The 144179-nt window shown below is 45.0% G+C and overlaps 2 protein-coding genes across 4 annotated transcripts; both read right to left on the reverse strand.

Moving 5' to 3' along the window:
• Positions 1 to 14039: 14039 nt before the first annotated feature.
• On the reverse strand, positions 14040 to 49064 carry FANCE (FA complementation group E). 3 transcript variants are annotated; one of them, XM_077481423.1, is made up of 12 exons: positions 48925 to 49064; positions 41592 to 41664; positions 31675 to 31817; positions 29252 to 29729; positions 25114 to 25164; positions 24961 to 25023; positions 24384 to 24527; positions 23205 to 23328; positions 23027 to 23102; positions 22006 to 22072; positions 18486 to 18611; positions 14040 to 15375 (listed from the first exon to the last, which is right to left on the reverse strand). In XM_077481423.1, the coding sequence occupies exons 3-12, from the start codon at positions 31731 to 31733 to the stop codon at positions 15268 to 15270; spliced, it is 1296 nt and encodes a 431-aa protein (XP_077337549.1). In that variant the 5' UTR covers positions 31734 to 31817; positions 41592 to 41664; positions 48925 to 49064; the 3' UTR covers positions 14040 to 15267. The 3 variants fall into 3 exon arrangements, with proteins under 3 accessions (XP_077337549.1, XP_077337546.1, XP_077337548.1); XM_077481420.1 differs by having other exon boundaries at positions 31675 to 31892; XM_077481422.1 differs by lacking the exon at positions 48925 to 49064 and adding an exon at positions 48069 to 48207 and having other exon boundaries at positions 31675 to 31892.
• A 17606-nt stretch (positions 49065 to 66670) lies between these two features.
• On the reverse strand, positions 66671 to 118511 carry LOC143984337 (putative E3 ubiquitin-protein ligase makorin-1). Its single transcript, XM_077484577.1, has 8 exons — positions 118367 to 118511; positions 115356 to 115475; positions 113136 to 113368; positions 86564 to 86676; positions 86284 to 86474; positions 86083 to 86193; positions 85242 to 85380; positions 66671 to 67111 (listed from the first exon to the last, which is right to left on the reverse strand). The coding sequence occupies exons 1-8, from the start codon at positions 118411 to 118413 to the stop codon at positions 66938 to 66940; spliced, it is 1128 nt and encodes a 375-aa protein (XP_077340703.1). The 5' UTR covers positions 118414 to 118511; the 3' UTR covers positions 66671 to 66937.
• Between the last annotated feature and the right edge of the window lie 25668 nt (positions 118512 to 144179).

The following is a 144179-nucleotide window of genomic DNA, read 5'->3' on the forward strand; positions in this document are numbered from 1 at the left end:
AGAGGAACTGTCTGTTTTCATCCACAGCCACCATTACCCCAGGGAGAAGACGACAGCCATCTTTAACAAAGCTGACAGTTTCACTTCCATCCACCATTACCTCAGAAAAAGTACAGCACCCATCTTGAATAGTCAGCAACAATAGCAGAGTGAGCCGTCAGCTAGACTTGCAGCTACCATTACAACAAGGTGTGGTTGGTGGTCAGTAATTTAAGGTGAGGTCTCTAGCCAACATCCCAGTACTGTCCTAGTGGTCCCTCATCATATCTCATACATCAGTTCAATCTATCTGGAGTATGAGCTATTAAGACTAGCGAACAAGGATTGGTGAGAGAGGGCTAACCCATTTTACACAAATTACAAACTTCCTACTTTCTTGTCCCATTGGAGCTTGTTTCAAACTATCTTCACCTATCAGGCCGCGTACACACGCGGGGACTGTTCGCCCAACTTTGTCCGCTGAACAGTGTTTCGGCGGACAGTCCGCCCGTGTGTGGGCTTTCAGCGGACAGTTTCAGCGAACAGTTTGCTGAACAAGGTTTTTCGGAATTTCCGAAAAACTGTCCGCTGAAACTTGGTTTCAGCGAACAGTCCCCTCGTGTGTAGGCTTGTTCGTCAAACTAAGTTCCACGCATGCTCAGAAAGGATTTACACGCCGAAAGTTGTAATGCAGTGTATAGGACGTTGTATTTTCCGTCCCGTCGTACGTGCCGTTCACGTCATCGCGCACGGTTTCAGCAAACTGTTCGTTCGTCGTGTGTGGCCATGTCCGTCCATGCTAATTTTGAGCGGACTGTTTGCCGAAACTGTTTGACGGACAAAGTTGGGCGAACAGTCCCCGCGTGTGTACGCGGCCTCAGTGTTTCAGTTTCTTTTGTAAAGCATCACCTTACAAACACCTCTAGAATGAATTATGGCCCTAACCAATATTCACCACTTGTGCACTAGCACAGAAGGGCCCTAACTAAGCTAGCAAAAAGAAAAGAAACATTTAAATTTGCGGACAATCTCCTATTGTCTTAATTATTAGCACTTGTCTTACTCTTTATTGTGTTAAAGATCATTTTTGTATACACATTTCAAAGCCCTGCAGGCAACTTGGATTTAGCATGGCCATCCCTGAGTCTCATGCCCCATTCACACCTGAGAGTAGTGTTTTCAAGCAGAAAGTCAAGCGATTTTGTACAGGTCAAATGGTCACCAATGTAAAAAGCAGAAAAATGCCTGTAATATGCCTAAAAAAGTTCCAGAACTTGTTTGAGCTTCAGGCGTTTTGGGGCTTCTGGCTTCAAGCATTTTGGAGTGGAGATGTGAAGCATCTCTTTTTTTTCCCCTCCAGCTCCGCCTCTAGCTTGAGGCTTCAAGTTACGAAATGCTCAGGCGTGAATGGGGCCTTAGAGGTAGCTTAGCTTGCTGATTTTTTTTTAACATTCTTCTAGCTAGTCTAGTGGTCCTGGTTAAAGGTCAAATTATAAACATGGTGGAGTTTGGGAAAAAAATCTCTGTGTTTAAAGTGGTTGTAAACCCTTACAAACCACTTTGACCTACAGGTAAGCCTAGATTAAGGCTTACCTGTAGGTCCAAGAAATATCTCCTAAACCTATATGGTTTAGGAGATATTTGCCCGAAAACAGGCACCGCTGTCTACGGCGCACGCGCTGTAGACAGCGGCGCGCAGGCGCACTGAGCGCGGCATTCTCAACGACGGAGCTGCCGCGCGTGTCGGCATGCATGCACGCATGCGCAGGAGTGACGTCATCGCGGCTTCGCCGAATGACAGCGGAGGAGCTGCGAGACCCCACCAAGAAGATGGATGCGGCGGACTACAGGAGACAGCGGCGACTTCGCTGGCTCCTGTGTCAGGTAAGTGACACATAATGGACTACTATGCGATGCATAGTAGTCCATTATGCTTTGCCTTTGCAGGGAATGAAAGAGCAAGTAAACTCATCAGGGTTTACTTCCTCTTTAATTCTATTTCAATTGCATAGTAGTAAATTATTATAAGGTTGTGATTACAATGATATATCTTTATAAAAATCCACATGCAGCGCTAAATGAAAAGTAAATCCAAGAAGGGAGAGTTGATAAACCCGTCACCAGCTTCAATGTGTATTGGAAAGCACACCATACCAAATCCAATCTGCTTGCCAGACAGCTGTGAAAAGCAGGCATGTAATAGACATTCAGTGGTGGGTGTGTAGAATCCAAGCCAGGAATACAGCTAACATCAGACAGACATTCTCATAAAGCCAAATTTTCTTGCACTCCCCTATAGGATGTTGAAACCCAAATGGCCTGCAAAGTTTTCAGGTAGGTCCTGCTTTCGCAAGGCATTCAAGTGTAGCCTGCAAAGTTTACAGGTAGGTCGGGTTTTCAAAAGGCATTCAGCAAGTGTAGCCTTGTGTGCTGCACAGTGTCAGGGTATCACAGCACTCTCCTCCACTCCACACTGGGCACTCTGTGTCAGCAAACCAGCTGTGATAAGACGGAGCCGAGAATCCCACGGCTGTCTGCCTCTCCCCAGGCTGTTTCAGTGCCGGTTCAGCAGTGGTCTACTCAGGTTGTGAATAAGGCACAAAGAGCATCGAGCTCCGGTATATAGGTGGTGCGCACCTGACTCACAGTCGCAATCATTGGTGATGGATGTAGGCCACAGCTGTGGTGCGGTTTGACTGCACCCCGATTGGGTGTCCGTACAGAAGAGGGGACCCAGTGGTGCAGAGCCATTCTTATTCTTAGCTCTAGGATGTTAATGGAGAGCTTGGTCTTCCCCGGTGACCATGTTTCCTGAACGTTGAGACTGCAACACTCCTCCTGAAAGACAGGTATCTGTCATTATCACTTTCCAGGTGTATGGCAAAAATAGGATTTTTTGTACTCACCGTAAAATCTTTTTCTCTGTAATTCATCGACCAACACAGCTCCTCTCTGTTACAAAATGGGTTGTCAGCCCTATCACTGGAGATACTAGGCAAAGTTGTAACACAACACTTCAGAACTTTCAGTTCTGCCCAGGGGGTGGTCCCTAGGCTACAACCCCCACAGCCTGCCCTAGCAGACTCAGTACGTCAACAAGCAGTAAAACATAAAGAGAAAAAGGAGGGGAGGGTGCTGTGTCGGTCGGTGAATTACAGAGAAAAGGATTTTACGATGAGTACAAAAAATCCTAATTTTCTATTCACCGACTGACACAGCTCCTCTGTAACAAAATGGGACGTCCCCAAGCAGTGCCAAACGAGGGGTGGGAAAAACAGCATAAAAACTTCATCCACCATGGCAAGTGGGAACTAGTGAAACTAAACCCACAAAAAAAAAAAAAACAGCAGTGTGTGGAAAACACCACCATACAACCGGGTATCCAAAACAGGAGTGATCCCCAAGACCGCAACATTGCGGAGTAATGCAACCGTGCATAAACATAACAGTACTGCGTTTTTATCGAAAATCCAGAAAAAACGAGCTTGCATATCCAATTGCAACTACACGGCCACCTGCAAAACTTTGCGGCCAAAACAGGCATCAGCCAATGCCCTGACGTCTACCTACGTATGGACAGATGACCAGGTCGCCGCCTTACACACCTGAGCAACAGACGCTTGGTGTCGGAAGGCTCAAGATGTTCCGATTGCCCTTGTAGAGTGGGCCGTGACCGGAAGGGTGGGCCGTGACCCCTTCAAGGTGTAGGCTTGTACTACAATCTGTCTAATCCACCTGGAAATGGTGGCCGACGAGACTGCCATACCCTTCTTTGGACCAGCCACAGAAACAAACAGTGAGTCTGACTTCTGAAAGGGAGCCATGACAAACAAATACACCTTCAGAGCCCTAACCATGTTGAGAGCGTGAAGGGCCACCTCTTTGAGGTGCTTCGGCTTAGGACACAACGATGGTAATACAATGTCCTCATTGATATGAAAAGCCGAGACCACCTTCGGTAGAAAAGATGGTTGCGGATGCAACACCACCTTATCCCTGTGGATGACCAGATAGGGCGACTTGCAAGACAAGGCTGCCAATTCCGAAACCCTCCTGGCCGAGGTAATGGCAACTAGAAAGACCACTTTCTGGAAAAGAGTCAACAGGGTAATTTCCCTGATATTTTCAAACGGCGGTTTTTGAAGCACCGACAACACCAGGTTCAAATCCCATGGGGGTAACGGTGGGCACACCGGAGGGGCTACATGTCGTACCCCCTGAACGAAGGTACCCACTAAGGCGTGCAATGCCAGGGGTCATTGGAAAAAAAAGACAGCCAGAGCCGCGATCTGCCCCTTGATGGTGCTCAATGCCAATCTCTGGTCTACTCCTCGCTGGAGAAACAGCAGGATCCTTACTATGGAAAAGGAATGCGGATGCCAACCATTCTCCTCACACATGGAGATGTAAGCCTTCCAGGTATGATGGTATATCTTCCGTGTCCTCAACATAGTTGGAATCACCGAGTCAGACAGACCCCTGTTCCTCAACACTTGGCTCTCAACAGCCATGCCGTTAAAGCCAGCGATGGTAAAGCAGGATGAAAAATCAGACCTTGAGACAGAAGGTCCTCTCGCAACGGCAGTCGCCAAGGAGTGTCTGCCACCAGACGCACCATATCTGCGTACCAGGGACGCTGAGAATAATCTGGGGCAACCAGTATCACTGGGATCCCCTTGGCTTACACTCTGCGAAGCAGACGTGGTAACAATTTCAATGGAGGAAAGGCGTAGATCAGCTGATACTGATCCCACAGGGCCACCAATGCGTCTGACGCATCTGCCCATGGATCTCTTGTCCTGGACTCAAATCTTGGCACCTTCCCATTGAGACGGGAGGCCAATAGATCCACATTTGTTGTTCCCCACTGCAGGCACAGTAGCCTGAATGTCTCTGGATGCAATGCCCATTCTCCTGGGTCCAGCATCTGTCGACTCAGGTAGTCCGCCTGCCAGTTTTCTACACCCGGGATGTAAATGGGCGACAGGGCTGGAACGCGTCGCTCTGCCCACCGAAGTATGTGAGCGACCTCCCGAGCAGCGGCTGCGCTTCTTGTTCCCCCTTGGTGATTTATGTATGCCACCGCTGTGGCGTTGTTCGACTGAATCCTGATCGGACGCCCTTGAAGACTCACTGACCAAGTGCGGAGACACAGCCTGATCGCTCTCAATTAGAGCAGATTGATCAGCAACTCGGATTCTACCTTCGACCAGAGGCCCTGAGTCGACTGAACCCCCATCACTCCACCCCAGCCGGATAGACTGGTGTCCGTAGTGACCACCGTCCACTTCAGAGGAAGGAACGATTTTTCGTACTGAATCACTGGGGACCTTAACCCCCAGATCAGAGTCCCTGACTGGTTGGCTCACCTGGATCTATCAATCCAGGGACAACTGAGACTTGTCCCATTTTAACAAGATCTCCTTCTGCAGTACTCTGGTGTGGAACTGGGTGTAAAGTACTGCCTCGAAGGAGGCTACCATGAGCCCCAGTACTCGCATGCAAAACCAGAGCGACGACCACTTGCGGTTCATCAGCAGTTTCACCGTGGACCTGAGAGTCTGCAATTTGTCTGAAGGGAGAAAAACTCTCGCTTCCCTGGAGTCCAACAGCAAACCTAGGTACTTCAGACGCTGGGTCGGCACAATCACCGACTTCTTTAGCCACCCAAATTCTTGCAGGGTCTGGATGGGCGATCACCACATCCTCTGAGGCGGAATTCTGAGGTGGAAGATGCTCTCAGGAGGAGATTGTCCAGGTAGCCCACGATCGCGATCCCACGTTGTTTCAGCAACACCAATACTTTGGTAAAGACTCGGGGGGGCTGATGCCAGACCAAAAAGAAGAGCCACAAATTGGTAATGGGCTTCCCCGGCTGCAAAACGCAGAAACTTTTGATGCCGAAGGCATATGGGTATGTGCAGGTACGAATCCTGGATGTCCAAGGACGCCAGGGAGTCCCCTTGATGGAGTGCAGCGACTACTGAGCGAACTGATTCCATCCTGAACCTCTGCACTTTTACAAAGTGATTGAGGGCTTTCAAGTCCAAGATTGGACATACCCCTTCCTTCTTGGGAACCACAAACAGATTTGAGTAGAATCCCTGGAAGCGTTTCGGCTCCGGAACAGGTACAATCACCCCTTGATTCAGCAAGTCCCTTACAGCCCCCAACAGGGCCTCCCAGCGAACCGGGGACACGGGTATGCTGGAGGGAAAGAGTCTGTTTTGCGGCTAAGAGGAACTCTATCTTGTAGCCTGTGGAAATCAGATCGCAAACCCATCGGTCAGATAACCGGGAGGACCACCGGGCTGCAAACTCCCAAAGGCGACCCCCCACCCGAGACATGGGTGGGGGCAAACCTTCATGCAGTAGCACTTTTATTCACAGGCTTGTTAGGGTTGCGGTTCCAGGGACGTTTTTGACCGTCCGTGGGCATCCTGTCGGGCTGGGGACATTTTGTCGAAGCACCGGGCGGAAGAAAAAGCCGATTGTGAGCAGAAAAAGAGGGCCCTTGCCTGCAGCAAGGCACCTTAGAGTACTCTTACCACCAGTGGCATTTTTAATAATGTCATCTAATGAGGCTCCAAAGAGCTGGTCGCCAAGGAAAGGAAGATCCGTCAGGGCTTTTTTGGATGCCTGGTCAGCAGACCAGCATTTTAACCAAATCAGGCGCCCCAGCACCACAGCTGACACTGAAGCCCTGGATAACAGAGGGAGAGTATCCAGGGCCGCGTCACAAACGTACTTAAGGCCTTATACTAGTTGGTCTGCTAGTTCCACTCAGACAGGGGAGGCCCGTTGCTCTCCCAATTCACGGTGCGCTTTTTAGCACCTTTCTTCCCACATACTGCCTCTATCTTGGCAACGAACGAATTGAGGACCACCGTGAGGGTTTCCATAGGGACCGCGTAGTCCGCAGGTGACCCGGTTGCAATTGCCTGGATTTCGGGGGAAGAAACACGTTTCTGAAGCCATGCTGACCCTACCCTGTCTGCCACCCGAAGGGGACTTAGGACAGTGATAGTCCCACCCTCCTGCTGCCGCTGACTGGGGGGCTCTAACCCGTTGGACTCACCACCCTGGGCAGTTCCGCGTTGTATTACTGCAGTGCCTGATGATCCCCAGCGCTCCCAGATGCAGAGACAGCAAAACTGTGTCAGTGGCTGGCCGGTCGCATGATCGGTGAGCGATTTGACACACGTGTCCAGAATCACAGGGTACACCTCCCAGCACTCCATTAAGACCAAACAGGAAGCTGAGGGCACAGGGAATGCTGCTAGAGCACAAAAAACGTGGTCCGGCTACAAGAAAATGGCCGCCAGTGTTCTAATAGAGAATCACTAGGAAAATGGCCACTTGAAGCCAAAAGCCTGTCTGACCCTTGCCCATACTTAAAATGGCCGCTGAACAGCGATATGAGAGGCTAGAGAGAACATGTGGCAGACACAGCGCTGCACCAACACAGGGGCTAGACTACACAGGCATCCAGCGGGAATAAGCTGCAGGACCCAGGCACCCAGTACAGCTAAACCCCCAGGTGAGAGGCCAGGCACACACACACCGCTCAGCACATGTACAGCCCCCCCCCCCCCCCATGAGGAAGGAAAGGAGGGGAGTTAGGGACAGGGGAGAGAAGAGATGGGGTGAGGGGGACCCCCGAATCGACCTCCCAAGGAATGCCCAGCTGCTCCACCCTGCCGAGGCAGGGAGAGCTGTACTTACCAGTCCTGAAGAGCTGGGGACATTCCATGGTAGTCAGCTCCTGATCAGTACAGGGAAGACTACTGGCCCGGCATACTGTGACGCAGACATCAGTAGCCTGCCATATGTATGCCCCGGAGCATAAAGCTCACTGACCACCTCTGGAGCTGAGGTATGTCGTGGCCTACCAAGCCGTAGCTGCGACCTGCACACGCTCGTTGGCCGGACGGGGGAGACTACAAGGATAAGCAAACCAGCCTGTCACCCAGTCAGCTGTTGATAGAAGATCACAGGATCATTCATCTTGCGCAAAAAGTCAAGCTTCTGCATCAAAAAAACACAGGCCTATGGGCCCGCAGGGTTCCTAGGTCTATCTCCTTCGCAAAGCAAGAAAAAAACTGAGTCTGCTAGGGCAGGCTATGGGGGTTGTAGCCTAGGGACCACCCCTTGGGCAGAACTGAAAGTTCTGAAGTGTTGTGTTACAACTTTGCCTAGTATCTCCAGTGATAGGGCTGACAACCCATTTTGTTACAGAGAGGAGCTGTGACGGTCAGTGAATATAAGAGAAAAATTAATTCTCTATAGTCAACGCTACGTTGAAGATCCAGCAAGCTTAGGAATTCTTTGCTTGGCTGGATAAGAGAATTAGTAGGTCAACAGAAGGAGCATGCTTTTTCTATGCCAACAAGGCGCTATATTGGAGAGGTATCAAATGAAGTTAAGCGAACATGATAGCCTTGAAGGAGGCCACCATGAGGTCCAGGAATCTCATGGAAAATCTAAGACGGGCATCTCTTTGATCTCAAGTACCGAGCATCAGTTCTGAGAGCATTTTTTTTCTCTTGAAAGGCTGTCCACTCACTCCCTAGGATAAGAGATGTTCCAGAGCATTCTGAAAGCCTGACTGTCGCTGAGAAGATTTTGATTGATTTGAGAGGAGAGGTGAGGGGGTAGAGTTTTGAACTCTAGTTATCCGCTTATCCATCGGAGACTGATTCGTTGAATTTTAGTATCAAGGTTGAATAATTTATACTGTAAGAGTGAGGAAGTTTCAAACACAGACCCAGTTTCCTAAAAGCTGTAATATATACTTTTTAGGGTTGTGGGGCTGCAGTAATGGTGTAAGAAACAGGGTGACCTGGTCTTACCAGACCCTGATCCCTGCTACCCTATATAGGGTCCAGGCTTCAACTGTTACTGTAGGTCTGCCCTTGAAGGTGTCTTCAGGGTCTGGATTCCATAGAGATGGACCATGACCATGTATAGCACACTGTGGCTAATTACAAACGTTGCACAAAGTGCCAAGGTGAGTCTCCATGGTTTGGTGTCCAGGTACAGCTCCCAGACATTTATCGAGGCCGCACAGATCTGCATGCACTGTTCCAATGGTTTTATGACAGGACAATAAGGAGTTGACTGAAGAATCCAAAGACAAAAAACACTAAACTAGTTAAAGTGGTTGTAAAGGCAGAAAGTTTGTTATCCTAATGCATCAAGATAAAAAGCCTGTGTGCAGCAACCCCCCTCAGTCCCGCTTACTTGAGGTCTCACTCTGTCCAGCAATGTCCATGAATGTCTCAGCCATCCGAGATTCTCCTTCCTGATTGATTTACAGCAGCGGGAGCCAATGGTGTCACTGCTGTGTCTCAGCCAAAGTCAGCTAGCCAGAGGAGAGAGAGGGTAGGGCCGGGTCACGGCTCCATGTCTGAATGGACATAGGAAGCTGTGACTCAGCTCGGGTGCCCCCATAGCAAGCTGCTTGCTGTGGGGGCACTGAACAGGAGGGAGGGGCCAAGTCACAGAGGAGGGACCCAAGAAGAGGAGGATTCGGGGTGCTCTGTGCAGATACTTTTGACAATACAGTGCATCTTGGATGGGGGTTTTATGTTGTTTGGTGGACTTGAGTGAGGGTTCTAAATGTGTGTAAATAGGTTTGATTGATAATTTTTAACTACTACTATATATACATTGGCCGGGTGGGAGCCTCCTCCTTCTGACTGGACGTTCAGGAACGTCCTTCAGAAGGAGGGTGATCGCACGCATGCCCACGCAGCGGCGCGATCCCAATGCGCTCGTGTCACCCAGACACGGCGCATCTTGGATCGGCAGGAGGGCTCTGTGATTGGCCCTCCTGATCACATGATGGCCATGTCCAATCACAGCCGCCATGTGATATAAACAAACAGCTGGTTTCTAGGCAATCGGCTCTCCTCTCCTCACAAGTCATCGCTGAGGAGAGGAGAGCAGATCGCTGCAGCCGGGTGGTAATCAGTGAGTATGAGCTGTTTTTACAACTTTTTACTCACTGATCACCAGTCTAGTATAAAACACACATGTCCCCCAATAATAAAAAGACATGTCCCCCACATATGTCCCACTAAAATCACATGTCCCAATGATCACCTGCACACATCTGTACATGATCATTTGCGTACATATGTCCATGATCACACAAACCAATTATTATACACTTAACGGATTTTTTTTTTACCAAAAACATGTAGCAGAATACATTTTGGCTTAAATTTATGACAAAATTTGATTTTATTGGATTTCTTTTAAAATAGAAAGAAAAAAAGATTTTTTCCAAATTTCCGCTCTTTTTGCACTTATATCGCAAAAAATAAAAAACTAAGTCGTGAATAAATACCACCAAAATAAAGCTCTATTTGTGCGAACAAAATGATAAAAATTTCATTTGGGTACAGCGTAGCATGACCGCGCAATTGTCATTGAAAGTGCGAGAGGGCTGAAAGCTGAAAATTGGGCTGGGAAGGAAGGGGGCGAAAGTGCCCTGTATTGTAGTGGTTAAGGCATTACCAGAATTGACTTCTCAGTACATTTTCCTTTCATTTAGGGTGATAGCAGATATAAGAAAGTAAATAACAATTTCCCTTGTGGGTTTGAAAGGATTCCTCAAAACTGTATTTATCTGCTGGTAGTGGAGTCTAGACCTTGAAACGCATTAGCCTATTGGATCTTCACCATCTCCTGCCAAATGATATGATGGAATGTGGCTATAATGACACTGTACAATGTGATGCACTTGTTACATTTGTCATCTCGCGAGTATAATACTTACTGCTTATTACATTAATAAAGCAATTGTTTTAGGATAATGTACTAGGTCTGTGTGCCCTCTCTGTCTTTTTGTAGTTTCAGTTGTTCCAGACTTCCCTAGTCTTAAGATGGCAGCAAGACGAGGTGCATCTATACAAGCCAGGACAGAGATAACCTACGTACATTGTATGGGTCCACTCCCAAGCACAGGAGTTTTTTTCTGTTTTTGTGGATTTGTAGCCACATACTGTAGAGGGGGCCCAAAATCCAAGGAACACATTCAGGCTTTCTTGGGGAATAAGTATCCATCTAATTTCCTGACTACCTATAATATTTATGGAGACCCTGGAGTATCAGGACAATAGAAACATACAAAATGACCACATTTTAAAGAGTAAACACCCCAAGATATTTTTAAGAGGCATGGCAAATCTTTTTAAGAAAATTTTTGGAAACAAGTTTTAGGGAAATGTGAAAAGCAAATGCAATTTCTTTTTTTTACAAAAAAGGTCTCAATTAAAGAGAAACTGCAGTCTGCTCACGTAATTTGTAATTAAAAACATCTTTACCATTCTGAAGCTTCCTTCCAACCACTGCATATTATTTGACATATACTGTGATTCTGTACTTGCCAAATATGCTGCAGAAATCTCCCTCCACGGAGTCTGGTTGCATCCATTGTAACTGTGGGCAGCTGAAGCTAGTGCCTGTTCGATTCCTGGATTTACACCTCCAGCTCTGCAGCTTTAATTGACCCTTATGATTCACACCCCCCCCCCCCCCCCCTTCCCTGCAAACGCTCACGAGAGTGAGAGAGAGAGCTGTGCATGAGGTCATACGCCTAAGCTTTTTTCAAGACAAGAAACAGGAAGTGGACTGTATAAGGTATTTCTTGACAGAAAAAAAAAAGTTTTACTATCCAAAAGTTAAAACAACAAGGCCAGAAGATTTAAAAAAATGCAAAGATGAAAAAAATGACTGAAGTTCTACTTTAAGATATTTCTCACATACATCACAGTGGTGTATTGGTCATATTGGTCACATCATATTGGGCGGCACAGTGGTGTAGTGGTTTTCACTCTCGCCTAGCAGTAAGAAGAGTCGCTGGTTCGAATCCCAACCATGACACTACCTGCCTGGAGTTTGCATGTTCTCCCTATGCCTGCGTGGGCTTCCTCCAGGTACCCCGGTTTCCTCCCACACTCCAAAGACATGCAGGTAGGTTAATTGGCTTCTGTCCAAAATTGGCCCCAGTATATGAATGGGGACCTTGGATTGTGGGCTCCTTGAGGGTAGGGACTGATGTGTGTGTGCAATGTACAGCGATAGGGACAATTGTAGACACTCCATTAGATTGAACTGGTGTCTTTATTCAACCTTACTAACTATTTAACGGCATACTTAGAATTACACCCCAAAACACATTTTGCTGCTCCTCCAAAGCATTTTTTGCGGTTTCTAGTATGTACCAGACATTGTATCTTGTGTATCACATAAATCAACCAACTGTATGAAAAAACAGTGTACTGTAATGGTCACCTCTGTAAGAGTCGTCAGGATATAGCTTAATGTACGGTCATCCATAGCAGTTCCTGTTTCTATAAGCCAAGATTTGTAGATGGCTGCCCCTAGGAATGTCACGTTCACTGGCCAGTAGGTACAAGATGTCGAAGAAAAAAAGAAAAAGAAAAATATAAAAAAAAAAAAAAAAAAAGGAGGTCCTGTGGTTTCAGCAGTACAGCTGTTCGCAGGCGATCGTTAGGACAGGTGTCTTGAAGGAACGTAGTCAGTCAGATATGTCAGTTCAGGCAGTGACATAGTCAGCAAACAGGCAAATGATCGGCTCAGGCAGCAGGCAGAAATGTGGTCAATAAACAGACCAGGATGAGTATAGGCGGCACAGCAGAGGTTGGGTGGTGAATAGGAACACTGTTGCTAGCATACACTGATCTGGTGATACTGGGACTCGTGTGGCAGTGATCCAGAAAAATGTTGCTGGCTGCACCGATTCTAGGGTGGCAGCAATAGGGAACACTGTGTCTAGCTACGCTGGTGTGGTGGGGATTGAAGACACTGTGACTGACTGCACTCTAACAAGTAAGGATGAGGGCAGAAAAAGCTTGCAGTTGAGCCGCAGTTTTACAGCTCCAAATCCACTACTCCCTTTAGCTGCAAAGGCAGTGGGCCAGGGATGTACACATTACATGGCTGCAATGCTTTGCTTTTGACGTTATGGAGGAATTATACACCCTGTAGGCCTTCTGATTGTGACCAATTTAAAGCGGGAAATGTAACAATCCTATTGGTTGTGCTCTCAACCAAACGGTCAAACCATCGAATGGCTGGTGTCTAAACTGATTACATGTGTAGCATCATGGCAGTCATAGATTAAACAGAGGCAAAGATAGCAGCTTCCATGGCTGACAACGATAGGGGGTTTACTTACACTTTAAGTGAAGAGGGGTGCTTGTGCAGGGTTCAAGGGTTTAAAGCAGGTGATGATGCTATACAATGCCTTCTTCCCACCACCTGTCATATGATCTCTGAAGAGCAATCAAAACATGGATCGATCTTCAGAGAGCAACACACATGTGAAAAAGTCTTTAAGCCTCATTCATGGGGAGCATATGCATCCGTCCCATGTGCCAGCCCTGTTTGCCTAAGTAGTTCCACTCTAGTCAATTTGGACACAGATGCTGCCCCCAATGAAACATCCATGCATTTGCTTCATCCCACTTGACCTGAATGGAACACCTGTACTTCCCCATCTGGGTACACTTGGCTGTCAGCTGGGAACAAGGCCTTATGGTGATACTGGTACTGGTGTGGCTGTGAGCAAGGTTGACTGTTTGCACTTATACTGCTGTGGCTATGATCAAAGACAAATACTGATGACACTGACATACAGCGATATCAGAACAGCCAGCCATTGTACATGATAAATCGACACAGCAGTACTATAGTGATATTGCACTTGTTCTGGTGACTGTATGTATATATAAAAAAAAAAATAAAAAAAAAATACTGTCACCAGATTAGTGCACTGTACTACTGTGGCTATTGATCAGAGACACTGACTGGTGAATTGACATACAGGGTCATCAGGCAGCATCTCTGATCAATAGATTATAGCAGTAAAGTGTCACAGTGGAGTGTGTTTTTTTTCTTATTTCTTACTACTGCCCTGACCTTGTGAGCAATCGGGTGTTTCCTGTCATAGCCGATGGAAAGTGCCAGCAGGGGACTCAAAAGAGGAGGTAAGGGACAGCTCTATGCAATACCATTGCAGAGAGCAGTAAGGTGGAACTTTTTTTATTTTAATGAAAAAAAACAAAACATAAACCTTTACAATCACTTTAAACTCAGCAAGAAATAGTTTTTTTTATGCAAACTGTTTATATCTAAATGTGCAAAACGGTATAGGTAAGTTTGTCCAAATATGACAATCTACCTGTCAAAAGGATGCCCCCCAGCACTGCACTATCAATGCTTGGGCACTTCCATCTTTTCCTGGTCTTGCTTCTGGATTTGCTCTGTTCAGCCGCTTGAAAGGCCAGGCCATGATGATGTCACACCTGCACATGGGAGTCACTTCACCATGGCAGAGAGTGGGAGCCATGAAATGTACTCTGCATACATGGCTCACAGTACATTACTGCTGACAGGCAGGAAAATGTATTTATGACAGAAGAAACCCTTAGTGTCTTGTCTATTATAAAAACTCTGCTCGTCAGCACTTTTGTTACGATTAGCTTGTTACCGTTTACCATGTTAAAGAGGTGCTTCGGCACACGCCCCCTTCACCACCAAAATGATTTAAGTCAACAGCTATAAATACTGTTGCTGTTGACTTTTAATATCAGGACAATTACCTGTCCTGGGATCCCATGATGACAGTAACCCAGCCGATTTTTTTGCAATCCGCTTTCAGGTGCTGTCGGTGGTGATAGCACCTGAAAGCGGATTGCAAAAAAAATCCTTGTAAAGGAAAAATTGCAGCTTCACAGCCAGTTCCCTACTGCGCATTCGCAAAGCGCATTTTGAATGGCCCAGCGGAAGGAGGAGGAGGGGGGGGCCGAACTTCCGGGGATCTCGCCGTGGAGTAAACAAATAGAGCTTCCCCTTTTGGGTGGAGCTCCGCTTTAAGCATTTTAATCTATGGACAGCTTTGTGGATTTTAATAAATTAACCAAAGGTCCTTTTGTACTTATAGCACACAAAAAGGAAACAAGACAAAATACATTCTAATAAACCTCTAACACTGTTGTAGTTCTTTTTTTAAACTTACAATGCCATGTTCTGCTTTCAAAAAATCTCTCCCTACAGAAGATAATTAGTTGATAATGTTGTACATCACATAACTAAAAGAAACATGAGCTTGAATATACAAAAACACGCCTTAAAGCATAGATGTTGTCCACATCAACCAGAGTCCAGTTGTCCATTTTCAGATAATATATTTAGAAATAGTTTAACTTTCACCACTCTGTCATGTGTGCAATACATACTGTAAAGTCAAGAATATTATTTTTGTTCTGCTACTTTCCTTAGTGCATTTTGCAGGGACTTTTTCATGAATGTCTGGTTAGAGTTAAGTGCACTAGTTAAAGGTCCAAGATGAGCCAACTGAATCTGAAACAAAACAAATATATATTATTTTTAATGTGTACAAGCTGTATGTTGTTGTAATAAGCCTACAATTGTATTGTTCCATTACAGTGCCACCTACTGCTGAAATAAGCTTTAAATCAGCTACTAGAAAATTAGATCTTGTTAAAAGCAGGCAACTAACTTAACAGCTTCAGTGTTAAAAATAAGTTCCAGTTAAGAGCAACTTTAGCTATGCTCATCAGAATTATGTTGACAATTTGTAAAGCTTTTGATTGCAGCAAAAACAACAAAACAGATCTGGACAACATAACAGAACAAGACAACCTACATCCAACCAAATTGATTGTAAACCACACAAAAAGCAAGCCCCACCTTACCTGGTGTTATGTTTTAGGCCTCATGCACACGAGACGCAGATGAAACCTCTGTTAAAAAAAAGCTGAAACGCGCGTTTAGAAACGCGCGTTTTGCCGCGTTTGCATGCCGCGTTTAGACGCGTTTGCGTTTAAACGCGTTTATAAAGATAACATCATGTAGACCCTCCCCAAGCTCTCAAAGCATTTTTTTTAACTATTTCTGCTATTTTGATCAGAGTGAGCAGCAGCAGCATAGAGAGCAGTTGTACACTTGCATTTGCCGTGTCACTTGCCACGGCACCTGCCACAAGTTGTGGATTGTCCACTTGCCACGTCACTTGCCACAAGTTGGGGATTGTCCACTTGCCACATCACCTGCCACGTCACCTGCCACAAATTGTGGATTGTCCACTTGCCACGTCACTTGCCACATCACCTGCCACGTCACTTGCCACGAGATGTGGATTGTCCACTTTCCACGTCCTCTGCCATGCCACCTGCCACAAGCTGTGGATTGTCCACTTGCCACGTCACCAGCCACATCACCTGCCACAAGTTGTGGATTGTCCACTTGCCACGTGACTTGCCACATCACCTGCCACGTCACTTGCCACATCACCTGCCACAAGTTGTGGATTGTCTACTTGCCGCGTCACTTGCCACTTCACCTGCCACGTCACTTGCCACGTCACCTGCCACAAGTTGTGGATTGTTCACTTGCCACGTCACCTGCAACGTCACCTGCCACAAGTTGTGGATTGTCCACTTGCCACGTCACTTGCCACAAGCTGTGGATTGTCCACTTGCCACATCACTTGCCACATCACTTGCCACGTCACCTGCCACGTCACCTGCCACAAGTTTTGGATTGTCCACTTGCCACGTCACTTGCCACATCAGCTGCCACGTCACTTGCCACATCACCTGCCACGTCACCTGCCACAAGTTGTGGATTGTCCACTTGCCACGTCACTTGCCACATCACCTGCCACGTCACTTGCCACGAGATGTGGATTGTCCACTTGCCATGTCACTTGCCACGTCACCTGCCACGTCACCTGCCATGCCATCTGCCACAAGTTGTGGATTGTCCACTTACCACGTCACCAGCCACATCACCTGCCACAAGTTGTGGATTGTCCACTTGCCACACCACTTTCCACGTCACCTGCCACAAGATGTGGATTGTCCACTTGCCACGTCACCAGCCACATCACCTGTCACAAGTTGTGGATTGTCCACTTGCCACGTCCCTTGCCACGTCCCCTGCCACGTCACCTGCCACAAGTGGATTGTCCACTTGCCACATCACTTGCCACATCACCTGCCACAAGTTGTGGATTGTCCACTTGCCACGTCACCTGACACAAGTTGTGGATTGTCCACTCGCCACGTCACTTGCCACATCCCCTGCCACAAGTGGATTGTCCACTTGCCACATCACTTGCCCCATCACCTGCCACAAGTTGTGGATTGTCCACTTGCCACGTCACCTGACACAAGTTGTGGACTGTCGACTCGCCACGTCACTTGCCACATCACCTGCCACAAGTGGATTGTCCACTTGCCACGTCACTTGCCACGTCCCCTGCCACAAGTGGATTGTCCACTTGCCACGTCACCTGCCACAAGTTATGGATTGTCCACTTGCCACGTCACATGCCAGTCACCTGCCACAAGTTGTTGATTTTCCACTTGCCACGTCACCTGCCAAGTCACTTGCCGCGTCACCTGCCAGGTCACTTGCCACGTCACCTGCCACAAGTTGTGGATTGTCCACTTTCCACGTCACTTGCCACTTCACCTGCCACGTCACTTGCCACAAGTTGTGGATTGTCCACTTGCCACATCACTTGCCACCTGCCATGTCACTTGCCACAAGTTGTGGATTGTCCACTTGCCACGTCACTTGCCACAAGTTGTGGATTGTCCACTTGCAATTGCAATTGTTTAAAATATTTTTCTAATGGTTTTTCATCATTTGCAATCATTTTTGAGATTTTTAATGTAAAAAAAAGGTCACCTTTAAAAACGCATATCAACGCAAACGCGGCTAAACGCGGGTGCCGCGTTTAGCCGCGTTTTGCGTCTGAAACGCAGAAATTTTTGTTTCTGAACGCATTTTTTTGCTTCTGGAAAAACGAGATTAAACGCAACTGCATATAAACGGAAAAAAACGAGACTGTGTGCATGGACACATAGGATAACATTGAATGAGTTCAGGTGCAGTTGAAAAAACTGTCCAACTGCATCTGAACGCGCGTTTAACTGCGTCTCGTGTGCATGAGGCCTTACAGTTACCATTCATGGTTAATTGCATTCATAAATCTGGTCATTTTTGCAATCTGCAGCTGGTTTAAATACATTGAAATGTGCTATGTGTTTGTAATGATAAATTAATCATCAAAAAAAAAAAAAAAAATGTGTTTGAAACAAGCTTTTAAAAAATGATTGAAGAATTTCAGGTATGGATATTTTTACATTGGCCCAGCTTAGACCAACTTAACTAAGCATATACCATACCTGGCACACCCCCCCGGGAGCTAGAAATCACTGTAGTATGCACAACTACTGCTTTACCTTTGGTTATACTTTAAAAGATGTGGGGATATGTAATATTTGGTGCCTAACATACATGATTGACTTCACTATTATTGACCACTATTTATATGTACATAAACATTTCCATACATCAAATCTACTGTAAATCAATGCAATCACACTTATAAAAAAACATAAAATTATGTTTTGCAGCCACTATTTAAAAACTCTTACCAGGTTAGGTTTGCTAGTCAGGAGAACCAATAACAATTTGGAAAAAGTCACAGACTTTGAAAACTTCTCAGCAGCTTCACATAGATAGTTTAAAAATGGGTCAAACTCTGACTGACAGAATTTATCCTGAAAGAAAAACAAAATATGGGAAAAATCATTTGGTAACAAAATGGAACTGTCTGACCCAGTAAAATCTATCTTGTGAGCCTAAATCCAGGACAATAAAATGTTAGTTTATACTGCTGCTGACAGGAAGATTGGATGCTAAAAAAAAAAAAAAAAAGTCTCTAGGCCAGACTAGGATAAAACCTTTCCAGTATGCCTCAGTTTGTAGCAAGCCACGTCAAATCATGATCATAAAAACACAGAATAGGGAGACCTGTGTTCCTCAATGGACTCTGATATAGACACAGGCGCGATTTCATTGCAATTTACTTCATAGTCTATGGAGTTACATCATACTAAAGTTGTCAAAAAGGAATGCAGTAACTATGTTTCAAATCGCACCAGTTCAGGTTGCACAATTTGTAAATTGCATGTCACACCAATGTGATCCAGGGCTAAGATAGGGTATTTACTGTGAGTACAAAAATCCAAATTTTTCTCTCTTTCTCATCTATTGAGGAACACAGGAAGTCATGTCAGGACATCCAAAAATAGTGGGGTTGGCAACCGCAAACAACCACTAAAAAGGCCCAACAAACCAAGACTGGAGATGATAGAAAAAGGCAAGACCCAATGGCAAAAAAGTATGGGAGATGAAGTTTAATGCCAGAAGACTAATACAATACTCACACTGGTAGGTAGGTACTAAATGGGGGGGGGGGGTGCAAATCATATGCCACAACTTGGAACTGGTCTACTTGATCCAATCATAAAATATAATAATAAAAAACAAAAAAAAAAACAAAGAACTTTCCAATGGGGACAGACTCACAACCTAGGCGTTAACATGGAGAAGGAACTCCTCCCCAAGGACTGGGATTGGGTAGAGGAACTGGAAGCGATGTACTTGTAAGGAAGGCCAGAAAAGCCCTGGGGAAGGCTCTACATCTCAATGCACCTGATCCACTAGATCTAAAAAAAATAAAGAGGGTACATGGCTGGAAGGACAGCCAGAGCCAACATCCACTTCATTAGGAAGGGGGCCAACCAGAGAGGAATCCTGAAAACAACTTGGTTTTGAAGAAACCAATGAGTAAAACAGTGGTCCTTATACCACTTTAAAGAACTAAGTTTTTATTTGTTGAGTCAGCAAGGCAAATACAGCAGGTACAGAGGGTTTCCTATACAGAGAGTAGGCAAATTTTGAATAAGCAAGGAGGAGAACAGATCAGGTATAACTGAGGACCAAGTTATCTGTGGGGAGAGGGCACCAATAGGGCAAAGCCCTGAAGAAAAAAATAAATAAATAAAAATAAAAAAAAACTTGTCTGAAAATAAGTTGCCTATTTTTATAACAATATGCACTCACATTTACAAGATATAAAAAAGTGTATCAATATGTCTCCAGCAGGTGGTGACCTTTCCAGGCCATCAATACTGAGCAGGCCACTTCGGGTGGATGTGATGTAAGGTGTTTGGAACTAGGAAGGTAACCAGTGGAACCCAGGAAGAAGACCAAAAAGAGACTCTTTTTTATGTAGTTTATCATTCCATGTGCATTTTTATTTTTGCCAGTTGCATTAGTGCCCCCCTTTACTTGCACCATGGTATATTTAGGGTGTTAATGCCCTTTACAAATATATTTTAGTTACTAAAAACAAGGAAGCTCCAAGTGCTTGGCCTGCACCACCTACTCACTGTAGAGACGGGGTCACACCTTGGTTAGCACCACAGGTCTGAACCTAGATCGCTCTGCTAACACAGTATACTCAGGTCTGGAAAGTGCCACACTGTAGAGCCCAAAGGTCACATTCCAAGCTAGCCCCGAACATCTGGTCAAGCGAGTCTAGGTACAGCATTCCAAAAGTCCAGTTTAGGAAAGAATGGATCAAAAGAGGCTTGATCCAGATAGCTACATAGAAAGATCACCTACACAATGATGTAGCAGGAACTTAAACTGGGAAGTATATTTGAAGCAAAAAAAAAGGGTTAGACTATTCCATAAAGTCTAACAGAACAAAAAAATAAATAAAAAAAATAAATAAAAAAAGCTGTGTTTGATGAAGAAAAATGCTGACTATGACCCCAAGAACACCATTCCTACAGTCAAGCATGGAGGTAGAAACATGATGCTTTGGGGCGTTTTTTCTGCTAAAGGTACGGTACAACTTTGCCACATTGAGGGGCCAATGGACAGGGCCATGTATTGTAAAATCTCTTATGAGAACCTTCTTCCCTCTGCCAGAGCACTGAAGATGGGTCATGGATGTGTCTTTCAGCATGACAATGACCCAAAACATACCACCAAGGCAACAAAGGAGTGGCTCAAAAAGATGCACAATAAGGTCATGGAGTGGTCTAGCCAGTCTCCAGACCTTAATCCTATAGAATATTTATGGTGGGAGCTGAAACTTTGAATTGCCAAGCGACAACTAAGAAACCTTAAGGATTTAGAGAAGATCTGTAAAGAAGAGTGGACCAGATGTGTGCAAACCGGGTCACTAACTACTATTAGGCTGGGTTCACACTGCTGCGGGGGGAGATCCGGATGTGATTCGCACCGCAAATCACATCCGATCTCCGTAGCGATGCGAGTACAGCCATACAGATAGTATGGCTGAATTCGCATCGCTCCCGCAGCAAACTCGCACGGGACCCTTTTTTGGGTCCGCAACAGAATCGGATCGCATGGGGATTCACACCATGCGATCCGATTCCTGTGCGAGTCGGCAGATCGCACTGCGATATGCGGACGGATCTGGGGGTGTCATTAACATATCATTGACACTCCCAGCCGTCCGCATAGGGCAGTGTGAACTGCCGGCGGGAGGTGTGCGATGCGGGAAAACGCCGCGGATTTGCGGCGTTCCCGCATCGCAGCGGTGTGAACCCGGCCTCAATGTCTTGTAGCAAAGTCTTAACTCTGTGCTTGCCAACAAGGGTTTCTCCACCAAGTGTTTTTCTTGGGGATCAAATACTTTTTTTACTCACTGAACTGCAACTCAATTTATAAAATTTGTATCATGTGTTTTTTTTTCTGGATTGTTGGTTGATATTCTGTCTCTACTCTGTCTCTATCATTTAAAATACAAATATGATAAAAATTAGACACCCTTTTTATAATTAATTCTTGTAAGTAGGCAAACTTACACAATCTGCAGAGGATCAAATACTGGTAATTATTTTCCTCACTGTAGATTTAGCATCTTTGCCTGTAGTTCCTCTTTACCTCTGTCTCAGTGGTACTAGGATCATGCCTACCAATAATCTGACTATACAACTATTTTAGATTTTCTGTAACAAAACCCTTAATGCCCCCCCTTCCTCAATATACATTTATCTGCTAGTATGATAAATTATGAATGAGTGATGATAATCTGATATTGTGGTGCGTCCCCTAAAATAGTCTGCTCACCTTTTTGTCAATCAATAAGTGCAGGATAATGATAGCAACTTCAGTACATGATGTATCAAGAATCGGACTGAAAATAAGCCAAAAACAAATATGGATAACCACCATTAATTGTGTCAAACAAGGGGAAAAAAAAGTGTTGTTAGGTAAAGGCTAACAGGTTTCTCTCAAAATATAAGATAACAGCAGTTTTTGGTATGTATTTGTCTTATTACCTGAAATAGTTCCTTAGCTAACAATTATAGCAAGCCTGCGATTCCTGAGCTGAAGTTTCACAGGAATTATATATGCTTCCTACATAGACAAGGTAGTAATGACTCAAAAACCATTGGATTTGGGGGGGGGGGTTAAAGTTCCATAGTAGGTAAAGTTTCATTTTTTTTTTTTTTTTTTTTACAGGTTACCTATTTAGAGTTACATAGGAGGTCTAGTGCTAGAATTATTACTCTCACTCCAATGTTCTCGTGATATCTCATGTGTGGTGCAAACACCGTTTACATATGCATGTGTGACTTGATGAGGGATGAGAGGGCTTTAAAAAAAAAAAAAAAAAATTTGAACACTTTTATTACTATTACAAGGAATGTAAAACATATACATTTATATACGCTTGCAACTGGTTTACTGGGGTTATGGCTGAAGACATCAGCCATAACCCCAGTATTTTTTTTTTCTTCAGACGCAGATTGGCTTTCTCATGAATGATCCAAGTGGCTAATTAGCCACTGGATCGCTTTCAGAAGCAGTGGGAGGGGTCAACCTGGTCCCGCACGTCCCCGCACATCAAGTGAAGCTGTGCAGCTGCATGAATTAGGTATCGGTTTCTACAGTTCATATAAGGTTCTGTCAAAAAGGGGACTATGGGATGCAAAAGAGAAAAAAAAAAAAACACACACACAACACACACACAACACACACAACACACACAACACACCGCCCCCTGTTGCACGGTTCTGCAGCCCAAATTGCAGGCCAGTATAAACAGGCCCTAAGCCAGACAAGACAAGTTAAACCTATTGCTCACCTTAAACACAGATGCAGTTGATGTGGCTGAATACATTCAGAAACCATTCGACAAAGAAAATCAGCATACACAGTGCCTAACAAAGAAAAGCCATAAAGAAGAGCAGTAAATAGATCCATCAGCTCAATACAGTACCACATTGCATTCAAGAACATGTATATTTGAAACAGGTGCTTACCTGGTTCTGCTTGAATTAATATAGGGCCAATAAGACTACTGCATGCAGAATAGGCATACTTGTTGCAAAACATAGAAAGTGCTGCAGTGAGTGTACGGGATGCTGGTGAAGTGAGTGAGAGCACCTAGAAAAAAAAAACAAAGCTCAAACATTAGTAACGGATTGCAGTATCTGAATTAATAAAAAATGGTCTCTAAAATGTAATGTAAATGTTTGGGTGTATCAGGCAAAGTTATACTTTTGGCAGACACTCTCTCTCGCTCTCTCCATTAACCAAATAGTTCCTGTATGGAACAAATTTAAAGCGGACCTTGCGGTCATGGCGAAGTGCCACCCTTTCTGAGATGCAAAGCTCTGGCACTCGCAGAGGCCAAAATTGCCATTAACAGCCAGTGTTTGTGATGCTAGAAAGGATAGTCTGGCACACTGCTGAATCTGGTGCGAGACTGGTGATGTGCTACAGGTGTATTTGAAAGCTTCAGGAGACTGTTAGACCCCTTTCACACTGAGGCGCTTTTCAGGCGCATTCGTGCTAAAAAAAAAAAAAAAAAGCGCATGAAAAGCTCACAAAATCTTATTTCCATTAAAATCAATTTATGTTTCACACTGGGGCGGTGAAAAAAACTCCTACAAGCAGCATCTTTGAGGCACTAAAAAGTGTATCAAAGATGCCCCTATCCTTTGAAATGAATGGGAAGCTCCTCAAAAGAAAGCATTTCAAAATGGTTCTTTTGAGTCATGTGACCTTCAGAAAAGAGCTCCGCTAATGCCTCAATAGTGTTTTATGGGCGGTTTTTAAGCGCCTCAGTGTGAAAGGGGCCTTAGGGATTGGGATATGTTGCATGAGACTAAAGATCACAACCATTACAGGCCCTTTACAAATTGTTGCTCCAACTAAAGGCCACATCACATATAACAAAAGGGCTGTAAGGTGGGCAATAGGGAGCCAAGTTCTTTGATTGGCTAGCTCCTGGCAACAATACAACATCTCATTTCTCACCAGAGCCAGTAGGACATTTTGTGAAATACAAATTAAACTGCATAGCTTTAGGTAAATAACAACACACTGATAGAAATAAATACAGCACACTTTGAGTCAAAATGTTCCCAGTATAGTACCGTACTTCAACACTATCAGAAATACAATAAAAAGCTGTCTTTATAGAATGTAATGTTTACCCTATCCAGGAAGAGGCTTTTGGCTAGTGACTTGGCATGGGCATAACTAATGTCCGGTGATACTGTATCAAGGTGAACACAGAGCTGAAATAGGCACTTTAGGGAGAGTTGTGCAATGCCCACATTATAGAAGAGAGTTTCCAGCTGTAAAGAGAAACAGGATAACAATTATAAAAGCTCATATCACGCAAGAAAAGCAATGCTACATAGCCCATACAAAACAAACTATAAATGAGATTTTTTTGTTCTGTGTTAATGCACAAATATAACACTATTTGAGAGAAAACAGCAGACACAATTCACAAATGTATGCCACTGATGTATTTTTTCAGCCGATTGGTATAAATTGAATACACCAACATCATAACCTGCACAAAAAAAATAAAAAAAATAAACGGATCCCTCTGAAGACGGCTAAAAAAATAAAAAATGACTTTAAATCATAGGGAGCTCTAGGAAAGCTGCATGCCGGCATGGTTGCTGTAGGTGTAAAAGTGCTACGATTCTTTGCCCCCTGCAGTCCGATCACTTTGAGCAACCAAAAAAATGTAACCAATTACCAAGAAAGGTTGCATACCTGTAACGGGCTACACAAATCAAACAGTTTGTTCAGCTCTTCTAGAAATTCATGGTCCAGTGACTGAAATATAAGAAGACACAACCATAAGCTCACTATAAAAAAAAACCTTACCAGCTCTTTTCATAATAGGGCAATTATCTCCATCATTACCTCAGACTCCATGTTAAGGTAAAGGAACTGCTTAAGCTTAGGCACATGAGCCTGAAAAAGATGACAGGCAAAAAATAAAAAATAAATTTATTAATAAATCTCACTAAATTGGATTATACATCACAATTTGAAAAAACACAAGTATACATATATTTCTTTTTCGTACATCACAGTACACAGAGTCTCAGTAATTACTGATGGGTTATATAGGTATCACTAGGTGATTGGACACTGGCACACCCTAGACAGGAAGTTCAACCCCCTATATAACCCTTCCCCTTACTGGGAGTACCTCAGTTTTTTTTTCGCCAGTGTCTTAGGTGTTGGTCACGAGTAAAGATGTGCTGTGCTCCGCTGGAATATCCTTACTGAGGCAAGCTATGCAACCGGATTCATTCAAAGTGCCTTTTCCAGGCCGAATTGGATGGTACCCGGGCCTTGTGTCTGAAGAAACAAGGTTTTACTTTGGTTTACTGTTTGGTTTACTGTTACTCTTGTCTTTTTAGAGAGCTGGACCCTGGGATCCAGTATTTGTTTTTTTCAGCCATATTCCTGGCGGGGTGCTTTACAGGCCCAGAGCTACGGATCCCCCAAATCCACCTATATAAAGAGAGCCTCAGTCTCTGATAAGGTAAGGGAGACGCCTTAAGAATTTTTCTAATTCTGGTAAGTTACTCCTTTAAGTAAATGATATCCTAAAGTCGCCACCGGGGGCTGTCAAGAGCACATACCTTTTCATGCCTGATCTGTCTCGTCTCGGTGTCCATGCTGTACGCTCCTCCAAGCCATGCTCCAGGTAGGATGTGGAAAGGGGTTTTTTTCTTTAAGGGATTCTCCCCTTACAGCTTCCGATAGGATTTAGGCACAGGGAAGTCGGTAGTTCACTACACCACCCGTCACCAATACGGCGGCTTACCATCCACCGGCCCTCCTCTCTCCTCCGCCCCAGCCTCCCCTCCATGCTTGATCCGATGGATCGGAGCCCTCGGCTCGCACAGGAAAGTGGTCCTTTTTTGAAAAAGATGAGGGGGCGGAGAGTTAGCGCGACGTTGGCGTGGTTTGACACCCACATCGCGGGCTATACAAGCTATAAAGTGCACTCTTTTTCAGGTGCGCGCGGCTTATGGAGGAACACAGAGCAGATGGGCGCATGCGAGTGTGGGAGACACAGGCATTCATGGGCAACATTTACTTAAGCACCAGACTGACCCTTGGTATCAGCGGCAGTTGCTGAACTATATTGCTCAGCAGTGAGTGCTTTGTTGCTTGGCACAATGGGCAGAAGAGGTACAAATACCCCGAAAAATAGGGGCTCTAAGGGATCTCCCTCAGGCTCTGAGGACCCCCCTCTACAGAACCTTGCCCTCCTGAAGGACCTGGGGAGGCTGGCCAGGGTGAGCCATCGGGGTCAGGGGCTGCAACTGCTTTTGCCACTTAAGCCCCTGTATACATTACATAAATGGATTAGATGAAAAACTAGTGGCCTTAATCACATCTTCACTCAGTGGACGAAAACGCACTAGGTCCCCGTCTACCATCCTCAAACAGAAGAACTCTGGGAAAAGGGAGAGGAATCCCCCTCAGAGGATTGGGATGAGACTAATGACTCCTCTTCTGAGGAATCAAGTGGAGAAGGACCCTCTTCAGCTTCTCAGGATGAGAAGTTGCTGGTGCAAATTCTTGCTGGATTGGTCCGTTCTACATTTAAGTTAACTGTAACTGAGCAAGTTGAAGAATCCTTGTTTGGTTGGATTCACTGAAGCATCCTCAAACTGCATATGCCTTTCCTGTTCATGCTTTGCTGGAAAAGCTTATTTATTCTGAGTGGGATCATCCAGATAAAGATTTTTTCCTCCTAAAAAAGTTTTCTACACTTTATCCTATGGAGAAAAAATTTGCAAAGATGTGGGGTATACCAGCGATTGATGCCGCTATATCCTCCGTAAATAAAAGTCTGACTTGTCCTGTTGACAACGCTCAAATGCTTAGGGATCCAAGTGATAAGAAATTAGAATTCCTGTTAAAAAAACATTTTGTCCTTGACAGGTTCAGTAGCGTAACCTGCAGTGGCGGCAATCGGAGTATATCAATACTTGAGAGACCACGTTAAACAGGTGCTCAAGGTTTTACCTGAACAGCAGGCCCGGGGGTTAGCCAACCTACCAGCGGCTTTGTGTTTTGCAGTTGATGCAATCAGAGATTCTATCCTCCAGACCTCTCACCTTCCACTTGGGTTGGTGCATATGTGTAGAATCTTATGGTTGAAAAATTGGTCAGTCGAATCACCATGTAAAAAGCTCCTGGCTGGGTTTCCCTTTCATGGTGCAAGGCTGTTCGGGGAAGATGTGGACAATTTATATCCAAAAGATCTCTAGTGGGAAAAGTACCCTTTTGCCAGTTAAAAAAAAAAAAAAGGAGTAAACGTCCTTCTTTTAAGCAGGCTCTTTCCCCAGTGCCAGGAGCATCAGCCTCCAAGTAGTCACGACAGCCTCCTCCGTCAGGCTCAATAAATAAATCTCAGAGTCAACCCAAAGGACAAAAGAAGTCCTGGGGGAGGAAGTCTGCAAGAAAGAAAGCTAAAACCTCTTTATGAAGGGGCGCCCCCGCTCGAGTTTGAGTGGGGGGGGGGGGGGGAAGACTGCTACAGTTCTCAAGGGTCTGGCAGGAGGATTTTTCAGGACAGATGGGTGGTCTCCACAATAACTCTAGGTTACAAACTAGAGTTCAGAGATTTCCCCTCTCCTCGTTTCCTCAGATCAAATGTTCCCAAAGACCCAGAGAAAAAGAAGTCTCTATTTCTAGCGTTGGAGCGACTTTTGTCGCAAAAGGTTATCGTGGTAGTTCCCACGCAAAAGCAGGGATTGAGCTTTTATTCAAACCTTTTCACAGTACCAAAGCCAAATGGAGATGGCAGATCCATTCTAGTTCTCAAAGATCTAAACCGGTTCCTAAAAGTACGGCCACATTTGACCTGGGCTTACCAACATTCCATCCGAGAGCATCAGAGTGCATCAAGCCAGCGCTGGCAGTGGAGAAAACAGGTCATGGAGAAAACATGAGCTGTATAAGCCGATGCTTCCTCTGTAGTGCCAGCTCCTGTCCCAGATGGAGTAATACCAAGTGCACTTCACCTGGGACCTTTCTAGCAGCCTGGAGACTGATGCCAGCAAAAGCTGGAAGAGGAAAAAAAAGCTCAGTGTATTACACTGGGCATAACAGCTTTTGCAAAGGGCATATTAGAACTTAAACATCTATTAGGTGTGGTGCACTTTCTGAAAGCACATCAAACCCACAGGATTTAATAGAAGTCTAAAGCTAACTGTATCTAACCCGCAGGAAAGCCACAGGTGCACTGCACTTGTGTATTGGTGTGAAAGCAGTCTAATAGTTGTTAATCCCTTCCACCTATGCACAATGCAAAGGCTATTATGCCCAGTGTATGTGTTGTTTAATACACTGAGCTTTTTTTCCCCCTCTTCCAGCTTTTGCTGGCATCATTCTCCAGGCTGCTAGAAAGTACCCATGGTAGCTGCCTTGCTGCCTTATAGGGGTTCAAGACAGTAAGGGCTTGTTTACATTTGTGGTTTTGAGGAGTGGAAAAAAAAATACAAGTTTTTACACCCCCGCCCCCAAGCACTGGAGTCGTGTCAGAGGGTCACAATGGTGGCCCTGCCCCATGCTCCAGGGGGCCTGTGCAGCCTCCCTATCACATTCTGTTTTACTTGGACAGGAGGGGGATGCAAGGGTGCCATATACAGCAACTGCTGAAAGCCAGCGTCTCCTCTTCCTCCTGGCATTCAGTCCCTGCAAGAGGAAAATGTTCATTATGCTATTCAAAGTTCGAAATTCTGAACCATTTAATTTCATGGTGGTCCACCAACAACTACCAAATCACTTAAGTGGCCCTGACTCTTCAAATGATTGAGTGCCTCTGCTATACAGTGGAAGCTCTATTCTGCTGACATCACATCTAGGATAACACCACCCAGCAGTAGTCTCAGAGCTTCTGATTGTCTACACAAGGGAGGCTTTTGAAGATCAAAAATAAAATAAAAAAAAAGCCTAAAATAGGTTAAATGCATGAATGCTGAAATAGATAGTCTGAAGATGGAGTCACTTTAAGCAAGTGGACCTTTACCTCAATAGATGCAGGTAAAACTGCTAACTCTTCTGGGGCTTCTGTATGAGCTTCTTGCAGAGAGCTCAGTGGCTGGGAGTCCATAAACAATTTGTTTGTGTCATCATTTACATGATAGGTTTCTTTGTCTTCTATCTGTGGTCTGCTCTCAAAATCCATAGTCTGCTCATCTTCCATGGAGACACAGCGATTTTTATACCAGCCTAATTTAAAATGACCATGTGATGTCTGATTTAGCTGCTTGCAGAGGGTATACAGACTTTGTGCCACCTCAGGACTTTGTAAAGGAGTCTGAATGCTGCTACCAGTCAGAAAATGTTGCCTCATGTAAAGCAACCAGGTGTCTGAGAAGTTTTCTACACTGATGGTCTGCAACCAAAGCTGGATGGCTGGAGCAGGCAGCCGAGAATATATAAGATCCAGTAGCCTAAATAAGTTCCTTTGCGTTTGTAGGGGAAGCAAGACAAGCTTTGGTTTTCTGGGAACAAAAAACAAAAAAAAGAAGAAGAAGAAAGTTACACTAATATATGATGCATTGCTCAAAATTATTGCTCACAAATATTACTAAAATACATTTAAAAACAAATTCAGACAGGTAAAACCCAATTACTAAAAACTCTCATATAAGCTTTAAAATATTCAATTAGTATATTTTTTTAAATATTTAATTAAAATAACTAGATGATCAGGCCATGAAGGTGCAATGCAAGCACATCCTATCAGAGTTACAATATTCTATCCCTGTCCCCCAGCTGTTCCCCTGACTTGTCACCCTGTCACATGCCCTGTTAATGAAGACTGCAAGTGGCTGTGCCAACATACATTATGTTAAATATCACCTTTCACCTTCAAGAAACTGCCATAAGAAATGGGGTGCGGCCTTGACTTGAGTACATGCAGGTAGACAAGTGGTGGCTGCAAATAGGATGCAGATCAGCAGCAATGATATGCCAGAAAGGATGAAAAAAGTTAAATAAAAAAATAAAAAATAAAAAATGGGGAGGAGGAGGGGCACAAATTTATGATAAACGGCACTTTAGCAAGTTAGTGTCATCCAGTTATGGGTTAGAGGTACAGTACTTGCTCAGGAAAAAATACCATAATATAACCATTGGGCACTTAAACACCCTTCTTAACCAGACCAATTTTCAGCTTTTGGGGCTCTCACACTTCCAATGACAATTACTCAGTCATGAAACACTGTACCCATATGAAATTTTTGTCTCTTTTCACACAAATAGAGTTTTCTTTTGGTGGTCATCACCGCTGGGTTTTTTATTTTTTGCTCTATAAATCAAAAAAAGACGTAAAATTTGGTAAGAAAATAAATTATCTTTCTCTTTCTGTTAAAATGTATTGCAGAGCATGGGCAGCACTGTGGTCACTACAGATCCAGCCCACATCACTGCTACAAACGATCTCTCCCCCTCTTCCCTCGGACTGTACAAATCAGTGCAGAGAGGGGAGGGAAGAACCGGTGTCGTGACATGACGTCAGTTTGTTTACAAGTGATCGTTCCGTCATTTGACAGAGCAATCACATGGTAAATGGGCGCTACCAGCGGCCATTTACCATGATCCACAATGTGTTGGGTGTTCTGGACATGGTGGTCACTGATATTTCCAGGAGAGCGCGAGAGCATCATTCTGGGAGGACGTCTATGGACGAGCTGTAGCAGTCTTTCGGCTATGGCCCGGTCGGCAAGTGGTTAAAGACAGTAATGTACACTTTATCAAATTTTTTCTTTTTTTTTTATCACAAACATGTTATACTTGCCTGCTCTGTGCATTCCTCTTCTTTTTGGGTCCCACGCTGACGGTCCTGGCTCCTCTCCCCATGCAGAGTGCCCCCAATATCAAGCTTTATATTATGCTATATGAGCACTCAAGCAGGCTCAATCCCGATAAGCAAGCTATGTGTCTTTTCACACACAGAGCATGGCCTGGCTCTACCCCCACCCTCTCCTCATTGGCTCACTGGCTGTGATTGACAGCAGCAAGAGACCATGGTTGCTGCAGCTGTGTGAGCCAATGAGGAGGAAGAGGCCCAGGAGAGCCGTTGTAGTCGTGCACATCGCTGGATAGAGTTGGGCATTTGTGTGTAAAAGGGAGGGTGGGGGGGGATTGGGCTGAGGGGGGAGCTGCACCTAGATTTTTTTTGTTCTGATTCAATACTTATGATTCACATATCAGGCATCAAAAGCTGTCAAAGTCCAAAACCTCTATTTGCATTCTTGTTTTGGGTCCCATATCAAATCTTTGGGGAGATAATGTTCAGGCAGAGATCGCCAATCAGTACCTTCACTAAAGCAATATTCTGACATCAGTCCAAGATTATCTAGAACAGGGGGAATATGAAATTTTTTGGCAAAACACGTATTAAACTGACTTCGGCACCACAAAACTATTAAGAGTATTACTCACATCATCATTTCTCCAGTTGATTCATCCACTGTGGGCACTTTCATGCATAAATACTCCATTGTACTTATCCAGGGAAAAGGTCCAGGAAAGCACTGCAGAACCCTGTGAGCAGCCAAAAAGCCATTTTGGTCATTGCCCAGAGCCTGTAGTAAGAGAAGAACAGCTCTCTCAGGGTCATGGAGGGAGGTTCCTGCCATTAACAACTATAAGCAGTCAATCTAAAAACGGAAAAAAATAAAAATAACCAAGTCATAGAAACAAGCAAACATTTCAATAAAAAACACAGAGCATAATTATTCATTCAATATTATAGCATTTCCAAGCCCTACTCTCTAAGGCTCCACTATAGTAAGGTGGTCACTGGTTTGACCAAATTTTTACAATTAACTATGGGACTGTGAAAAAAGCTACAAAGCTAAAAAGGAGGCCTAAAATGTAAATTCTAGAACCTCCACTTGGAATCCGTACAGAGCATAAACTTTTTGCAGGTCACATTTGCAGACTAAATGGTGCCTGGGAGATTAATAGCTGAGGGTAATATGCAACTATATTCATGTTTATGCCCTCCCTTGACCTTAAAATACCAGTTGGAACAACTTCAGGAATCTGCAACCTGTGCCTCAATCTTTATTGATGTTGACTGCATAAAAATAATGCAGATAAAGCCAACATACACAGCAAAGGAGAAGCCAGGAAATCTGAAGTTAAGTTATGACTTTTTGCATAGTTAAATTGGTCCAGCTTGGACCAAAGTAAGTATGTATGTATGTATGTATGTATGCATGCATGCATGCATCAGACCTTGACAATCCCAGTGGAGGCTGGAATTCACTGTAATAAGCATCGTAACCACAGTACTCGTCACTAGCCTCTGTGTTCAGTGGATGCCCTGCTGTAAATTAAACACATGGGGTCACTCGTTTGACACTGGAGCAATTTAGAGAATACTTTGCATTTTCTTCATGAATGCCAAGTTCTCTGAATGATGAATCTCCACCTCATCCAATCAAAGATTGCCTTGTGTTGTGTTCATTGAGAAAAATACAAGGTGTTCTGTGAATGGTGCCCCTGCCAAGCAAACAAACTCCTGTGTACACTATGCAGCAGTGCAGCTGCCCGGCACAGGGATTTCCTAAATGAATCCCCTGCACACTGCTATACACCCTTTCTAGCAATCTTTGCACAAAAACAAGGATTTTTAGTTCACATACATTACCTGTTTAAGATGGCAAACTGCATCAAAATAATCTGGCCAGTCCCTACTCTGAATTTTTTCAGTGGATATAGTGCCAATATGGAATAGACCGACACAAATTGTAGGAGAGCTACAGGTAGTCAGTGGTTACTGACCTGGATTATGCAACAGAAATAAGATATACCTGTGCTCAAATCCCAATAAGCTTACACAAAATATATATTTCTGCCTACTACAGTGATTTTCAGCTTCCATAGGTATGGTATAAACCAGGGATATGCAATTAGCGGACCTCCAGCTGTTGCAGAACTACAAGTCCCATGAGGCATAGCAAGACTGACAGCCACAAGCATAACACCCAGAGGCAGAGTCATAATGGGACTTGTAGTTCTGCAACAGCCGGAGGTCCGCTAATTGCATATCCCTGGTATAAACAAACAGTGAACCAAGCTGGTTCAATGTAACTATGCACACAATCAGTAAATAACCCCAAATTCTCCCCACTGTCTTGTTTGCCAAGTTAGAGGTAACTTTTTTTTTTTTTTTTAGCCTTCCCACCCTAAAAACACCACCATATATCAGGGGTTGACAAATTTGCTTGGCATCTAGGAGCCAGCTAAAAAAGTTAGGAGCCGGGTCCGTGACGGCGATCTGGACCTGTCCCTGGCCTGACATGGAGACAAGTGAGGGGAAGATAGCCCCAAGCCCCTCACCTGTCTCCAAGTCATTGCCCCCCATAGCTCTTAGAGGGACCTTTTATTTATTTTTTTCAAATGACAATTTTTTTTTTAAATTGCATTTTAGTGTAAATTGAGATGTGAGGTCTCTCTGACCCCAGATCTCATATACAAGAGGACCTGTCATGCTTTTTTCTATTACAAGGGATTTTTACATTCCTTGTAATAGGAACAAAAGTGACACATTTTTTTTTTTTTAAAGAACAGTGAAAAAAATAAAAATAAAAGTTAAAATAAAAAAAAAATACAGAGACCTCCTCTGTAACTTAAAAAGTGCAACCTGTAGAATTTTTTAAATGTCGCCTATGGAGATTTTAAAGGGTAAAAGTTTGTCGCCATTCGATGAGCGGGCACAATTTTGAAGCATGACATGTTTGGTATCGATTTACTCTACGCAACATTATCTTTCACAATATTAAAAAAAATTGGGCTAACTTTACTGTTGTCTTATTTTTTTTTTTTTATTAAATACATTTTCCCCAAAAAAGTGCGCTTGTAAGTCCGCTGTGCAAATACGGTGTGACAGACAGTATTGCAACGACCACCATTTTATTCTCTAGGGTGTTAGAATAAAATATATATATAATTTTTAGGGGTTCTGAGTAAAGGGAAGGAAGATAGGCTGGCAGGCAGGGAAAATTAGCATTGCATCCATTAGCATTGCTGGTTGTAATTCCAACGGCCACCACAAGAGGGCGCCAGATTACAGAAGGAACCATAGGATCGTAGAAGGCCTCAAAGCCGGGGGCTAAATTACCGGCCGGCGGCGGCGCGGCCCGACGCGATCGCGCCGGGGGGGGGCCGCGGAGACAGCATACCCCCAGCTGTGCTGCCCCAGGCGCCAGGTCTGGAATTCTAGTCGCAAATGCGACCGGGCGCCCGGGTTTTGTCGAGCCCTGCCATATATACAGTATCTCACAAAAGTTAGTACACCCCTCACATTTTGGTAAATATTTTATTATGTCATCTGACAACACTGAAGAAATGACACTTTGCTACAATGTAAAGTAGCGTGTATAAAACAGTGTAAATTTGCTGTCCCCTCAAAATAACTCAACACACAGCCATTAATGTGTAAACCCCTGGCAATAAAAGTGAGTACGCCCCTAAGTGAAAATGTCCAAATTGGGCCCAAAGTTGCAATATTTTGTGTGGCCACCATTGTTTTCCAGCACTGCCCTAACCCTCTTGGGCATGGAGTTCACCAGAGCCTCACAGGTTGCCACTGGAGTCCTCTTCCACTCCTCCATGACGACATCACAGAGCTGGTGGATGTTAGAGACTTTGTTCCCCACAGATGCTCAATAGGGTTTGGTCTGGAGAAATGTTTAGCCAGTCCATCACCTTTACCCTCAGCTTCTTTAGCAACTCAGTGGTCATCTTGAAGATTTGTTTGGGGTCGTTATGTTGGAATGCTGCCCTGCGGCCCAGTCTCTGAAGGGAGGGGGATCATGCTCTGCTTCAGTATGTCACAGTACATGTTGCCATTCATGGTTCACTCAATGAACTGTAGCTCCCCAGTGCCGCCAGCACTCATGCAGCCCCAGACCATGACCATGCTTGACTGTATGCAAGACAATCATGTCTTTGTACTCCTCACCTGGTTGCCGCCACACATGCTTGACACTATCTGAACCAAATAAGTTTATCTTGTCTCATCTGACCACAGGACATGGTTCCAGTAATCCATGTCCTTAGTCTGCTTGTCTTCAGAAAAATGTTTACAGGCTCTCTTGTGCATCATCTTTAGAAGAGGCTTCCTTCTGGGATGACAGCCATGCAGACCAATTTGATGCAGTGTGTGGTGTATGGTCTGAGCACTGACAGGCTGGCCTCCGACCCCTTCAACGTCTGCAGCAATGCTGGCAGCACTAATATGTCTATTTCCCAAAGACAACCTCTGGATTGGAGGCTGAGCACGTGCACTCAAGTTCTTTGTTGGACCATGGTGAGGCCTGTTCTGAGTGGATTCTGTGCTGTTAAATCGCTGTATGGTCTTGGCCGCCGTGCTGCCGCTCAGTTTCAGGGTCTTGGCAATCTTCTTATAGCCTAGGCCATCTTTATGTGGAGCAACCATTCTTTTTTTCAGATCCTCAGAGTTCTTTGCCATGAGGTGCCATGTTGAACTTCCAGTGACGAGTATGAGAGAGTGAGAGCGATAACATCAAATTTAACACACCTGCTCCCCTTTCACACCTGAAATTGTAAAGGTAAAGTAGGATGGCAAAGCAAACCATAAAATGCAAGAGTATAAAACTGAAGGTATAAATATAAAATCAGCATGTCATATCATAGCATATATGCAGGTTCATCGCTGTGGACATGGCACAGCACAATATTTAAAATATTAACTGCGAAACATGCGGGCAAAATTACATGATCGCAGAGGCAGCATGAAATAAAGAGTGCAAGGTCCAAACGATTGCTTACCTCTGTATATCGTTTTATGTGGATCCCTGATGGACGACCTCTGTGGGTGACTTGTTAGTCAGGAGGGGGGGGGGGGGTTAAGGGGTACAAAGAGTCCCACCGAGGTATCAGAAGTCAGGAGGTGCCAATATTTGTAAAAAAGTATGTTTTATTATGGAGTGATCACTGGTATAAGTGGTGATGATCCTAGTGCACTCATTATTCGGATATTTTTCGATCAGATCATGCCTGTTTTTACATCTACACGATGAAATGCCTTTGAGACATTTGTGGCAATAACCCCTCTCTAATTGTTGTTTATATCACAAAAACTGCAGGTATTCCAAAAATTTCCACCGCTGCGCCTAGACAAAGCCTGCTCCCTCAACTAGAGCTGCCACTTGAATAAATGTAAAGTGCAAATCGTATTTTACCTTTTAAAACTAAAATCAGAAAAAAGGAAAAATAGTGGTGCTTAACTATAAATTATAACCAACTCCAAGAAACTTGACAACAATTAAATGGTATGAACAACATGTGTGAGAACAACAATTGTATCACCCTGTGATAAGTGAACCAAATAAATGTGTCACAGAACAAACAAATGGGGTTCTTCCTCACTGAGAACCCCATGAGGAAGTCCGTGTATACTTTTGAACTGTGAAATGTGAGTGTAAAGGTTGAAGTGTTTTAATAAATTGATTCATACGGTTTTACACTATTGGAGCACCTTTATTATTTTACATGTGGAATATTTGAATTTGCACAATGGATGATTGGAGCAACGGTTCACTACTTGCTGTTTGGCTGATAAGCACTTAAGCCTGATACAAAAGTGCAGGCATTTGGAGTCGGTGAGTGCAATCACTGATCACTTTGGTGTGGTGGATGGAATAAGAAGAGACATTACTTCAAAGGATACTTTTGGATACTCTCATGAACTTTATCTTAATTTTGTTTGTTCTGTGACACATGTATGTGGTTCACTTATCACAGGGTGATACAATTGTTGTTCTCACACATGTTCATTCCATTTAATTGTTGTCACGTTTCTTGGAGTTAGTTATAATTTATAGTTAAGCGCCACTTTTTTTCCTTTTTTCTGATTTTAGTTTTAAAAGGTAAAATACAATTTGCAGTCATTGTTTATAATCTGCATAATTGGAACAGTTTTGTTTAATTATCAAGTATTGATTATATGGTATTGAATTGACAAGGAGCCTAGGGTGGAAACTGGATGAGTGTAAAATGGTACTCCCTGCAGTGGGTTTTCATAATAGTTAAACAAGAAACAATGTTTGTATTTTTATAAATTATATATTTATATATCTCGACATCCAAAGTAACTTTGGAATGGTCAAAAGACATAGTAAACTTCAGATTAAACTCATTTCGATCGTTAAAGCGGGAGTCCGCCGGGACTCCGCATTTATTTTTTTTTTTAAAAGCCAGCAGCTACAAATACTGCAGCTGCTGACTTTTAAAATAGTGACACTTACCTGTCCAGCGCGCCCGCGATGTCGGCACCCGAAGCCGATCTCTAGATCGTCTCTCGGGTGCTGCCGCCGCCATCTTGGGTATGGGAATCAGGAAATGGAGCCTTTCGGCTTCATTTCCCGGTTCCCTACTGCGCATGCGCGAGTCGCGCTGCGCAATAAGGACGGTCCCCGCTGCCTCTGGGATCTGTGTGTTTCCCAGCAGGCAGCGGGGCACTTGCGGAAAGGGGCGTAATCTACGCCCCTTTCCGCAGAGAGCTATCCCGGAAGTGGGTGCAGATACCTGTACTATTTTTCACTCTATCATTATTCACATATCAATCCCTCCATCCCACCAAGGTTTCCACATCTTGTCATATTTCTTTAAAGTCCCTTGTTTTATATATAATGCTTTCTCTTTAAGAATTACCACATTCATGCTATTTATCCATTCTCTACCGGACGGAGGCGACACCGACAACCGTCTTAGGGCAATCAATTTCCTTGCCTGAAATAGGCATCTCAGGACCGCCGTCTGGCTGCTTCCCGGGTTTCCAACTCCCTCAACTAATCCCAGGAGACAATACTTTGCCTCCATCCTGGTGGAGGTTCCAAAAACCCGATCAATGGTTCCTGTCACCTCCGTCCAGTAGCGGATAAACTTCGGGCATCTCCAAAACATATGAATCATGTCTCCCTCCATGTCCCCGCACCGGGGACAGCTTGCATCCGGCCGTCGGCCAAATTGAAAAAGTTTACAAGGAGTATAATAGGTTCTATATAATAACAGATGCGACATCCTCTGAGAGGGAGAGAGTGATACCAATGGAGCCAGTTCAAGAATTCGATTCCATTGTATTTCGGAGATATCTCCCACATCTTTTTCCCACTTCCTCTTGTACATAGGGGTCTCTATCCCTCCCATTCTCCCCTTGTTTATATGTGGGTATATTTTCTAAATTAAACCTTTTCCTGTTTCTGCATTATTTATTTTTTGAAGAACTGGGATTGCGCTCCATTCTAAGGTCCTCCCTCTAAATGGCTCCTCCAGTGCGTGCCTGACCTGAAAATACTTATAGAAGGATTTATTTGGTAGAGCAAAATAATCTCTCAGTTCCTGAAAGGTTTTCAGGGCACCATCTTGGTATAGCTGAGCAATAAATTTTATTCCACATGTCTCCCATTCTCTTACTGTCCCCATCTTCTGCAGTTCTCCCAGTTTACTATTCTTCCATAAGGGGGTATACTCATTAAATCCTCTGTATTTTAATATGGCCTTGGCTGTGTCCCACACTCTCATCATTAAATTCAAAGTAGGGCATCCTAATAGGAAGGATCCTGCCTTCAGAACTTCCACTATTGAGTCATGTGGTGTATTTTGTAGGAGCATTTTTCTCCCTGCCTCTCCCACTTTTAAATTACACCCCCCCATATACTGGAGTTGTGACGCGAGGAAGTAGCTAAAGGGGTGTGGGAGTGCTACTCCTCCTTCCTGTTTTTGTAACTGCAGAGTACTCAATCAAATTCTTGCTGACCCACCCTTCCAAATCAGATCCCTGAACACCATATCTATCTTTTGAAACCACATTTTATATAACCAAATTGGGGAGTTATGCAGTACATAGAGAAGCTGCGGCATCCATATCATTTTGATTAAATTACAGCGACCTGCCACAGATAATGGCAGGTGTTTCCACACTTTTGTCTTCCTCCTAAATTTATTCAGCAACGGAATTATATTATCTACAGTATACTGTTGAGGGTCTCTAGATACGTTTATTCCTAGGTATTTAAATTTACTTACTACTTGGATCTGTGTCACCTCCTCAGGTAAGGGGCTTCCCAGAGGATCTACTGGCAGAAGGCTAGATTTTTCCCAATTTATCTTAAGTCCGGAAATTTGGCCAAATTTGTTAATAATATCCATAGCTTTCTGAAGAGAATCCTGTGTATCGCCAAGGAATAACAGTAGGTCATCCGCGTATAATGCCACTTTTTCTTCCAAGTCTCCCCTTCTAAGACCCTTCACCTGAGCAGAAGACCGCAGGGCAATGGCCAGAGTTTCAATTGCAATGGCAAAGAGGAGGGGTGAGAAGGGACACCCTTGTCTTGTCCCCCTCCCCAGTCTAAATTTATCAGACTTTTCATTATTCACCTTTACTCTGGCTTCTGGTTCCCTATAAAGCATTTTTACCCATTTCATGAAACCCAGTCCAAATTGGGCCGTCTCCATAACTCTCCAGAGATACTGCCACTCAAGACTATCAAAGGCCTTGGTGGTGTCTAAAGACAAAATAGCCTTCTCTCCACTCTCATCCGTAGGGACCTGAAGATTCAAGTATACCCTCCTTATATTTGTGCTAGTAGTTCTTCCGGGTATAAAACCTGATTGATCAGGGTGGATGAGTTTCAGTATAACCTTTTTCACCCTAGCCGCCAAGACCTTTGCCAGTATTTTTATGTCAGTGTTTAATAAAGCGATAGGCCTATATGAGGCAGGATCAAGTGCCTACCAGTGAATTCTGATGTGCATTTTAAAGCACACAAACTTTGTGAGTACCGATCATCTCCATTGCCTGTCACTATATGCCTTGCTGTTCAACTACTGTGTTTCCACATATTTATTTGTTTATTATTCATAATTTTGTATTTCTTACACATATATTTCTGTTGATGGAACAAACAGCTTGCTTCAATTTAACCCCTAAAGAAGAAATTGAGTACTTACACCCATATTCCGAAACATGTTTGGACTTTTTTGAGCAAACAATCCAATTGATCTCATTGGTGATCATCTGTGTACTCCAGAATGTAGCTGCTGTTTATTGTTTGTATCCAACAATTGTTTTTCGGTGTATAGAATTGTGTATTAACTTCATGTATACTTGTACCAAATACATTTTGTACTGTTTTATACAATGTTACTTCTTTAAAGTCTGGTTCACCCCCCCCCCCCTTTTCCCGCACAATCCCTGGGGCATTTACCTTTACAATTTCTTCTCCAATTCAGATGTGGCAAGGGTTTCCAGTGAAATACTCCCTGGTGGTTTCCCTCTTTAGTCTTTCCTATTCACACTTGAGACCTTGTAACAACAACGAGTCACATGACACCAGGGTGGGAAAATAGCTAATTGGGCCCAATTTGGACATTTTCATTTAGGGTTGTACTCACTTTTGTTGCCAGCAGTTTAGACATAAATGGCTGTGTGCTATGAGTTATTTTGAGGGGACAGCAAATTTACACTGTTATACAAGCTGTACACTCACTTCTTTACATTGTAGTAAAGTGTAATTTCTTCAGTGTTGTCACATGAAAAGATATAATAAAATATTTACAAAGACGTGAGGGGTGTACTCACTTTTGTGAGATACTGTATGTTTATTATAAAACATGGAAAGTGTGCCGCTCACTGCTACACCGAAGGCATCCCATACACTCTTAAGCATCATGGAAACATAGAAAAGTGTCAGCAGAAAAAAGACCAAGTGGTCTATCGAGTCTGACAGTTTTTTATTTTTTTAATTTTCACCCCAGCAGATGGTAATTGTAGAAAGTCAGGCTGCAGATTCAAGACAAAGAGGCCCAAAAACTGTGTTCTTCCATTCCTAAAGGTCAGAGCAATTTTGAAGGGCCCTCAGTGTGTGGGAATGAAAGCACACCAATAGACAACTGGCAATTTATCTTGGAGGTTTGACCGCTTGAACACCTAGTGCAGAAATTTGGAATGTTCATAAATCATGCCTAAGTTATTGCACAAAACTGAGGGTGCATAATGTCAAAGATTTTATTCCGGTGAAAGATGTAAAAAATATGAGGTCAATAGCACTAGATGGGTAAACAAATAAAAAAAAAACAAAAAAAAAAAAAAAAAAGTGTCCACTATTTAACAAATGGTCAGTGTGTTAGGGGTAGGGAAGATAGCAATCATAATACCATTACAAATAGAGATGCTCAGCACAGTTTTTTTTAAACTGTATAAGAATTTTAAAAGACATCAGAAATGTAACAAAGATTATGGCAATATAAAGTGAAGTCAAATGAAAAAAAAAAAAAAATATGCAGGTTTATCACACCAGATAACCAAAGAAATTCCAACTGACCTCACGCACACATTCATGCTTTATGCCATGGGTTTCTTTTTAATGTGTCTCCACTGTTCAATCATTGTTGTATCTAAAAGAAATAAAATAAAATGAAAAAAAGTAGTAATACATGTCAGTAAAACAAACACATTTCAGGTTTTCTAGATAAACAGTATATATCTATAGAAAAGAGGAATATTTATATATAAATCCCCGGTGCCCTGTGATGAAGTACAATATTCTCATGCAACCATTGCTGTCAATGAAAAGGAGGGGAGCATAAAGTCAACCTTTCAAGACTGGGCTTATAATAATCTAGGATTCTTGTACATCTGTGCAAGCTTACTTATGAAAACGTTACATGTGCCCCTATATTTAGTAGGGGTGCGCATCTTCACTGGTCAACGATTTGATTCCGCAATGCATCACGATTACCGACGCGCTCCCACTTCCACTTGGGAGAATGAGGCTTCGCGTGGCCATGCCGCTAGATTGTGGGAGAGGCGAATGTCCTTTTATTAAAATGTCAGAAGATGCACTTTCTTTGTAGCTGCTGACTTTTAATAAACAAAAAATTTACTGAAACTCTGCTTTGAATTAAAAATAACCTCACTCCCTTAAAGTGGTTCTGCACCTAAAAAAAAAATATTAAAAGCCAGCAGCTACTAATATTGCAGCTGCTGACTTTTAATAAAATCACACTTACCTGTCCCAGGGTCCAGCGATGTCAGCGGCAGATGACGAGCGATCGCTCGTCTCGCTGCTGCCACCGCCGCCATCCTCTGTCAGGGAATCGGGAAGTGAAGCATGACGGCTTCACTGCCCGGTTCCCTACTGCGCATGTCGCGCTGCACGTCTCTTCAGATCCCCCGCTGTGTCCTGGGAACTGTGTGTTTCCCAGAACACAACGGGAGGGGGGGGGGCGGGGCGTCTGCGGGGGTCTGGCCGGAAGTGGGTGCAGATACCTGGATTATGCCACAATCGGCACGGGAGGGGGGAGGGATCAGATTAGCGGAACTTCCTCTTTAGGGTGACGAACCGCTTTAAGGCGGAGTACCACCCAAAAGTGGAACTTCCTCTTTAAGCACTCATCGCCCCCTGACGTGCCACATTCGGCATGTCTTTTTTTTGGGGGGGGGGGGGTCTAGGCGACTCCTCCTCTCGCCCTAGGCCGCCCCTCCCTGCCAGCGATCTTTTGGGACACAACACAGGTCCCAGAAGATTGGCTGGCCAATGGCAGAGCGCAGTGCGTGCAAGTCTGTGAAGCCATAAGTGGTCTCGGCCGGGTGCCACTGCACACAGTAGATTTGACGGAGCCGAGGAGAGGAGGGGGAGAGGCACTGGGGTCCATGCGGCCGCATCGATGGACCATGAGACAGGGGAGTGTCGGTTTATTAAAAGTCAGCAGCTACACTTTTTGTAGCTGATGAATTTTAATAAACTAAAAAAAAATGGGTGGGACTCCGCTTTACAAAGTGCACTAATCCGGTGCACTACAGGGTACAGGAATTCAAGCCTATGGCTGCTGGGAGGTCAAGAGGGATTAAAATCCACAGCAAACAGCCCTGTGAAGTTCCCTGTACTACTGTCTCTATGCTGACAGTTCCCCTGGGCTTCCCTGTTTGCACCTTCCAGCACATTAGGAGTTAAAACAGTGGAATGTGCAAACGGGAAGCCAGGAAAATTAAGCAGAGAGCACGTGTAGGAGGTTTGTACTCTCATTTTACTGCTGTTAAAATACCTGTGTGGTAATAAATGCAGAATTATAATCCATTAAGTGCCCACTGCTGTATGTGCTTTTTAAAATATATGCAGCTTCATACCTCATTTCTTAGTCTGTGTATAACTGTATATGCCGCTGATGTGACTGCCCGGCCCGCCTCTCTTCTCTCTCCTGACGTCAGTGGGAGTTCTCAGGCCCGCCCACCAACTGTTACTATCAGATCAGAAGAGAGGTGGGCGGGGCTGAAGTCAGGAGAGGCACAAGAAGAGAGGCCGGTCGGGCAGTCACATGAGTGGCATATACAGTTATATACAGACTAAGAAATGAGGTATGAAGCTGCATATATTTTATAAAGCACATACAGTGGTGGGCACATAATGGATTATAACTCTGCATTTATTACAAAACTGTTAGGCCGCGTACACACGGGCGGACTGTTCGCCCAACCTTGTCCGCTGAACAGTGTTTGGGCGGACAGTCCGCTCGTGTGTGGGCTTTCAGCGGACAGTTTCAGCGGACAGTTGGACGGACAAAGTCTTTCGGAAATTCCGAAAAACTGTCCGCTGAAACTGTGTTTGAGCGAACAGTCCGCCCGTGTGTGGGCCTGTCCGCTGTACTTTCGAAATGAGCGGACTGTTCCCGCTCGGAAAGTCCGCCCATTTCGAGCGCGTGTACAGGTAGGCGGGGCCCGCGAAGGAGACGTCGCGGGCTCCGCCGCCTGGAATGGGCTTAAAGTGGAACCCCAACGCCGAAAAAAATCGGCGTGGGGGTTCCCCCAAAGTCCACACCAGACCCTTGTCCGAGCACGCTACCCGGCCGGCCAGGAAAGGGGGGCGAGCGAGCGCGCCCCCCCTCCTGAGCCGTACCAGGCCGCGTGCCCTCAACATGGGGGGGTGCCTTGGGGAAGGGGGGGCCGCGCGGCCCCCCCACCCCAAAGCACCTTGTCCCCATGTTGATGAGGACAAGGGCCTCTTCCCGACAACCCTGGCCGTTGGTTGTCGGGGTCTGCGGGCGGGGGGCTTATCGGAATCCGGGAGCCCCCTTTAAGAAGGGGGCCCCCGGATACCGGCCCCCCACCCTATGTGAATGAGTATGGGGTACAATGTACCCCTACCCATTCACCTGTGAAATAAAGTACAAAAAAAAACACAACACAGGGGAAAAAATATTTTATTGCACAGCTCCGGGGGTCTTCCGTCTTCGGGGGTCTTCTCGCCGGACTCCTCCGCTATGTGTGTGTAGCTCTTTTACTAGCGGAGGAGTCCGGCTTTCTTCCTCCCCGCCGCCGGCCTCTTCTCCCGACTTCGGGGGTCTTGTCCCCCTCTTCGGTTCTTCTGCCGGGCCACCGCGCCTTCTTGTAGCTCTTTTACAGGCGGTGGCCCGGTCTTCTGTCGCCGCTGCCTTCCGTTCTTCTGTCGCCGCCTTCGGTTCTTCTGCCGGGCCACCGCGCCTTCTTGTAGCTCTTTTACAGGCGGTGGCCCGGTCTTCTGTCGCCGCTGTCGCCGCCTTCCGTTCTTGTTCTTCTTCTTCTTCTCCAGGCGATGTTGACACGTCGCTCCCTCCGGCCGGAATGCCAGGGACACGCTCCGCTGCCACTTATATAGTGACAATGGGGCGGTGTCACATGGTATATGTCACATGGGTTGGTCACATGGTGACCCCGCCCCCTTACGATGTCATAGTCCCCATGTGACATCAACCCATGTGACCAACCCATGTGACATATACCATGTGACCCCGCCCCATTGTCACTATATAAGTGACCGCACAGCGCGGCTCTGGCATTCCGGCCGGAGGGAGCGACGTGTCAACATCGCCTGGAGAAGAAGAAGAAGAACAAGAAGAAGAACAAGAACGGAAGGCGGCGACAGCGACAGCGGCGACAGAAGACCGGGCCACCGCCTGTAAAAGAGCTACAAGAAGGCGCGGTGGCCCGGCAGAAGAACCGAAGGCGGCGACAGAAGAACGGAAGGCAGCGGCGACAGAAGACCGGGCCACCGCCTGTAAAAGAGCTACAAGAAGGCGCGGTGGCCCGGCAGAAGAACCGAAGAGGGGGACAAGACCCCCGAAGTCGGGAGAAGAGGCCGGCGGCGGGGAGGAAGAAAGCCGGACTCCTCCGCTAGTAAAAGAGCTACACACACATAGCGGAGGAGTCCGGCGAGAAGACCCCCGAAGACGGAAGACCCCCGGAGCTGTGCAATAAAATATTTTTTCCCCTGTGTTGTGTTTTTTTTTGTACTTTATTTCACAGGTGAATGGGTAGGGGTACATTGTACCCCATACTCATTCACATAGGGTGGGGGGCCGGTATCCGGGGGCCCCCTTCTTAAAGGGGGCTCCCGGATTCCGATAAGCCCCCCGCCCGCAGACCCCGACAACCAACGGCTAGGGTTGTCGGGAAGAGGCCCTTGTCCTCATCAACATGGGGACAAGGTGCTTTGGGGTGGGGGGGCCGCGCGGCCCCCCCCTTCCCCAAGGCACCCCCCCATGTTGAGGGCACGCGGCCTGGTACGGCTCAGGAGGGGGGGGCGCGCTCGCTCGCCCCCCTTTCCTGGCCGGCCGGGTAGCGTGCTCGGACAAGGGTCTGGTGTGGACTTTGGGGGAACCCCCACGCCCTTTTTTTTTCGGCGTTGGGGTTCCCCTTTAAGCCCATTCCAGGCGGCGGAGCCCGCGACGTCTCCCTCGCGGGCCCCGCCTACCTGTACACGCGCTCGAAATGGGCGGATTTGCCTCCGCCTTACGTGGGCGAGTCCGTTCATTTCAAAAGTTGAGCGGACTGTTTGGCAAACAGTTCGTTGAAACAGTCCGCTCGTGTGTGGGCAAGTCCGCTCATGCAAATTTTGAGCGGACTGTTTGCCGAAACTGTTTGACGAACAAGGTTGGGCAAACAGTCCGCGCGTGTGTACGCGGCCTTATTTTGACAGCCACGCTTGAAGTGCTCTCCCGGGAGAGGCAGGGCAAGTCGGGATGACATCACACACGACATCGATTTTGCCAGTCGCATGCATCGATGCCGCATCGGGGACACTCGAATCACAATGCAGCGATTCAATTCTGCACCCTTAATATTTAGTACTGTTTATGTTTCCTAGACACACAGGTGACTCTGAAGCTTGCAACACATTGGCAGCAGAAGTCACAAAAGAATGCCTCTCGCTTACCTGTGGTGTATACTGTTGAATTTCCCTTGCTAGGGACAGGGCAGCAAAGGTGTTAACTTCCTGCTGGTACTGCTAGAAAGGGATCAATTCTATAGGGATTGGAAATCAGTCTCTTATGGATTCCAATGCTGGTGGATTTGGCAAGAGCACCCGTGTGACATCAGCCTAAAGCTGGGTAAACACAGAATGAAATTCGGCTGGTTCAGCAGGGACCAGACAGACAAATTTTGACCTGTGTGTAGCCCTCTGTGTTCGACAGAAGCCAATCATCAGATCAGCTTCCAGGAGGGATACAGAAATCAGTTTTTTTCATTTTTTTTTCAGCCCGATGTTTTTCTTTTCAATAAGCTATCTTGTGTACTCAGCTTAATCCCTTCCCACAGATCGTACGCAGCCTCGGCTTTCAGGGGTTATACCGGGATGATGCCTGCAGCTGCAGGTATCATCCCAGTTTTTTTTTTTTTTTTTTTTTTTAGAGTGGGCTATCCAGGGATAACCAATGTGGCTAAAAGCCTCTCGATGGTTATCCCGGAGGAGCGGCAGGGGACTCCACCCCTCCTGCCACTCTGACCGGGCCTTCCGCCCCCCCGGGAGACCTGATCCACTTCCGGCAGCTAGGGAAAGACTGTCACGAAGCTGGAAATGGCTTTGTTCTAGTCTTCTCATTGTAAACACAGAAGCAACGTCACCACGTCACTTCATATTTACTCATCTGCCAATGGCGCTGGTTAAAAAAAATAAATAAATTATATATATATATATATATATATATATATATATATATATATATACATACACACACACACACACACACAAACTATTCAGCTCGCGCAGCAAAGATAATGCATACGGAAGTCCCGCCCGCATATGTAAACGGTGTTCAAATCCCACATGTGAGGCATCGCCGCGATCGTCAGAGCGAGAGCAATAATTCTAGCATTAGACCTCCTCTGTAACTCTAACCTGGTAACCATAAAATTTTTTTTACAGCATCGCCTATGGAGATTTTTAGGTACTGTCGTTTGTCACCGTTCCACGAGTGCATGCAATTATAAAAAGTGTGACATGTTTGGTATCTATTTACTCGGCGTAACATCATCTTTCACAGTATTTAAAAAACATTCATAAAAATACAACGCACTCTTGATCCCAGCGCTCAAATGAACTTGATTTGCCCTAGAGCAGCTGTTATCAATACATATCAAACCTATTATGATCAAAATGCCTGATTAAAAACCAAACACTAACAGCGATACCTGTAAATATTGTTGCTTTTTTACACAACAACATAAAGTAAATTTCTGTCTTATACCTCTTTGTATTACTCCAAAAACAAAAACGGTTATTGTTAAATCAAATACACTGAACAGAAACAATACATGTCCCTATACTTGCATATAGAATCTATTAGACAGCACCTATATTCACAAAAAAAAAATTTTTTTAAATGACTGTAAAACGTATATATCACTGTCCATGTATGCAGAGGAAATATGCGGAAGGTTAGTATGAGTAGTATTACGTCCACCAATGTTTGTGAAGGTCACAATTCTTATCTCCTACACCATCACCGTTTTCACCTTGTGCACTCCCCAGTGGATGGCTGCTTACCAAAGTTTATATGCATTCAGGCTTTACTGGGGATATCGTTTGTACCGCTCACTTAGTTCAGACCTCTCACTCCTCCAAATATGGTCAAGTTCTCATAACAAGGCAACCACATGTAAGGATACATATAAAGGCTGATATAGTGTTATACCCTTTATTGAAACGTTAAGTCATTAAAGGATCCCAGAAGACAGCGGGGCCGCTCGCACAGGAGGAAGAATTGAAGAAACAGCGCCGCAGAATAGGAAGAGGCAGATTACTAAGACTGCCTAGCACCAGGGGTTCCTGGTGAGTAAAAACATTTTTTTCCTTTATATTTAAATATTAATGTATTTTTTTAATTTATTTTTTTGGGTGGCTCTCCACTTTAAAAACATTAGCAACTGCTTCTTGCAAAATTGTATCAATCTGTTGAGCATCAACAGAGTTATCACCATGCCTGTATAAAGTAAACTGATATCTAGTGAGAGTTCTGAGTATTGCAGCCAATAATCCAATCATCCCATTATCCCACTATTCAGTTTAACTCGTCCCTGTTTCCTGTTCAAATTGTCTCTTGTCTATGCAGGGCTGTGAGTTGGGGACCTTAGATTGTAAGCTCTACGTGGGTAGGGACTGATGTTAATGTACAATATAAGTACTGTGCATACAAGCAGTCCTATATCAATAGCTGTAATAACAAATATATATCACTGAAAAATAGAATACATTACAAGTCATTTAGAAAGAAACATTGGCAACATATACAATAAGTTTCATCCAATGCTACTAGTGCATTGGGTCCATAGTTAGAGACACCTGACAAATCTGAATTCCAAACTTATATGCACATAAATCTAATACAAAAATAAAGACAAACCTAGATGGCACATTTACTGCATGTTGCATCCTTGTCTCAAATCCTCCAGACATCCTCTGTTTAGTGTGGCTTCCTGTTCTGCACAACAGCACTACTTCCGGTCTGTGCACCACTAATACTCGCACAGCCACTTCCTGTAGAAACAGAGTGACTACCCCTTGTAGTTCCGCCGACTTTTCATCATCATTCATTCATCATTGATGTTAATCCGGCGCCCAGTTGATGTTGCCCGGTCTCGCCCCACAGAGCCTTGCTTTCATATATGAAGGAAACGCCTTCCCATATAGACCTCCCTGAGCCCTGTGTAATATTCCTTGGTGCAACACAGGTATGGCAGACATTGTAAATTAGTTCGTTCCTTCAGGGCTGATGGAGAGTACAAGTAGGTCATACACCAGAGATAAAGGTTTACATGGCATCGGTTTTATTTAAAGGGGATCTCCTACATAAAAATATATAAACGTGTGGGATTCGCCCTTTATTGTCTATACCAGAACCTCATCCAGCATTAGAGGGCCGTTATGAATTTAAAGGGGGACGCTGCCACAAAATTAAATAAGTGTGGGGTTCCCCTTTAACATTCATACAAGACCGGCATCCTGTATTAGGGTCTAATATGAATATAAAGGGGAACTTTGCTGCATAAAAAAAGTGCATGGTTCCACTTTAATATCCATACCGGTCCTCATCCAGCATTACGGTCTGGCATGAATACAAAGAGGAACTCTGACGTAAAAGTAAATAAAGGTGTGTGGTTCCCCTTTAATATCCATACCAGATCCTCATCCAGCATTAGGGGCTGATATGAATATAAAGGGGAACGCTGCCACAAAAAAATAAAAATGTGGGGTTTATTTTAAAGTGGAGTTCCACCCATTTAAAAGTCAGCAGCTACAAAAAGTGTAGCTGCTGACTTTTAATAAAGAGACACTCACCTGTCCCACGGTCCAGCGATGCGGGCACCCAAAGCCTCGTTCCTCTCCCTGGCTCCAGCATTGCAAGTGTGGGCGCCAGGCTGTGGTGTCACAGCCAGGCGTGCACTGCGCATGCGTGAGTTGAGCTGGATGTTATGAATAGCCGGGCAATCTTGTGGGACCTGTGATGAGTCCCAGAAGATTGCAGTGAGGGAGGGGGAGAGGTGAACTTCCGCTCGGCACCGGGAGAGGAAGTAGGAGCTGGGCACCTGTGAAAACTAGGTACCCCCCCCAAAAAAATGACATGCCAAATGTAAGTCAATTTAAGTCACAAGTACTTAAAGCGGAAGTTCCACTTTTGGGCGGAACTCCCCTTTAATATCCATACCAGACCCTATAGGAGACAGTTGGCAACAAAACTGAGACACTACTTTGAAAAGGGAGGGGGGGGGGAATTAGAGTAAGAATCCATACATATAACAAAAGAAAGACACATTCCCAAAGGGATTTAAGAGCGCTGCTCACCCCGAGCGAATATTGAATGGAAAAACCTCCCCAGAGTATGGGGTTTTTAGGGAGCAAGACAAAAGGTAATACAGTTGAGCAAAGATGTAAAAAAAGACTACATTTATTCAAAAAGGGGCAGAACAAAACCCCCTCAGCATAACAGTAAAAACATGAGCTCCTATGGCAACAGAATATTAAAAACACAAAAAAGAAAAAAAAAAAAAAAAAAAAAGGAGAAGCAGATGCACATGAACATTTACATATCCACACCAACTGGTACACATCAGGGATGTGAGGTACAGGTGGGTCTGACGCGTTTCGACCCACACTTGGGTCTTCCTCAGAGGGACATGCTGCTAGGGAAATGTATAGCAATTATTTTCTACACACAATGTTTGGCATAGTACCATCACATCCATACACATTATATATATATATATATATATATATATATATATATATATATATATATATATATATATATATATATATATTTACCCCATAAATGTATCCAAGTAACGACACAATTTAATTCCACAAGTAATGCTTCTCACTTGGAAAAAAAGGAGAAAAAAAAAATAATGATAATACAAGAAAAAACAACAAACAACAGCCAGGGCTCCGGGCTCCGGGCTCCTCCACAGGCACCGCAATCCAAGACAGGCCGGGGCCACAAAATACGCCTTACAAGAGGTCACACTCGTGTCCACATCCTCCCCCTAAGGTAAGATTTTGTGGCCCCGGCCTGTCTTGGATTGCGGTGCCTGTGGAGGAGCCCATAGCCCTGGCTGTTTTTTGTTTTATTATCATTATTTATTTTTTTTCCCCCTTTTCTTCCAAGCATTACTGGAATTAAATTGTGTCATTACTTGGATACATTTATGGGGTAAATATATATATGTATGGATGTAATGGTAATTATGTCAAACATTGTGTGTAGAAAATACAGACCCACCTGTACCTCACATCTTTGACCTGTACTACTTGATGTGAATATGTAAATGTGATGCCACTTGTATTTCACATCCCTGATTTGTGGCAGTTGGTGTGGATATGTAAATGTTCATGTGTATCTGCTTCTCCTTTTTTGTGTTATTAATATTCTGTTGCCTTAGGAGCTCATGTTTTTACTGTTATGCTGGGGGGGTATTCTGCCCCTTTTTGAATAAATGGAGTCTTTTTTTACATCTTTGTTCAATTGTATTACCTTTTGTCTTGCTGCCTAAAAACCCCATTCTCTGGGGAGGTTTTTCCATTTAAGAATCCAGACATATATTGCCCTGCAAAAGCACCAAAACAAAAGTCCAAGAGTTATATAAAAGTGTTGAGCCTAAGATCTAAAATTAGAACAGGATCTTAAAATAGAACAAACAGCTGAGCACAGGATACAAAAAGAGAACAGGATCCAAAAAGAAAACAAACAGTTGAACCCAGGATCTAAAAGAATAGAACAAATAGTTGAGCCCAGGATCTAAAAATAGAACAAACAGTTGAGCCCACGACATAAAAATAGAGCAAATACTTGAAACCCGAATCTAAAAACAGAACAAACAGTTGAGCCCAGGATATAAAAATAGAGCAAATACTTCAACCCCGAATCTAAAAACAGAACAGACAGTTGAGCTCAGGATCTAAAAATAGATCAGGATCTAAAAATAGAACACAGTTGAGCCCAGGATCTAAAAAAACATAACAAACAATTGAGCCCAGGATCTAAAAATAGAGCAAATACTTGAACCCCGGATCTAAAAACAGAACAAACAGTTGAGCTCAGGATCAAAAAATAAATCCAGCATTTGAGCTCAGAATCTAAAAATAGATCAGGATCTAAAAATAGAACAAACAGTTGAGCCCAGGCTCTAAAAATAGAACAAATAGTTGAGCCCAGGATCTAAAAATAGAACAAATAGTTGAGCCCAGGATCTAAAAATAGAACAATTGAGCCCAGGATCTAAAAATAGAACAATTGAGCCCAGGATCTAAAAATAGAACAAACAGTTGAGCCCACGACATAAAAATAGAGCAAATACTTGAAACCCGAATCTAAAAACAGAACAAACAGTTGAGCTCAGGATCAAAAAATAAATCCAGCATTTGAGTTCATAATCTAAAAATAGATCAGGATCTAAAAATAGAACAAACAGTTGAGCCCAGGATCTAAAAATAGAACAAACAGTTGAGCCCAGGATCTAAAAATAGAGCAAATACTTGAACCCCGGATCTAAAAACAGAACAGTTGAGCTCAGAATCTAAAAATAGATCAGGATCTAAAAATAGAACAAACAGTTGAGCCCAGGATCTAAAAATAGAACAAACAATTGAGCTCAGGATATAAAAATAGAGAAAATACTTGAACCCCGAATCTAAAAACAGAACAAACAGTTGAGCTCAAGATCTAAAAATAAATCAAACATTTGAGCTCAGAATCTAAAAATAGATCAGGATCTAAAAATAGAACAAACAATTGAGCCCAGGATCTAAAAATAGAACAAACAATTGAGCCCAGGATCTAAAAATAGATCAGGATCTAAAAATAGAACAAACAAGGATTCAAAAACTACTGCTTCTCCTCCCCCCAGCTTTTATGCAGCTGAGATCAGAGGTAATGTGATCATTTAATAATAAAAAAAAAAAAGGAGGGGGGGGGGATTTATTTATAATGTATTTTTAAATCTATACAAAAAAGGTTTCCCTTTCACTTGAAATTAAACTGAATGTGTTGTTTTACAAGGTGATTATAAACTAGAGCAAATACTTGAACCCCGGATCTAAAAACAGAACAAACAGTTGAGCTCAGGATCAAAAAATAAATCCAGCATTTGAGCTCAGAATCTAAAAATAGATCAGGATCTAAAAATAGAACAAACAGTTGAGCCCAGGCTCTAAAAATAGAACAAATAGTTGAGCCCAGGATCTAAAAATAGAACAATTGAGCCCAGGATCTAAAAATAGAACAAACAGTTGAGCCCACGACATAAAAATAAAGCAAATACTTGAAACCCGAATCTAAAAACAGAACAAACAGTTGAGCTCAGGATCAAAAAATAAATCCAGCATTTGAGTTCATAATCTAAAAATAGATCAGGATCTAAAAATGGAACAAACAGTTGAGCCCAGGATCTAAAAATAGAGCAAATACTTGAACCCCGGATCTAAAAACAGAACAGTTGAGCTCAGAATCTAAAAATAGAACAAACAGTTGAGCCCAGGATCTAAAAATAGAACAAATAATTGAGCTCAGGATATAAAAATAGAGAAAATACTTGAACCCCGAATCTAAAAACAGAACAAACAGTTGAGCTCAGGATCTAAAAATAAATTGAACATTTGAGCTCAGAATCTAAAAATAGATCAGGATCTAAAAATAGAACAAACAATTGAGCCCAGGATCTAAAAATAGAACAAACAATTGAGCCCAGGATCTAAAAATAGATCAGGATCTAAAAATAGAACAAACAAGGATTCAAAAACTACTGCTTCTCCTCCCCCCCAGCTTTTATGCAGCTGAGATCAGAGGTAATGTGATCATTTAATAATAAAAAAAAAAAAAGGGGGGGGGGGTTTATTTATAATGTATTTTTAAATCTATAAAAAAAAGGTTTCCCTTTCACTTGAAATTAAACTGAATGTGTTGTTTTACAAGGTGATTATAAACAATCACTTTAATTATTTTGCGACACATTCGCTACTGTAGATGAAACAGATTTTCACAAAAAACACATGCATTGCTAGTGCTATTTAGACATACCTCCCAACTTTAGACCTTGAAAATGAGACACTCAAGGACATGTTGTGCACATAGCACAGCACTGTGAAAAGCGAGCATGGTTAAAGCGGCTGTGTACTCTGCTTGGCCATTTTTGCCTATAATGAGGCTTACCTGTAGGTAAAATTTCCTAAACCTACATTGTTTAGGAGATATTCACCCTGCATGCAGCCACTTACAGCGTATGCACAGTAAATGTCTGGTGTATCGTGCCGGAACGGAGGACTCCCGTGCGCAGTGATGTGATCATGTCTCTGGCCACTCAACGCCGGAGCCAGTGACCCCGGAAGAAACGGCAAGGCAACATGTCAGTTCCCTCAGTGCTGACCGGATCTGGCTTCAGGAGCTTCGTTCCAAGGTAGGTATTTTATAATGTGCTAGTATGCAATGCATACTAGCACATTATCCCATTGTCTTGAAGGTTTTTTGTTTTTTTTCCAGCAGTTTACTACCACTTTAAATTACACAGAATATTGTGTGTGGCATAATAGTGGCTGAGTGTATACCACACCAATATTCCACAATCTCTGTACTCACAAAATACTTCATTTAATGGCACAAATGAAAATCCTACGGACATACATATGGCTAAGAAAAAAAAAAGGCTCATTCTTTAAATTTAAACTCTTTCTTTGCCTTTCTCTGCACAAAATATAGGCAGATATCAAATACTTTGTCTTATCCTACCTCAAAGAACTTCATTGAAATAGTTAAAGTAATATTAAAGGCAATTTAAAAAAAATACACACGTTATACTTACCTGCTCTGTGCAATGGTTTTGCACAGAGCAGTACCAACCCACTGATGTCACCGGGTGACTTCGCCCCTTAGCTATTTAAGAGGTGTCAGATGGAGGAGCGGGCAGTCTGCGGGGAGCGTTCGACGAGGCCGGATGGTAATTTTAACAACCAGCTATTCTTCACACAGAATTTGAATTGGTCTATCTAAATTTCAATCGTTCTGAAAATGTTGAATTTGTAAAAAAAACGATTAAACGAAACAAATTTTAGTGAAAAACGATTGGCCAATTCAAATTGTATGTGAAGATTAGCTGGTTGTTAAGCAGCAGGCCGGGAAGTCGGCCGACATGTCCTTAACAACCAATGACTTTTCCCACTGACAGCTGAAATATAGACAAAGCAATGGCAGCAATAGAAAATTCAGGGGGGAAAAAAAACAGCATGGGGTCCTTTCCCAATCCATACCAGGCCCTTTGGGTCTGGCATTGATTTTAAGGGGAACCCCGTGCCAAAAAAAATAAAAAACATACCAGAGCATGCAGCTCGGCAGGCCATGAAAGGGGAGGTGGGTGGGAAGAGTGAGTGCCAGGCCACATGTTCTCATGCCCCCCAGCCCAGAGCACCTTGTCCCCTAAGCGAATAAGTATGGGGTACTATGTACCCCTACCCATTCACCAAAAGAGTGTAAAAACTGAATAAAGACAGTACACAAGTTTTTGGCAATTCCTTTATTAAAAAATAAAAAACAACGTCCCCGCGATGTAGATTCATCCCATGATGCCCGCCGCACCCGATAAAAAAAAATAAAAAAAAACCTCCAGCCTCGTCAAACGCTCCCCATGGAATGCCAGCTCTTCCATCTGATATTTCTTAAATCACCTGATGTTAGCGGGTGACCCCTCCACTTGGTGATGTCACTGACCCGGGCATGCTGGGTCGATGCTGTCACAAGGGGGTGGGGTCACCTAATGATGTCATCGGTTGACCCCACCCCTTGGCTATTTAAGAAATGTTAAACAGAAGAGCAGGCTGTCCATGTCCGACGGTGGCGGCAAGCGGTGTGATTGACGATAGATCAACATCGGTGGTTTTATTTTTTAATAAAGGAATTGTCAAAAATCGTGTACTGTCTTTATTCACTTTTTGCACATTTTTGGTGAATAGGTAGGGGGTATTATGTACCCAATACTCATTCACATGGGGGGGGGCAGATTTGGATAAGCCCCCTGACCAAAACCCGCACAACCACAGCTCAGGGTTGTGGGTAAGAGGCCCTTGTCCCCATCAACAGCCCCCTCTGCCCCAAAGCAGCCCCCCCCACGTGATGAGGGCATGTGGCCTGGTATGGTTCAGGGGGGGGTGCTGGCTCATTTCCCCCTTTCCTGCTGGGCTACATATTCTGATAAGGGTCTGGTATGTATTTTGGGGGGAACCCCAAGTGTTTTTGTTTTTTATTTTGGCGTAGGGCTTGGTATGGATTGGGGGAGAGGAACCCCACACTGTTTTTTCCAGCGTTTTCTATTGTTGGCATTGTTTTTTTACATTTCAGTGAGGAAGCCCGCAGACAGCTGATACTGCAAGTCATCAGTTGTTAAGGATTCGGCAGCCAGCTTCCTGGCCCGCTGCTTAACAACCAGCTGTGCTTCACACAGAATTAGAAAATCGATTGATCATTTTTTGACCGATCCAAATTCAGACAATTTGGGATTCATTAGAAAACAAAGAAAATTTCAATGAAATTCCTTACTATTTAATTCAGAGATTGGGATACATCCAAATGAAAAAGTAACAAATAACCAAAAATTTGTCCGAATTTATATGTGGACCGAAACGAATTGCACATGTCTAATTGTTGTCACATGTACACAATGACCACTCTTTCTCATAAATTCCTGCAACTTCTTCAGAGTTGCTTTAGGCGTCTTGGTAGCCTCTCTGACCAGTTTCCGCCTGGCTCTTTCATCCAGTTTGGAGACAATCTCCTGATCCAGGGAGTGTCTGTGTTGTACCAAATACCTTCCACTTCTTAATAATAGACTTAACTGTGCTCATAGGCATTGAGCAAGCCTTTGAAATGTTTTTGTATTCAGCTTGTGTCTGTCCACAACTTTATCTCGGAAATCTTTTGACAGTGCCTTGCCACCCATAGTTGATTGTTTGCTTCAGTTGCACTACCAAGGACTGAAATGCTCCAGGAAAGCTCTTTTCATGCTGAACTAATCAAAATGACCATGGCTGATCACAATGAAAGATGGCTTTGTGTGCCATTGAAAAGGTGATTGGCTATACCTAATTGAATTTACAAGTCATTTTTAGGAGGGGGTGATCCTTTTTTCAACGCCGCGATTCTGTATTTTTCTGACATCTTGGTGTCACTTTTCTTGGATGTTATAAGTTGCACAAAGTTTACAGAGTAAATACAGCTGGATAAAACACAAAACTGTCTGTCTTCATTTCAGTCTCCAAAACAAAATGTGATTTTAAAAGGGGGATGATTCTTTTCTCTACCCACTATAAGCAGCTCAAGTCAGAGGCGTGCGTCAGTCGCCTGCATGTTTTAGGAGATATTCACCCTGCCTGCACTCACTGACGTCAGTGACGCATGCACTCTGTAGGCCCGGCTTACTGTGCCTGAACTTCAGAGCTCCTTGCCAGAACCGATAGCTCCCACGTACGCACAATGCCGGAGCCCACGATCACAGAAGAAAGGATGGCAGATGTCAGCCCTCTCAGCGGTGATTAGGCGCCGCAGAGAGGGCTGCGCTCTAAGGGGAGCATTTCATAATGTGTTAGTATGCGATGAATACTAGCACATCATGCCTTTGTCTTGCAGGGTTTTTTTCTTCTTTGGTTTACAACCGCCTTAAAGAGGTATAAAACACAAAAACGTTTATTATATTGCAGCTTAAAGTGTTACTAAACCCAGGACCCTGCATTCACAATATCTGATCTCCCATGGTACACAGAACATGGAAATGCAATTATTTTAGTAAATATAAACTGCTAAAATACCTTCTCATTAGCAGTATATAGGATTCTTTTGACTTCTATCAGTGTCCAGCTGAGCACTGCTTAAAGTGGTTGTAAACCCTTATAAACCACTTTGACCTACAGGTAAGCCTAGATTAAGGCTTACCTGTAGGTCCAAGAAATATTTCCTAAACCTACACTGTTTAGGAGATATTTGCCAAAAGACAGGTACCGCTGTCTACGGCGCGCAGGCGCACTGAGCACGCCACGGTCAACGGCGATATGCCGCGAGTGGCGGCTCCCATGGGCATGCGCGGGAGTGATGTCATCGCGGCTCTGTCGAATGACAGCGGCGAGACACACCAAGAAGATGGACGCTCGGAACTACAAGGGGACAGCGCTGATTTCGCTGGCTCCTGTGTCAGGTAAGTGACACATAATGGACTACTATGCAATGCCTAGTAGTCCATTATGCTTTACCTTTGCAGGGAATCAAAAGAGGAAGTAAACCCATCAGGGTTTATTTCCTCTTTAAAGCTTGTAGGAGGAGTTTCCATTCTCCTTTGACTGTCCTATGAGGCTGCATGACCCAACTTTCTGTCTGCACAGTGCTGATCCTGCGCCGATCATGTGCACCCTCTCAAAAAGAAAAAAGTTCTCTAGCAATATACAGCAAAATGAGCATCTGGAGATTGCCTCCTAGGGCTCTGTACTAGATGGATTGGGGACAGCGAAAGTAGGGGAGAAGACAGGATTAAACAGCTTTGTTACACAATGCGGAGGATTAACCCCTTAGGTTCCACAGTGAGTATACCAAGCATGCTTTACTGCATATACACACTGATACAGTTGCGAGTTTAGTAACACTTCTTTCGATTCATAGGTGTAAGGGCTGCATTAGGTTTTTTTTGGGGGGGCTTTTTCTTTATATTCACCTGGTGATCTGGCCAGTAAGTCAGTGGTTTTTCAAAAGAACAGGTTTTCCTGCAGATTTAGCCATTACAGAGATGAGACAAACCATTTACCACTGACAAGGGTGCTTACAATGATCAGCTTATATGTGAAACTTTTTTTCCCCAAAAGGGGGAAAAAAAAAAAAAACAACATTTGCTGCAAGACCCCTTTCACACCAGGGCGTTTTGCAGGCGCTATAGCGTTAGAAATAGCGCCTGCAATCTGCCCTAAAGAAGCTGCACCATTGTGTAAGACCCCTTTCACACCAGGGCGTTTTGCAGGCGCTATAGCATTTTGAAATAGCGCCTGCAATCCGCCCTAAAGAAGCTGCACCATCGTGTGTAGTGTGAAAGCCCCGAGGGCTTTCACACTACAGCGTTGCGCTGGCAGGACGTCAGGAAAAAGTCCTGCCAGCAGCTTCTTTGGAGCGGTGAAGGAGCGGTGTGTTTACCGCTCCTCCCCATTGAAATCAATGGGGCAACGCTGTAATACCGCCGGCAAAACATGCTATTGCAGCGTATTGGCGGCGGTTTTAACCCTTTTCTCTGCCGCTAGCAGGGGGTAAAAGTGCCCTGCTAGCGGCCGAAATGCGCCGCAAATCCGGCAGTAAAACACTGCTAAAAATATCGGCGTTTTACCGCCGACGCAATGGGCGGTGTAGTGTGAAAAGGGTGTAACTGCTTATAGAGTGCTATCTGGAGTTTGGCTTCAATTTGGTTGTATATCCAAATCTGCTAGAACATCAAACACACCACTCCCCCAGGGTAACAAAGCTGTTGTCCAAAGGCATCTATAGGCTCCTTCATCCAGCGTGGGGGCACTTTATCTGCTTTCCGACCAGCTGCCATCGTTATACAGCGTGACCTGCCGCTGTATAGCTGCACGGCCGCTTGGACGGACTCCATGTCCACCGGCGACCTGCACTCGCCTATTATAGAGGCAGAATGGGGGACTGCCTTTTTAATTAAGGGAGGTTCCCCTTTCTGACAGGGATCTACTGTTCCCAGTGATCTCTCTCATGCCCCTTTTCAGCCCATCCCCCCCTACAGTTAGAACACACCTAAGGGATCACATTTAACCCCTTAATCGCCCCCTAGTGTTTACCCCTCCCCACCAGTGACATTTACACAGTAATCAGTGGCTATTTATAGCACTGAAAAGAAATGTACTTCTGCTCTATTATAAAAAAAATAAGTGGTATGAATTTGAAATGTAAGAGGTTGCTGCTTCACACCAAATTTTATTAGCAGACCAAAATAAAGGTAATTTGCTTAATAATATGAACATCTAATCAAATTGTAAGCTCCTTGAGGGTAGGGACCAATGTACAATGTATATGTAAAAGCACTGCGCAAATTGATGGCGCTGTACAAGTACCATGATAATAATAAATTAATTAGTATGGCCCTAGTGGAAGGGTTTGGTAACACCACTAGGCGCTATATTCAATAACACAAATACATGTAATTAGTGACCTCTAGTGGACAAAGGAAATATAACACATGATATGTCAAGAAAAAGTCCATAGATCCAGTAATATCTTTTGTCAATAAATTGCTATCCTCATGCAATCCAGCAGTGAATACTAGTAAATGAGTGACGTGACACCCAGTGGACTCTCCACCAGTCACACTATGCGCTCATCTCCCAAAGTGGCCCCAAAATAGGCCAAGTAGCGCCTTCCCCTTTGGGGTCTCAATCCATTATCTCTTAAGCTCCCACCAGTGGACTCCTGGAAGTGTGGTCACATGAGGATAAAGAAAGAACTAGCATAGTGTAATATAAAACGAAATGTATTTAAAACACATGCGACTATTCCACTCACACAAAAACTTCCGCTTTTCGGATCCCCCGGTGTCACAGTTGCCACCTTTCAGGGGGGGGTTACAGATACTTGTCCAAGACAGGTATTTGCACCCACTTCCGGGCATAGATGCCCACGGGAGTCTATGCCTCTTCCTGTGCCGCCACGCTGTCTGCTGGGACACAAGGGTCCCAGAGACAGCAGGGACCATTCAGATTGCGCATCCACAGTAGGGAACCAGGCAGTGAAGCCTCGAGGCTTCCTTTCCCGATTCCCTTACAGAAGATGGCAGTATCCAAGGACAGTTCGGCCTCAGGTGCCAACATCACTGGATCCTGGGACAGGCAAGTGCCCTTATTTTAAATGTCAGCATCTGCAGTATTTGTAGCTGCTGACTATTTAAAAAAAAAAAAAAAAAGGTACTCCCGTTTTAAGAATGCGCTAGCCCTGATGCATACAGGTGATGAGTTTAAAAAATACAGATCCGTCCCTGGGGTCACAAAATCATCCGCAAGTCCTCAGCCCTGCTCATGGGTGATCCTGTACTTCCTATCACTATGTGCTATATAAATAATGCCCCTAGTGGGTATTTTGAATATGTTATTACGTTTATCAATTCTAAAGCGGTAGCACTTCACGTTTAATTTTTTGCTTTATTTATAGAACTGATCAAGGTATAAATGTCAGTGGTCCCAAAAAAATGTGTCCAATCTGCCTACCACAGAGATCACCAGTACCCCCTATAAATTTTGCGCAAACCAAGATACGCCTATTGCAATTTTAAAAATATACAGAAGAATATATATCAGCCTAAACCGATGAAGACATTTATTTTTAGGGGAATCTGTATTATGTCAATTTTGTTTGCGTAAACCATTGCACAATCATGCAATTGTCAGTTAAAGAAATGCAGTGCCATAGCTCAAAAAAAAAAAAAAAAAAAAAAAAAAAAGGCCTGTCATTAAGGAGGCAAATCCTGAAGCAATTGATACAGTTGGCATGTTATGTGCCAGATTACCAGATGAAATCAGGAAGGGGGGGGGGGGACAAAAAAAATAAAAAATAAAACCCCAAACACACAGCCACCATATGATCAGTAAGCTGCAACATATGTTTAATACCACTTACAGTGGTGTGAAAAAGTGTTTGCCCCCTTCCTCATTTCCTGTTCCTTTGCATGTTTGTCACACTTAAGTGTTTCGGAACATCAAACCAATTTAAACAATAGTCAAGGACAACACAAGTAAACACAAAATGCAATTTGTAAATGAAGGTGTTTATTATTAAAAGGTGAAAAAAAATCCAAACCATCATGGCCCTATGTGAAAAAGTGATTGCCCCCCCTGTTAAAACATACTATAACTGTGGTTGTCCACACCTGAGTTCAATTTCTCTAGCCACACCCAGGCCTGATTATTGCCACACCTGTTCACAATCAAGGCATCACTTAAATAGGAGCTGCTTGACACAGTAAGGTCCACCAGAAGATCCCTAAAAGCTACACATCATGCCGAGACCCAAAGAAATTCAGGAACAATTGAGAAAGAAAGTAATTGAGATCTATCAGTCTGGAAAGGGTTATAAAGCCATTTCCAAAGCTTTGGGAATCCAGCGAACCACAGTGAGAGCCATTATCCACAAATGGTGAAGACATGGAACAGTGGTGAACCTTCCCAGGAGTGGCCGGCCGCCAAAAATTACCCCAAGAGCGCAGCGACAACTCATCCAAGAGGTCACAAAAGACCCCACAACAACGTCCAAGGAACTGCAGGCCTCACTTGCCTCAGTTAAGGTCAGCGTTCATGCCTCCACCATCAGGAAAAGACTCGGCAAAAATGGCCTGCATGGCAGAGTTCCAAGGAAAAAACCACTGCTGAGCAAAAAGAACATCAAAGCTCGTCTCAATTTCTCCACAACACATCTTGATGATCCCCAAGACTTTTGGGACAACATTCTGTGGACCGATGAGACAAAAGTGGAACTCTTTGGAAGGTGTGTGTCCAAGTATATCTGGCGTAGAAGGAACACTGCATTTCATAAAAAGAACATTATACCAACAGTAAAATATGGTGGTGGTAGTGTGATGGTCTGGGGCTGTTTTGCTGCTTCAGGACCTGGAAGACTTGCCGTGATAAAAGGAACTATGAATTCTGCTGTCTACCAAGAGATCCTGAAGGAGAATGTCCGACCATCTGTTCGTGTACTCAAGCTGAAACGAACTTGGGTTCTGCAGCAGGACAATGATCCTAAACACACCAGCAAGTCCACCACCGAATGGCTGAAGAAAAACAAAATGAAGACTTTGGAGTGGCCTAGCCAAAGTGCTGACCTGAATCCTATTGAGATGTTGTGGATAGGACCTTAAAAAGGTCGTTCATGCTCGAAAACCCTCTAATGCAACTGAATTAGGACAATTCTGCAAAGATGAGTAGGCCAAAATTCCTCCAGGACGCTGTAAAAGCCTCATTGCACGTTATCGCAAACGCTTGGTTGCAGTTGTTGCTGCTAAGGGTGGCCCAACCAGTTATTAGGTTTAGGGGGCAATCACTTTTTCACACAGGGCCATGATGGTTTGGATTTTTTTTCACCTTTAATAATAAACACCTTCATTTACAAATTGCATTTTGTGTTTACTTGTGTTGTCCTTGACTATTGTTTAAATTGGTTTGATGTTCCGAAACACTTAAGTGTGACAAACATGCAAAGGAACAGGAAATGAGGAAGGGGGCAAACACTTTTTCACACCACTGTACATTTTAGAATTTCTGCTATGGAGAAAGAAGAAATTGTGCTAAAACAATTTTAGAGACTTATTTGCCATGTATCCTTTTCAAAAGGTAGGCAAACAGGAACTTTTGGACGGCAACTTATGAAGACACTATAAAAGAAGTTTAGCCAACTGTGGTACAATATGTTGTTTGCAAAAGCAGACATTAGCTCTGTATTTAGGTTACTTCCAAGCAACCCACGTGCTTTAAAAGTGGTTCTAAAGCCTAAACATTTTTACGTTAATGCATTCCCTGCATACAGATAAAGGCCTCACTCAATCCAGCGCTGCTCTTCTCCCCTCTCACAGGAGGCTCGGTAGCAACAGAAGCCATTGGTTCCTGCTGCCGTCAATCAAAATCATGTGATCAGAGTGGGGGGCAGGGTTAAGCCACACAGTGGCGCAATAGGTGCATAGAGTATGGCATTGGATTGCCTCCACACAAACGCCCCCATAGCAAGCCACCTGCTGTGGGGGGGGGGGGGCACTGAAGAGAAAAAAGTAGCCAGGTGCTCCAGCATGAGACCACAAAAAAAAAAAAAAAAGCGAGTGGGGGAGGTCTGGCTCTCTAGAATGCTTACCATTCGCCTCGGTTCTCTCCTACGCAGTGGCATCACTAGTGTGGGCACCCAGCTGTGACACCTTGCAGCTTCACAGCTGGTGCAAGTCACACTGTGCGTCCTGAATTGACCAAGCAGTCTTCTGGGACCCGTCGCGTATCCCAGAAGATGAGAAGTCATTGAGAGCAGAAGTGGGAGTTGGGTACCTGTCAAAAACTAGGTACCCACTCCACCACATCCTTAAAGCAAAAGTTCCACTTTTGGGTGGTGTTGTAATATGTTGGTAGATTTGAAGTCAAAGTGCATCTCTCTGGAAGAACTGGGTTGCTGCGGAAGAGTACTTACAGCGAGATAACTACTAATTATATACCCAAAACACTATATAACTACAGGTGGAGCTCCACTTTAAGGGTTGCGATTTGTCATGTGCTAAAGGGATGCCAAACAAAACAGTTTGGCCTACTACAGTTATTGACTTCTTAGGTATCACTATCGATTCCATCAACAGAGTTTAGACTCCCCGTAGAAAACAAACATTTCTTAAATTAAGTGTTAAGAAGTTTTACAAATTGAAAGCAATTTTTTTTTATACTAGGAACGTGAAATGCATTGTATACAAGAGTATTGTGTTTGGAATGAGTACATCTTAGCAAAAAAATTAAAATAAAATAGTGGCGTTTTACTGCCAATGCCACAGTGTGTAAGCAGTCCAATACAGCGATCAGTGCTAAAAATAGCCTGTCACTGTACACATGACACTGGTGAGCACTTTCATCATTCATTGATTCTTCCTGCAGAACAGCAGAAAGCTATCCCGAGACTGAGATTGCACCATTGATCTGAGCACAGGCTCCTTAGAAATTTTTAAGTGAACTTCAAATGGGGGGGCTGGGATCTGGGGCCCTTGTCACAGACCCCCAAAAGCATCCCACTATTGAGAGCATGTGGCCTGGTATGGTTCGGGGGGGGGGGGGTTGGATGCTCTCGACCCCTCTCTCTCTCTTGCGGCCTGCCAGGCCGCATGCTCGGATAAAGGGTCAGTTATGGATTTTTGGGGGGAACCCCACACCGTTTTTTTTTTTATTTGACGTAGGGTTCTCCTTAATATCCATACCAGACCTGAAGGGCATGGTAATTGAATTTGGGGGAACCCCACGCTTTAAAAAAAAAAAAAAAAAAATGTATTTTATTTTTTTACATCAATGACTGTTCTCTGTATTACGGGGAGCCGACAATTCATTATAGCCATGAGTGCTTTTAAATGACTTTCCTGCAGAAGTGACACACTGTGCAGGGACAGTTCTAAGCACGGGAAACATGCGCCCCTTTACAGGCATACAACCGTGCCCCCCGGTATGAAATATTACACTTTTATGGTTTCACTTTAAGCATTATTAAAATCACTGCTCCCGGAAAAAGAGCAGTTGAAATTTTTTTTTTTTGCATTGATACATGTCCCCTGGGGCAGGACCCAGGTCCCCAAACACTTTATTACAATTGCATACAAGCCTTTAAAATTAGCATTTCAGATTTCTCCCATAGACTTACAGGGTGTTCTATGGCTTTTCAAATTAGCTGTGAACACCAAATGGTTCGCTGTTCGGCGAAACAGGCGAACAGGAAATGTTTGAATCAAACATGAGTTTGACTCAAAGCTCATCCCTACTCAGGTACCCACTGGGGAGCGACAGATTTAAAAGCAGAACTGAACCTGCAGATTTAACCTGAACAGTAAATAACCGTTAAGAGTTACTAGTGTGCTTAGATTTGCTCTTAACCGAACTGCCAAGCCATCAAATGGCTGGCGTCATAGTCGATCACATGTGCAGCACCATGGGAACTGCAGATTCAAAGATGGCAGCTTTCTTAGCTGTAAATAGGGAGAGTTTAGTTCCACTTTAACAGTCTCCTGTCCAAAGCCACAACCACATACTGTTGGAGAGGCCTGGAATGAAACTGGGAAAAGGGTATTGCCTCACAGGAACAACCATCTTTCCCAGAACCCTAATGCACAGGCAATTTGAGAGATCAGGCCCAGATTTTCTAAACTGAAATTCTGAAAGACTGCTGTAAAAATCAGAAGCCATCCAAACCCCTCCAGAGTGTTCACCATGGTGGTATCCTAAAGAAAAAAGCAGAATGCTCCCAATTTACAAAGTAAATTGTCCAGGCACCCCAAAACAGGGACACCCAGGGTGTCCAAAAGCCCTAGAACCAGGACCTTTGTAAACACTCTAGGACCATGATGGTGAACCTTGGCACCCCAGATGTTTTGGAACTACATTTCCCATGATGTTCAACTACACTACAGAGCGCATGTGCATGATGGGAAATGTAGTTCCAAAACACCTGGGGTGCAATCGTTACCCCAGAAGACTAGACCCTTTGATTCTGCCAGTGCAAAAAAAAAAAAAAAAAAAAAACACTCCTTTCTGCAACCTGCAGTCACACAATGCTCATTCCACTGACGTGTAGTGTACAGCTTACATTGTTTCTTCTTGCATGGGAACCCAAAGATGCATGCCATCAGAGCACGCTACTCCACACATGTAACAAGGCAGTGTAGAGTAAATGCAGGAGATCCCTGTTCTGCCCAGGAGTGCAGCTACAGAAGGATAAAACGTGAAGGGATAAGTGGAAGTGAGAAAGTGGGGTGAAGTACAAGCATGGGATCCTGTCTTACTGCCAAATGAAATCATTGGGAAGCTAGACATCTTTTTGCTCATAAGCAGATATAAAAATAAAAAAAAGTTAAGACCAGATATAAGCAAAGTACAAACCTTTATTCCATTAACTCCCAACTAATTTTTTTTAAACAAATTTTAAAAATGTCAAGCTAGAAAAACCCTACAAAAAATTTCAAAACACTCCCATATTTCCAGTGGGTCTTCAGATGCCTACTAAGAAAAAAGCACTGCAAGGGTTAAACCCAGAGGCAAGAGGGCAAGATTAATATTTAAATAGCAAAATGCATATTGCTTAGAATTTTAAAGTATTACAAAACAGTTTGTTTTTTTAAAGAAATTTTGTCTTAGTCAGAATCACTAAACTCCCCCAGATAAAGGTCGACTTCCTCAGGAAAGCCCAGACTCCATTCATTGAAGTGATCCTCAAGAAGTGCCAAGGTGAGAGCACAGTGCAAAAGATTAATGTCCTCGCCCTCACTGAAGTCTTCTTCATAGATTCCAACCAGGTGAGAATATGACTGTGGAAAGACAGACATTAGCACATTTAGTTATGAAAAGATAATTTCTTTAGAAGAGGACATGCAAAAGGTTTACAGCAGGGGGTGTCCAACCTGCAGCCCAGCACAACTTAAATGTTAATTTTTGTTAAACATGACTTTAGAGTAATACTTTCCAAAAAAATAAAATAATCCCACTTTATTCATTTCATCAGCATACAATTTGTGAGCAAATGTTTAAGGATGAAGCACAAGGGCAAACAGATCAAAATATCTGTTGAGCATTTGAGAAAATCGCTACTACATCTATTGAACCAAAAATTAATGCTTAATGCTAAAAAAGGAAGAGAAAGGACGGCACAGAGGAAGCATTGTCTAGTTCAGTGATCATTTGATATCTGCCTGATTTTATATGCTTCGCATCAGCAACCTTTATTGCTAGCTTAGATTATGTAAGGCCCAAGACACTCTTCCAGTGTGGCCCAGGAAGGTCAAAAGAGGTTGGATACCCCTGGCTTACAGTCCCAGCGACCTGTGACCACAGGGTCAAATATTTACCTTCAGCTCAAAACCAGCAGCCTTTGCTCCACTTGACACACTGGAGCAGCTCTGCCTAAAAAAAAAAACCCAATCATCTCTCAGTTTTTTTCTGTCAAAAGCTTAATTGAACAATGAAGTTAGATGCAGACTTACCATGCACAGCTGCACCAAAATTTCTCAGCACTAGCAAGTCAACCTTACTGAAGCTTCCTCTTATTACACACACCCATGTATTTGTATGGAAAAACTGGAGTTAGTACTTACTGGTAGGGATGAGCTTCGTGTTCGAGTCGAACGTACGTTCGACTCGAACATTGGCTGTTCGTGCGTTCGGCGAATTCCGAACGTTTTGGCGCGTCAAAATTCGAGTGACGAAAGCGCGGACCATAATGCACTGCGTTGGCGCAGTGCATTGCTGCCCGATGATTGGCCAAGCATGCACTGTGACCCTGCATGCTTGGCCAATCGCAGCGCCGGCAGTGAGGAGAGCCATGATTGGCCACAGGCATCCTGCCTGTGGCCAATCATAGCTCAGGCTGTGTAGTGCACGCCCCACACTATATAAGGCCGCCTTTGAGGCGGCTTCGTGTAGTGTGTTACTTAGCATCTGAAGCAGTGGGTGTTCTGTGTACCTTCAACACAGTACACACCAATCGTTTTTGGCTGATTTCCCATCTTGCTGCTGTGTAGTGGTTGTTGTCTGTGCCCTGACTGCAGTATACACCACTATATTCACCTCACCTATATAGCTAGTGATCTAGCTTTAACCACTTAACAACTGCCCATTGCCGATTAACGGCTTCAGGGCGGTTGTTTAACTCTGAGAGGCCGTTAATTAACGGCCTCCCAGAATTCTGCTCTCGCTTGCCCCGAGGTGTGCGCACTCGAGAGCATAAGTGACCGCCGGGTCCACAGGACCCGGCGCATCACGGTAAACGGCCGCTCATAGCGGCCGTTTACCACGCGATTGCTCCGTCAAATGACGGAGTGATCACTTGGAAACAAACCGGCGTCATGTTATGACGCCGGTTCCTCCCTCCCCTCTCTGTACCGATCGGTACAGCGGAGGGGAAAGAGATCGGTGTCAGCAGCGATGTGGGCTGCATCTGCAGTGCCCACATCGCTGCTCACCGAATTTAACCCCTCAATTCCCTGCCAATGCTCTGCAATACCAGTGCATACTCTGCAGTAACCCCCCAATACTCTGCAGTAACCCCCCAATACTCTGCAGTACCCTGCCATTACCCTGTAGTACCCCGCCAATACTCTAATACCCTGCCATAAATTGCCATACCCAGCCATACTCGGTGATACCCTGAAATACCCAGCCATAGACGCCCCCCCACCCCTCACCGCCCTCCGGTGCTTCTACCAACTCGCCAGTACGATCAAAGCCAGAATCTTTTTTTTAATTTTTTATTTCAGGCTTCCCAGCCTAGAGGTGAGATGTGGGGTCATATTGACCCCCCAGATTTCACTGTAAAGAGGACCTGTCAGCCCATATTCCTATTACAAGGGATGTTTACATTTCTTGTAATAGGAATAAAAGTGATCAAAAATAATTTTTGGGGAAAAAAAAAAAAAATGTCAAACTAAAATAAAGTAAAATGAACAATAAAAAAATAAAATAAAAATTAAAGCGCCCATGTCCCCATGTGCTCGCATGTGCCACACATGTGAGGTATCGCCGAGAAAGTTAGAGCGAGAGCAATAATTCTAGTCCTAGACCTCCTCTGCAACTCAAAACATGTAACCAGTAAAAAAAAAAATTAAAGCGTAGCCTATGGGGATTTTTTAAGTAGCGACGTTTGGCGCCATTCCACGGGCATGTGCAATTTTGAAGAGTGACATGTTTGATATCTATTTACTCAGCATAACTTCATCTTTCACTTTATGCAAACATTGGGCTAACAAGTGGTTAATAATAGAGCTTGCAGTCAGTAGTGTTAGGAGATAGTGCGTGCTGTCTGCGTGCTCTGTACCCAGTACATACCGCTATAATATAGGGCAGGCCCCTACTTTCAAACATCCAACTTACAAACATCTCCTACTTGCAAACGCAAGGAGACAGCAGCAAGTGAGATGAAAAAAGATGGACGACAAAACAAATTATACAGGGCTGATAACCCTTCCCTATGTTTTCCAAAAAGCTTAAAAATAGTTTTTTTGACTGGAGCTACACTTTAAAAATGTACCAGTTGAAAATGACAAACAGATTCAACTTAACACAACAAACCTACACAGTCCCTGTCTTGTTTGCACCGCCTGTATACTGCTGTTCTGAGTATATAGGGCCTGGGGGCCACACGCATTTCCTTTTTTTAATATGGGTACGGGGTTCCCCTTAATATGCGTACAAGACCCAAATAGGCTGGTAATGGACAGGGAGGGCTACCCATGCCATGTTTCTCAATGATTTTCAACCATATTGCAGGAACCAGATATAACATTAAAACCGCAAGCAGTTTTAAATGGTGTTATTTCCGTTTAATGTCATTTTGTGCAGGGACTGTTCTAAACACGGGAAACATGTGGCACTTCACAGGCATACTACAGACACCCCCCAGGTACCATATTTAAAGGAATATTTCACTTTTTTTTTTCACTTTAATCGTCATTAAAAATCAGTGTTCCCGCCAAAACGGCAGTTTTTAAAACTTTTTTTGCAGTGACCCATGTCCCCTGAGGCAGGAGGCAGGTCCCCAAACCCTTTTTAGGACACTATCTTGCATATTAGCCGTTAAAATTAGCACTTTCCAATTCGAACGTTCGAGTCCCATAGACTTCAATGGGGTTCTAACGTTCGTACCGAACGCGGGGGTCGTTCGCAAGTTCTGGTGCGAACCGAACCGGGGGGTGTTCGGCTCATCCCTACTTACTGGCAACTCCTTTTCTGGTGGTCTTCCAGGACAGCCCTTAAGAAATGGAGTCCCTCCCATTGACCCAGGAAACACATTGCCACAGTTCAAAAGGCAGTCCTTCAGGTCCCTGGTCAGTCATTTACCAAGAACCGAAGGATGGAACTGTAAAACATAAACCACAACAGGTAATAACAGTACATCAATATATCAAAAAAGGGTGGGATAGTGCTTTCCTGGAAGACCACTGGAAAAGGAGTTACCAGCAAGTACTAACTTCAGTTTTCCTAAGTGTTCTTCCAGGACAGCCCTTGAGGAGGATCCCCAAGTACTCACTAGATTTGGGGGGGGGCATGGCTTGGAGGACTTTCCTCCCAAAAGCCTGATCTTCACTAGATATCAAGTCCAGTCAATAATGCTTTGTAAAGGTGGAAAAGCTTGACCATGTGGCTGCTTTACATACTTGCTCCAGCTCTTTCTGCCCAGAAAGAAGATAATGCCCTTGTGGAGTGGGCTCCAATACCCCCTGGAGGATCTTTGTTCAAAGCCTTATACACCCGTTATAGCTAGCCTAATCCACCTAGCTATGGTTACTTTTGAAGCTTTTTGCCCTCTACGCTGCCTGGAAAAAAAGAGGACAAAGAATCAGATTCTGAATGGATTTGTTACCCTTTAGGTACTCTAGGATGCACCTCCTTACGTCTAATAAATTAAACTGTCCTTTCTCATTTGATGCATTCTGGCAAAATGATGGGATGATATCTTGTCATTTATGGAAACTAGATGCTACCTTTGGTAAGAACCCTGGGTCTGTCTTTAGGATGATGGTCCTCTAGAATCTGTAAAAAAGGTTCTCTGATGGAAAGGGCTTTGATTCCACTAACCCTACAGGCTGAAGTGATTGCCACAAGAAGTACTGTCTTAAACGTAATAAGTCTTAGAGAGGCTTCTGTGATAGGGTCACCATTTGAACCCAAGAAGGCTTTTAGAACAATTGCTAGATCTCAGGATGGAGCTCTGTTGACTGACCGGATTACATCTAGAAACTGCCTTATGGAATGTAGCGATGAAAGGATTTTCCTGTAACCGTTTATCTAGGTATAAACTTAGGCAGCTATCTGCACCTTAATAGTACTAAGTTAACCCTTTGTCTAGCCCCTCCTGGAGAAATTGTAGGATATTAGCTGTAACCATGCTTTTCTCCTTATGACTATTCAGCGAGCTAGCAAACTTCCTCCAGACTTTCCTGTAAACAGCTCTGGTGACAGGTTTTCGACTTTGTAGTAAGGTCGCAATTACCCCATCTGTCAGGCCCTTACTCCTCAAAATCTCCTCAGTAACCACGCTGAGAGGTTCAGCGTGGCCACCTGCGGATGACAGATGTCCCTGCAGGGAAGTCTAAGCCCTTGTACACACGGTCGGAGAATCTGTCGGAATGAGTCTTATCGGACCGTTTTGTCAGATAATCCGACTGTGTGGTATGCATTGGACCGATTGCGTCCGACCCAATTTTCCAACATGTTGGAAATATTTCCCGACCAACTGGGCCGGACGGACCCAATCTGATCAGGTGTACAGCATTTTGATCGGACCAAGTGCCACGCATGCTCAGATCAAATTCCTACATCAAAGCTATTGGCTACTAGCCTGAATGTAGTCCCATCGTAACGAAATTACGTCATGTTCTGAAAGATCGGATTTTTCGCCAACTTGGCCCGACCGTGTGTATGCAACAGTTACGGACACAATCCGGACTAAAGCAGACGGGCAAAATCCGACGGATTTGGTTGGTAAAATCTCCGACCGTGTGTACGTGGGCTTAGAGAAGGATGGTCTGATGGTCTGTCAACGTTGTGAACCACGGTCTCCTGGGCCAAAACAGTGCTACTAGAATTAAGCAGGTTTCCTCTGCGAGGAATTTTGCTAGGACCCTCGGGATGAGGTGAAGAGGGGGAAATTCATACGCCAGGCTGAAGGTCCATGGAGTCTGTAAGTCATCTACTGCCAAGGGCTGATCTGGGTGTAGCAAGCAAAAACTGGGCACTTTGGCATTCTCCTTGTTTGCAAACAGGTCCACTACTGGTTTTCCCCAATAAGCCGTTATAAGATTGAATACTTCCAGGTGCAAAGACCATTTCTGATTCGAAACTCATTGTCGACTCAAGAAATCTGCAGTGTTGTTAAGCTCCCCCTTCAGGTGTACTGCAGAAATGGATCCTAGATTGGATTCTGCCCACTGGAATGTGTCTGGCCACTGACAATAAATGAGGACTTCTGGTATCTGTTTGTTTATATAAGCTACAGCCGTCATATTGTCTGAGCGGACTTGTAGATGGTGACCCTGTATTGTGGTCTGAAAGGCCAAAATAGCGCTGAGGATTGCTGTTAGCTCCTTCCAATTGGAGGAGAAACGTTTCTTTTGGGGTCCACCTGCCCTGGGCCCAGTTCGAGCTGAGATGGGCACCCCAGCCCCACCGGCTCATGTCCGTGGTCAGCGTGGATGTGATAGGCAAGACCCAGAGAACCCCTTGTTTAGGTTTTGTGTCCTTCCACCAGAGAGAGTTTCATCTTTGGGGGGGGGGGGGGGGGGGGGGAAATCCATACTTCCTCCTCTAGACCCCTGCCCTTTAACTGTTCCAACAAGAACCTCTGAAGGTCTCTCTGGTGGAACCTGGCCTATTGTACGGCTGGAATGGCTGCTGTCATAAGGCCTAGCACTGACATTACCTCCCTTACTGTACATTTGGGGCTGCTTTGAAGAAAAGACATTCTCTGCTGCAGATTCAATATCTTTTCCTTCCAGCAGTACTATTTTTCTGGTCTACTGACATGATCCTGTAACCCAAGTACAGGATCTCCTGTGTTGGGGCAGTTTTGGATTTTTCCTGGCTGATAATCCACCCCAATTGACTCAGGCTGAGCTGTGTCAACTCTAAGTCCTGAGAAAGCAGACCAATTGGGCTGCGAGTAGCAAGTCGTCTAGATAGGGAAAAATCGAGACTGACGTCTTAACGGAACTAGTGCCTCCGAGAACTTTGGTAAAGATCCTCGGGGAGGATGACAGTCCGAAGGCAAGTGCTCTGCACTGAAAGTGATAAACTTTCATGCCCATCTAAACCGCCAGTTGAAGGAATTTGGCATTCCTTCCTTATTGGGATATGTAGATAAGCGTCCCTTAGATCCAGGGTAGCCATAAAACATCTCCTTCTGGAGAATATTCTTTATTGAATAAATGGACTCCATCCGAAACTTTTTGTAATGGATGGAGTGGTTCAGAGGTTCACGATTAGCCTGAACCTCCCCGAGTGCTTTTTTTACCACAAAAATGTGCGAGTAACAACCATCCCCCTGTACCTGAATAGGGACTGATGTCAATACCTCTTGATCCACCATCTCCCCCATTAGTAATGGCAAGGCCCTGGCCTTTTGAGTGACTTGGAAGTTTTGTCACCAAAAAGTTTGAGGGTGGGCTGCTTTGAAATTCCAGCACGTAACCTCTTTTTTTATATTTAAAAACAAACCAGTTTGAGGTTGTCTTTTCCCACTGTGGAAGAAATTTGCTCGATCTTCCCCCACAGGGACCCTGACGTCACTGGGGCGGTTAAAAAGCAAAGCCGCCCCCCCCCCCCCCCCGTGTCCCGAGCAGTGTTTTTCGGGTTTGAAGTCCTTCTGTGACTTGGAGGATTCCTTAGAGGGACGAAAAATCTATGAAAATTTTTGTGGGAAAGGTTTTCATCCGCCGTCCTTTCTAAGGCGGTATCCAACTCAGGCCCGAAGACCAAGTCTCCTGTAAAGGACACTGCACAGGCGAGTTTTAGACGCCGTCTATACTCCTGCCTTGTCATCCCTTGGGGCCTCCTTAGCCTGAAATAGACATTCTTAGAATCAAACTATATCCCTCCTTAGAGACACCAACCACTGCATACATCCTGGACTGTGAGGTAACCACCATGGGGCACTACAGATCCCAGCCTTACAAACACCACAACCCCCCCAGACCACCAGAGTAATGGCTTGCCCAGCAGCCTACCGGAGATTGGCTGGTGCCTGCATCCGCCGGAGTGTCTTGGGATTAGCCTCCATGGTCCCCCTCTTGGGATCTGGATCCCGCCGCTAGTCCAGTATAGCTGGACGCTGGTCGGGACTCTAGGCACAGCATGGGCTTTCCCTCTCCTCCTTGTGCCCCTAGAGACCCAGAAGTCTCGGCACACAGCGATGACACGGTTCCGCTGGAAACGACGCTCGGAGTCTCCGACCCCCACCACGACAAGGAGCTGAGATGGATGGATCCACTCACCGCTCCTGGGAGAAATCAGCGTCATCCTGCGGCACAGGAAGGAGGCGGGGGGGGGGGGGATAATGGGCCTTCTCCGGTCAGCTGGACGGTACCCGAGCCCTTAAGCGAGAAGTTAAGGACCCGGTCCCCTTGTGTGGCTCCAAACTCTTCTTCAGGCAGCCCCTGAGAGATGTGTCCCTCCTGGTTCCTGGCAACATGTTCCTCCAGAGGAAACAAATGACTGACCAGGGACCTGAAGGACCACCTTTTGAACTGTGGCAATGCGTTCCATGGGTCAATGGAAGGAACTCCATCTCTCAAGGACTGTCCTGGAAGAACACTTGGGAAAACAAGTTTTATTATTAAAACCGCTACCTGCAAAACACTTTTCCTTTGATGTACATCAGGGGACACAGCCATAGTACTTACTATGTGGGTTATAGGCCACCTTCAGGTGATGGCACGCCCTAAGGCAAGAAGTTTATTCCCTATATAACCCCTCCCATTACTGGGAGTCCTCGGTTTTGTAGCCAAGCAAGTGTATAGACTTGTGTCCACTGATGTACAAAGAAAAGTATTTTACAGGCTAGCCGTTTAAAAAAAAAAAAACAAAAAAAAAAAAAAACACATTTTCTTTTATCAGGGTACACAGAGCCATAGTAGTTACGTGGGATGTCCCATAACAAAGGCAACTGAAGGGAGGGAGACAACAAAAAACAGAAGGCCAGAGGACCCATACTGCAGCCTGCAGTATACTGTGCCCAAAGGCAATATCCTCATGACCTTTAATATTGATTTGATAAAATATGATAAATGTATCAACCGAAGACAAAGTCGTGGCCTTTCTGACCTACAAAGGCCTGATGAGGCACCAATTGCCCAGGATGAGAGAGCTCCAACATAAGGAAGGAAGAATTTTCTTCTTGAAGCTAAAGCTTGAACAGTCACTTGACGAATCCATCAGAAAATAGTGGATTTTGACGCTGCCTGTCCACATCTTTGGACCTTCTGGCAATACAAACAAAAACCACCCGTTTTGCGAACCTGAGCGGTCGCCTTAAAATAGACTGATCGCTCTTACTACATCAAGGGAATGTAGTGCCTTCTCTTCCCCAAATTGAGGCTTTGAGATGGATGGACTCTAATATCTTGGTTTAAATGAAAAACCTGTTAGCACTTTTGGTAGGAATTCAGGATGAGGACATAAAACCACCTCATCCAAGATCAAATATGGCTCTTTACAAGACAGAGCCGCTAGTTCCGATACTCCAACAGAAGAAACGGCAACCAAAAAGGATTATCTCTTTCTTGTCAAAGAACCAAGGGATTTTCTCGTAAAGGCTCAAACGGCTGGATTTAGCAAAGCCGATAAGACCAAATTTTAAATCCAAGAATTTTAGAGGTGCTTTGATAGGGGGATTAATCTATGTTGCCCCCTGAATAAGCTACGCTACCAAGAGTGGGAAGCAAGAAGCCATTTCAGATCCCATATGCAAGAAATCAGGGATCCTGCCTATGCCATACTTCCTGTGGTGCCAACCCCTGTATCCACACCAAGAAACCCATGTTTTCCAGATTCTATCGTAAGCGATTCTGGAAGCCGGCTTCCTGGCATTAATCAAATTAGACCCTACCAAGGGAGATCATCCACGATCTTTTATAAAGTGTGATTCAACAGTCAAACCTGTTAATTTTTTTTGTCCGCAAGGTAGGATGAAATGCCTCACCTTGTGCGAGGAGGTCTGGCTATAATGGCAGAGTCCGAAAGACTCCTACTGCCACCTTTATGATCTTGGCAACTCAAGATCTTCTGGGGCCACCACAAGAGCCTGTGCTGCAGGGAGCAAAAAAGGTTGAGTAAGGGAGTACACAAGCAACCCGTTTTGTGATGCTACTCATTCCATATTAGGATCTTCAGAAGAGGATAAATAAGTATCTGATAAATATTTGGGAAAAGCTACCTGATCCCCAGCCTCTTGCACCTCAATAAGAGGGTCCTGAGGACTAGATGGGAATCTGCCATGTTTAGCCCCACTATGGAAAGACATCATAGCATTAATCTTCTTTCCAAATAGTAGAAGAAAAAAAAAAAAAAACCTTTTGTATGATATATACAGGGACTGAAGTGTTTTATGCAAGTTTCCCCTGAAGGCTCAATCTGACTAGCCGCATCCCTCTCAGAGGACGAGGAAATTCTTTTGGAAATGGATTCAGTTCATAGTGAAAACCATTGACCACTTTAGAGAAGTTCCTGGTCCCATTACCATTCATAGCCTGAAGCATAAAGCAAAAGGCACTACCAGCAAAAGAATGTACATTGCTAAGCTATAGTTGAGCACCATTAGCTGCCATAATCCTAGCCTGGTAATGTATAATGTGTCAAAGGGAATGCCTATGTCACTAACCTGAACAAGCCATCCTCCTGCTCAGTCCCTCCACAGCCAGCAGCCACACACACACGGCGCTAAAAATCAACTTCATGCAACTAGTTTGGCATCCCATCCCCCGAAGGGGATAAGGTACCAGTTACTTACCGGTAGCTGTTTTATCTGGGAAATCTTCCAGGACGGCACATCTGAGAGATGAGGCTCCTCCCTACAGGAAAACACAATCAATCGACAGCTGTTTTAAGTCCCCACCCTTCCCCTTGATCCTCAGTTTGTAGAAAAGCAACTCCTGAACCCGGTTCACAAGGGGAATCATTCCTCATAGGCACTCACCTTCTAGTGTTCTACAATTTTCCCTCCAACGGGTGGGAAGTAGGTCTATCGTCCTGGAAGATTTCCCAAAAAGACAGCTACTCAACTGGTACCTTTCCTCTAGTCATCTTCCAGGACGGCACACCTGAGAGGATAAACAAGTACCTCAGGCCTACCCTTAGGGTGGGGGGGCCACTGCAAGACCCTCTTGGCGAACCTTGGTTCTGCAGTGAGCTGTACCTCCACTCCATATGCCTTGATGAAGGTATCTTAGCTGGATCATGCGGCTGATCTGCAGGTCTGCTCCACAGATGTCCCTGTCTTTCCGCTTCGGATGTAGTATCTAGGTGGAATGGGCTCTTAAAAGATGGAATCAGAAAACATGTTAACTTGTAGGTTAGGCAGTGTTGCCTGTCTCACACTCTAACCACCATGGCCTATTGTGCTTGTAGGTGCCATTTAGAACCACCAAAAAGATAAAAGCAGAGACCTGTGTAAGACAAGGACACTACATTAAATCAATAAGAGGGCCTGTCTTAACAGTACCCTGTTAAGGGAAATAAAGCTGCAAAAAAAAAAAAAAAAAAAAAAAAAAAAGGGGGGGGGGGGGCCCTGACCGACAAAAGGGAAGCCTACTTAACAGTAATAGATTACAGAAGCTTGATCCCTGAGTTTAAGGCATGCCCAATCTATGGCTTTACTTATGCCAGAGAGCCTACTTCAGGAGATTAAAAGTCCCTAGCAGGAGTAAACTACCCATATTGCTACGTCTCGTTTTGCTAAAAGGGCGAAATTAAGGCCATGCACCAAGCCGAAACCTATTCGATCGGGTGTACATCTTTATACTTACACCCTCAGGCCCTAATACTCCGAGCAGAACTCTCCAAGTTCTTACTAAACAGAGCGATTCATTATCCCCTTCCTCCAGTGTCACATAACTCTACAGGGCTTCAACCTAGGAAATGGTTCTGGCATCCCCGAAGGTAAGAAGGGGGGGGGGGGGGGGTCGAGGTTTTCTGACATGTGGCATCTGCAGCCCAAACTCCTGGCCCCCTCCATGGAAAAGAAAGCTGAAATACAAAAAAGGTGATACATGTATTAATATCACAAATAAAATGATCATAGGATTGTGGGAATGGCCACAATAGATTTAGACAGAAAGGACACCAAGCATAGACAACAAATGTTGTGTACCTGAGTGAATAGCTAAACCCATATATCAAATATGGGAAGAGACTCAAATCTGAACCTCAATGTAGACAAACAGTCCTCAGTCTGGTTTTCTGATGTGCTGCCAAGATGTAAAAACATTAAGACACAAGCAAACCCTAAATGCTGCGCATTTCTGAGGTGCAGCTAGCTAGGTCATAACTGATATATATATATATATATAAATACAGAAAGGACAGGAACCCCCTTTACTGTTGTGTTTTACAGCAAAAAAAAAAAAAAAAAAAGCTATAAATAAATATAAAGAACCAAACTTCGATGTTGCATATTTCTGACAAACCAAATACAGTTATAAGATCAATATGAATGCCAACTCCCGTGTTGTGCATTTCTGCTATGCCACAGGGTAAAATATGGAACACAAGACAATCCTTTCTGACATGCACTTCTGTAGTGTAGTTCAGATAGAACCAACACTGAGAAAGGACACAAGCAACCTGCAGCACTGTTTGTCTGAAATAAAGCACCAACAAGCTTCAATCTTGAGTATTTCTGCTGTGCAACATAAAAGCAGACACTGAGGAAAAAGACAGACAGCCTTTACAGCTGCAATCTTTCTGGTCTGCTGCAAAATAAGACAATAACGCCATGATGAGTATTCCTGCTGTGTAGCAAGACCTCAACCAGAAGGGACAGATAAGCTTAGGGCTCCCACACCCGTGTGACCCAACCTGCGACTTAGGACTGCAAGACATATGAGAAGTCATACACTATTTATACCATTTGTGTGTGCGACTCCAGCAGTCCCTGTATACACAAGTCGCAGGGGGAAAAAATAAAATAAAAATTATAGCAATTTTCAGGTCGAACAAGGGGTCCCCAATGCTGTGACTCCCTGGAGGAGTGCAGCCAACAACCCCCTGCTGTGTATCCCTAAGATGCAGAAAGGTAGAGCAATGAGAAACACTGCTCACTGCTGTGCCTGATATACAAACTATAAGGCAGTAAATATAGGACATACAGGACACAAACATTCAATCTTTGTGTATGTCTGATGTGTAGCAATATACCAATACTGAGCAGAGATGCCACCATCCTCAGTGGCTCAGCTAAGCAGCAAAAACAAAATCAGAAAAAAGACAAGCAACCTTCACTGCTGTGTCCTTTCCGATATGCAGCCAATAAGGCAGTATATGCAAGACAAAAAAAAAGAAGGACAGACAACCTTCAATCTTGTACATGTCTGATGTGCAACAATATAACAATTCTGAATAGAGATAGCACATCCATATTGAAGCGATTTGGCCTTGCGACTCAACATGTCAAATCGCATTGCTAAAATCGGCACGACACCACTTTGTGGTGCTACACTGATTACCGAAGGCAGTATATGTACTACACCTGGCAGGGGTTCAATTTGCATTTCTGCTATGTTGTCCAACAAATTCAAACTATCAATTTTCACTGCTGCCTTTCCGATAAGACAGTAATACAGGACACACAGCCCCACAGACATTAATCCTGTATATGTCTGATGTGCAACAATAAAACACTCTGAATAGAGATAGCACATCCATATTGAAATGATTTGTCATGCAACTCAACATGTCAAATCGCATGTTTAAACTCGGCAGCCATTGCCGTTAATAGCACTGTCTGAATCAGCACAACGCCACTCAAATCAGGACCATCAGACTTCACTGCTGCCTTTCTGATAAGTAACCAACAAGACAGTAAAACAGGACACAAAGCCCCACAGACAGACCTCAATCTTGTGTATGTCTGATGTGCAGCAATATAACCATTATGAGCAGAGATGTCACCAGACTCATTGATGTGCATTTCTGCTGTGCAGCACAAAACCAGAAAGTACAGACTACCTTCACTGTTGTATTTTTCTGATCTGTAGCCAAACAAAGCAGTACCTTTAGGATATAAGGGACAGCAAACAAGCTTCAGTGCAGCACATTACTGATGTACAGCATAGTTGCCAACTGTCCCGCATTTCGCGGGACATTCCCGCTATTAGGACATTTGTCCCGGGAAATGTCCCGGGAAATTGAATTTCCCGTTTTTTGTCGGCGGCGACAGTCTCTGCCGGCCGCCATTTTTAAGAAGACCAGAAGTTGGTCTACACCTGTGGCGCCGCCAACCCTCGCTGCTAGTGTGCGCTTGTGTCAGTGAGTGTAAAGGGCAGTGGGCAGCGCCACAGTCATCTGCATGCGGCAACGGCGGCATGTCGGGGGGGCGGTTTGTGGATGTCAGAGGGGCACCAGATGTAAGGAGGGGCTCCGCTGATGGACACAGATGTGAGGAACGTACCTCTGATGGGGCACCTGATGCAAGGACAGACTCTGCTTGGGACACCTGATGGCAGGCAACGTGGCTAGTGACGCGCTCAGGGCTCCCACTGATTCTGCATTATGGTGAGTTGAATGATTTCATTTTAGATTACAATGTAATAGAAATAATGCGCTTCAATCATCCTGACACCATAACAATCATGGCGCCAGGATTGAAGCGCCAACACCAGGTATTTGGAGTATCTTTATCTTCCGATTGTCAAACTCTGGAAAACACATATTGCTATTGTGGTGTAGGATCGGGGGGGGGGGGGGGCTGCTGTCCTTCCTTTCCATCTTCCCCCTTCCCCCTCTCCATCCCGCATTCATCTCAGACTCTAACCACACCCCTTTGAGCCACGCCCCATGTAAGCCATGTCCACTATTTGACGTAAACCACGCCCATTTGCCGCATTTTTACCTTTTCCTGTGCCACACCTATAAACGCACACCCCGCCCCCTAATTATACCACAACTCCCGCCCACTGCCAAAAAAAAAAAGTGTCCCGAATTTTTTATTTTTTTTCCACAATGTTGGCAACTATGGTACAGCAATATAGCCCTTATGGAGCAGAGATGTCACAAATCTCAATGTGCATTTCTGCTGTGCCACAACAACATCCCAGCAAGGACAAACCTTCAAAACTGAGGTCTACTGGTGTGCAGCCAATGAGGAGTCATGGCCTATCCCTTTATGAAATAAGCAACAGGCAATTTCATAGGCATAGCCTGGGCTGTAGATACTAAACCTTCACCACCAGTGAAGGAACAAATCCTAAAATGGTAGGACACCCTACTATAGTAGTAGTTGTCCTACCTTACCTCCATAGACTGAGCAAACGCTAGCCAGCTTATACCCAGGTGGTGCTGATTAGCAACTAAAGTCTCAATGAGCCCAGCCCTAGAGACCAATTTAAGACAGCCTCTAGAAGAGGTGGTTACCAATTTAGCCTGGGGGTAAATGGCTACTTGCAGGCTTCAAACAAGCAATTATGTAGCTCTTGCATAGGTTTGTACAGAAAATTCTCAATTAAAAAGGGATGTAGGAAGCGATCTATGGTGAATCGCCTTTAGATCTGCCACTGAGTGGATTGTAGCCCAAACCCCCAAAAAATAAAAAAAAGTTTTGTTTTACCTCCTACACTATAATATAACCACAGTGTAAAGATGGAGTGGGAGGTTGGAGCTTATGAAAGTTACCTATAGCAAGCAACCCCCAAAAGGAGGATCTGTCACAAGGGAACCCCTACTGTGCCACACAGAAGCTTGTTCCCTGCCCATCCTTGAATGTTAGGTCAGCTTTTAAGCATCATGAAGCAACTTCAGATTCCTAGCAGCTGGGCTAATAGGGCTGGTAACCTAGTGCACCTGCTGACCAGGGGAGCTTCTGAATCCAACCACTGCCCAATGCCCAATAACTTGTTCAGTGGTATACCTGGCCTGTAAGTAACTTTGCATCTACCAGGTCCCCTCTGTATGCTATATTCATCCCTACTAATGTACCACAACTGGGCATGTAGGGAGAGGCTGGCAACCTACTGCTGCAATAACCACAGTGTCTCTGCTGTAAGAGGGAGCTGTGGCTGGTGGTTTTAGCAGTGGCGTCTGGGCCATTTGTATCCCAACCCCAGGTTCTGCACTGCACCAGTCAGTATATACACACGGGGAAAGGGGAACAATGGCCTACCTACCTCTTTCCCATCTGAGGTGGTTTAGGCACACCTGTCCACCATACAGTGTCCGATGTAAGAGGGAGCTGCGGCTGGTGTTTTTTTTTTTTTTAGCAGAAGCTTAAGGGCTATTTGAGTCCAGACCCCAGGGGAGATCATCTCAAATGCTCAGAAACCCTCTGGCTGGAATTGGGATTTTGCAGCTAAATTCCCAAGGCAAAAGGAAAGTACTTACCGTTGTAGTCTTCCCCTTTTTGCCACAGCCAACAGGCTTGCTTTTCCATCCTTATGGTTCCACACGCAAGGAGGATAGCCAAAGTGGCGCAACCCCCACGCCCCAACTGCTGTCCCCATAGGGTGGTGCAAGGTTAGGCCGTGTCATGCACTGTACCAGTCAGTATTTACACATGGGGGGGGGGCATCAATGCCTTCCGTTCCTCATTCCCATTTGAGGTGGTTAAGGCAGACATCCACTGTAGTGAACTGGTGCCTCCTTGCTCTAGCGAAAGGAGGATGTGGGTGCCTGCTCCTACTGACTCTCACCCTACCCTCCTGGGTAAGAACGCCGCCATCTTCCCGAAGTTTGAAAATGACGCGGGTGCTTGTTCCTACGCCCTCTCCGGTAGCCCACGCGTCAGGGACACGATCCCCCTGGAAAGAACTGATGGGCAGCACCCCCCGTTTTAACAGCCACCTGTACAGGTAAGGAGGGGAGACAGGCTAATGGCCCCTGAAGTTCTGGATACACCACTGTACCCAGGGTCCTTCAGCTCTCGGGGGGGGGGGGGGGGGGGGCTCTTCCAATTTCTGCTGCCCCCCTGAGGAAAAGATAGGGGAACCCCCCCCCCCCAGGAAGGACAAGAATATCCTACCAGACCCAGAGGCTTCCCAAGCTTGTGGTCCGGCTCCCAGGGGAGACCACCAGCCCCAGGCTTCGGGTCATTTGGAAAAAAAAAAACAGTTTTGGCTATGTAGGGAGAAACACAATCAAAAACTGGAGGATCAAGGGGGGGGGGGGGGGAGAAGGGTGGGGACTTAACACAGCTGTCGATTGATTGCGTTCTGTAGGGAAGAGCCTCATCTCTCAGGTGTGCCGTCCTGGAAGAGGACTTCAGAAAAACAAATTTTTGGGGGCACAGGAAGAGAAGCAGACCCCCTTTATCACCAGAAGATCTGTTGTGGCCGGAGGAGAAAATGACAGGCTTCTGTGCCGTTTCCAGGGTCAGGTCGGTGAGTGCTCAATACAGCCCCTGGTGGTGACACATAGGCATGGCAACATACATGGAAGGAGAAATTCTTGAGAAAATCTCCTTTTCCAGAGATAAATCAGAGATACAGATCCAATCCTCACCCTTCATGGTGGGCTCCAAGACCTTTAAGAAACCTTCAGGAAACAGGGGAACCACAGGTTACCCACAATCCTGGACCTGCAACAGCATCTTGCCAGAAAAAAAAAAAAAATAATTTATGGCCTTACTACCAAAAAGTAGTAGATCCAGGGCCCATATCTCTAAAGAGAAGCGTTCGCAAGCAAAACCTTGTTTCTTCAGACACGAGACCTCGGTACCATTCATTTAGCCCATGAAAATACATCACGGATCTGGTCAGCATGGTTAGCCCCAGCAAGGATTGCTTCCAGTGGAGCTCAGCACATCTTTACTTGTTACCAACAGCTTAGACACTGGCGAAAAACAAACTAAGGACTCTCAGTGGGAGGGGTTATACAGGGAGTACACTTCTTGCCTTAGGTCATGCCAGTGTCCATCATACATCAGTGGCCCTATAACCCATGTAGAAAGTACTATGGCTCTGTGTCTCCTGATGCAAGAAAAGAAAGATGTACTCAGTGGCCCCTTGTAGGGATGATAGGATATATTGGGGTAATGTATGAAAGGGAAATCCAATTTGCACTGCAAATGCAGCCGCTCTAAATCTAAGGGGTAGATTTGCAGTGAGTGGAAGCTCTGCTGATTTTATCATCCAATCACATGCAAGCCAAAATGCAGTTTTTCTTGCATGTCCCCCTTGGATCTACACCTTGCATTGTGTCCAGGACTAAACCCAGATGCTTCATACAAGGTGTTAATTCCAGCAACGACTGAATATTCAGTATACAGAACCTTGGAGCCTAGCGCAACTCCAGTAGATCTGCAGGTTTTTTGCTACTTGCAGAGTAAGAAGTCTCCTATAGCCTAGGATGAGGTTTCAGTAGCCATGGGGACTAGTGCCATCCTGTTTATAGGCCAGACAGTCTACTCCAAGCTCCTCATAGGAAACAGGAGAGATTACACATTGTGCATGTGCGGCTGAAAGACCATAACAGAATTTCCTCCAATGGGACTAAGACGCGGTGGTCCCAGAAGTTGCTGTACTACCATAGGCTGTAGTTTGTGGGGTTTTATAAGGCTTTTTCTTATTACATTTTGGGAAAAAAAAGAAAATAAAAAAATTGTAAACTAAACCCAAGCTTAGGATTTGTAAAGGTTGGGACACTGTGAAAATTGGACCAATTAGGGCTCAAGTTTTTACCACCATGACAAAGTGCAATATGCTGAATACATACAGACTTGTGACCCAGTCAGCCATATATACTCACTAGGGAAGAGGCACTAGCGCGTCTCTGATCTCTCCTTCTCCTGCGCTGGTGACCATGTGGCAATTCATGAAGATATATACATTCAGATTTAAATGGGCATCGTCCGTTACTTTGAATGAAGAAGCGACAGCGAATCTTACTGTGTGGGAAAATACAAAACACTATAAAAAACAAACCCCCACACACCCCACTGCAGCACTCATCTAGAAGCAGCATCAGGAGCTAGTCAGGTACTGCGCATGCATATAATCTGCACCAACTAAAGCAGAGTCAAGATTGCCCCTACATTGCTGGAAGGGGGGGGCTCCATTGCACCCAAAAATATGGTCTAGGGAGTGAGGGCACCCTGGGCTGAATGTTAATGAGCTTCCACACTATAGTGCCCCCCCCCCCCCCCATGGCTTTAACATCCACAGCCCTGGACTTGCAGGCCTCTCAAGGCATTGCATGGAAACAGAGGGGAAAAAAAAAAAAAAACCCCACACAAACATCTTGCAAAATATTAGGAATGCGAGTGGAACCTCCATGGAAAGAATGCCTTTTAGTGGAGAAGACACACACGGCTGGAGTTAAAATTAAAAAAAAAAAAAAGAGGGGGGGGGGGGGGGGGGGGTAGCTGTGAATACAGATAAGCTTCCACCAACATGGTAATCTATAGAAGGTTCAGCATTATAGCGGGCCTGCCATACACAGAACAGTGTTCAGCACCCAACCAGCCCACAGCCCCAAAAAGCATCTCAAATTTTAGTCCATGGTGTTTTGGGATGGCACATTTCTAAAAACTTGATTGTCCTAACTGTTAAAGTTAATAGCCTTGAGATCCACAGCAGATCTTACATACCCAGTCTTTGCTTTAAAATCTTCAATTAATTTTAGTTTCTCATCAGAGTCTCCAATCCAGTATTTATGAGGAATAAAGTAACTGGACTTTACACGACACTGTGGGCAGCCTCTGAAATAACAGGGAAAACTACATTTTCAAGTACTCTGTATTCAAGCATGTAATATTCAGAACGGTATAGTAAACAAAAGCTGAACTTACTTAATAACCTCATTCTGAAACTCCCTCGTGTTCCTCCAGCGTTTGATACAGCCGACACAATAAGCATGGCTGCAGTTGGGCAATATTCCAAACACTCTCTCTTGAGCTACCTGCTTATCATACACTTTATCCATGCAGATGCCACAGATCACATTCCTGCTAAGTTCATACTGCTGTTCTGGATCCTCACCCTGGAGGAGGGAAAAAAATTAATAAATAAACACCCTCTTGCAATTATTGCTTAACCACACACCAAATTTCTGTTTTATTGTTCACTTACCATTTTTGAATGCAGCATTTTCAGAGATGCTTGAGGTTTGCCATCTTGGACTTTGGCTTGCTTAGGCAGCGACCCATCCATTAAGACAGGACTAGACACAGATCTAACAAGCCCTATGTTAAATACATATACATTACATACAGGTTATAAACTAAAGAATCAAACTGGATTTTTAGTTTGCAAAACTACATTGCATCTGAGCATCAAGCCAAAACATTACATTTTTTATTCAAAGTAAAGTCATCCATCAAGGTCCTCATGCTGCATTTTGCTGTGAAAATAAAAATAAATCTATCACTTTTACAAACACCCCCTAGCATTTCTGGCCATCGTGATTAAGAGCAGTTGAATCATGTAGGGTTTACTTTCTGGAATCCATCTGCCCTTAGCTGAGAAAACATCTCCTTCCCTCCTGAAATATGACTAGGCCTGGAACATACATACCCATTTCAGATCAACTGGAAGAGACATGAAGTCTCAACTTCAGGACACACACACCTAGGGATGGGGGGAGTCAAGCTAAATGAAGCAGTGCGTAAGAGACAGTATCAGGTCTTACAGCTCAAAACCACATCCAGGCAATGGAAGAACAATGTCCTGCTTGAGGTTGAAAGGCTAAAGCTACTGTTATGGATGATATGTTTCTTTAAATGCAACTCTATGGTGCATCTGTTGTACTTCTTCCTGTGTTGCATTTCCTGTTCCTGCTGGGTCTTCCCAGTGTAGCGGTGGCTCCTGGAGAGCACGCACTATGCATTTTTTTTCTAAAGTTAAAGTTGCCTAAACTGCAGTTTGGGTACAGTTGTCCAAATTGGGCCTCAGCATCAGTCTAACTGGACTGTGAGATGTTCAGCCTGGCCACAGTCTCTTCTGGTAGGCATGGAACTATGGTCTGGTCAGGTGCTTAAGTTACTCGGAGTCCACCCGGTGGGAGGGGCGCTCTCGCTGTGCTTTCTGGAAGAGGGTACTTAAGATTTGGATGTTATGCGATCCGGGGTTCCGGGTCCAGAAGGATGTTCTTACTCCAGGTCCCGCTGACCAGCCCCCAGGAAGGCTATGGCCTGGGTGCGGATTCACCAGACTGATGTCTCAGGGCTGGCTAGCCTGAGGCAAGGAAAGATTCTGAGGTGGTTGGGTGCCGTCTCTGGTTCGGGAGAGGCCCAGTATACTGCCAGTGGAGGACTCTTCAGAAGACCACGTACGGGTTAGTTTAGTTCCCTTAGCAAGAGCCTGGAAGGGCTGAAGTAACCGAGAGAATCCGTTCTTGTGGACATTGCCAAGTAGGCTGAGAGATCCAGGTATCCTGCAAGTGTTCTCAAGCTTAGTTTTCCTACAGGTTCTACAACGTCTATGGCAGAGACATGTTCCATAGTAAGCACCAAGTTGGCCGCTAGGCCTTGTGAGAGAAGGACTGTCCAACCTGAGTGATCATCCAGTTGCGAATGGCTATTCTCTGGATGCAGTCAAAGTAAGCAAGTTGAACGTTTTTCATGACATTGACACCAAGAGTACCTGAACCCTCTGATCCCAACTTGAAAGACTGTTTAATTGTCTGAGTTTTGCAAATAAAATCCCTTCAAGTGGATCTACCACAGGACATCCTAGACGTGCTACAAGGAGAACGGAAGGCAACAGTAAGCACAAAAATAACCAGCAGCTCCTTCGGTGGTTAGTGCTACATCAGTAAACATTACTTATGTACAGTAATGGCTTGTGCTGTCTACATATATCACATCAAACATGATGTCAGAAGACTTCTGGATCCATGCTCTTTCTACACATTTGATGCTGAGAGCCTGCCAGCCTTGATCTGAGTGTTCTTAGAACTGATTGTGCCTCCTAACAATTGCAGTCCTGTCCTGGATGCTGAATATTTGCAGCAAGGAAACCAGCATCATGGCAGCTAACAGCATTCCACTGCCTGAGGCATTGAGGGTAAGTGGAGATGTCAGCAGTAACTGGGACAATTTCAGGGACGAATTTGACTACTCCCTAGCCACAGGGTAAAAAAAATTAGAAGCCTGCAGCAGTGCAAGCAGCCACACTGAGAAGGGCGATGGGCAGTGAATGCCTCCATTTTTTTACAAGCATAATCTGAAACTCACAGGAGCAAAAAGTGGCACCAAAACCAGTCTGGATGCATTAGCCGCTTTCTTCAGACAAAAAAAACAAACCCCCCAATCACATGAAAGATACATTTAGCTGCTGTAAGCAAGAAGACTGAATAGCTAGGTTTGTCACACGGCTAAGAGAAAAAGCTGCAAGTATGGCTCTCTGAGATTAACTTATTTGTGATAAAATAGTTTTGGGCATCACCAGTGAAAGCACACGCCGCCACATGTTAAGGAAACGCGATTTAGATCTACAAAACAGCAATTGAGATGTGTCGCACTGCAGAACTTACTGACAAACATATGCACACTATGGAACAGGATAAACTGACTGACAATATCAATGCAGCCTCTAAATAAAAGCAAAGCTTCAAAAACCACCAGCATAAGTTTCAGCACAAGGGTCACCTACACAACTCACTTGGGGAGGAAACCTGCATCATGCAAGTATTGCAGCATTGTGCATGTATGAGAGAAAGAAAGTGTCCTGCATATGGGAAAATTTGTACTGCATGTGGTAAACCAAATCACTTTGCAAGAGAATGAGTCTCCAGTAAAATGGAAGGAATTGAGCAAACGTCAGATCCGGAGGATGCACACCTGCTTAGCACCAATATGGTTTACTCCTCAAAATGCATTGGTGCGGTAAACACAAAGGGCAAAAAAAAGGGTTTGTAAACCTCAGATTACACAATATAATCCAACCCTGCCAGCTCAGTTCGGCTGCAACATGTGATGTCATGAGTATAAAGGACAAAATTAAACTGGTACCCAGAGCACCCCTTCAGCCTAGTAGCACCAAACTAAAGTTGTATTCAGGGGGAACGAATGGAATCATCGGGGCTATTCCAAACAGAATGTAGCATACGCGATTGTATACACAAACTGAACTTTGACATTGTTGATGCCGATCAGAAACCGCTATTATCAGGTTCAACATGTGAGCGCCTTGGACTGATGTTCACCATTCCTGCTGAGCTACATAATAATTAGCCTGCAAATTCTCTCTGACTAGGCCACTGACAAAACAGCAAATTCTTCACGCCTACAATGATGTGTTTGAGGGCCCGAGTTAGTTCCAGGAGAGGTTCGTTTTGAACTTGATCCTACCATTCAACCTGTACAATGTGCCCCACTCAATGTGCACATCGCCATTAAGCCACAGCTTAAAAGCTAAAACTAGATAAATATAAAAGCTGAATGACATCTAACTTCAGTAACAGAGCCTACAGATTGGATCAGTAACATGGTTGTTATCAGAAAGCCTGAGAAGATCAGAATATGCATTGATCCTGCTAGGGGAAAACCCATAACTTAAGGGCTTTCAGTAACGTTGACTGCTGAAACCGAATTCAGGATGATGCGTTTTAAAATACAAACCTATGGTTTTCGCCATAGGCAGGGAGAACAACTTTGTATCAGTACATGGTATACATTCAAATATATTGTTCTGCCTAAAGCTGGGCATCTGACTATATTTATATACTCTAAAAATGGGGGGGGGGGGGTGGGAAGTCTTGTGAGTCTTTTTGAAGGTCTAATCAAGTTGTAATTGTATTTATATTCACAAAGGGATGGTCACTTTGCACCTAGGTGTCACTTCCAGATTCTCGGGAAAAATGCCCATTCACAGCTGGAGGTGTGACTTGCATTTGGACACCATCAAGACAGTTATAAACACATCCTGTGTATTTGAAACAAATACTCTTGCTTAATCAGAATACATGTTTTTGATAATCATGACAAAAATTGTTTCTAAATAAATGGCGATTCCATTTACCCGCTCAATCCCAAGTTTCTGAATATGGCCCTGAAAAATAACCCCCCCCCCCCCACACACACACACATCACACTACTTAATGCCAACACTCGATATTTTGCACAAACTACCTAAAGCATGTGTCTTCACACTTGTTGATGCTAGAGATGCCTTTTTTACAGTGCAAACTGGTTGAAAAGAGTAGCTACACGATCACGTTCTGGACTCCTTGGGGCAGAAAGATGGCTCAAACTACCATTTGGAGTCTCTGTAGCACCTGAGGTATACCAGCGAAAGCAGGATGAACTATTCACGGTACTGAGCCAATAGCCGACGACATCCTTATAGTTGGCTGCGGTAATACAGATGAGGCTGAGAATGACCATGATGAAAACAAAGTTAATAGCGCTACTGGATCATTGTAGGCAGGTTATGCTGAGGCTTAGTGTAGAGAAATTGCAGTTCAAGGTGGAAGAAGTCCATTTCCATGGACACATCCTGTCTACACAAGGCTTAACAGCTGACCCAGATAAGATTAAAGCCATTGTGGACATGCCACAGCCTGCTGATGCCAAAGCGGTACAGAGATTTATTGGCTTTGTTACATACCTAGCGAAATACCTGCCACACTTATGAGGTGTGCGAGCCATTAAGGCAACTTCTGGAAAGAGCCAGTTTGGCACTGGCTTCCCCAAGCATGACTGGACAGTAGAGGCTATAAAAATGCTTGGTCACCTCTGCCCCAGTGTTGAAATTCTATGATGTCACAAAGCCTGTTACGATACAAAGTGACTCCAGTAAAAAATGGTCTAGGTTGTTGCCTTTTGCAGAAAGGTCAGCCAGTTGCATATTTGTTCAGAGCTCTTTCATCAGCTGAGCAAAATTATGCTCAAATTGAGAAGGACTGTTTAAGCATTGTATTTGCCTGCCAGCGTTTCCATCATCATCTTTATGGACAGAATTCAATTACAGCTGAAACTGATCAAAAACCTCTGCCATATTCAAAAAAAAAAAAAAAAAAAAAAAGCCCCTTGTGTGCTCCCAAGCATTTGCAGAGCATGATGCCTACATTGAAGAATTACAACCTTAATGTTGTCTACAAGCCAGTATGTGAAATGTATATCTGCGATACCCTGAGCAGAGCTACAGCAGATAATGTGGCACCTGGAGGTGAGCATCGTACAGTTTGTCTTCTGGAACAGAAACAAAATTTCTTTGCAGATATCAATACAGCAGACTATCTTAAGGTCACAAATCAGCAAATACATCAACTCATACAGCACACTGACAGGGATGCATCTTTACAACCTTTGAAATCTATTGTTTTTAGTGGGTAGCCAGATGAAAAAGAGGCTGTACCTGGAATTGTAAGGGAATATTGGTCCTTTAGAGATGAGATCAGCATACAAAATGGTATAGTGTACAAAGGTCCAAAAGTTCATCGTTCCAAAGTCACCAAAAGCAGAGATGTTATTACGCATACACTCCAGCCATATTGGTGGTGAAGCATGCTACAGACAAGCTTGTGATACTCTTTACTGGCCCAACATGCATGGTGAAATAAAGGACTTTGTCAGTAATTTTCCCAAATGCAATGAATATGCCCGATTACAACAAAAAGAAACCATGTCACATGAGATACCTAAATGTCCGTGGCAGATTTTCAGTATGGATTTAGTCAACTACGCAGGCAAGAAACACCTGCTATTAGTCGATCATTATTCAGACTTCTGGGAAAGACCTTCCCGACTTATCCACCGAAGCTACAATTAAGAGGTGCAAGGATCAGTTTGCATGTCATGGCCAACCAGATACAGTAATCTCTGACAATGGCCCTCAGTTTGCGAGCCTACAATTCAGAAAATTTGCCACCGAATGGGAGTTTGAGCATGTTACTTCCTCACCACGTCATCCACAGGCTAATGGCAAAGCTGAATCGGCTGTAAAGATTGTATAAAAAAAAAAAAAAAAAAAAAAAAAGTATGCAAGAAAGCACAAAGTGATGGTAAAGACCCATGGAAGGCCATTTTACATTGGAGAAACACTCAACTGAAGGCATGGATAGTAGTCCAGCACAAAGACTGATGTCAAGGAGATTTAAGACATCCTTACCAGTAGCAAATATGCTGCTTGAACCCTCTGTCATACAAAGTTACTGACAAGTTAAGGATTAAGAGACAAGTGTCAAAGGCACGATACGACACATTGGCCAGAATTGAATTTTGGAGAACGAATCCGTATGAAACCATTACCTGGAGAATAGGTACTTGTCTGCAAAAGGTTGCACCACACCTCTTATCTTGTGGATGTTGAAGGAACTCTATCGCCACAATTAAGTGGATTTGAGAGTGGCAGAGCAGCCTGGATCTCAGTATCCTGTTGATAGAGCAGACTCACCCAGTATCACAAGGACATACTCACCCATTGACAGTGAGGCATGTACAGAGGCAATGCCTCATGCCAATAGCAATCACAGTCCTGGGCAAGCAAGTATACCCAACAGCTGTGAAGCGCAGAGCATGCCAGTACGTGAAGAGGAGCCCAGTAACTTCAGAGAGGGCTAAAGGAATCCTTGCATAAGGGCCAGTTTTCACCCATAGTGGTAGATGTTCAAAACCACCGACGAGACTTGACCTGTAGAATGTGTTATTGCTTTGTCTCTTGAATTTCAAGATGTTCATTTATTAACACTAAAAGGGGAGATGTTATGGATACGTTTCTTTAAATGCAACTCTATGGTGCATCTCTGTTGTACTTCTACCTCTGTTGTGTTTCCTGCTGGGTCTTCTCAGTAAAGATGGCTTAAGTACAGTAATGGCTTGTGCTGTCTCACATATATCACATCAAACAGCTACTACATTTGATAGGAATGAAAGTCTGGGCCTTAACACCACCATGTGAAGGCGATGGCTTTACGAAACACCACCTTGTGCGAGAGTAGTGAGTTTTTATGGCTTCTGAATGCCCAGAGAACCTGGTCCTATGAAGTAAAAGGACAAACAAGGCAGGCTATATTTGAATCCAATGATCTCTAAAAAGACACCCGACTCAAATGGTGCTGAAAAGCCATAATTATGGTTGAGACCCAGCTGTACCACCAGATTTGTCCCATGGAAAAAAAAAAAAATTCCTATAATAGGAGCCCCAGGACCCACACCAGATATGCCTTCCACATGTGAAGTACCTTGAAAGGTTAAGCTTTCTGGTTTTGAATCAGTCATTCCCACAATGTTAAGGAGATTCCCTTTGATCTCACAAGCTGGGCTTCAACACCCTTGTCATTAAGCTAGTACAGGTTCTTTCACACGGGATCGATCCATGATGATCCACCCCATGAACATCCGCTTACTCAGCAGGGTTCACTCTGTTGATCCCCACTGAGCAGGAAGATGAAAGGTCTGTCTCTGCACACTGTGCAGGGACGGACCCGTCACAGCACTCCTCTCCCCATGGGGGAGATTGGATGAGGATGGACCGCAGAGTCAGTCGTCATCCGATGACTGATGGAAAAGTAGGTTTTTCCTCACTTTTTCGGATCAGAGCGGGTTGGATGTCAGCGCTCCATAGAGGTCTATGGAGCATCCATTCAGGTCTGCAAAAAACAAAAAAAAAAAAAAAACAAACACCACACACACCCAAAAAAGGAGTTAGTACTCACCGGTAACTCTTTTTCCAGTGGAGTTCCAGGACAGCTCTTGAGAGATGGAGTCCCTCCCATTGCCAATCAGTTCAAAAGGCAGACCTTCAGGTCCCTGGTCAGTCATTTACCAAGAACCAAAGGATGGAACTGTAAAAAACCAACAACATAACCACAACAAGCAATATAGTTATTGTATTAAACTTTGAGAAAAAAGGGTGGGCTCGTGCTGTCCTGGAAGACCACTGGAAAAGGAGTTACCGGTGAGTACCAACTCTGGTTTTCCCCAGTTGTCTTCCAGGACAGCCCTTGAGAGGATCCCCAAGTACTCACCAGATTAGGGTGGGACCACGGCCTGGAGTACTTTCCTCCCAAAAGCATGATTCTGACTGGACATTAGATCCAGTCGATAATGTTTTGTAAAGGTGGAAAAGCTTGACCACATGGCTGCTTTACATATTTGCTCCGGGGTGGCACCAGCCTTTTCTGCCCAGGAAGCTGCCAATGCCCTTGTGGAATGGGCCCCAATACCACCAGGAGGGTCTTTGTTCATTGCTCTATAACCCTCTGCTATAGCTAACCTGATCCACCTAGCTATGGTGGCTTTTGAGGCCTTCTGTCCTTTGCGTTGACCTGAGAATAGGACAAAAAGAGGGAATATGAGATTCTAAATGGACTGGTTACTTTAAGGTAATCTAAAATGCAACGTCTTACATCCAACAAATGAAAGGTTTCCTCTTTCTTATTTGATGCATTCTGACAGAAAGGAGGAAGGACAATATCCTGCGACCTATGGAATTTAGATGCCACTTTTGGCAAGAACCCAGGGTCTGTCTTTAAAATAACTGTCTTCCAAAATCTGTAGGAACGGTTCTCTTATAAAAAACGTTTGCATCTTACTAACCCTACGGGCGGAAGTGATTGCTACCAACAGGACCGTCTTGAATGTGATCAGTCTTAGAGAGGACTCTGATATAGGTTCGAAGGGAGACCCTAAGAAATCTCAGTACGACAGCTAGAACCCAGGAAGGAGTTTTGTTGACTGACTGGTTTATGTCTAGAGATTGTCTTACAAAACATAGAAATGAAAGGGTCTTCCTGCAAACGTCTTTCCAAGTACACACTTAGGGCAGCTATCTGAACCTTGATAGTACTAGGGGTTAATCCCTTGTCTACCCCCTCTTGTAAAAACTGAAGGATATCAGCTGTGTCCATGCCCTTCCACCCAGTCATCCAACCAACTATTGAATTTTCTCCAGACTCATATATAGCCCTGGTAGTTGGTTTTCTACTCTGTAACAGGGTCCGAATCACCCTGTCTGTCAGACCCTTACTTCAAGATTTCCTCCTCAGTAACCACGTTGAGAGGTTTAGCAAGGTTACCTGAGGGTGAAAAAGGTCCCTGCGTCAGGAGATCTCGTCTGCAGGGAAGTCTGAGGCGGCTGGTCTGACAGCTGCAGCAGCGTTGTAAACCATGGCCTTTTGGGCCAAAATGGTGCCACAAGGATTAAGCAAGTTTTCTCCACAAGGAACTTTGCTAGACCCCTTGGGATACGGTGGAGTGGCAGAAATGCATATGCCAGGCTGAAAGTCCATGGAGTTTGTAAAGCATCTACTGCCAGAGGGCGATCCCCTAGGCATAGAGAGCAAAAATTTTGAACTTTTGCATTCGACCCGTTTGCAAAAAGATCCACTACTGGCCTTCCCCAGCGAGTTACTATCAGATTGAAAAATTCTGGATGTAGTGACCATTCTTGATTCGAAACTCGTTGTCGACTCAAGTCCGCAGTGCTGTTCATCTCCCCCTCCAAATGAATCGTAGAAATGGATTTTAGATTGGACTCTGCCCACCGAAAAATGTGCCTGGTCACTGACATTAAACGAGGGCTTCTGGTACCTCCTTGTTTGTTTAGATATGCTACAGCCGTCATTGTCTGAGCGGACCTGTAGATGATGACCCTGTAAAATGGTCTGGAAAGCCAGTATAGCTCTGAGGATTGCCGCTAGCTCCTTCCAATTGGAGTAGAGAAGCCCCTCTCCTTTAGTCCACCGGCCCTGGGCCCAGTCTGAGTTGAGATGAGCTCCCCAACTGCTCGCATCTGTGGTCAGAGTGGAGGTAATGGGCAAGACTCAGAACCCCCGTTTAGGTTCCCTGCATCCTTCCACCACCAGAGGGACTGCTTTAATCTTCTGGGGGATTGATACCTCCTCCAATTCCTTGCCCTTTAAGTGTTCCAGCAAGAACCTCTGGAGGTCTCTTTGATGGAACCTGGCCCATTGCACAGCTGGAATGGCTGTTGTCATGAGGCCTAGCACTGACATGATCTCTCTTACTGTGCACTTGGAAGAGGTTTGGAGAAAAGAGATTCTGCACCAAAGGTTCAAAATCTTTTCCTCCGGTAGTACCATCGTCTGATCCACTGAGTTGACCTTGTAGCCTAGGTATAGATCTCCTGAGTAGGAACAGTCTTGGATTTTTCCCGATTGATAATCCATCCTAGTTGACCTAGACTGAGCTGTGTTAACTGCAAGTCCTGAGAGAGCTTTTTCTCCGAGTGGGCCGTCAAAAGTAAGTCGTCTAGATATGGAATGATCGAGAGCGATTGAAGCCTTAATGCAACTAGTGCTTCCCCGAGAACTTTGGTAAAGATTCCCGGGGAGGCAGACAGTCCGAAAGGAAGAGCTCTGCACTGAAAATGATAAATTTTTGCATCTATCTGAATAGCCATGCAAAGAAATTTCTGGCATTCCTTCCTTATAGGTATATGCAAATAAGCGTCCCTTAAATCCAGGGTAGCCATAAATACCTCCTTTTGGAGGAGATTCTTTATTGAATAGATCAACTCCATCCAAAAAACTTCTTGTACCGGATGGAGAGATTCAGAGGGCAGAGGTTCGTAATCAGTCTGAACTTCCAGGACGGCTTTTTTTTACCACAAATATGAGAGTAAAAACAGTCCCCCTGCTGCTGAATGGGGACTGGTGTCAATACCTCTTGATCTACCATTTCCCCTATCAACAAAGGTAAAGGCCTGGCCTTCTCTGAATGGCTCGGGAGCTTTGTTACAAGAAATTTTGGGGGTGGGCAGCTGTGAAACTCTAGCGCATACCCTCTTTTTATTATGTTTAAAACAAACTTGTTTGAGGTTATCTTCTCCCATTGTCCCATTGTGGAAGAAAGCTCGATAACCTTCCCCCCACAGGGAGCCTGATGTCACTGGGGCTTAGGGGTCTGCCTGGGGCGGCTAAAAAGTAAGCCCCCCTTTCCCTTCCCTTTTTGACCTATCCAGTGCTTTTTAGGCTTGAACTCCTCCCCTTTTGTGGGTTCCTTAAAAGGACAAAAAAAAAATAAATTCTTGGAAAATTTCTCTTTTTGATGGGAAAAGTCTTTTGTCTGCCATCCTTTCTAAGGTGGCATCTAATTCAGGCCCAAAGACCAAATCCCCTGTAAAAAGGGACACTACACAAGCGAGTTTTGGATGCCGTGTCACCACCCCATGTTTTCATCCATACCACTCTCCTAGCTGCCACTGAAAGTGTGGCTGTTTTAGCCGTAAATTTCACAGAATCAGTGGAGGCATCAGAGATAAAACTCATGGCCTTAAAGAGCATAGGAAAGGTCTTCAATAGCTTAGCCCTAGGAGTGCCTGCTTTCAGATGCTCCTGCAGTTGTGATAGCCAGAACTCCAAATTTCTAGCCACACAGGATGTGGCTAGAGCTGGTTTTAACCTGGCCATGGAGGCATCCCAAGCCCTCTTTAGGACCACATCTGCCCTTCTATCCATTGGATCCTTTAGGTGACCCATGTCCTCGAAGGCCAAGTCAGATTGCTTTGAGACCTTGGAAAGAGGTGCGTCTAGCTTTGGATTTTTATTCCAGACCGCTTCTGGGCTCTCATCAAAAGGGAATCTTTTTAAGGAATTGGGAAAGAAGAAGACTTGTCTGGTTCAGACCATTCCTTAAAAGGACCAGATCAGAAAGTACCTTATGTATGGGAAAAACCCTTCGCCTTCCTTTTCCCCAGAGCCTCATACATTAAATCATGCCTGGATAATTGAGTCTCGGTCATCAATTTACAGCGTATCATAAATGGCACTTAATAGCTCCTCTACCTCTTCAAGAGAAAGCTTATACCTTGCGCCTTTGTTAGCTACAGCCTGATCCTCATCCTGGTCCGAATCAACATCAGAGAATTCAGGGCTAACTAACGTGGGGCTATGCTCTGACTATATGGGGCTCCCCGGAACTAGGTGTTGTAAGGCATGGTGAGTAGGAGATTGTGGTTGCCTTAGTGGTGGAAACAGCTGTACCTACGTCCGTAATTAAATCACAAAGGGATTTAAAAGTTGAAGCCATCTCTTGTTTAACCACTTGCCGACCAGCGCACGACGATGTACGTCCCTTTAAATTTGCCGCCCTGCCATCGGGAGCGCGCCGCCGGCGGCGCGCTCCCGCACTGGTCGAGACCCCCGTGAGTCCGGTCGCGGGACCCGATCGCCGTGGGCATCCCTGCGATCGTCTCACGGAGTGGCCGAATGGAGAAGTGCCGTTGTAAACAACATTTCTCCATTCTGCCTAGCAACTAGTGATGCTGATCTCTGCTCCATGTGATTGGAGCAGAGATCAGTGTTCACTAAATGAAAGCCCAACCCCCCCACAGTTAGTAACACATTCCTAGGAACACTTAACCCCTTCACTGCCAGTGTCATTTACACAGGAATTACTGCATTTATATAGCACTTATTACTGTATAAATGACAATGGTCCCAAAAATGTCCAATGGGTCCCCCACAATGTCGCAGTCAAAAAAAAAAAAAAGATCGCCGCCATTACTAGTTAAAAAAAAATTATTAAAAATGCTATAAAACTATCCTTATTTTGTAAACGCTATAACTTTTGCGCAAACCAAATAATCGCTTATTGCAATTTTTACCAAAAATTTGTAGAAGAAAAACGTATCGGCCTAAACTGAGGGAAAAAATGTTTTATATATTTTTGGGGGATATTATAACAAAAAGTAAATAATGCGTTTTTTTCAAAATTGTCGCTCTATTTTTGTTTATAGCGCAAAAAATAAAAACCACAGGGGTGATCAAATACCACCAAAAGAAAGCTCTATTTGTGGGGAAAAAAAAAAAAAGAAAAAAAAAAAAAACGTCAATTTTGTTTGGGAGCCACGTCGCACGACCGCGCAATTGTCAGTTAAAGCGACGCAGTGCCGAATCGCAAAAAGTGGTCTGGTCTGAAAGTGGTTAAAGGAGTCGAGAAGCTTAGCCAAGAGGGAATCTGCCTCCGTTTTCAGAATGCCTGCAATACACTGTTTGCATAAGGCTTTACCAGAGCCTGAAGATAACCCATTTCCACAGTTAGGACATTTTCTGCGGCCTGATTTGTCTTCCCTTGGGGCTTCCTTAGTCTGAAACAAGAAAAAGGGCATCCTTAGTGCTTAGTCTTAATACCTAGGGAACACCTGTGCTGTACCACCGCAAACAATCTCCCGACCTGTTAAGTGAACACCACCCTGGTGAACTACAAGTCCCAGCCTTAATACCACCAACCACCAGTGTAATGGCATGCCCAGCAGCCTACCTGGATTTGACTGGTGCCTGCCTCCATGGTCCCCCTTGAGATCCGGATCCCGCCGCTAATCCGGTGCAGCTGGACGCTGGTGGGATCATACAGGCAGTGTGGGCTTCCCTCTTGCTCCCTGTGCCTTCAGAGACTCAGAACTGGAAGTCTCAGCACACAGAGATGATGCAGTTCCGCCGGAAATGACGCGACAGCGCCACCGACCCCCACCGCTATCAGTGCAGAGGAGGACACAGAACTGCCACACTGCTCTCAGGGGGAACTAACACCATCCTGACGCTGGCCACCTCGGAACTGGAGAGAGGAAGGGAGCGGGTCTGCTCCTACAATGCCAGACGGTACCCAAGCCCATAAAATCTTGTATATGAACTAGCTGAGAACCTGCCGTACAGGACCCAGTCCCCCAGCACAGGTTCACACTCTTCAGGCAGCCTTTGAGAGATGTAGTCCTCCTGGTAACATGTTCAGACGGAGGAAACACAAATGACTGACCAGGGACCTGACGGTCTGCCTTTTGAACTGATTGGCAATGTGTTTCCTGTGGCGATGGGAGGGACACCATCTCTCAAGGGCTGTCCTGGAAGACAACTGGGGGGAAAAAAAAAAAAAAACCCCAAACTGACAGGCAGACCAGAACGGATAGTTTGTGAGAAAGAGGCCTAAGGCAGGATGGTAATCTGTACCCAAAACAGAAGAAGATGTGCATGATCTGATTAGAGACCATGGAGCATCCGTCAGGAGTAGGGATGAGCCGAACACCCCCCGGTTCGGTTCGTACCAGAACTTTCGAACGGACCCCACGTTCGTTACGAACGTTAGAACCCCATTGAAGTCTATGGGACTCGAACGTTCGAAATGAAAAGTGCTAATTTTAACGGCTAATATGCAAGATACTGTCCTAAAAAGGGTTTGGGGACATGGGTCAATGCCTAAAATGTTTTTAAAAATGTCCGTTTTGGCGGGAGCACTGATTTTAATGACGATTAAAGTGAAAAAAAAAAAAAAGTGAAATATTCCTGCAAATATGGTGCCTGGGGGGTGTCTGTAGTATGCCTGTGAAGTGCCACGTGTTTCCCGTGTTTAGAACAGTCCCTGCACAAAATTACATTTAACGGAAATAACACCATTTAAAACTGCTTGCGGTTTTAATGTTATATCTGGTTCCTGCAATATGGTTGAAAATCATTGAGAAAAATGGCATGGGTAGCCCTCCCTGCCCATTACCAGCCTATTTGGGTCTTGTACGCATATTAAGGGGAACCCTGTACCCATATTAAAAAAAGGAAATGCGTGTGGCCCCCAGGCCCTATATACTCAGAACAGCAGTATACAGGCGGTGCAAACAAGACAGGGACTGTGTAGGTTTGTTGTGTTAAGTTGAATCGGTTTGTAATTTTCAACTGGTACATTTTTAAAGTGTAGCTCCAGTCAAAAAAATGATTTTTAAGCTTTTTGGAAAACATAGGGAAGGGTTATCACCCCTGTATAATTTGTTTTGTCGTTCATCTTTTTTCATCTCACTTGCTGTTGTCTCCTTCCGTTTGCAAGTAGGAGATGTTTGTAAGTTGGATGTTTGAAAGTAGGGGCCTGCCCTATATGCTCTGCAGAAATGGCGGAACAAGGTGTTGGTTTTGCCACAACATTGTAAGCCCTCAAAGTGACTCTTGGTGGGCGCTGGAGCGCCCTGCTGTGAACGATTATATCAAGAATTGTAATTACATGCCATTGTTGAACAGTGGTAGAAAAATTGACCTTTGGTGGTTGTGGTGCTGGTGCCACAACACTATAAGTCCTCACCGTTACTCTGGGTGGGCACAGGAAGGGGCCCTCCTGTGAAATATTATATCAAGAATTGTAATTACATGTCCCTGTTAAACAGGGGCAGAAAAATTGGGCTGATGGCATCAACCAGAACCAGAAATGTTCTTCCAACATATCAGCGGAGGAGGAAGAGGATAGACAATCACTCAGCATCAGCATAGGCAGTCTTGAAGGGATGTGGTATTTCAAAAAAAATTATTCTGTTACATCAGCTTCAGGTGCTTGGTAGCTGTGGGTGATCCAAGACTGATTCATCTTGATGAAGGTCAGTCGATCAACTGATTCGGTGGACAGGCGCACCCTGTGATCGGTAACAAAGCCACCAGCAGCACTGAAGGTACGTTCCGAAAGAACGCTGGATGCAGGACAGGCCAGTAGCTCAATTGCATACTGTGCAAGCTCTGGCCAGTGATCCATCCTCAAGACCCAGTAAGCCAGAGGATTTTCGTTGGGAAAGGTGTCCAAGTCTGACCTTGCCCCTAGGTATTCCTGCACCATGTAAATCAGACGCTGGCGATGGGTGCTGGAACCGATCATACCTTGGGGCTGCGGACTAAAAAATTGTCTGAAAGCATCAGACGGCCACCTTCTCCACCGCTCCTTCTGACCGATGCCTCAGCAACACGTTGTCCAGGACCAGGAGTTTGTAACCTCCCAGTCTCTGGGAACGCGTTGCACAGACCTTTCTGCAAGGCCTCCCGGAGATGTCTCATCCTCTGCTCCCTCTGCGATGGCAAGATAAGGTCGGCAACCCTAGCCTTGTACCGTGGATCAAGGAGAGTGGCCAGCCACTAATGGTCCCTCTCCTTGATCCGAAGAATACGAGGATCCTTCTGCAGGCTTTGCAGGATCAGGGAGGCCATGCAGCGTAGGTTAGCTGAGGCATTCGGTCCGGAGTCCTCTGGGTCACTAAGGACAACATGATCCGCAGCTACCTCCTCCCAGCCACGTACAAGTCCATGTGTTTCTTGGGACTGTAAATCATCCCTACAAGACTGCTGCTGCTGAGTGCCAGCCTCCACCTCCATGCTGACACAATCATCCTCCTCCTCCTCTTCCTCTTCCTGTGTGATGGGTGGCACAGCAGGAACACTGTCTGGATAAAGGGGGCCTTGAGAGGCAAGGAAGTCCTCCTCTTCCTGCCTCCGTTCTGCCTCAAGTGCCCTGTCCATTATTCCACGCAGCGTATGCTCCAAGAGGTGGACAAGAGGTACAGTGTCACTGATGCATGCACTGTCACTGCTCACCATCCTTGTGGCCTCCTCAAAACGGTGACAGGACAGTGCATGCATCCCTGATCATGCCCCACTGGCGTGGTGAGAAAAAAACCAAGCTCCCCTGACCCTGTCCTGGTGCCGTAGTCGCACAGGTACTCATTGATGGCCCTCTGCTGCGTGTGCAGCCGCTGCAGCATGGCCAATGTTGAGTTCCATCTGGTGGGCATGTCACATATAAGGCGGTTCTTGGGCAGGTTCAACTCCTTTTGGAGCTCAGCCAGCCGAGCACAGGCATTAAATGATCGGCGGAAATGCACACAGACTTTCCTGGCCTGCTTCAGGACATCCTGTAAGTCGGGGTACCTGCCCAAGAACCGCTGCACCACCAGGTTAAGGACGTGAGCTACACACAGGGCACATGGGTCAGTTGTCCCTGTCGGAGGGCGGAGAGGAGGTGGGTGCCATTGTCGCAAACCACCATTCCTGGCTTAAGCTGGCGTGGCGTCAACCACCTCTTGGCCTGCCCCTGCAGAGCTGACAAAACATCCGCCCCAGTGTGGCTCCTGTCCCCCAAACAAACCAGCGCAAGCACGGCATGGCATCGTTTTGCCTGCATACTTGTGTAGCCCCTGGAACGCCTACGGAGCACCGCTGGTTCTGAGGACAGAGCACTGGAAGGCCATGGAGGAAGAAGAGGAGGGGGTGGAGGAGAGATGTGTGTCACAACCAATAGTAGCATTTTGGAGGCGTGGTGGCGGAACAACCTCCAACACTACTGCACCTTGTCCTGCATCCTTCCCAGCAGCCAGAAGAGTGACCCAATGGGCCGTGAAAGACAGGTAACGTCCCTGTCCATGCCTGCTGGACCATGAGTCAGCGGTAATATGCACCTTACCGCTGACCGCCCTGTCCAGCGAGGCAAGGACATTGCCTTCCACATGCCGGTAGAGAGCCGGAATCGCCTTCCGTGAGAAAAAGTGGCGTTTGGGGACCTGCCACTGAGGAACCGCACATTGTACAAACTCACGGAAGGGGGCCGAGTCTACCAACTGAAAAGGCAGCAGTTGAAGTGCTAGCAATTTAGCCAAGCTAGCATTTAACCGTTGGGCATGTGGATGGCTGGGAGTAAACTTCTTCCGCCGGTCCAGCAGCTGGGGCAGGGACATTTGCCTGCTATAATCGGACGTGGGTGTACCGCTAGCAGAGTTCCCGGAAGCACTTGGCTGTGACACACCTAATTCTACACCTTCATTCCTCTCAGAGCAGGTTTCAGAGAGGACTGAAGGTCTAGTGGGGTTGGAGATGCCAGCTGATGAGGAGCAAGGAGAGGTCCGCTTTGTTCTTTGGTGTGGGTCTTTGAGGTACGCTTGCCAACGAGCTGCATGGCAGGTCAACATATGTCTGGTTAAGCATGTGGCGCCCAAGCAGCTGATGTTTTGGCCATGTGAGATACGCTTGAGACATATGTTGCAAATAGCAGCGGTGCGATCTGATGCACTCGTCTCAAAAAAGGCCCACACCAAAGAACTTTTAGAATAACGCGCAGAGGCAGCGCTCTGCACAGGCGGAGCTCTGCGGTGTGATTCAATCGGTGTGCTGCCCCTAAGCTGGCCCCCGGAGGGCATCCTGCCTCGTTGGACATGTGCCTCCTCCCTCCTTCCAGGCACCCACGTGGAGTCAGTGCCCTCATCATCCCCTCCCTCTTCATCGCTGTAGCAAACCTGGCAGTATGCTGCAGCTTGTGGAATATGACTGCCAGATTGCTGTCCTTCTTGAGCATCCCCTCTCTCTGCGCTCACGCTACTGCCTTCCTCTAGCTGAGTGTCATCATCAGAGCCCACCAAACACTGGGCATCCTCCTGGAGCATGTACCCAACACTGTGCTCAAAGAGTTCAGGAGACTCCTCAGGAGGACGTGGTGGGTCTAGGGAAGGAGTCACTGATGACGACATTGAGAGGAGGGAAGACGATGCGTTGGCAGCTGCTTTGCTAGTACCCTGAGACTGGGTGAGAGAGGATGAAGAGGGCTTGGTCATCCACTCTACCAAGTCGTTGGCATGTTGCGGTTCAACATGTCCAGCTGCCGAAAAAAAAAGGACAAGCATGTCCCATGGCCACGTGCTGATGACAATGCACCGCGTCCACGACCAGCACTGTTGTCTCTAGACACAGAGCCTGCTTGCCCTCTTTTATCGGCTCGCACCTGTCTGCCTCTCCTTGCTGGCCTTCCAGACATGGTAATGGCCTGAAGGGAGTTGGGTAAAACAGCAGTTGGGTAGTTTATATTGTGCTGGAGGCACATAACACCCACTAACTCCTGCAGATGCCTTTTTTTATATAACACCAGAGATAAAGGGGTATATACAGATGTATACTGTGCTGGAGGCACACACAATTTCCAATAACTCCTGCAGATGGCAATTGGGCTCAAATAGAGAACAGCTATGTAGGTGGATTATAGCGGTATGTACTGGGTACAGAGCACGCACTATCTCCTAACACTACTGACTGCAAGCTCTATCATTAAAGATAGATCACTAGCTATATAGGTGAGGTGAATATAGTGGTGTATACTGCGGTCAGGGCACAGACAATAACCACTACACAACAGCAAGATAGGAAGTCAGCCAAAAAACGATCGGTGTGTACTGTGTTGAAGGTACACAGAACACCCACTGCTTCAGATGCCAACACACTACACGAGGCCGCCTCAATGGCGGCCTTATATAGTGTGGGGCGTGCACTACACAGCCTAAGCTATGATTGGCCACAGGCATCCTGCCTGTGGCCAATCATGGCTCTCCTCGCTGCAATTGGCCAAGCATGCGGGGTCACAGTGCATGCTTGGCCAATCATGAGCCAGCAATGCACTGCGCCATCGCAGTGCATTGTGGGCCGTGAGCGCCACGCGAATTTTGACGCGAACGGACCAAGTGTTCGGATTTCGCCGAACAGCCAATGTTCGAGTCGAACGTACGTTGAACACGAAGCTCATCCCTAGTCAGGAGTTTTATCAGGTCTTGCACTATAACTGCCTAGGTAAATCTGGAACTTTGAGGATTCCTATAATGCCCTCCTTCACAATCCTGAAACTTAAGTGATGATATGCGTAGATTAGGGTATACCGATTCCCATTGAGCTACCACAGCCTCTGCTAGAGCATGCCTTTACCAGGTGACCAACCTGTCCAGTTTGAACCGGGGGGGGGGGGGGGGGTCCACATGCAGGATCCCCAACCAGGTCCGAAACACCCAAAGTGCAGGTGCTCCTCATGGGTCAAGACAGTGCTAGCTTAGGAAGTCTGTAACTTTATGTTCTTGCCAGGACAAGATAAGATCTACCTCCCCTCCAAGGAGAGATTTCTGGTTCCTCCTTTATAGTTGTAGGTCACATTGACTAAATTCAGAAATAACTCTCCAGCTAGATATAGTCTCAATGCCACAGACAGCCAAACTGGAGATTTTTTTTATCCTCCTCTAGCTGCTGACTTATTAAAAGACACTTATCTGTCCAGGGATCTAGTGCTGTCCTTAACCAAACATGTTCTTCAGGTCTCCAATGCCAGCATCTTTACTATGGGAAGTCCACTTTGAGTCCTAGCAGCATCACAGTCAGCTTCTTACTGCTCAAGTACAAGCAGAGTTTTGTGAAAGGTACCACAGCATTCTGGGAGGTCTCTCTAGATACCTGTTCCACCCTCCTTGAGAAGACTTCCTTTAGTTTTAAAGCTCTAAGTTGCCACATTCAGAAGCACCCCCTGGTGTTCATTTTAAGCATAGCCTGCCCTGGGCTGCTAGGTCAGAAGCCTGAGGCCTATCCCAGGGACATCTGGCTGCTAGGCTGTCTGAGGCCTATTCAGAAGCAGCACAGGGTTGGGACTGCAGGATTGGAGTCCAACCAAGTGTAACAGTTCTGCTGGATGGGGGAACAAGTTGTGGTGGGAGGTAGAGGGGAAGCTGCCGCCACTAAAGGACCATCCACCTTGTTACCGGAAACCGCGGAGTAAGCTGAAGCAAGTACCTGAGCAAACTTCTCACCAACCAGGGACAGTGAAGAAGTGGGAAAACTTCAGCAAGTGCCAAGCCAGGGACCCAGCAGGACAGCAGAGGTGATGCTTGAAGAGCATCTTTAAGTGCCAAGCCAGGGAAGAAGCTCGAGAAAGATATTGAGTAACTGAAGTGGAAGAGCTCAAGGGATCCAGTGGCGATTGGGTCTGAGAGTCTAATAAGAGAACTTGCAACAAGTGAATGAAAACCTACAATGAAACTGTAGTGTGCAAGGAGAACCATCTGTATTACTAATAGTCAAGTACAATATTAGTGACGGTAAGGTTTGTTGCCATAGGAGACAGCAGTTCCATCTATACAGAAGTGGTGTCCAGCTGGAGGCCTTCTACTGTATAGCTGTCTACCTATAGAAGTCCGAGTCTGTCAATTGTCATTGCATCTACTTAAGAGTGTCCTGGCCCTACCCCTCTCACAGTTAAATATTTGCATTCAAAAAGTGTCTGGCGCCCATCACTTCAGCTTGCATTACACCCACTATGCCTTGTAACCCACTCTACACAGAAGGATGTCAGCTCTCCCTGACAGTCACCATTAGACCTCTAGAGGTCCAGAACCTCACTACAAAAGCATGGATACATTAAAGGATGGGAAAACTGGAGTTAGTACTTACCGGTAACTCCTTTTCCGGTGGTCTTCCAGGACAGCCCTTGAGAGATGGAGCTCCTCCCATCGACACAGGAAACACATTGCCACAGTTCAAAAGGCGGTCCCTCAGGTCCCTGGTCAGTCATTCACCAAGAACCGAAGGATGGAACTGAAAAACATATAAACCATAACAGGTAATAACATTAGTACATCACTACAATCAAATAAAGGGTGGGATCGTGCTGTCCTGGAAGACCACCGGAAAAGGAGTTACCGGTAAGTACTAACTCCAGTTTTCCCAAGTGTTCTTCCAGGACAGCCCTTGAGAGGATCCCCAAGTACTTACCAGATTAGGGGGGGACCACGGCCTGGAGGACTTTCCTCCCAAAGGCCTGATCCTGACTAGACATTAAGTCCAGTCGGTAATGCCTTGTAAAGGTGGAAAAGCTTGACCATGTGGCTGCTTTACATACCTGCTCCGGGGTGGCACCAGCTCTTTCTGCCCAGGATGCAGACAACACTCTTGTTGAGTGAGCTTTAACACCCTCAGGAGGATCTCTATTCAAGGCCTTATACCCCTCTGCTATAGCTAGCCTAATCCATCTAGCTATGGTTACTTTTGAAGCTTTCTGTCCCCTACGCTGTCCGGAAAAAAGGACAAAAAGGGAGTCTGAGATTCTGAATGGATTTGTTATTTTAAGATATTCTAGAATACACCTCCTCACATCCAATAAATGAAAACGTTCCTCTTTCTCATTTGCTGCATTTTGACAAAATGAAGGGAGGACAATATCTTGGGACCTATGGAAGCTAGATGCTACCTTTGGTAAGAACCCAGGGTCTGTCTTTAGAATGACTCTGTCTTCTAGGATCTGTAGGAATGGTTCCCTGATGGAAAGTGCTTGGATTTCACTGACCCTACGGGCTGAAGTGATTGCCACCAGGAGAACTGTCTTAAAGGTAATAAGCCTTAGGGAGGCCTCTGAGATAGGCTCAAAGGGTGACCCCAAGAAAGCTTTTAGCACAACTGCTAAATCCCAGGATGGGACTTTTGTGATTCTGACTGGCTTGCGTCTAGCGACTGCCTTACAGAATCTAGCGACAAAAGGATTTTCCTGTAAGCGTTCATCTAGATATACACTTAAGGCAGCTATCTGTACTTTAATAGTACTTAGGGTTAAACCCTTGTTTACACCTTCCTGTAAAAACTGTAGAATATTAGCCGTATTTATGTCCCGGCCATTCAGCCAGCTATTGAATTTTTTCCAGACTTTTTTGTAAATAGCTCTCGTGACTGGTTTGCGACTCTGTAGTAAGGTCGCAATTACCTCGTCTGACAGGCCCTTACTCCTTAAGATTTCCTCCTCAGTAACCACGCTGACAGCTTCAGTGTGGCGACCTGCGGATGGTAAAGAGGTCCCTGCGACAGGAGGTCCTGTCTGTAGGGAAGTCTTAGAGGCGGACAGTCTGTCAATTGTAGCAACGTTGTGAACCACGGTCTCCTGGGCCAAAAAGGTGCTACTAGAATCAAACAGGTTTTTTCCTTGAGGAATCTTGCTAGGACCCTCGGAATGAGATGAAGAGGGGGAAATGCATACGCCAGACTGAAAGTCCATGGAGTTTGCAAGGCATCTACCGCCAGGGGTTGATCTCCTGGGTTTAGCGAGAAAAAATTGGGAACCTTTGCATTTTTCTTGCTCGCAAAAAGGTCTACCTCTGGTTCTCCCCAGTGAGCTGTTATGAGATTGAATGCCTCTGGGTGTAAGGACCATTCTTGGTTCGAAATCCTCTGTCGACTCAAGAAGTCCGCCTTGTTGTTCAGCTCCCCTTTCAGGTGAACTGCAGAAATGGATTCCAGATTGGCTTCTGCCCACTGGAGAATGCGTCTGGCTACCAACATCAAACGAGGACTTCTGGTTCCTCCTTGTTTGTTTATGTATGCTACAGCCGTCGTATTGTCTGAACGGACTTGTAGATGGTGACCCTGTATTGCGGGGTGGAAAGCTAGAACAGCTCTCAGGATTGCTGTTAGTTCTTTCCAATTGGAAGAGAAACATTTCTCCTCCGGGGTCCACTTGTCCTGGACCCAGCTTGAACCTAGGTGGGCTCCCCAGCCCCAACTGCTCGCATCCGTTGTTAGTGTTGAAGTGATAGGAAGGACCCAATGAACCCCTTTGTTTAGGTTCTCCCTGTCCTTCCACCACCAGAGGGAGCGTTTTACCCTTGAGGGGATCGATACCTCCTCCTCCAGATCTCTGCCTTTTAATTGTTCTAACAGAAAACCCTGAAGTTCTCTTTGATGGAACCTGGCCCATTGTACGGCTGGAATGGCTGCCGTCATAAGACCTAAGACCGACATTACTTCCCTCACCGTACACTTGGGGCTGCATTGAAGAAAAGATATTCTCTGCCACAGATTCAAAATCTTTTCTTCCGGCAGTATAATTTTCTGATCTACAGACTTGATCCAGTACCCCAGATACAGGATCTCCTGTGTTGGGGTTGTCTTGGATTTCTCCTGACTGACAATCCACCCTAATCGACTCAGACTGAGTTGAGTCAATTCTAGGTCCTGAGAAAGACGACTCTCTGAGTGGGCTGTTAGGAGCAGATCGTCTAGGTAGGGGATAATTGAGACTGATTGAAGCCTCAGAGGAACTAAAGCCTCTCCGAGAACCTTGGTAAAGATTCTCGGAGAGGATGATAGACCGAAGGGAAGTGCTCTGCACTGAAAGTGGTAAACCTTTGTGTCTATCTGCACTGCCATCCGAAGGAATTTCTGGCATTCCTCCCTTATTGGAATGTGCAGATAAGCATCCCTTAGGTCCAGGGTTGCCATAAATGTCTCTTTCTGCAGGAGATTCTTTATGGAATAAATGGACTCCATCCGAAATCTCTTGTAACGGATGGAGCGATTCAGTGGACGGAGGTTCATAATTAGTCTGAATCTCCCTGACGGTTTTCTTACCACAAAGATGTGCGAGTAAAAACCGTCCCCTTGTTCCTGAATAGGGACTGGTGTCAATACTTCTTGATCTACCATTTCCCCTATTAGTAAAGGTAAGGCCCTGGCCTTTTCTGAGTGACTTGGAAGCTTTGTCACCAGAAACTTGGAAGGAGGGTTGCTGTGAAATTCCAGCGCATGACCCCTTTTTATTATGTTTAAGACAAACTCGTTCGAGGTTGTCTCTTCCCATTGAGGAAGAAATTTGCTTAATCTTCCTCCCACAGGAACCCTGACGTCACTGGGGTTTGGGATCCTGATTGGGGCGGCTAAACAGTATGCCCCCTTTTCCTTTCCCTTTATGTCCCGACCAATGTTTTTTGGGGGTTGAACTCTTCTCTGATTTAGAGGGTTCCTTAAAGGGACGAAAAATTTTTCTTTGAAAATTTTTCTTTTTTGCAGGAAAGGTTTTCTTTTTGTCCGCCGTCCTTTCTAAGGCGGAGTCTAATTCAGGCCCGAAGACTAAGTCTCCTGTAAAAGGGACGCTGCACAGGCGGGTTTTAGACGCCGTGTCTCCCCCCCAGGTTTTCATCCATACTGACCTCCTTGCTGCCACTGAAAGTGCTGCAGATTTAGCCGTAAATTTAACGGAGTCCGTGGAGGCGTCAGAGATGAAACTGGTGGCCTTAAAAAGCATAGGGAAAGATTTCAAAAGCTCCCCCCTAGGAGTGCCTGCCTTTAAGTGTTCTTGTAGTTGCGATAACCAGAACTCCAGGTTTCTAGCTACACAGGAAGTGGCTAGAGCTGGTTTTAAGCCTGCCATAGAGGCATCCCAGGCCCTCTTTAAGACAATGTCTGTTCTCCTGTCCATGGGATCTTTCAGGTGGCCCATATCCTCAAAGGCCAGATCAGCCTGCTTTGAGATTTTGGACAGAGGGGCGTCTAGTTTTGGATTTTTATTCCAGACCGCCTCTGGGCTCTCATCAAAAGGGAACCTTCTCTTAAGGGATTTAGGAAAGAAAACCTTGTCTGGTTCAGACCACTCCTTAAGGACAAGGTCAGAAAGCACCTTATGTATAGGAAAAACCCTTGCTTTCTTTTTCCCCAGAGCCTCATACATTTGATCATGTCTGGATAACTGAGTTTCTTCCTCCTCAATTTCCAGCGTATCATAGATAGCCCCCATTAGCTCATCTACTTCCTCGAGAGATAATCTATATTTTGAGGCTTTAGATGCTGCTTGATCCTCTTCCTGACCCGAGTCAGTGTCAGAGGATTCGGGGCTAATCAACGTGGGGCTAGGCTCCCTGACCATACGGGGCTCCCCTGAGCTGGGTGTTGTAAGGCATGGTGAGGATGAGATTATAGTTGTTTTACTCGTGGAGGCAGCTGCAGCTGATCCCACGTCAGTGATTAACTCCCGGAGGGACTTAAAGGTCGACGCCATTTCCTCTTTAAAGGAGCCCAAAAACTTTGCTAAAGGGGAATCTGCCTCAGATTTAAGCAAGCTTGCAATGCATTGCTTGCATAGGGCTTTGTTAGAGCCAGAGGACAACCTATTCCCACAATTAGGACACTTTTTGCGGCCTGTCTTGTCTTCCCTTGGCATCTCTTTAGCCTGAAAATAAGAAGACAAAGGATTTCTTAGCGTCAGAACCATGTCCCTCTTAGAATCACCACTAACAAACAACCTCACTGTGAGTAAACCGCCACCGTGGGGTACTACAGGGCCCAGCCTACAAACACCACCACTCCACCAGAGTAATAGCATGCCCAGCAGCCTACCTGGGTTTGGCTGGTGCCTGTCTCCGCCGGAGTATCCTGGGGAATAGCCTCCATGGTCCCCCTCTGACGCTCCGAATCCCGCCGCTAATCCGGTATAGCTGGACGCTGGTCGGGCTTTACAGGCACAGCGCTGGCTCTCCCTCTCCTCCTTGTACCCTTAGAGACCCGGAACCGGAAGTCTCGGCACGCAGTGATGACGCGGTTCCGCCGGAAGTGAACGCTCGGCGTCTCCGACCCCCTGCAACGAGGAGGGAAGATGGAAGGTTCCACTCACCACTCCTGGGGGAAACCGGCGTCATTCTGCCCCTGGCCACCTCGGCACTGGAAGGAGGAGGGTAACGGGTCTGCTCCGGTTCAGCTGGACGGTACCCGAGCCAAAGAAAAAAAAGGTATGGACCCAAACTGCAGCCATAAACCAGGACCCGGTCCCTTAGGCTTGCAGGTTCTCAGGCAGCCCCTGAGAGGGGCCTCCAGGTTCCTGGCAACATGTTCCTCCGACGGAGGAAACACAAATGACTGACCAGGGACCTGAGGGACCGCCTTTTGAACTGTGGCAATGTGTTTCCTGTGTCGATGGGAGGAGCTCCATCTCTCAAGGGCTGTCCTGGAAGAACACTTGGGAAAGTTTGCTTTGAATATTAAGAACAAATTAAATAGCCTTGGCCCTCAGATGCTGCACAATATTGCTTTGATGGCATACTAGCCATTTTATGGTCATGGAGAACAGCCGCAGGCACTGACATGAGGGTGTCCTTGCATAGTCTCCAACAAGCACTCCAGTTCTTGCAAAACAATTATGCTCACCTCTACATTTCCGATTAGGACATATTGAACAAGCTTAAGCAATTGTAATCAGAACACCAGAGGGACTATGTGGGGGAACAGCAATAAAGAGCATCTTGTTGCAAGATTTGATCAAACCAGAATCTCCACATACCCTGACCATCGATAAGCTCCCTGAAAGTTACTGTTAACATACCTTTTCAGTGTAGAAAGTGGGGGTGCTCAGTGCAAAAGTGAACCCCCCCCCCCTTACGCGCAACACTAATTTGTTACCTGCATTCCTAGGTATAAATTCAGCAGCAAGAGCCCAGTTTTCTGTGGGTGACTGGATAGATCTTGTCCGGCTTTCTGAACCAGGTGCGTGCAAGGGAGAAAAAGATGGCTCAGAGCCCCTTCGTCCAGTAGATGGTTCACTGACATGTGGAACAATGCAGGGCTCAGAAACTCTGCGGCCAGAGTGGTAGTGAGAAGCATCAAAAGGCAGATAAGTTGTTGTGTGCTGGAAACTGCAGTAACAAGATAAAATATTAAATTTTAGTCAAACTCAGCAAAACCTTGTCAGAAGGGGAACCAATATATATATATATATATATATATATATATATATATATATATATATATATATATATATATATATATATATATATATATATATATACATATACACACACACACACCAAAGTCTGTCATGTTTTCCCATGCCAGCATAAGAAGCTTACACTTAAACCATTCCCAGCCTATGCGCACTTTAGCAGTAAGGTAGGGTTTTGGGGATACTGTATGTGACCATGCCTCATGATGCAATATAAAATGACAAAGCATGGCCTAAAAATTGGAGTTCATAGACAACCTGCTAGTCTGCCACCCCTGTGCTTTGAAATGCCATCTTCTGAAAAAAAAAAAAAAAAAACCCACACTCCCATACACCTGTTTGTTGATGTGCTTTTTGTGGAATTAACCCCTTTAGGCTTGGTTCACACTGGTGTGACATGGGAACCCTGTAAATCCAGTGCAGGTTCCTGCATTGCACGCTGGTTCACACTGTGGTCTGCAAACCGCTACAGGTGTCAATATAAAAAAAAAAAAAAAGAAGGGTTGCAGAGCGAACCGAAAGGCATGGGTGTGAACACCCATGTGATCCGATTCCAGTGCAGACCAAAATAAGGGTCCTGCACCATTTTGATGTGAATGTGATTTCAGACAGTTTGTATGGTATGACTTAACACCACTGTCACCTTGTGGCCATTTATTGGCATTTTTGTGCTACTTTTGGATTTTGTATTTACATGCACTTTATACCTGTTCAGCGACTGTTTTTTATTGAGCTCACCATTTTTAAATTGAATAAATACGATCGGTAAAGGCTACATTTAGATCACTTTTGCTTTATTCATATTGGGGGTTCCTTGCTGCTGGAGCTTTTCAAGTAACCTGCCCGCTGGACTGGCTCAGCAACTTTCTGCCCTATGAATAGTAAAGTGCATCTACCCACCAGAACATTAAGTGGTTCATTGGATTTTATAGTTTCATGCTGTTGGAAGTGTTTCATCGGACCACATCCTGTCCTCATCCATGGATTGATGTTGCTGGAAGGATCAGTCACTTTGAATTTTATATAATATTTGAAGATCTCCATCATGTGGTGGCCTCACATCTCCCTCTTTGTCTGTATATCAACTGATTGCATAGCGTACAGACTCATTTTTGTGCGTCAACATTTTTATATATTTTCTGTTTACATTTGAGGTGTTGCGATTTGCGCCTTTTAGGTGTTCAGCTTGCAGCCATGCGCTATTTTATGTGTGTGCGCTGATTGCCTCTATTGTTAGTTTGTATGACTGAAATCACAACGCATGCGATCTGCACCACAATGAGATGAGAATCAACTAGTGTGAACTGGGACTTGGGGTCCACGTACACTGGATTAAAACCCGCTGCTTCTAGAAGAGTTGATGTTTTGCCTGTAAAAGCAGCTAAATGTTATCTTATGTGTCCATGCACATTTGGTCATTTAGGAGGCATATTTTAAAGCTCGACAGTTAAAGCAAAAAATAAAAATAAAATAAAAAACACCCTTCTGCTGTGTTTGAGGGCATGGTATATGCATGCTTCAAAAAGATAAACAAAAAACACTTGAGCCCATACATTATCCACTGGGAAGCACCAACTAGTGTCAGAGGGTACTATATAGCCCAACCGGTTTATTTTATTGGAATTGTAGGTTAAAAGTGGATTCAGACAAAATGATTAAATACAATACAGAATCTTTTACATGGGTTTGGGGGGGGGGGGGTAGGTGTTAATCCCATCACCTGTACATCGCTCACCCCCTTGTGGCTTGTAAAGATTGGCAAATCTGGGCTTCCGACATGAATTTAACCTCCATTAAGCCGCTTTTGCATCACACACACACACACACACTAACTATATAAAAAAATTGTGAACAGAAGCCATATACAGCAATCCTTAAAAAAAATAATTTGAACACCATACCTGCACTTGTTTCCATAGCTACAGAAGCCATTTTGAAAATGCCGGCAGAGTGGAGCAGGCTTCCTTTCGTGGGAGAAGTGGCAGTTCTCGCCCCAACGACAAACACCCCTGAGGAATGCTCTGTGGAATGAGCAGAAATAGTCAGACTAAAAGAAAAAAAAGTTTAAAGTTGTAGAGAACATGTTTTAGCAGCTCTCCCAGTAGTTTATGGAATTTCCCTCGGAGAGGGAAAACACACACACTAATTGAAGGCTTTCAGACTAGACAGTTCATCTGGCAGCAAAGATGTGCAAACTGGTACCTCTAAGGTTACCCGACAAGCAAGACTACATTGGGAAAGTTTACCCTGAACTGTATAACAGGCCCAGAAATGCTTTTGGGACAGCCCAACAATGTAGCTGAAGGTGTCAGGAGAGAATCAACCCCTGAAGCGGTTCTTGGGTTAAAATGGACAGGCTTCATATACAGGCTAGAACCAGGTACCACTGACCATCTTCCACTCCCATCACATTTGCACACATTTTGGCAGAGTGTACCCAAATGAGGTCAAAGCCCCTAGGTTCTGATGGTCTCCCAGTTACTTGGGAAAGACCATAAGTGTTCCAGCAGCATTATAAGCTACTTACAGGAAAAAAAAACAAAAAAAAAAAAAAAAAACAGAGTTGTGGTGAGTGCTTCTCAGACACACATTTAGATAAAGCCTTGCATTTTAATCAATCAATGAATGCAAGGCTCCGATTGGCCCAGGTGGGTCCTTTCCACTGCATCCAAAGGAATCCCAGTATTTATTAAATAATTTGTTAAAGTAGAACTTTACCCTAAACAACTTGATAAAATAATAATGTTCTTTTGCAAGGAACATATATTCCACATTAATAATTGGGCTACCAAATTGAGTGCGCAGTAAATTGCCTCCAGCATTGCTCCTGTTTCTTCCTGCTGGAGATTGCCATTTTGCTGAAAGCCAGATCCCCTGAACAGCAGTAAATCTTTAGGCTTTTAGCAGATTAGCCTCTACAAATTCAGCACAATGCCTAAAAATAAAGCAACTGAGCACGTGCAGAGTGAGGCGAGACAGTATTACTGGATTTTAAACATATGCATTCATTTTTAATGTTTTACATAGATATAGGTGCCAGCCCAAAGGGATTTAGCAGGACTTTGCTAAAGTTCCACTTTATATTAAAAAATATAAATAGCAAAAGAGTCTTAAAAAGGGGTTGTAAACCCTTGTTTTTCCCCCGGGGGGGGGGGGGAACCCCACACACACACACACACATCTCACTGACCAGCCCCCCAGCCAACCTCCTAGAAACAGGCGACTCATTTTCACCGCAGTGGAGCAGCGCCAGACTGCAATATACCTGCAGCTTAAATCCACGTGAATTTTAGGAGGAAAGAAGCTGCGGTCAAGAACATGCAGAGAATTAGAAGGGGGGGGGGGGGGGGGCGGGGGATGGGGAACCACACACACACCCCATGCACCCACCACCCATTTTTACCCCCTTGTGAAATTGTCTCTCTCCTCCCCCCACCCGTATGCCAGTCACCTCCTCTAAGGCCCAAACTTAAAAGAGGAATGCAGGTAGCTAAGTGGGGTCAGCATGCTCTGTTCCTGCAGCAAAACATTCAAATATTGTGCATTTCATGTTTAAGGTCCCATGTACACTAGAGGTTTTAAACACTGCTGCTAAGGGACGTAATTTCCTCCCATGCCTATAAACGCTCTGCCATGGTAGCCTGTTGGTCCATGCACACAAAGGCATTTAGAGCAGTGTTTATCAATTCCAGCCCTCAAGGTGCATCAACAGGTCTTGTTTTCAGGCTTTCCATTACTTTGCACAGGTGATTTGATCAGTTTCAGTGCCTTAGTAATTACCACAGCAGTTTCACTCAAGGGAAATCCTTGTTGGTGAGCCATGAGGACTGCAATTGAGAAACACTGATTCAGAGGATTTAAGAGGCAGAAATAAAACCCAAACACCAGCACATCCAGTGGCAGCACTTTGGCAGGGAAAAAATAAAACAGCCCGCCAATGCAATACACTAAGTATGCATGAAACTTTTAGAAGTAGGGGGGGGACAAAGAAGATATACATACAGATTGATTACAGGGCCATTAGGTAGTGAATTTTTGGATATCATGTAGCGTCACTTTAAATTGCAATTTTATCATGATAATAGAATTTTATATGGTAAAAGGTATATTACTATAGAGTGATTCTGTTCTATAAAAGCAACATACCTAAGCAGAGTGTCCAAAGAAATTTGACAATGTATCGAAGGTTTGGTTGGACGGACAGCAATCTTTCAATAGCCTAATGAGTTTAGGTTATCTACATGGTGGTGGGATGTGGATCTAGGAGGATCTCTAATACTTGCACTACCGTTGGGGCCATTAGGGGGATTGCCTGCTCCATGAGGGTGGAGTGTCCACGGGGTGGTGACCTTGCAGTTATGCTTTTTTTTACGTTTCCCCATCCTGTATGGTGAGGTAGTTTACTTTTTGTATTAACAATAATAAAAAGAAAGAAAATACAAAAATCTATCAGTTTCAGATACCAGGAGGATCACCTGGCAGTCCAAGTTTTAAATATACTAACCCCCCCCCTTTACATAAAAACTGGCACTCACTATACGAATTAACCAGCTGCCTGCACAGTTCAACCCTTCAGCCCAAATTTGTGCCTGAACTCAGATCTGAAACAGAGCCAGAGATGCACCTTGCGCAATGGGCTCTGCAGCCACCTAGGAGATGTGTGAACCAGCTCCATTGAGAGCCTGTCATCTCCTGTCAAGCAAATTGGATGCAGAGAAAATCCACATCCAATTCACAAGAGCGTGAACCCAGCTGAACTGATCACGCGCACTATGGATTCACCAGCTGCACAGTTCAACCTTTCAAACTGTGATCACGTTGCGCCCAGATATGGACCAGAAAGGAGTGGACAGAGTTTTCAGCAGAGAGCCTTCCTAAGGAAAGTAGCAACAGTCACATAGTGTGTACTTACCTGCATGGGGCTCTATGGCCCGCTCCTCTGCCGCTCGCTGTAGCCATTGCCTTCAGACAATGCACACACCCCGTCTCTATTAGGCCGTCCTACCCAAAAAGCACTCTCTATCCTTCCCTCCTCCCGATAGGCTGCTTATGAGCCTCACCAGCAGGGGGCTCCCTTTACAACCACTAATTAATTTCCTCCGCCCTCCTGACTAATCACAGACATATGTGTCCAATCTACATAGACTCTCACACGCAACGTTAAGCCCCATACACGCTATTAGATTTTCTGCAGATGTTTGTCTTCAGATTTACCAAAACCATGTAATATGAGGTCAAACCTTAGGAGTTTCAATTTGTATGCAACCAGGCAGGCGCTTGCACTACATGGTTTTGGTAAATCTTAAGACAAAAATATGCATAAAATCTAATAGTGTGTATGGGGCCTTAGAATGTTTATTTACTAGTCACATGAATATACATTGTTAGCTTTAATAAGATGAAATATTATCTTAAATACAATAACATAAAGTCTGTAGGTACAGAAAGAAGCCATTAGGAAGATACAATTCATATTTGCTATACCTGTTGAGTATTTATTTACCAATATCAAAATCACTCCAGTCATTGTAAAGGTTTCAAATGTTTGAATTTTTCTACTCTGGGGTGTATGAGGAAAGGCCGTCTTAGGGCTGGTGTATGAGGGCATTGTTAACAAACGCAGGCAATTACAATGTAACGCATTCAAATGCACAAGGGTGCGCCTGGCCTACGTCGCCTGCAAATGCACTGCTCATAGGACAGAAAAATGCAATGCAAAAAGTTCAAACGTTGCCTCCGAACCGTTCCAAAAAAAAAATGCAAAGCAGGTCACACATTTCCTTTGAACCGTTATCCACACCATGTGCAGAAAAACTAAACGCAAAGCTTGGTGCATTGGTTTTCTTCCACATTCAAAGACATGTCAGTAGGTTAATTGGCTCTGGCATGTGTATGGACTTGAGGCAGGGATGAGCTTGGGCGTCCTCTGAACTCATCTTTAGCCGAACTTTGAATTTGCGCTTCTGTCCCACAGCTCAGTAACAAAGAGGGGGACTGAAAGGAACAACCCAGCCCACAGCTCACTGAAATAATAATGAAAAAAAAAGAGAGCGGAAAGCAGGCCATAGAAAATTCTTGGTCATTAGTTTTTTGCATTTTTAGTGTGCCAGCTGCAACATGCGATTTTTGTGCTGCAATCGAAAGCGCCTGCTGGATTTGGTTTAGAAAACAAAAGAAATGATGGCACAGTCGTATGCATCATTTTTGTTGTTTGTTCGACAGAACGTTCGGCTTTAGACTCGTCTATGCCCTGCTTTAGGCTGGATTCACACCTATGTAGTTTTAGTGCTTTTTACATTTTGCAGATTTGCACTACAGTCCATTTAACATGGTTTCCTATGGAACACGTTCTGTAGTGAAAATTAAGGATGAGCTCCGGCGTGTTCACATACGCCACGTGCTGAGCCTGCCACGAAGTCGGCACTGCGCTGCACTAATCACAGGCAGTGAGACATCTCTGCACCGCGCATCAGGACAATGTCTCACTGCCTGTGATTAGCGCAGCGCTGCGCCGACTTCCTGGCGGGCTGAACGTGTTGAATATGCAAACACGCCTGAACTCATCCTTAGTGAAAATATGCAAAAAGCACTCAAAATGCATAGGTATGAATACAGCCTTTTAGGCCTCATGTATACTGCTGCTGGTAAACGGACATTTAGGAGGACTTGTTTTTTTTTCAGCTGCCCTGAACTCTCCTCTATGTTATCTTATCAGTACATGTATACAGGGTCGTTTATAGTCGTTTCTAGGCAGTTGCGTTTAGAAGCATTTTTCGGGAACGAAAAAAAATGCGTTCAGGACGGATGCTCAGATGCATTTGAAATGTCAACTGCGTGTAACAGCTTGTAAACACTGCTAAACATGGTAACGCACATTTAGCAGCATTCCATTTACAGCCGTATATATATATATATATATATATATATATATATATATATATATATATATTTAAGACACGCCTAAACCCTAAACGCGCATGTAAACGTGGCTAAACAGATGTTTTTAAATTTCGGGTTTTAGCTGTCAAGGCAAACCGTATAGGAGAGGTTAAACAACGTCCCATGTACATGAAGCCTTAGTTTGGCTGTAGTTGAGTTCTGAGGATGCCAAAACTCAACTCTAATGTGAGGTAGAGACCATAGATTGTAAGCACTTTAGGGCAAGGACTGATGTTCAGTATATACAGTGCTGCATAAATTCTCATTGCTATATAAATACCTCTAAGGCCTGTTGCGTAAAGCCAGCCTATGTAAGTGAATGGGGCAGCAGCAGCTGCTTGTCCCAATTTGACAGTTGTTCGGGTGATCGGCCCCAAATGTACGTTCAGGCTGGGTTCACACTAATGCGATCACAGACATCGCATGTGATTCGCACCACATTGCTGTACAGATCACATGCAATATCTGTGCAATGCGAATTCAGCCATACAAACGGTATGGCTAAAATCGCATCACATTCGCACCAAAATGGTGCAGGACCCTTTTTTTGGTCTGCACTGGAATTGGATCGCATGGACGTTCACACCTATGCGATCCGATCTGGGGGTGTCATTAACTTCACATTGACACCCGCAGTGGTTCACAGATGTCAGTGTAAACTGTCGGCGAGTGACATGCAATGCGGGAACCCGCACTGGAATCACACTGGTACCCACATCGCATATGTGTGAACTGGGACCGAAGGCCGCTCACCCGCACCCACATGCCTGTCAAATTGGGACAAGCTTCTGATTCCCCATACACTTACATGAACTGCCTGCATGCAACATAAACACATGGCCCATTCACGGACTACAGGACTCAGCAACCTTGTGAGTGAGGCCTAATAAATCAATAAGCAGGTAAAATACTGCCTCAGAACTGTCATCCATACTGCCATGTGAAATACAAACAATTATTGCGCCTTTCCTATAAAATAAAACTGAATCAAGGAAAAAGCAGCTACACAGAATGTGACAAAAATTCAAATCAGTAATAGTGGTGAATATGTAGCGCTAAACCAAACATATAAACAGTGTAAACTTGTGAGTGAGATTAATCAGACAAAAAATAAGTGAGAAAAAGTCCACATAGAGGTAAATGAAACACCAAATGTCCATCTAGACACGTAGGTGAATACACAGGATGTCACACAGCCCCGAGAATTATCAAGCTCTAGGCGTCTTCAAAATAAACATCAAGGTTCATATACGCATACGAAATGCGTCGGCCGAGGTACTCTATTCCCCATATTGCTTTTATCACATGTGATTGTTTTTTTTTTTTCAAATATAAATTTTATTTATTTTAGCAATGCCCAACATGGGCGTGGACAAAACAGTCCATATACATATTAGAAACAAAGGGGGAAGGAAGGGAAATACATATTGATTCAGTCATATAGACTGAAGGAAAGGCAGATAGCATATACATTCTAAACTTAACAATATACGTCAAATAGGAGATCCTTCCTGACCTGGCTGAAGCCTTCTTGAACAGACGTGATTTTTTTTATACGTTTTTTGTACATTGGTTTTTACCTATGAAAAGCTGTCTTTTGACCTGCACTATCGGAGCCCCCCTTTTTTTTCTTATTTATGTGTACCGATGCAAGTGCTGCTGAGCTTCACCATTTGGATCCAGTGCCCTTATTAGGGTTGGTTTTGGTCATTCATTTGCCATCACTGGAGTTCCTGTCCTGGTACCGCCTGCAGTATCCATTATATCAGGGATATGCAATTAGCGGACCTCCAGCTGTTGCAGAACTACAATTCTCATGAGGCATAGCAAGACTCTGACAGCCACAAGCATGGCACCCAGAGGCAGAGGCATGATGGGACTTGTAGTTCTGCAACAGCTGGAGGTCCGCTAATGGCATATCCCTGCATTATATCCATGGTCGATACCGTGTGAAGTTGGAGTAAGGCCAATCCGGGAATTTCCTGACATCGGATATACAGTCAACGTGGACCTGTCCCATGGGTGCATTCATGCTTGATTGACTCGTTGTCTTATGATAGTCAAGTCCAACATCTCTGGTAAGCGTATATGAACCTTGATGTGTATTTTGAAGACGCCTACAGTTTGATGACTCTCTGGGCTGTATGACATCCTGTGTATTCATCTACGTGTCTAGATGGACATTTGGTGTTTCATTTACCTCTATGTGGACTTTTTCTCACTTATTTTCTGTCTGATTAATCTAACGCACAAGTTTGCACTGTTTATATGTTTGGTTTAGTGCTACATATTCACCACTATCCATACTGCCATTGCTCCCAACTGTCCCTGATTTTGAGGGACTGTCCCTGATTTGTCCCTCTGTCCCTCTTTCCTCCTCATTTGTCCCTAATTTTGATCTGATCTATATAGTTGTATATAGATACACTTTTTATCTTTCAAAACGTGTTTTCCAGTGCTAAACATTTCTAAATTGCTGCATTTGTAAATTTTAAATATAAAGGAATAGTAGTGGTAAAAAAAAAAAGCAATTGTGGATTTAATTAACCTTTTTTTGGGTTAATTCTCCTTTAAGGGGGTGTGGCAGGGGGGGCGTGCCCTATGCCTAAATACATTTGCTAGTAGGTGTCCCTCATTCCCATCACAAAATGTTGGGCGGTATGATACTGCAACTTTGCGGTAAATGGAAATCTGCTGACCTGTGTTTGATATGACTTTTCAAATACAGATAAATGACACCATGACTATTTCTTTTTTGTTTTGAACATTGCAACACACATGTCTGCCAATTAAAACATGCTATTGAAACTTTTCAACAAGATTTTAGCCAGGGGGCTCGCTATCCTACCGCCACATATTAAACTTTATTATTTGTCAAATGCAGCACAAGGGTCATCGGTTTGAATCCCAATCATGACAATACCTGCCTGGAGTTCTCCCTGTGCCTGTGTGGGTTTCCTCCAGGTACTCTGGTTTCCTCCCACACTCCAAAGACATGCTGGTAGGTTAATTGGCTCCTGTTTAAACTGGCCCTAGTATGTGTATGTATGGGAGTTAGGGGCCTTAGATTGTTAACTCCTTGAGGGCAGGGACTGATGTGAATGTACTAAATATGTAAGCGCTATATAAGTACCCATACCGCTCAACTTTTTCAGATGGGAACGAGGGCCCCCTATCAGCAAAAGTATGCAGGCATGGGACACACCCCATTGCAATGCCCCCTTAAAGGAGAATTGTTCAAAAAAATAAAAGATTGGTTTTTTTGCCACTACTATTCCTTTATATTGGCTTATGGAATTTACAAATGCAGCAATTTAGAAATCAGATGAAAGGTTTAGTGCTGGAAAACACTTTTCCTGGTGCCTCCATGGCAGCATACCTGTGATAGCTCCGCTCCAGAGTCCTTCACTCAGGATAGTTAATAGCTTATAAAATGACCAACCTACCCCCCCTAGCATTCTCCTTTTTTTCCTCATACCTAACGGATAGTGTTTGGACATATCTTACCTCTGCCGTGAGCAGTTTCCATCTGGGTTCAAGCCCCTCCCAGATGCAGTCCCCATTTCTTGGGTTGCTAACCAGCGCTTATAAGAGGGGAGCCCCTTCTGAGGGTCTTTTGGGACAGCAGCCACTTCCTACGTCGGATATTGGTTCTGCTTGAAGGCAAAGCTGTCAGTCGGTGGGGCAGGTAGGGGCTCACATCTGAGCTTTCCCTTTTTCATTGTGCTATTTATTATCTTTCTGCCTTTTCACGAGCGGTGTTATTTGCAGCAAGCGCTGGGCGCGCAGCGGCCATTCTGCGCATGCGCGGGCGTCTGACGCTGCCAGCGCCATCTTGGAGAAGGGAAAACAGGCAGTGTTGCCCTTCTGTAGGGGGGGCGGAGCAGAGGAAGGGGATGGGAGGTTCCTTCCTCTACTTAGGGGCTGCAGGGTCAGTAGGAGGCAGGTGTAGCTAGCTGTAGGTACTGCCTCCTGAGTGCTCTGTGTGGACTGGAACCTGATTCCTTAGTAAGTAAAAAGAAAGAAGTAAATAAATGTGGCTGTAGTGCAGTTTGACTATAGGTTTTGCTTGTGCATGATTCTTTTCTCTGTACTTGTTTTTGTTCTCTATTAGATGTATATTTATAGGTTTACATATGTAGAGGAGATAATTTAGGGGGTTGTAAGGATGACAGAGATGGATTTGTGTTGGAACTATTTTTCTTTCTTCTCAAGCATTTTTCATGAAGGAAAGTTGTGGATGAAATTACAGGATGAATTTGTAATTGTTTAGGCAGGGCTGTATAGTTGGGGATATCTGAATATATGTGTATGTGTGTGTATATATATATATATATATATATATATATATATATATATATATATATATATATATATATATATACATATGTGTATAGGTGGGAAGGGGGGTGTATATTCACGGGGTCTCATAGGAGTCTATTGTGTTTTCTTTAGTATTCTGTCCAGTCACTTTCGCCCTTGCCTGCCCTGCAATTATGAGCCAGCCGCCGCTAGACCAAGACCCTCGCTTTCTTAGGTAAGGGTACGTGCCAAAAGATTTTTCTTCTTTTTTTTTTTGTCGGACTAAAAGAGAGCCTTGCGCTGTTACTTTTCGTTTCAGCCCTTTACACCAGAGTGTGTCTAACCAGACGTCTGGTCATCACAACGGACGCACACGTCCAAGCTCAGCGCACAGCCGCTCATCATTCTTTGCCAAGAACTAGTTCCAAAAGGCATCGTTCAGCTATCCCTCACAGACGGGGAAAGAGAAAATGTAGAGCGTGTGGAGCACCCCCGATGTCTGATAAACTGATCTGTAAAGACTGTTTTCAAGCCTACGCGGAACGCGAAAAGACGGAGGTGGAACAAGTTACAGAATTGATTAAAAGAGTAGTAAAAGACTCATTAGCGGAGCTAATTCATACGACTCCCACCCTGCAAGACACGTTTAATGGTCAAACATCAGAAATATCTAATCAGGGTCAATCATCCACAGACCAGGCAGGCACTTCTGCAACCCTGCCTCCCTTATCAGCTGGGGACAAACCCGATTTGGAGGATTCCTCAGATGATGCAGACCCTTCAGGCTTTAATTTCTCATTAGTGCAGCCCTTTGTCTTAGCAGTAAAACAAGCCATCGGTTGGGAAGAAGTGGAAGAACCTCCCAAAAAGGCAAAAACCTTCTTTCCATTTCTGAAAAAGAGATTGAATTTTTTTCCCTTTCTAGAGGAATTAAAAGATTTAATAGAGGGGGAATGGAAGAGGACAGATAAACGCATCTCTCTAAATAGACTCCAGAAATTGTACCCGCTGGCCGAATCTGATGCGGCCTTCCTGTATACGCCGCCAGTAGTAGACGCAGCAGTGGTGCGTTTGGCCAAGAACATCACCCTGCCTATGGAGGATTCAGCCTCCTTTAAGGATCCTCTGGACAGGCGTATAGGTGCGGATTTGAAAAAAGCCTATCAGCTGGCGGGAGGAGCCTGTAGACCGGTGGTAGCTTTAGCCTTGGTGTCTAATGCCATTAAAGTTTGGACAGATAATATTGAAGTTGCCATTCGAGAAGAGGTCCCCAAGGACGATATTATAAAGGCGTTAGAAGAGCTCAAGCTGTCAGCAGATTTTATTGGAGAAGCCGCAATTGACTCCGTGAGATATGCGGCTAGGGCAATGTTACACACAAGGCTAAGCGCGCGCTTTACAAAGATATCTACATCTTCTTGTAGCTCAACAGGCAGTTTTACCGGTCCCTCCCTCCGAAAGGTTCACGGGATTCTATTCTCCTCTCTTCCTTGTCCCCAAGAAGAGTGAAGGATGGAGACCAGTGGTGGATCTAAAGAGGTTAAATCGTTTCATACAGCTCGACTCGTTCAAGATGGAATCCTTGCAGACGATCACGCAAATGATACAACCAGGGGATTGGATGGTATCGGTAGACTTGCAAGATGCTTATTTCCATGTTCCCGTGTTGCCAGCATTCCAAAGATTTTTAGAGTGGCAATAGGATCAGCACATCTCCAGTTTCAATGCCTGCCATTTGGCCTATGTACATCACCAAGAATATTCTCAAAATTTCTAGTTTCAATCCTGGCTCCTCTCAGGGAAAAAGGCCTTCAAGTCTTTCACTTTCTGGACGACATTTTACTGCTAGCATTCAATCAAGCCCAGTTAGGGGTCCACAAGGGGATTCTGCTGAGGACTCTGAAAGAGTTTGGATGGTTGGTAAATGCAGAGAAGAGCCACCTGACCCCAACTCAAGTGATGATTTACTTAGGTGCTCTATTCGACACCAAGGCTGGTACAGTTCGCCTCCCTCCTCAGAAGGTGAAGACGATTGCCCAGAAGATGATCCACGTCAGGTCGCTCTCCCACCTGTCAGCCTCAAATTGCCTGAGTTTAATCGGGACTATGGCAGCTTTCATTCCGATGTTACCTTGGGCTCATTGGCATCTGAGGATTTTTCAATGGGGCTTTTTGACACAGTGGAGTCCCTATGTCAGAGAATAGCAATTTCTGCTTCCATGAGGAGGGGTCTCCTCTGGTGGTCGAAGGAAGGCCTAATTTCAAAACCTCGGCTCCTGCAATGCCCTTCCTGGACCATTGTTACCACCGACGCGAGTTCGAAAGGGTGGGGAGCTCACTGCGATCACCTGGCAGTACAAGGGAGATGGGACGTCCCCGTGAAAGGGGTAGTCTCCAACGTCTTAGAGCTGAGAGCAGTGTATTTAGCTTTGTTAAGTCTAAAAGAACATCTACGACAGAGACAAGTGCTGGTACGGATGGACAACAGAGCAGCGGTATCATATATACAGAGGCAGGGGGGGACGCACAGCATCACTTTACTAAGGGAAGGGGAGCCCATCATGTTATGGGCGGAAAGAAATTTAATGGATTTAAAGGCAGTGTACCTTCCGGGACGTTTGAATCAGCAGGCGGATCGCCTATCACGTTGTTTTCCAGACAGCAACGAATGGGCAATGCACCCATCAGTGTTCAGTTGAATCATGAATCTCCAAAAGCCACTAGAAATAGATCTCTTTGCCTCACCAGTGAATGCGAAGCTACCGAGATTTCTATCCCGTCTGCCTCATCCCCGAGCAGAAGCAGTGGATGCCCTCTCGAGTCCATGGTTTTGTGAGACTGCATATGCGTTTCCCCCCAGACCCTTGATCGGAAAATTCTTAATCAGATTAGCAATGGAGCCAATCAGAGTGATAGCTATTCTGCCTTACTGGCCGAAGAGGCCGTGGTTCCCTTGGGCTGTGAACCTCAGCATATGCCCACCGTTCAAGATCCCTGTATTCCCGCAGCTTCTCTCACAGGGGAAATTGTTGCATCCAGCTCCTCACAAATTGAACCTACATGTCTGGATATTGAGCGGCAGAAGTTCCAATCATTGGGATTCTCAGTGGGAGTGATCTCGACTCTCCTGAAATCTAGGAAACCTTCCACAAACTTTATCTATTCTAAGATATGGAATAAATTCAAAGCGTTTGCAATAAGCAAACGAGGGGATCCCTCCAGTCCTTCTACCTCAATAGTTTTGGAGTTTCTGCAGAATGGTTTAGACCTGGGACTCAGTTTAAGTTCATTAAAAGTTCAAGTAGCAGCAATTTCAGCAAGTACGCACTTAAAATGGGCAGAAGATACTCTCATCATGCAATTCCTCGAAGCAGTCAAGAAGATCCGCCCTCCAGTAAAACAAGCTTTCCCGGCCTGGGACCTACCTTTTGTGCTAGACTGTCTAATAGCGCAGCCTTTTAGTCCATTGGAGGCCGCTTCACTATGGAACCTAACGCTCAAAACTGTTTTTCTAGTTGCTATAACGTCGGAGAAGAGAGCTTCAGAATTTAAGGCATTAGGAGCAGAGAAAGAACACATAGTTTTCTTCCCGGATAGGGTGGAATTGCGGACAGTAAAAGGATTTGTCCCAAAAGTGTCATCCCAATCCACTCTCTCTGAGGCTTGGGCACTCCCTTCATTCACGGATCCTTTATCTGGTTTGTGGCAAGAGTTGGATGTTTCTAAAGTTCTAGCACGTTATTTGCAGGCCACAAGTCCTTTCAGAGCATCGGATAGATTAATCGTACTACCATGGGGCAAAAATAAAGGGAAAGGAGCCACATCGAGGACGATAGCTTCATGAATTTGTAGGTTAATCCAAAGTGTGTATAGGGCTAGAGGGTTGGAGCCTCCGTGGTGAAAGCCCATTCAACGAGAGCAGTTTCTTCTTCGTGGGCGGTAAGAGCAAGTGTATCGTTGGAAACGATCTGTAAAGCGGCCACATGGACGTCGCCAAATACGTTCATGCACCATTACAGAATTGACCCAGGAGCACTCACTTCAGTAGAATTCGGGAAAAGGGCAATTAAAGCAGCTATCGCTTTTCCTTAAATAAAATTTTCTTTGAAGCAGTACCCACCCTGGTCTTAGCTATTTATTGTATGACAGGTATGCTGCCATGGGGGCACCAGGAAAACGGAAAATTGTTTCATACATACACACTGTAATTTTCCTTTCCTGGTGCCTACCCATGGCAGCTTACGCTCCCTCCCTTGGTATTCAATATAATTGGAGAATGCTAGGGGGGGGGTAGGTTGGTAATTTTTATAAGCTATTAACTATCCTGAGGGGAGGACTCCGGGGCAGAGCTATCACAGGTATGCTGCCATGGGTAGGCACCAGGAAAGGAAAATTACAGTAAGTATGAAACAATTTTCCATTTTCCTGGTGCCTCCATGGCAGCATACCTGTGATAGAGCTCCGCCTCGACTCCTCTCTCAGGACTAGTGAATAGCATAAATTAAAGGCATAGTCCCTCCCCCAATATTCTCCTTTTTTTCCTCATACCTCTTGTGCTGGTGAAGAGTAGCAGTATGTCCATACCTCTGCCTTTGGCAGCGTCTGCCGGGTTTAGCCTTTCCCGTGCGCAGTCCCTGTTCTTGGGCCGCTCACAGCGCTGATAAGACCGGGAACCCCTCTGTGGATCGGGTGGCTTCGGGTGGCTCTGCTGGTCGGCGCCCTCACCGTAATACTTACACATGCGCGTTGCAGGGCCGACTAGCGAGGGATCTGTATAGAGTCCTCCTTACGCCAGGATGTCCCCAGGGAAGACATAATTAAGGCTTTGGAAGAGCTTAGATTATCAGCAGATTTCATCTGAGAAGCAGCCATCGACACCATTAGGTGTTCAGCCAGATCTATGCTGCACTCAGTAATGGCGAAGAGAACCTTATGGCTGAAACCCTGGATGGCTGATCTAGCTTCCAAACAGAACTGGTGCAAAATCCCATTTGATGGGAATGCACTATTCGGGGATAAGTTAGATAAAGCTATCTCCAGGGTGACAGGAGGGAAATCCAGCATGCTCCCCCAGGACAGAAGGATGCGAAGATCCAGAGGAGGTTCTTCTAGGTTCTGCCAGTCGAACCCAAGATTTCAGACAATCAAGTCACTTTAGAGATAACAGGAGGCCTTGGAAGGGCACCCAGGCATCCTTTCTAAGCAGGAAGAATAAAGCCTTACGGCTCCACAGAAACAGAAGCAGTCTTTTTGATGCCAGATTAGCCCAGACACTCCCGGTAGGAGCCAGACTAAGGTCTTTTGTTCCACTCTGGGCTGCCCATTGCCAGGACCCCTGGGTTCTGTCAACAATCCAGTGGGGACACTTTTTCTCATCCTCCACCTCGCACATCTTTCAAAAGAACAGAGATTAAATCCTCTCCGCTGAAGGCTCAAGCGTTACGTTTCATCACATCTCTCCAGCTTCAAGGGGAGGCTGTGCCGGTTCCCTTGTCGGCGTGATTTACAGGCTTCTACTCCACCCTATTCCTGGTGCCAAAGAAGATAGGGGGGTGGAGGCCTGTGATAGATCTGAAGAGGCTCAACCGGTACATATGCCCCGAAAGCTTCAAAATGGAATCCCTGAAAACAATTATTCAAGCAGTCCAGCCAATGGATTGAATGATCTCAGTCGATCTACAGGATACATACCTACACGTCCCAATTCTACCCGCATTTCAAATGAGATTTGCAGTGGGACAGACCCACCTACAATTTCAAGCTCTGCCTTTCGGTCTGTGCACCTCTCCCAGGGTATTCACCAAGATATTGATATCTGCTCTAGCCCCCTTGTGGGAGAAGGGCTTGAGAATATACCACTATCTAGACGACATCCTCCTGCTAGCAAGCAGTTTGGAGCAGTTGGTATATCACGAGAGATCCTTCTACAGTTCCTAAATGCACAGGAGTCTCCACTGGTGGACAGTTCCAGAGACCCTCTCCAAGCCTCATTACCTTGGCTCCCTCTCCTGGATCACAGTTACATCCGACGTAAGCGGACAAGGCTGGGTAGCCCATTGCGGAGGAACCAGGATACAGGGAAGATGGTCATGTTCCACCCAGGGGGTGGTGTCCAACATATTGGAGATGAGGGCAGCATTCCTGGCACTGACTTCTTTTGCATCTCAAGTCAGAGGCCAGAGAATACTCCTACGCCTGAACAACAGGGCAGCTGTTGCATATCTGCAGAAGCAGGGAGGCACTCGCAGCAGATCACTCCTCAGGGAGGTAGAGCCGATCATGCTCAGGGCAGAGAAGAACCTCCTGCACCTCAGAACAATATACCTCCCAGGAAAGTTAAACACGGAAGCAGACTCGCTGTCAAGGAACTTCTGGGACAACAACGAGTTGGCCCTCCACTTCCATGTCTTCCATCAGATTGCAAGCCTGTGGGATCCCCCCTCAGGTAGATCTGTTTGCCTCTCTGGGAATGCGAAACTGGCCAGATTCTTCTCTCCCCTGCCATATACACAAGCCGAGGCAGTGGATGCCCTGTCGTGCCCCTGGAGGTTCACCACGGCATATGCCTTTCCTCCCGGCCATTAATATTCAAGTTCCTCCTGAGGCTCCTCAGAGAGTCAGTTCAAGTGGTAGCTGTACTTCTGTATTGGCCAAAGAGACCCTGGTTTCCTCTAGCCATGCATCTCAGCGTGAGCTCTCTCTGATCAGCATCCCTCATTTCCCTCAACTTCTGTCGCAGGGCAATCTAGTTCATCCAAACCCGCAGAAGTTGGATCTTGAAATTTGGAAATTGAAAGGCGAAGGTTCGAGGCCTTAGGTTGTTCCACAGGCATCATATCAACCCTGCTAAAAGACAGAAAACTTGCAACTAATGCTATTTATTCAAGAATCTGGGATAAGTTATTGTCATTCGCTGCTGGTAATAACTTGGATCCAATCTCTCCCTCTATGTCCAATATTTTGAGTTTTCTTCAGACAGGTCTTGACCTGGGACTTGGTCTAAGCTCCCCCAAAGTGCAGGTAGTAGCAATTTCTGCAGCAACAAATAGAAGATGGGTGGAGGATCCTTTGGTGGTCACTTTCCTCAGAGGAGTATTAAAGATTTGCCCTCCTGTCAGACGATCGTTTCCTAAATGGGATTTGTCCCTAGTCCTTGAAGTTCTATCTGACCATCCCTTTGCTCTAGTAGAACAAGTAGCAATATGGAATTACACACTTCACTCTTTAGGGATAGGTGGCGACCATATCTCCTTCTTCCCAGACAGAGTGGAACTTCGTCCCACCTAAGGTCACTACTACAAGCCACCTGCCAGAACCTTGGGCACTACCAGTTTTTACAGATGCAGACTCAGAGTCTTGTCACAAGCTGGACATCTCCAGAGTGCTCAGAGCTTACCTAGAAGCCACTGGACCCTTCAGAAACTCAGAGAGTGTTTTCATTGTACCATTCGGTAGACACAAAGTAAAAGAAGCTTCCATCAGAACTCTAGCATCCTGGGTTGTAAAGCTGATCCAGAAGGCCTACAGAGTGAGGAATATGGAGCCTCCATCCCGAGTGAATGCTCATTCTACGAGGGCAGTCTCAGCTTCCTGGGCAGCAAGGGCTAATGTTTCGTTGGAGACGGTTGCAGGGCCGCCACCTGGTCTTCTCACCATACTTTTCTCAGACACTACCATATTGATCCAGGAGCTCTCGCAACTGTTGAGTTTGGAAGGAGAGCAGTGCAGGCTGCAATGTCCTTTTCTGATTAAACACTTATTAAGCATTATCCCACCCTGGTCAGCTAGTTATTTATCACAGGTATGCTGCCATGGAGGCATCAGGAAAACAGAAAATTGTATCATACTTACTGTAATTTTCCTTTCCTGGTGCCAATCCATGGCAGTATATGCTCCCACCCTCGGGAATTATATATTAAAGAGAATATTGGGGGAGGGGCTATGCCTTTAATTTATGCTATTCACTAGTCCTGAGGGAGGAGTCGAGGCAGAGCTCTTTCACAGGTATACTATAAAGAAAAAGAAACCCCCGAAAGTAGGTGGGGTTTTAAATGACCACCAACACCAATTAACAACATATATAAACTTTATTAATAATTACAACAAAAATACGAAATAACGCCAAAAGGGCACATAAATAGACAATGTCTCAGTAGCATGTTTACAAATAAACACAGAGATCAGTACGACAAACCAATGAATAAATGTTAAAAATAATCTTCATATATCACCCACACCCGACGCGTTTCTAGTTGCTGGTATCACAGAACTTTCATCAGGGGTGAAGAGCACAAGACTCGATGACATATTAATATTTCTGCAATCATTTGTAGAAGGGTGTATACTTGAAAAACAACCTAGGATACGTATGGCTTAACGATATGATGCTTCAATGTATGTAAAGTGCAGGTAAATGTTAACCTGCACACTTCCTCCAGATGCGTCTTACCCAAGGGATGTCCATAGACAAAGGACAGATTAAATGCATAGGTGTCTCAAGTCACTTTTATGGAAAATTCAAGCTAAAATAGCGAGTGTCCTTACTGCACATCAGAGTGCCTTGTCCCATCCACAAAGGGTAAACCAGGAGGAGGGCTGAGAATAAAGCCCGTCAACCTGCTTCCTGACAGGCAGGTGTTCCTCTGTATGAGGCGTGTGAGTGTCTCGGTATTATATATTAAAGAGAATGTTGGGGGAGGGGCTATGCCTTTAATTTATGCTATTCACTAGTCCTGAGGGAGGAGTCAAGGCGGAGCTCTATCACAGGTATACTGCCATGGATAGGCACCAGGAAAGGAAAATTATGGTAAGTATGATACAATTTTCCGTTTTTTTGATAGATAAAAAGTGCATTTTATATACATCTATATAGATCAGACCAAAATGAGGGACAAATGAGGAGGAAAGAGGGACAGAGGGACAGTGCTCCAAATCAGGAACAGTCCCTCAAAATCAAGGACAGTTGTAAGTACCCGTAATAATAAAATGTGTAGACAAAAACAATGGCCTGATTTAGTTTAGGTTCACATCTATGCAACTGTGCTTGATGCATTTTTCAGGCACATTTTGCAGTACATTTTGCGTTTTTAAACCCTCATCTTTTATGTGTTTTTGCATGCAGTTTTTATGCATCTTGCGTTTTACATTTTTTTTTTTCTCTTTAAACACACTGTACATTGCTGGTTGCTAAGGAGTGGGCCGGAAAGCCAACCCACCAGGTCCTTAACAACTGATGAGCCATCAGCTGTCAGCGGGATTCCCCGCTGATAGCTGAATGTAAAAAAAGATTGTGAAAAAAAATGGCGCGGGCTCCCCCCCAAGTCCATACAAGGCCCTTCGGGCTTAGTATGGGTTCGGAGGGGAGACTCCCTCATGCCAAATTTTTTCAAAAAATGGCGTGGGGTTCCTCCCAAAATCCATACCAGACCCTAACCAGAGCATGCAGCCTGGCAGGTCAGGAAAGGGAGGGGACAAGCGAGCGGGATGGGGGGTCCTGCCCATGTCGATGGAGACATGATCCTTTTCCCCACAACCCTGGCTGGTGGTTGTGGGGTCTTATCGGAATACGGAAGCCCCCTTTAAGAAACCCCTACCAATTCACCGTTTGACAAGTTACATAGTTAGTAAGGTTGAATAAAGACACTAGTCCATCCAGTTCAACCTGAGTGAGTGTCTACAATTGTCCCTATCCCTGTACATTGCACACTCACATTGGTCCCTACCCTCAAGGAGCCCACAATCCAAGATCCCCATTCATATACTAGGGCCAATTATGGACAGAAGCCAATTAGCCTACCAGCATGTCTTTGCAGTGTGGGAGGAAACCAGAGTACCCGGAGGAAACCCAGGCAGGCACAGGAAGAACATGCAAACTCCAGGCAGGTAGTGTTGTGGTTGGGATACGAACCAGAGACCCTATTTACTGCTAGGTGAGGGTGCTAATCACTACACCACTGTGCCATTTTCCAAGTCATTTATTAAAAATTAAAATTGTCCCCCATAGTAGTTCCAACGTGTCTTCTTTCTCCAGTACCAATGTCTTCTTCCTCTGGTAGTTTCTTCTCCCTACCAGTGTAAAGATAATTGAACGGCCTCACATCAGGAAGAAAAAAATGTATCTAGTAAACATATCCTGTATCTAAGTGCACCCTCATCCCAATTTAACTGGAAAGATAAGTTCGAAATCTCTGGTCTCCAATCAGAGATGCCGAGAAGGTGTGAGCAAGGGGACTGTCACGGGGCACATACATCAATTTAATGAGTATAAGGAAAAACAATATTACATAAAAAGTATTTTATTAAAAGATATACAATATTACAGCTTCGAATGGGTATCACATTTTCAGAGAGGAGAAGTAGGGTAAATCAACTAGTTTTGCTTCTCAGCTTCCTCAGGATATTACCCCCATCTAGGAAATATACAACAATTGGCTAATAAGTATAACAATAAAGAATATCAAAACTACATCACAGTCCATATAACAATTCAAAAGGAGACAGTTTTCATAAATAATGGTGAGAGTGTGATCTTACCTCTTCAATCCTCTCCCTAAGTTAGCCGGAGCCTACACTACGGGACGAGAGAACAAACAAGTCTTTCCCGGCGACTGGGAGGGAAAGAAAGAATAAACCCAAGTGCCGACCTGTATCCAAACGGGGTAATTTAAGTAATTGAATTTGTAATTTGTAATAAATTAATTGTTGATAGAAAAGGGACCGAAAGGAATATGTGGTAAGTGCAAGGCAAGAAAGCCATGTGGTGATAATAATAATTATGAAAAGTAGGGAAGGGGTTTGTTTTTTTGGGGGGGGGGCTTTTTTTGTTTTTATCGGGTAAGCGGCAGTGAGGCAGAAGACAACACAAGGGGAAGATGGCACCAGGTGGAGAAGATTGCACAGGAGGGAGAAGAAACTACCAGAGGAAGAAGACATCGGTATCAGAGAAAGAAGACATAAAGGACTTGCCAAAAACCATTTCTTGTTCTTTTTAAATATTTACTGCTTTTTGGGGTGAATTCGCATAGGGGGAATGGGGCAGAATACAGAGGGCCCCTCTTAAAGGGGGCTTCCAGATCCTGATAAGCCCCCTGCCTGCAGAAACCACAACTACCGGCCAGGGTTGTGGGGAAGAGGCCCTTGTCCCCATCAACAACCCCATCCCACAATGTTGAGATCTTGCAGCCTGGTATGGTTGGGGGGGGGGGGGGGGCAGAGAGCTCTCCTGCGGCTGACGGGATGAGGAAATGGCCGGCTGAGCGTAAGTGGTCGGATCCTGGGATGCCAGCAGAATGGTCGGATGTGGAGGGCAGCAGCGCAGAAGAAGGGGAGCTGGAAGAGGACATTGGGGACATCGCTGGGGAAGTCGGTCCAGTGGCTGGGGGGGCTTCCTGGCCCCACGCAGCCTGGTAAGTGTGCCTCTGTCTTAATGCCTTTTCTTTCTCCCTCTGTACTATCTGGGATGGGGGCCCAGAGTCAGGGTGCTAGGGATGGGTCTGGGGCTCAGGGGGCTGATATTCTCACAAGGGAAGTATACTTCACATTTATGCTGCAAATTTATTGCTGCAAATTGGGACTCAAAAATGTGGCTTTCCATCACGATCCCATGCCTAAAATGTGTCTTTCCCTACATCTATTTTTCTAAAACCACAAAACACACAGTGGGGGTTATTTACTAAAGGAAAATCCAATTTGCACTGCAAGTGCACTTGAAAGTGCACTGAATGTGCACTTGGAAATAAAGTCGCTGTAGATCCGAGAGGGACATGCAAGGAAAATAAAAAACAGCATTTTAGCTTGCATATTATTGGATGATAAAATCAGCAGAGCTTCCACTCATTTCAGATCTACCCTCAGATCTAGGGTGACTGCACTTCCAAGTGCACTTTCAGTGCACTTTCAAGTGCACTTGCAGTGCAAAGTGGATTTGCCTTTCGTAAATAACCCCCAGTGTGTCAACATGTGCTAGATCCCATCATGGGGGATCAATGGACATGTTTCTGGGGTGCAAACCCTTTCTCTCATCTACTTTAGTTGCGAGAAAGGGGTTGCACCCACAAAAAGCGTACACTGATATCCTATGATGGCTGATAGCACATGCTGACACACTGTGTGCATCTTCAAAATTTGTCTTTCAAATTACTTTCAAATTTATATAAAAAGTTAAAAAATAACAACAACATTGAATTTTTTTTTTGTTACATTATGGCTAAAACGTCAGTGATGTTGGTGAGTCTTTTTTCAACATCATTGATGTTTTCCTTGACCGTCTCTAATTCACGATTGCACACCATTATTTTGCTGATCAGGATTTGTGCACTTGTACTGTTGAAGTGAGTTTCTTCTTCCACAACATCCACATCACCTAAAAAAAACACAAAAAAAAACACACCATGTATTATAAATATGCAGCCATACATCTATTACCTGAAGCTGTAGTCTCAGACACTGACCTGTTGTGGTCACCAATTCGCCAGCCTTCTGAACCTTGGAATTCACATCTTCATGGTGTGTGGGGAGTTCCCCTTCTTCAGGAATGTGTGGGGTTCATGGTGTCCTTAGATGTCCCGATTCTTTTCTCCCCTATTTGAATACAAAAAGTTATACTTAGCACATAGATATTTGCGGCAAGAAATAGTAATATGAAACATTGCTTGGAAGTGTCGTCAAATTGTCTGTTTTTGCAGAGTTCCAAGCTGAAGACATGATTTTCTTCCCTTTCCAAAGCTGGAATACTTACCTGTTTTGTTAAAATTTCACACATGGAGAGATCCCTAGTATCCACTGGAGCACCTGCGTGGGACATCATAAAAAGGGTGTTCTGGTCTCCCACACTAGTGCTCCTGCGTCCAGATGTGTAAACAGCTGCTGAGTGTCCTCTCCTTACACTCACTCAAGTTTGCATTTCATTATAGTTACAAACACATCTAGACAACAATGTGCTAAACTTCTTTTCATACAGACATGAACAAATATAGTTAACCTGCATCTGCAAAAAACATTGTATTAGTGGTCGAACGAACGATGTTTAATACAATTACTGTGCCCACGAACCTGAAACTTTGCCATTTTAAACTGTACAACAGTAAATAAAAGCACATGGAGCAGCACAAAAGTAATAATAATACTAGGAACACACAACAAATGCCTTTTAGAAGCAGTTTCATGATCCTTCTGTACTGATCATGCTCCCTCAATTTCAGGTCTGACCAGAGGTTCCTCAATTGCTCCTTGGATTGTCCTACCCCAAAATTCCTGTGTAGACTTCTCACAACTTTAGTCATGATCTTGGCCTTTCTCACATTTGGGTTTGGGTAAGGTCCATACTTCCCATCATAGTCGGCCCTCTTTAAGATGTCCACCATCTCCACCATCTATACAAAGAACATATTTGAGGCCTTATATCTACTCCTGGATCAGCAACTGCCTTGCTCTGGGCTTTCCTCCTAATTGCTGCTCTCTGCATGCACCTGTTCTGTCTCAGCCATGTGCTCTCCCACTGTGCCAAAAGAGAAGGGGTGGGGAATACACTAGAAAGAAGGTCAGGTGCGGAGTTTCACACATACGCAGTGCATATAAAGCATAACACGTGTGCGTTGTAGTACAATCTGTGAGCGGAGGATGGAGCAGCATAAGCATCAATCGTGCAAACGAAGATGCAATTTTAACTTGGGGCATCAGTGGTTAGTGGCCTAGACTGCTTATAGATTGAGGCCTGTATTGGGACAAGATTAGGTTAGGAGAGCTTAGCCTGACATTAGGGTTTGTCTTTTGTTGTGTCTTGCAAAGAAAATGGATACATTTACAGACCCAGACTTCCTGCCAAACTTCATAGAGAGGTACAAGTAGCTGCCATGTCTCTGGCAGATCAAAAACAGTGATTACTCCCAACAAGTTAAAGAGGAAGGCAGCGCTGGAGAAACTATTGGAATTGGTGAAGCTGGTGACTCCATTTTTGTCAGACCAGAATGAACCCAGGCCATCTCTCTCAACCCTTCCTTCCACACTTCCTTCCACACTTCTTTCCACACTTAGCCCACGTACACACGGTCGGAGATTTTGGCAACCAAATCCGTCGGATTTTGCCCTTTGGATTTAGTCCGACGGATTGTGTCCGAAACTGTTGCATACACACGGTCGGGCCAAGTTGGCGAAAAATCTGATCTTTCAGAACGTGATGACGTAATTTTGTTACGATGGGACTACATTCAGGCTAGTAGCCAATAGCTTTGATGTAGGAATTTGATCTGAGCATGCGTGGCACTTGGTCCGATCAAAATGCTATACACATGATCGGATTAGGTCAGACCGACCCAGTTGGTCAGGAAATATTTCCAACATGTTGGAAAATTGGGTCAGACGGAGATTCAGACGGAATCAGTCCGATGCATACCACACACAGTCGGATTATCTGACGACGCGGTCCGATAAAACGCATTCCGACAGATTCTCCGACCGTGTGTACAGGGCTTAAGATTAGGGTTCAGATGTCCAACCTGGGCCTTCCACCCAGGAAGATGTGGAGGAGCCCAGCTTGAGCCAGTTATAGCATTGTTCAACATATTTTTTGACAACAATGTAATGATGTTAACTAGATGATATTATTGATCACTAATTTCTGATTTAACAAAGTGGTTTACATATCAATAGACAATAGTAGCCAAAAATGATTGGGGCAAGAATGAAAAATGCTGGCGTCAGAATGATAGTCTTTTCTATTTGTTAGCATTCAATTTGCAACAGTCATGAGCTCAAAATGTGTCATTGATGACCAAAAACCTAAAACTATGTACCATTTTCATACACAGGAAAGTCTCAGCCAGAAGGAGGCCATGGCAAGCACCCTGACTGAATCCCAGGTTCCTCCCCTCCGCCTTCCAACCAAAAGGACCAGGAAGGTGAGGAACCTGGAGGAGTCAGCGACTACTTTAATTCACAAGGCTACTGCGGTACTAACAATGACCCCTGGTGGCCCCGAGTCGCATGGCTGTCTGACAGCCAGTAAACTGGAACAAATGGAGGAGGGCCAACACCTCATCTGTGAGGAGATAATTCTTCAGGCCCTAAACAAGGGGATGAGGGGCCAACTCACAACTAAAAGCCACGTGTGTGAGTTGGACCATACTCCTTCACCACCTCCAGCAACACCACCACCTCCAGCAACACCACCACCACCACATCCACCAAACCCACCACAGCAGCCTGGAAGGAAGCGTGGAAGGAAGTGTTGAGAGTGATGGCCTGAGTTTGGTGTGGTCTGGCAAAAGACGCAGGCTGTTGTAAGACCACAGCTTCAGGACATATATGTCATCTGCTACTGCTCCCGATCTTTTGGAGTCCTGAACCGGATTGTATTCCCTATTTAATGGACTCCTCAGGTTACCAATAGGGATGCACCGAAATTTTGGCCGCCAAAACATATCGGACGAAAATGGCCTTTTCGACAATTTGCCAAAAGAAAAAAATGGCCGATAATGGAGCCGAAAATGGGGCGGGGCCTGGGTGGAGGCAGAGCACCACCCCCGCCCCTGGTGGCGCCCATCGTGGGGGGTGTATAGCGCAGGAGAGCCTCCGCCGCCTGCTTAAATAGAGCGCTGGGAACATCACAGCTTTAATTTCAATAGCTTTGTGTTCCCCGTCGAGCGCCGTCACATACAGCGCCTCCCCCTTGTCCAGGGAACTTTGATAGACAGATCACCTGTCCCAGGATTGGACCCAGTGCTCTATTCAACCAGGTGGCGGAGACGGCTATCCTCTCTCTTCCCTACACTGGCTGCACTGGGGACAAGACTGGCTGCACTGGGGACAAGACTGGCTGCACTGGGGACAAGACTGGCTCCACTGGGAACACACTGGCTGCACTGGGGACAAGACTGGCTGCACTGGGGACAAGACTGGCTGCACTGGGGACAAGACTGGCTCCACTGGGAACACACTGGCTGCACTGGGGACAACACTGGCTGCACTGGGGACACACTGGCTGCACTGAGGCAAGCACTGGCTGCACTGGGGACAACACTGGCTGCACTGGGGACAACACTGGCTGCACTGGGGACAACACTGACTGCACTGGGGACAACTCTGGCTGCACTGGGGACAACACTGGCTGCACGGGGGACAACACTGGCTGCACTTGGAAAACACTGGCTGCACTGAGGCAAACACTAGCTGCACTGGGGACACACTGGCTGCACTGGGGACAACACTGGCTGCACTGGGGACAACACTGGCTGCACTGGGGACAACACTGGCTGCACTGGGGACAACACTGGCTGCACTGTGGACACACTGGCTGCACTGTGGACACACTGGCTGCACTGTGGACAACACTGGCTGCACTGGGGACAAAACAGGCTGCACTGGGGACACACTGGCTGCACTGGGGACAACACTGGCTGCACTGGGGACACACTGGCTGCACTTATCTCTTTTATCATGTCCCCAGTCTCTGACCATCTCCTATACCATGTCCCCAGTCTCTGACCATCTCCTGTACCATGTCCCCAGTCTCTGATCATCTCCTGTACCTTGTCCCCAGTCTCTGACCATCTCCTGTACCATGTCCCCAGTCTCTGACCATATCCTATATAAAAATATTTTTTTTTAAATAAGTTTCGGTATCAGTCATTTTCGGCATTGGTTTTGGTTTTCGGCCTAGTATATTTTTCATTTTTGGTATCGGCACAAAAAAAAACCCTAGTTACCAATTTTGCCTGTCAAATAATTGATGTCTGCCCTGGGGTACAAAGGCTTCACCAATTCCAACTATTTCTCGAGCGTTGCCTTCCTTTTTATATATATATATATATATACACAGAAGGATGTCAGCTATCCCTGGCCCTAGAGGTTCTCATTAGATTAAATGGGGCCTGGGACCTTGTTCCATTTGACGCCCAACTTGGGGCTAAGGCGTTACCTCTGCAGTCATCTTCTCTTAGCAACTTGCCTCAGCTTCATCAGGATTTCGTCTGGCTCCATGGGAAGGTGAGTCAATTAGGCTGTACACTTCTAATGGACTGTATTGTTGTGTGAATTACAAATGTGGGGAAGAACCATCGAGTCTCACTGCTCAGGAGGGAGGATCAGCCTGGTCTGTTGACAATTCCCGACAGCTCTGTGAGGGTTAATGCAGACTCTAAAATGGACTCCAGTACAGTTTTGGATACCACAGTATGAAGAAGGCGGTTCTTAGGGAACATTTGCACCAATCCGTTGGCAGAGTAGGATAAGGAAGTGCTGCCACGTGTGTCTGATTGTGGGTTGTAGAGAAAGATGGCGCAGTTTGTGAGTGAGATGGAGGATTGGAGAAAGTGTGCTCTGGGTGTTTGTTTCAGTCCAAGCGACGCAAAACCTGTCCTGACTGACATTGGAGTGCAGTATATATCAAAGGGTAAGCTTACCTTGTATATGGCTGGAGGCTGTGAGGCTCTGGGACTGATCTGTGGTAAATCTTCCAGCCTGGCTATGCAGTTAAAGCCTGGGATCGTCTGTGGATGCTGCGGAGAGCAACTGTTTGAGGTTATCTACCCAACTCAACCTCCTCGGGTCCTACAAGTGAATTGGGAAAGGAACATCGCCATCCCGTCTGGGAGTGATATTCTGAGCTCACCAGTCATCACCGGAGTCGTACCAGAGGCTGCTGCCCTCGCCTTGGTGACTGCTTGTCAGGGCTGGGCTCAGCCCTTCCTTCTCTGAGCTGGCCGCTCAGCTGTCGGCTAATTGCCAGCTCCTATCTCTCCACATTGACTCACCTGTTGATGATATCCTGTTCGACATTCCTGCCTACTTAAGCCGTCCAGCCCAGATGATCATACATGTGAGGCTACTCTGTTTACCTTTTTTTATTATTATTAACTACTTAAGGCTCTTTCTGAGATTTGTTGTTTACAAGAAAAATACTTATGACCCCCAAGCATTATATATATTTTTTTCTAACACCCTAGTGTAAATTAAATGGGGATCGTTGCAATATGTTCTGTCACACCGTATTTGCGCAGCGGTCTTTTTTGGAAAAAATACACTTTTTTTAATTAAAAAATAAGACAACAGTAAAGTTAGCTAAATTTTTTTACACTGTGAAAGATAATGTTACGCTGAGTAAATTAATACCCAGCATGTCACGCTTCAAAATTGCGTCTGCTTGTGAAATGGCAACAAACGTTTAACCTTAAAAATCTCCATAGGTGATGTTTAAAAATGTTTACAGGTTGCATGTTTTGAGTTACAGAGGAGGTCTAGAATTATTGCCCTCGCTCTACTGATTGTGGCGATACCTCACATGTATGGTTTGAACACTGTTATCATATGCGAGCGCTACTCGCGTATGCGTTCGCTTCTGCACGTGAGCTCGGCGGGACGGGACACGTTTTAAAAACGTATTTATTTTACCTTTTATTTTTTTTAAAAAATTGTGTCACTTTTATTCCTATTAATGTAAACATCCCTTGTAATAGAAAAAAACATGACAGAACCTCTTAAATATAACATCTGGGGTCAAAAAGACACTATAATGCAATAAGAAAAAAAAGGACCTGTAAGATCTATGGGCAGGAGTGACGTTTTGACGCTGCTTCCACCCTGCAATGATATGGAGATGGATGGGGGCCATCTTCCCCTCACTCATCTCCATACCAAGCCAGGAGAAGGATTTGATCGCCTGCGCCTCTACCAACAACTCCGGTAAGCGGTAGAGGGCACCAGAGCGCGGTGGGAGGGGGGCTCCTCTCCCGCCGCCGATAAAAGTGATCTCGCTGCGAATCCACCACAGAGACCACTTTTATCTGAAAGCGGATCGCCTGCCAGCTGCTGCCATAACAATGATATTCCTCTTCAAAGTACCAAAGTAAAACTGCGACGGGCAGTTCGTAAGTGGTTAAACAAGTGAGATTTAACTATACTTCTGCCTCAGTCTGATTCATGGTTTGTGACAGTAGGCGAAGGCCATGAATTCATAAGATGCAGTCAATACACTTGTTGGTAATATTTTTTCCAGATTGGATGTGCAGGATCACTGCATGGATCAGTTTGCCATGGTGTTACAAACACTCCTCAGTCGCACGGCTCACCTGGAATCTCTGTCAGAAACCATGAAACAGACTGAGACAGAAGTACAATCAAATCACACTTGTTTATTAATAAAAATAAAAAGGTAAATAGAAAAAAGCGTAGTCAAGCATAGCCAGAGTCCAGTAGCCAGATCGGGTAGTCAGCCAGTCCAAAGTTCATTAACCAGATCGGGTAATCAGCCAGGCCGGAAGTCAGGGATCCAAGGAGAGCAACCGCAAGACGGATAAGAAGCCAGGTAGGATGTCAGCAAGCCAGTCTTGAAACAAACAGCAGGAGATGGTTCCTTGTGATGTGACCAACGCGAAGGCAAAGGAAAAAGTGAGCTAGAAGGCTTTAAATAGGCAGGTCAGACGAGCATCATCGGAAACAGTTGGTAACTGTGGAAAGAGAAGAGAGCTGGCAATTAGCCGACAGCTGAGCGG

Source organism: Lithobates pipiens, unplaced genomic scaffold (assembly GCF_037356315.1).
Source record: "Lithobates pipiens isolate NorthernLeopardFrog02 unplaced genomic scaffold, aLitPip1_a1.2 Scaffold_16, whole genome shotgun sequence".
In the NCBI taxonomy this organism is placed as follows: Eukaryota; Metazoa; Chordata; class Amphibia; order Anura; family Ranidae; genus Lithobates; species Lithobates pipiens.

What these genes read in the sequence shown, in the direction of transcription:
- FANCE (XM_077481420.1), bottom strand. Translation starts at nt 31,871, where the DNA reads ATGGCAGGAACCTCCCTCCATGACCCTGAGAGAGCTGTTCTTCTCTTA. An exon ending in TCAACTGGAGAAATGATGAT is followed by an intron (nt 29,730 to 31,674) that starts GTGAGTAATACT and finishes TTTTGTTCCCAG; the next exon opens with AAAACCAAAGCTTGTCTTGC. An exon ending in ATTAATTCAAGCAGAACCAG is followed by an intron (nt 23,103 to 23,204) that starts GTAAGCACCTGT and finishes TTTCTTTGTTAG; the next exon opens with GCACTGTGTATGCTGATTTT.
- LOC143984337 (XM_077484577.1), bottom strand. Translation starts at nt 118,413, where the DNA reads ATGGCTACAGCGAGCGGCAGAGGAGCGGGCCATAGAGCCCCATGCAG. An exon ending in ATTTATACCTAGGAATGCAG is followed by an intron (nt 86,677 to 113,135) that starts GTAACAAATTAG and finishes TATTTAACATAG; the next exon opens with GGCTTGTTAGATCTGTGTCT. An exon ending in GATTTTAAAGCAAAGACTGG is followed by an intron (nt 85,381 to 86,082) that starts GTATGTAAGATC and finishes TTTCCCACACAG; the next exon opens with TAAGATTCGCTGTCGCTTCT.